General features: G+C 42.8%; 1 protein-coding gene and 1 pseudogene across 1 annotated transcript; one reads left to right on the top strand and one right to left on the bottom strand.

The window, feature by feature from the left end:
* Nucleotides 1-43,825: 43,825 nt before the first annotated feature.
* Nucleotides 43,826-127,245, bottom strand: PLPP3 (phospholipid phosphatase 3). Its single transcript, XM_010365728.2, has 6 exons — nucleotides 126,569-127,245; nucleotides 85,062-85,219; nucleotides 71,685-71,962; nucleotides 71,235-71,292; nucleotides 59,243-59,419; nucleotides 43,826-44,068 (listed from the first exon to the last, which is right to left on the bottom strand). The coding sequence occupies exons 1-6, from the start codon at nucleotides 126,705-126,707 to the stop codon at nucleotides 43,943-43,945; spliced, it is 936 nt and encodes a 311-aa protein (XP_010364030.1). The 5' UTR covers nucleotides 126,708-127,245; the 3' UTR covers nucleotides 43,826-43,942.
* Nucleotides 86,567-87,026, top strand: LOC115900790 (annotated as a pseudogene).
* Nucleotides 127,246-144,179: the final 16,934 nt, after the last annotated feature.

Here is a 144,179-nt window from a genome sequence, read left to right as displayed (position 1 = left end):
CTCATCTCCTGACACTGCACCTCCCCAAGACTCTCTCCCCAAACTCTGCATGTCCTTGGCTGCAGACAGGCTGAGTTTCTCACTAACAGCTCAATTATACTGGAGTGAGCACTCCCCTCCAGGAAGCCAGTTTATGGGACATTAAAATCTCTTACTAATGACCTATATTCCTCACATCCAAACTGGAGGTTGGCCATGTACTCCAAGCAACTCCTTGCAGGAGTCGCAAGGCTTTTGGCTGGGGAATAACCAAAGCCAAATATTTCCAGAGGCAGGAAAACCCCTAGGGTCCCATTTCTCAGCTCCTCCTCCGCCCACAAGGAGGTTGTTCTAATGTCAGTGGAAGATATGTTCTTTTCTCTCTGAAGCCTTCGGGGATAATAACCTAGTGAGCCCGGGGCCACTATCACCTCCTCATCACCCCCACTCCATATCACCTCCTCACCACCTCCACTCCTTATCACCTCCTCACCACCTCCACTCCTTATCACCTCCTCACCACCTCCACTCCGTATCACCTCCTCACCACCCCACTCCGTATCACCTCCTCGCCACCTCCACTCCGTATCACCTCCTCGCCACCTCCACTCCGTATCACCTCCTCGCCACCTCCACTCCGTATCACCTCCTCGCCACCTCCACTCCTTATCACCTCCTCGCCACCCCACTCTGTATCACCTCCTCGCCACCTCCACTCCGTATCACCTCCTCGCCACCTCCACTCCGTATCACCTCCTCGCCACCTCCACTCCGTATCACCTCCTCGCCACCTCCACTCTGTATCACCTCCTCCTCGCACCACTCCATATCACCTCCTCCTCGCCCCACTCCGTATCACCTCCTCCTCGTCACCCCACTCCGTATCACCTCCTCCTCGCCCCACTCTGTATCACCTCCTCCTCGCCCCACTCCGTATCACCTCCTCATCGCCCCACTCCGTATCACCTCCTCGTCGCCCCCACTCCATATCACCTCCTCGTCGCCCCCACTCCGTATCACCTCCTCGTCGCCCCCACTCCGTATCACCTCCTCGTCGCCCCCACTCCATATCATCTCCTTGTCGCCCCCACTCCATATCACCTCCTCGTCACCCCCACTCCATATTTATTGGACAGACGAAAAACTTTAGGATTGGAAATGTCTCTATTCAAACCCCTTGTTGAACCAATGGGGAAACTGAGGCTAGCAAGAAGACTAAGCCAGTCTCCAAGGCACACAGGAGGGCCGGCAATGGCCAGAGGCAAGGCTGGAACCCAGATCTGTCCACTCTGAATTCTAGTTCTTTCTACCACCCCTCACAGGGTCCTCCCAGCACCTTGTTTGTCTAGAGTACACAGTTGTTTTAAAAGTGTTTTGTGTAATTCTTAAAATCCCAAAGAGTTGTAGACAGCCTTTGTGGAAATACAGAAAAACAGTTTGGGGAATAATTTGTCTTGTTCTTCCCTTGCTTAATTTTTTGATCTCAGGATGACAAGGCCAGTGACCAATCTGTCCTCTTCCTTTCCCCCTGGGGGCTCGAAGTAGGTAAATCTATGGCATATCAATGAGTTCAGTGAACTGATGTTTGTGAAGTGCTTCAGCTGACACAGTGTTTTCATGTGACATTTTCAACAGCCCTGTGAGGTAAACACATGCCTATTGCAAAGGACGCCATGTGGCCTGCCATGTGGCCACTAGACATTGCAGTGAGGTCAACCGCAACACACACAAGCTGTGTGAGCTCAAAGTTACTTATCTTCTCTACTTTCCTCATTTATAAAATGGGTATTATACACACCTTGCAGAGACATTAGGCAGACTGAATAAGGTGAGGTGTCCCGGACTTTACAGCACTCAGTAAATGTTAGCAGACATTATCTCTGTACTGTCCTCTACCAGGGAGCACATTACAAAAAAAAAAAGTAGTTAACTCCTGGAGTTTGTTATCCCAATACAGGCAGAAAGTATAAATTAGCATCAGAAAGGCTTTGATAGACTCCAGATGACAAAGCCACAGTGGGAGCTAGTATGCTCAGGACTGGCTCGGTACTCTGGTTAATCTAATCAGAGTGAAGCCAGGTCTTGTGTGGGAGCTAAAGGGAAGATACAGTATTTTTTTCCTCTGGATAGAAACCTGGAGAATGCAGGCCTGGTGCTGCTGACCCATCCTGGTGCTATGTGGAAACTGAGACTGAAGCGAATAAGGAAGAAAGGAGTCCTGAGAGAGGAAGAGAGATCATGTGAGACTCCTCCAGCCAGTCCCAGCCCAGGATCTTGAAACTGTATGAACTGATACATTCTTTTGCAGAGCAGGGGTGTGGGTTGTCTATCACTTGCTCTTGAAAGAGTCCCACTCGCCTCAGGGGCTGTTGAAGGAGCCAAAGAGATACTAGCCTGCTGGTTGAGGAGGGTTGGTGAGCAGTGAGAATGAGGTGCACAGGATCTTTCAGAAGGGCTGTGGAAATGTTCTATTTCTTCAACTGGATAGTGGGCATACCACATTTCTTTTCTTTTTTTTTTTTTAAGACGGAGTCTTGCTCTGTCACCCAGGCTGGAGTGCAGTGGTGCAATCTTGGTTCACTGCAAGCTCCGCCTCCTGGGTTCACGCCATTCTCCTGCCTCAGCCTCCCGAGTAGCTGGGACTACAGGCGCCCGCCACCGCGCCCGGCTAATTTTTTGTATTTTTAGTAGAGATGGGGTTTCACCGTGTTAGCCAGGATGGTCTCGATCTCCAGACCTCGTGATCTGCCCACCTCAGCCTCCCAAAGTGCTGGGATTACAGGCGTGAGCCACCGCACCTGGCCTTGAGGCATACCACATTTCTTATGCTATTCTTCATGGTTTGAATGTATAACATATACATATATGTAATTACATAAACATATAAATGTACCTAAGAAGTATAACTTGAAACAACTTTTCTAGAGACAATTTGGCAATACCTATTTATTTAAAATGCACAAATCTTTTAGCCTTAAAATTCCTCTTCTTATCCTAAGAGAATATTAAATTGTGCACAAAGATTTCTATACCATACTGTGTGTAATTTCCAAAGAAATTTTGAGTTTTGTCAATAAAGAATTGAGTAAATTTTGATAAATCCTTTCAATGGACTATTATGAATATTGTGTTATTAAAAAGAATATGGTAGATTTTTTATGCATTGACGGTGGAAAATATCTATAATACAAATTTAATTTAAGAGGGCGGGAGGACTGTGTGTCATTTAGAGACTGCATCCAAGTACAATTCATAGAAGACCTGACCACAGTGACTTAAAATCACAGAGGATTATTCTCCAGTGATGAGGAAGACCTGATGAAGGGCAATCAGGCCTGGCATGGCTATTCCACTAAGTTATCATGACTCATTTGCCTTTCCCTTGGTGTCCAGTATGTGGTTTCCTCCTCGGGATCACTTCATGGCTCAAGATGATTGCTTCAGGCTGGGCATGGTGGCTCACGCCTGTAATCACAGCACTTTAGGAGGCCAAAGCGGGTGGATCACCTGAGGTCGGGAGTTCGAGACCAGCCTGACCAACATGGAGAAACCCCATCTCTACTAAAAATACAAAATTAGTCGGGCGTGGTGGCACATGCCTGTAATCCCAGCTACTTGGGAGGCTGAGGCAGGAGAATCGCTTGAACCCAAGAGGCGTAGGTTTCAGTGAGCCGAGATTGCGCTATTGCACTCCAGCCTGGGCAACAAGAGCGAAACACCATCTCCAAAAAAAAAAAAAAAAAAAAAAAGATGATTGCTTCACATCTATTCTGTAGTCCAGAAGAAAGAGGGCAGAAAAAAGCATGAAAAGACACACCTCTCATCCAAGTCAATGACTCTTAAGCTACCTCTACGGTGCTCCACAACCTGTCTTCTGTTCTGTCAATGGCCAGAAGCTAACCATGCGGACACATCTAGCTGGAGGATAGGCTAGTTGTCTTTATTTTAGGCGGCAATGTATTCAGCTAAAAGTCAAGACTGCTCTAAGTGTTTGTGTGTGTGTGTGTGTGTGTGTAGAATGCAATGCAACATATATGCTTATAAAGTAAAATCTAAAATCATATACACATAAAAGATGGCTTTATCTAGGAAGTCAAATGAGAGGGTATTCTTTCACTTTCTACTTCATAGCACAGTGAGTTCATAAAATTATGTTTGGCCATGTGCGGTGGCTCACACCTGTAATCCAAGCACTTTGGGAGGCTAAGGCAGGGAAATTACTTGAGGTTAGGAGTTCGAGACCACCCTGGCCAACATGGTGAAACCCCATCTCTACGAAAAATACAAAAATTAGCCGGGGGTGTGTGTGCACACCTATAATCCCAGTTACTCAGGAGGCTGAGGCAGGGGAATCGCTTGAACCCGGGAGGCAGAGGTTGCAGTGAGCTGAGATCGCACTACTGCACTCTAGTCTGGACTACAGAGCAAGACTCTGTCTCAAAAAAAAAAAAATTCAACCAACTTTTATTATTTTTAGAACCAGAAGAAAAAATAAAGCTATCTCAGTGTCGAAGAGAAAAGAGATTATGGTGTTTAAAAAAAAAAAAAAATCCAGAAGTCCTATAATGTAAGCCAGAGTGCATTATGTAATTAGCAGCAATATTTTATGACAGGGTTTAAGTATGTAAATACAGAATCATTCCATTATTAAACATTCTTAAAGTCTTCAGAGTGCGGTAGACATTAAATAAGGAAAAAAACAAATGCAACCAACATGAAAACCTCTTTTCTAATCAAAGAAATTAGAGTCCATTGGCGATACTCTTATCATGATTCACGGAAGACTTTTTTTTATAAACATGTGGTCTCTCCATGAAGATTCATTCAATGACATTAATTGAGTATCCATCTGGGTCAGGTAATTTATTAGGCCCTTTCTATCTTTTCTCATTTAACTCTGGAAAAAAAACGCTATTGGGCAGATACTATTGCCCATATTATAGATGAGGAAACCAAGGCTTAGAGAGGTGAAATGAGTCACTTGGCCAAGTTCAGCTCGACCCTAGGTCTATCTGACTTCAAAGCCCATGGGGGATGCTTTTCAGCTGAATCAGCTCCAATCCCTCCTCTGGAAGCCAAGGCTGATAAACGATAAATAATCCTCACCCAAGTTTCCACGTCTCATACCTTAGGAGCCCCAGAGTCTGAGTCTTTCTAAAATTAGGTCAATTGCTTCCTTCCTTACCTCAAGCCAGTTTTAAATAGAGGCTCTCCTATCCATCTTCTTTGCTCTGTGATGTTTCCTCTTCACCCCGTAGTCCATCAGATCCCAGCAGTATTTTTCCTATTGCCTTTTAAACTTCCTTTGGGAGTCTGATTTCTTACTCATTTTGGACCCACTGTAGTGGGAACTTGTTCGTGGTTCTCCGTCCCCGTCAGCTCTGACGCAAGTCAGGAAAAGTCTCCCAGGCTTTAGTCATCCCTGCTCTGGGATGTCATGCAGCCCCTAGAAGGTGACCTCTAGTTAATTTCCTGGAGGCAGCAGGTATGATGGAGAATGGCTGGGCTTTGGACCCAAACAGATTTGGATTTGAATCTTAGCTGTGCCATATTTCTGAGCCTTAGTTTCCTTGTTTCTAAAATGCAGGTGAGAATACATCTTTTCCAGGCCAAACATGAGCATTATTGAGATAATCTAAGTGTTTTTATAACCTGGAATCTGAGAATTGCTTAATAACTTTTAATCACTTTTATTATTTAGCTTCTTTCCAGTTTTCTTGACTGAAAAAGCCCCAAATGTTTGCCTTGTAGCTAGTGAACATTCACATCAATTATAATTATGCCTACAACTACCTAGCATAATAGTTAAATGCACAAGTTCTTAGCATAGACTGCCTGAGTTCGAATCTCAACTCCACCACTTAATAACCATGTGATTTTAGGCATTTACTTAAACCCTCCAAACTTGTTTTGTCAACTGCAAAATGAGTTTTGTGATGCGCCGATCTCATGGGTGAGCAATCAGAATAATGCCTTGCTCATTATAATCACTCCATTGGTGTGAGCTATTATTATGACTGCTACCATGCATTGAGCTCTTTTAAGTGCCAGACCCTGTATTACATTTTCGTGCATTCTCCCATTTTCACAATGGGTTATATTATTCCCACCTTTGAGCAGGGGAAACTGATTCACAGTGGGAAGGTGACTCACCTCAAATCCCACAGCTAATAGGAGGAAGAGGCTGGATTCATGTCAGGCCATGTCAACACTAGAGCCCCTTTTCCACTCCACCATTAGGTTATCTCTCCTGACTTCCAGCTCATTCTCCAAGGAGCCCCCTTGGCTCCTTCGCAACTTCCTATCCTGATATCCAGAGACATTTCCACATTAATCTTGGTTTCCTTTGCTATTTATGCTGTTACCTTGCCCATGCCGTATCACAAGGCTTGATTAGTCAGAAATTGTGTTTCAGTGGTTATGACCCTAAAGGAAACATTCCAGAACTCCCACCCACCCTTCCCTGATTTCAGTTCATGAATAATAAGACTATTTATCAGTGGGCAGAATACAGCCTATTGTCAGAGTATAAAGGAACAGCAACCAGGTTAGACGGCCTCCGTACAAGATGTGGGCCTCAAGGACCTGCTGAGTAAGCTGGTGAACACATGGCCTTTGGAAAACAGGATGGTGCCAGCCCAGATTACTGACAGGTCAGCCCCACTGAGTCGTGAACTGAGTCTTCTAGGGGCAGGGATGCATTGCCCCAGAGATAGTCATGCATTCACCTAATGACAAGTAAAAATGAAAATTGTAGCAGCTACCATCTGAGTGCTTCCCACGTGCTAAGGAGGTGCTACATACACCTCCAGGTGTCAGCCCTCCCCACTCCCTGCCTTGCTCTTTATGAGCCAAGAATCCCAAATAACCCAGAGCCCTCTACAGGCTCCATGCTAGTTCTTGCCTCCGTGCCTTTGCCCATTCATTCCTCCCTTCAACAGATATATTTACTATGTGTTGCTTAGGGGTTGCATTGTGTCCCTCCGGCATTCATATGCTGGAGTCTTAACACCTGGTATCTCAGAGTGTGATCTTATTTGGAAATACAGTCATTGCAGGTGTAATAAAATGAAACACGCTGGGCCCCTAATTCCATATGAATTGTGACTTTATAAGAAGGGAAAATTTGAACATAGACACACACTCACAGGTGGAATGTCAATGTGAAGATGAAGGCAGAGAGTGGAGTAATGTGACTATAAGCCAAGGAACACTGAAGGAACCACTAGGAGCTAGGAGGGAGGCATGGAACAGAGTCTCCCTCATGGCCCCTAGAAGAAACCAGCCCTGCCTACACCTTGATCTTGGACTTCTAGCTTCCAGAACTGTGACGGTTAATATCGAGTGTCGACTTGATTGAACTGAAGGATGCAAAGTATTATTCCTGGGTGTGTCTGTTAGGGTGATGCCAAAGGAGATTAACATTTGAGTCAGTGGACTGGGAGAGGCAGACCCACCCTCAATCTGAGTGGGCACCTTCTAATCAGCTACCAGCAAGGCTAGAATAAAGCAGGCAGAAGAATGTGGAATGGGCAGACTCACTGAGTCTCCTAGGCTTCATCTTATTCCCATGCTGGATGCTTCCTGCCCTTGAACATCAGACTGCAAGTTCTTCAGCTTTCAGACTCTTGAACCTACACCAGTGGTTTGCCAGGGGCTCTTGGACCTTCGGCCACAGACTGAAGACTGCACAGTCAGTTTCCCTACTTCGAGATTTTGGGACTCGGACTGGCTTCTTGTGATCTTGTGAGTCAATTCTCCTTAATAAACTCCCTTTCGTATATACATCTATCCTATTAGTTCCATCCCACTAGGGAACCCTAATATAAGAACTATGAAACAATCAATTTCTGTTGTCCGGGCCACCCAGTCTATAGTACCTTATTACGTCAGCCCTAAGAAACCAATACACTGTCAGATCCTAACTGACACGGATATCGCACTAAACAAGACAGATGAGGTCCCTGTCCACATAGAGCTTATGTTTCAACAGGGAAGACCAACTGTAAGTATACGAAGTGTATATAGTATGATTTCAGTGATAAAAAGGACACTAAAGCAAAGTAAAAGGATGGAGTGTGACCAGGTGCATAGAGAAAATGCCTATAAGGAGATGACATTTTGAGCAGAGGCCTGAAAGAAGTCAGAGGCAAGCCATGAGAAGTTATGTTCTGCTCCAAAACACCAGAAAACACCTGCCCTTTAAAACAAAATAAAGAGGCAAAAAGAAAAAGAAAAGGAAACCAATATCTAGACATAGCCCTAAAATCATTTTTCCCTGATAGCTGCACTTTATTCTTCAACGCCCCTTTTCCTTTAAGACCATAAGCTCTTCTGGAGGATTGAGTTGGAGGAGGACAGAGTGATGATAAATCTACCAACAACCCCAGCCCCTTCTATCAGTCGTTTAATGAGAAACACGTGGAAGTGGAGGGGAATGAAGGCGAGGATGGGCAGAGTTCAAGAGGTTCCTCCCCCTTCTGGTGCAGAGGGGGATTTGTTGTGTAACCCAAACATCCCAGCATTCCTAGCGGGAAGAGGCAGAGAGCAGGAGGCCCAGCACAGCCGGCCTGCAAAGTTACCAAAGACTCCTCTCAGTCTGACAGTCCCTGTGACTTCGATCCTGGCTATCCTCATTGCTTAATAGCCTACGGTCTGCCCTGAGCTTTTGTCCCCACTTCAAGGGTATGGATTCAAGCCTCAGAGGAGAAGGTCAGATCCAGGAGTTGCAGTCAGCCCCATCCCCTGTGTGAAAAATATCTTTCAAGCTCACAAAGCATTTTGGGGTATAATATCTCAAAACTGGTTTAAAATTAAAGGTACTCACTCATCATGCTCAGCCTGTTTCCGCACCTGTGTTCTCAGTAAACCACACTGATTTTCACCCATCATTCAGCTAGAAAAAAACCTCATTATCTTTATTCTACCTCTGTGTCATTCCTACATTCAAATGATGGGCAAAGGCAGTCAACTCTACTTGGGAAATGTCTTCCCAGTATCACTCGCCAATATCACTTCCTGTAATTTCCCTGGAGCACCTGATCTAGTTCAGGCCTGATCCTCGCTCTCTGGGCCTTCTCATTGCAGCCAGCCCTGCTCCCCTTGCCAACCTTCCTTACCTGTTATCATGATCTTCCTGCAACAATTAACCTGGTAAAATCAGTCCCTGTTCAAATTGTTGGATCACTATTTCCAATGGGATACATCCAAACTCTTTACCAGGGAACACGAGGCCCTGCATCATTCAGTCTCCTCTCCTCATCCCCAGCCACTTCTGCCTTTTGTTTTTCTCTCCTGCAGCTCTGACTTGCTTGTAGTTACAAGAAAGTCAGAGCTGCAGGAGAGAAACCATTTATCACCCCCCATTCATTGTCTCATGTTTTCCCTTTGCCTGGAATGCCTCCCTTTCCTCACCATCTCACACCCCCTGTTGCCCTGCCAAACTCCTACTCATTCTTTGAGGATCAGCACAGGCATCATCTCCTCGAGGAAGCTTTGCTCAACTTCTGTCACCCCACCCCACCCCCCACTGTTGGTGTATGCGTCTTTTCTCATAATCCTCTATTGTTGCACTGTGCACCAAGAGTGACAGCCACCTGTTCATGTGCATTTGTTCCCATTTGACTGTGAGCTCCTCAAGGGCCAGGACTCTGTTTCACTGATCTCTATATCACCTGCTGCTGGACAAAGCCCTGGCAAAAAAAAAAAAGAATTAAATAAATATTGAATAAGCAAGTGAATGAATGGCTGATAGACTTGGTGTAATGTACGAGGGAAAGTGAAGAGTCTAGGATAACTCGACGTTTGAGGATACAGTGAATAGCTGGATATGAATGCTTTTCTTTCTGTTTGTTTGTTTGTTTGTTTGTTTGTTTGTTTGTTTGTTTGAGATGGAGTCCCGCTTTGTTGCTGAGGCTGGAGTGCAATGGCATGATCTCGGCTCTCTGCAACCTCCACCTCCTGTGTTCCAGCGATTCTCCTGCCTCAGCCTCCTGAGTAGCTGGGATTACAGGCACATGCCACCACGCCCAGCTAATTTTTTTGTATTTTAAGTAGAGACAAAGTTTCACCATGTTGGCCAGGGTGGTCTCAAACTCCTGACCTCAGGTGATTTACCCGCTTCGGCCTCCCAATGTGCTGGGATTACTGGCATGAGCCACTGCGCCCGGCCACGAATGCTTTCCACGAGCATGGGAAGTAGAGAATGCATGAAAGTTTAGAGAGCAGATGGCCACTCCCATCAGGTGGAGATGTCCACTAGCTGGATCCATGTACACTTCTGGAGTTCAGGATAGAGCTCATCTGGATGAGATATGTCATTTGGGGTATCGCTGCAGTGGAAAAATTCCTAGAGAGGAGTCTAGAATGAGGAAAATCATGGAGGGAACCCTGAGGAACACTGGTAATAAAGAGTGGGCAGAGAAAGACAATCTCATACCAACAACAAAGAGGGAGCATCCAGACAGGTAGGAGCTGCTCCATTGAGGGGAGTGCACTCCAAAACAAGGGAGGAGTGCATTCCAAGAGGTGACCAGTGCTTCCAAATGCTGCAGTCATGGCTGCCCTTCTTCAATGATGGGCAACACCTTATCCCCTCACAATGTGGGTTCCAGTCTGTCTGCATGGCTTAGGGTTCCCTGAACAAGCCACACCATTCACCCTCCCATACCTTTGCTTACTCATTCTCTCTGCCAGTAAGGTCCACACAAACACACCCCCAAACTGTCATCATCCATCAAACACCATTTGAGCTTTTCCTCTTGAAAATCCTTCCTAACCTACCCCTGCCCAGGGCTGAGTTGACCACCCTCTCCTCTAGACCTCCACTTTTCTATGAACTTGGCTCTTACACATCACCTGTAATAATAGAGTTTTGTTTTCATGCCTATTTTCTCCACAAATTTGAGTTCTCTGGGGGCACAGCTTGCCTTATTTGTCTAGACAATGCCAAGACCAGACACAGGGTCTGCCATAAAGTCGGAAGTCTATATATTTTACTGAGAAAGAAAGAAAGAATAAAAGACTTTGCACATCAACCTTATTCGGAGAACAAATCAATAGAAGTACACAACTCAAGAGCTGATTAATTGCCCATCTCCTCTGTTGGTTTTTGGTTAACTGAACTTCCTTGGAAATGCCTGGGTTAATATTATACAAGATGCATTAAATGGCTTTTGCCCTGGCTTCTATGAGCTCCTCAATGTAGATGCAAATGAACTCATCTGGGTGGGAGGGAGCACCTTCGGGGGTTATATAGAAACATCCGCTTGTGTTGAGGCTGCCAAACTGCCTTTCCCTTGCCCCCACTGCACCAAGGGTGTCTCATAAATGTAAATAATCATAATGACCATGCTCAAGGGGGTGTCAGTGGTCATAAAAGCTAGTTTTTATGGACGCTTCCCTGCGTCTCCTGGTGGGTGGTTAAAAATTGAGCAGGACTGATGGCCAGAGGTCTCCATACAGGCTGCATCTGAGAGACCTATAAGCTTGGGTGGCAAGAAGGAGCTCCAATCACAGGCTAGGACACTCAACTATTGATTGATAGAGGAAGGCCACCCACACCGTGCCTTCTGGAATCCATTGGTGAGTCACGGGCCAAGGGATTATGTGTTCAATATGGGCCACTGGGCCTGATACCAAGGCATTTCCTGCTTACAGCTTAGGGGAGCTGTCCTTAATGAGGGTGATGACCTGTAGGTCCAAGAAATAACCAGATGAGAGGGAAACCCTGGTCGTATTTACACCTCATGGGATGTGGCTTCCTAGGCCTTTTCTGTTTGAGTCTATATTTTCCAGGACCTCACTTTATACTCATTCCATCACTTATCTGTTGTGTTCATTAATTCCGAGGCCATTAATTAAGCACCTGGGCAGGATGCCAGAAGTAAAAAGATAGGTAAGACACAGTTAACACCTTTATTAGGTCAACTATGGAGAGATAAAAAACCGATTCCTTTGTGATATGTTAACTATATACGGCGATAGAGGTATGTACCAAAGGAAGAAAGAGTTATCATGGAGGTAATATTTGTACTGAGTTTTGAAGGATCAATAGAATTTCACCAGGAAGGTACAAAGGAGGAAGGAGGATGCCCAGGTATCCAGTGGATGGAGGAGGCACTTTACACAATTAGACACATAGAGTGAGTGACAGGAGTGCTAAAATGAGGGTCAAGAGCAGGGGCTCCACCTTACACTACTCCAGGTGAGCACCAGTCACATGGGAGTGTATGGAGTCATGCAGGGCATAACCTGGTGGCCATGTACCCCAAGTGGCCCTAGTCAGGAGACCTGGGTTTGATTCCTGGCTCTGATATTAACCAGTTGTATGACCTTCGATGATGCTTTTTTTTTTTTTTTTGAGATGGAGTTTCGCTCTTGTTGTCCAGGCTGGAGTGCAATGGCAGTCTCTTTAAGTGTAGAATAAAGAGGCTGGACTGGATGGTTTCCAAATATCATCTCCTCTCTAGTGTCTTCTATGAGAGTCTACGAGTCCAGACTGAGATCAAATGGGACTTAGAGCTAAAGCCTGTCATTTCAGGAATGAATTAGGCATTGTCTTTGGAAATGAGACCTTAATCTTCCCCTGACTCTTAATTTCTGCACATTTTTTATAAAGTTAGTTAAACATTGGCACATGGAATATTAGCACTAAAAGGGAAACTGAAAATCATTTAACCCAAGTGGTTCATTTTTGAGAAGATGATTCTGAGGCCAGAGACAGTAAATGATTCACCCAAAGGCATACAGCAAGTTGGGTCAAGACTCAGGTCAAGACAGAAGTGTTCTTTGTCCCAAGCCAAGTAGTTCCCAAGTTTGACCTCAACTCTCTCCAAGACATTGTAACCTCCTTCACTCAAGTTTTGGGTTTATTGAAATAAAAAAAAAAGTAGGAGGCAAAACCAGCATCCTATTAAGAAGTGTAATGTTGCTAGGAAAGCCTGCTGGTAGATCTTTTCCCATACCTCCTGGCCATCCTGTTTGAACTTTGCTGGCTCCCAAACAGCAGAGCATGCTGTTGACCTGCAGATCTAGGACAATAGCCCAACTCCACCCAATAGTTCTTTGAAATATGAGAAATCCAAGCTCTTGTCCTCATAAGTAAATGAATTCTATGAATATATTTAAATCACTTTAGACATAGGTCAGAATATTCCAAGCACTATCCACCCCAGGTACCCAAATGAGCAACCCATGTGTCGTTCTAGTTCTCCCCCTTCTCTTTCCCTTGTACTCACTCCAGTTCCAAAACATACCCCTATCTCTATCCCCACTGACCTACTTTGGGGCCACACACTTTCTCACCTGAGTTCTTACATTAGTCATCTAATTAATCTCCCTCTTCTCATCCAGACCCCTTTTGCCACCATGAGGATTCTGACTCTCCCTCTGCTCAAAGGCAAATCAGGTGTGCCCCACACCTATCAGATAAAGCCCACACTCTTCAGCCTGGCATGCCATGCCTTTTGTGACTTTTCCCTGCCTGCTTGTCATCACTCATCTTTCAGCCATTCCTGCTCTGCCTTAATCCTCCACAAAAATACACTATTATTATTTATGGTTCCACAAATATATTATGTTCGCTCAAGTCTCCCTACCTTCACTGGGGCTATTTTACCTGCCAGAATTTCTTCCCCCATCCTCAAATCCATCCATTTTGTATCACTCTGCTTGGGCTGCCATAACAAAGTACTATAAACTGGGTGGCTTAAACAACAGAAATTGATTCCTTCACAGTTCTGGAGGCTAGAAGTTCATGATCATGCTGCCAGCAAATTCAGTTCCTGGTAAGGGCTCTCTTCTTGGCTTGCAGACAGCCACCTCCTCCCTATGTCCTCACAGGGACCTTCTTCTTTGTGCAAGTGTCTTTGGTGTCTCTTCCTTTTATTTATTTATTTATTTTTTTTTTGAGACGGAGTCTCGCTCTGTCACCCAGGCTGGAGTGCTGTGGCCGGATCTCAGCTCACTGCAAGCTCCGCCTCCCGGGTTCACACCATTCTCCTGTCTCAGCCTCCCGGGTAGCTGGGACTACAGGCGCCGCCACCTCGCCCGGCTAGTTTTTTGTATTTTTAAGTAGAGACAGGGTTTCACCATATTAGCCAGGATGGTCTCGATCTCCTGACCTCGTGATCCGCCCGTCTCGGCCTCCCAAAGTGCTGGGATTACAGGCTTGAGCCACCGCGCCCGGCCTTCTTCCTTTTATTTTAAGAGCACTATTAAATTAGGGTTATAATTAAAGTTAAACATGACCTCATTTAACCTTAACTCTCTCCCTAACAGTCTTATCTCCAAATGCAGTCACATTAAGAGTTAGGGTTTCAACATATGAAGTGGGGCAGGGGAATAATGAAGCCTGTAACACTTCTATTATAGCTTTTATTTTTATGTATTAAGATTATTTGTTCTCAGCCGGGCTCCCTGGCTCACGCTTGTAATGCCAGCACTTTGGGTGGCCGAGGCAGGCGGATCACCTGAGGTTAGGAGTTTGAGACCAGCCTGGCCAACATGAAGAAACCCCGTCTCTACTAAAAATACAAAAATTAGCCAGGCACAGTGGTGGGCACCTGTAATCCCAGCTACTTGGGAGACTGAGGCACGAGAATCACTTGAACCTGGGAGGTGGAGGCTGCAGTGAGTCGAGATCGTGCCACTGCATTCCATCCTGGGAGACAAAACGAGACTCCATCTCACAAAAAAGAAAGTAAAAAGATTATTTGTTTTCACATCTGTCTCTTCCACTGGCTTCTGAGGGAACCTGGAGTGCCTTAGAATCTGTAGCTCAGTGAGGGTCCATCCAGATTTTGTGAGACTCATCCTCCCTGCCCCAGGCTTACAAAGTGTGGTGAGCCTTCATTGGGAAAAAGATTAAAAGTCAGGTATAAAGTGAATTTAGAAAGGGTCCATGCAAGTGGCGCACCCTGGAGTTCAAGCCTTAGAGCTTCATACTTCATCTGTCTCTGGGCTTAGTACAGATGTATCACAATAAAAAGCCTCAACAGCCTCAATATGTACTGGAAAGACTGGATTTAAATCTAATTTCTCATCTCCCTTTGGGCAGAGAAGCTAATTATCTGCACGTTGGTATTTCTGCATATGTAAAAATGAATTTCTAATACCTGCCATGTTAATGTTGTTTTGCATTGAAGATGTATTTAGGTAACCTGAAAATATACCAAATATTTGTTTACTTGCGTATTGTTTGTGTTCCCCACCATAGTCTAAACCCCATGAAGAAAGAGACTTTGCCTTGGTCATTGGTGAACGCCTGTTGTCTAAAATAATGTCTAGAAATGGTTGGGTGTTCAATGAATGTTTATTGATTGAAAGAATATAGTACCTCCTCATATCTGAAACAATGGTGCCTGGTATCCATTGATAGGTTAAGTTCTTCCAATTTTAACTCTTACTATTATTAATAAATCTTAGTTAAATGAGTAATAAGGAAAAAGAAAATACAAATATCAGAAGAGTAAAAACCACTCACAGATACTGGAGAGCAAAGTAATCCAAAATTTCATATGATCCTAAATGCTTTCAAACCTAGAATTAAAAAAAAAAAAAAATCTTAAAAAAATTAAAAAAAAGAAAGAGAAAAGCAAACAAAGGAATAATACACACGTATACACACAAGGAACACTGAAAACCCTTCAGGCGGTTAGCTGTGTAAAAGATAGGAATGCCCCAGAAATTTGACATTGCTTCACTGGTGACCAAGACAGCATATTTATTCATTGTTCAGCAGCTCCCTTCTTATTCTCCAGGGAGTGGAAAGTGTTGCTGGGTTCTGGACGAAAGCCTCTCCTGTCAGCTGTTTAAGAGAATTGCTGTCATCAGAAAACCTCAAATCATGTCAAGCCCCAGTCTCTGCCAGCACTGAGCTGAAAAGCCAATCCTCCAACTTAGCTCTGAACTCTTCACCCCAATCAATTAAGAGCGATCCCATCAAAAACCCCAAATAAGTTTGCTTGGCCTGACCTTGACGATTCTAGTTAAAGAGACATTGCTCCTCCTGGAAGAATCTATCATTTTTAAATGGCTCACACGATGGCTGAGGAATTCAGGGAGAGTTACACTGAATCCCAGCACCCGAGAGCTGAGAGGGACCTTGGCACTCAGAGTCCATTTTTCACTATAAAAGGGGAAACTGAGGCTCAGAGGCAGCGACTATCTTTCTTGAGGTCATATAACTTAGCGATGATTGTTGTTAAAAGGTATTCCTTACGCCAGTCACAATGGCTATGATTAAAAAGTCAAAAAACAACAGATGTTGGTATGGATGTGGAAAAAAGGGAATGCTTATACACTGTCGGCAGGGAAGAAATTAGTAAACTAGTGCAACATCTAGGAAAAACAGTGTGGAGATTTCTCAAAGAACTAAAAATAAAACTACCATTTGATCCAGCAACCCCACTACTGGGCATCTACCCAGTACTTGTACCTGTACTTGTATGTTTATTGCAGCACTACTCTCAACAGCAAAGTCACGGAATCAACCTAAGTGTCCATCAGCAGCTAAGTTGATAAAGAAAATATGGCTGGGCATGGTGGCTCACACCTGTAATCCCAGCACTTTGAGAGGCCAGTGTGGGTGGATCACTTGAGGCCAGGAGTTTGAGACCAGCCTGGCCCTCATGGCGAAATCCCATCTCTACTAAAAATACAAAAATTAAACAGGCCTGGTAGCACACACCTGTAATCCCAGCAACTCAGGAGGCTGAAGCAGGAGAATCACTTGAACACGGGAGGTGGAGGTTGCAGTGAGCTGAGATCACACCACTGCACTCTACCCTGGGTGACAGAGCAAGATTCTGTCTCAAAAATATATGTATATGGTACATATACACCATGGAATACTACACCACCAATTAAAGAGAATGAAAGCATGTCTTTTGCAGCAAGATGGATGGAGCTAGAGGCAATTATCTCAAGAGAAATAACTCAGAAAGAGAAAACCAAATACTGCATGTTCTCACCTACAAGTGGGAGCTAAACAATTGGTACACATGAACATCTAGTGGGGAATAACAGACACTAAGGGTTCCAAAAGGGGGAAGCATCAGAGGAAGAGAGGGTTGAAAAATTACCTGTTGGGTACAATGTTCACTCTTTTGGTGATAGGTACACTAAAAGCCCAAACCCTACCACTATACAGTATATCCACATAACAAACCTATACATGTACCCCTGAATCTATAAAAACAAAACTTTAAAAATTTACCAAAAAAAGGATTCTTTAGCTTTCTATTCAGTTCATTAATCCTCACAATTGACCGTGCCAGTGACTGACTCATGATTCAAGAAGAACTTGGTTCCACTTCTCAGACCTTGTTCCAGTTTCTCATTCTACTTCCTATGCACCGTGTGAACTTGGACGAGTGACTTCACCTCCTAGCCTCAATTTCATCCTTCAAAAGGCGATAATAACATTTATTTCACATGTGTGTTATCAAGAGAAAATGAAACAGCATTTAATTAAAACTGTTACTTATAGTGCTCAATAATGGTTAGTTTCCCACTTTTTCCTTTCTTCCTTCCTCTTTCTATTCCTTCTTTTCTTTTTCCTTGCTTCCAGGCCTTCTTTCTTCCTCTGTTCTTAACAAGTACTGTAATGAATATAAAGAAGTTTAACAGAGAATCCTTGCTTAAAGGAAGTTAATCTCCAGGTGGCTTCAGTTTCCTCATCTATACAATGTGAAAGTGGGAATAGATAACTTCTCCAGATACATCCTCCCCTGACCAATTTCTCTGCTGTAACATGTGTACATATGTAGTCAGCACAGATTACCAAGCACCTCTTCTCAGCCAGATCCTGAGCTAAGCTACACGGATAGATAGATTTACATTCCCTGTCCTCCGCAAGCTCACAGAAAAATTGTAGCTGAAGACAAGGGGGGAAACCCACAGTAGGCATGCAATTTATATAACTTTTAAAGAGTTCAGAAGTCAAGTAGAGAAAGGGGAAAATAGCCACGTCAGCGTCTAGTGATGAGACAGTCACAGGGGAAACCCACAAGCACTGTAGCTCTTGTCCGATTAAAAAATACGCACGAGTGTTAAAAGGAAGTAGAAGTTCACCACTCAGGGCAAACTATTTATGGGCACCAAATATCCTGAAGGAAATCTAAGGCATACCAACTACTAAATATATTCAGTCTTCTAGGTTCTATGGTTAAGCTTGGTAGGAAAAAAAGTACAAAACCATATCATACTGGAAAGAAAGAAAGAAAAGGAAGAGATAGAAGAAAATGAGGAGGAAGAAAGGAAGGAAGGAAAGTAACTTTGGTTTACCCTTCTATGTACTCAGTTCCATGCCAGGCCCTTCACTTATATTATTCCATGAACGAAAGAAAAGAAGGAGAGAGGAAAGAAGGGGAAGAGAGGTGTGGAGTGGGAGCAGAGAGGATGGAGAGGGGGGAAGAAGGAGAGAAGCAGAAGTGAAGGAAGGGAAGAAGGGAATGGAAGGGAAGATAAGGTAGAAAAAGAAATAGAAGGAAGAAACATACAAGATGGATATTACCTTCGTTTTAAATGTGAGAAAACTAAAGCCAACAGATGAAATGTCTCGCACAGGCCACACGGATAGTAAGAAGCAGAACGAAGATTCAAAGCCAACTACATCTGATTTCAAAGCTTGTGCTCCTTTCAGAATATCCTAACTACCAGGGCAGAGTCCAGTTTATCCCTCAAATGATGGTATAATTGCAAAGTATAGTCCAAAAAGCAGTAGCCAGGACCTCATGAGAATAAGAGAAACAGAAATAAGAGCCCGTCCAGGTGCCCAAAGAATTCCACCACTCCTGTGATTAGCTACACAAGATTCACCTTCCCTTCACTATTTATTGACTGAGTTAACCCTAGGCAAGTCACTGCACTTCTCTGGACCCCCAGTAATCTGCAAAATGGATCTGTAATATCTTCACCATTTGATGAAGGAGACTGTATTAGCTAACCTCTTGAGATCCCCTTCAGCTTTAAGCCCTTGATTCTACTCATATCACAGAATCTCATACCTGGAAAGGATGGTAGGAATAAGTGTTTCTCAAGCTTGAGAAGCAGACAGACCTTGGAGAAGAGACTTCTATTTGCCCCCTTTATCTATTCTCTTCTTTTGCATAGTGATATAATTTTTAGTTGGTCGCAAGACTTCTCAGCTGAAGAGATTTCTTGCAGCTAGGTGCAGCCATATGACCAAATTACAGGATGTGAAAAGAAGTGATTTGGGCCACTTCTGTCCCTGAAAGAAAACAGTAGGCTCTCCCCCTTTCCTCCTTCCTGCTGGATGGAATGCAGACTTGAGGGCAGGAGCTGGAGCTGCAGTCTTGGGTCACAAGGTGGAAGTCAAGTGTTGAGCACTACAGAGCAACATGAGGGAAAGAGCAGGGGTCTGGATGATTATGGGGCTTTAATCTAATGTATATACTAGGGTTTTATAAGAAAGTTCAAAGAGCTCTGTTGTTAAAGTTCAAATATGTCCAAACTCCTGGTTAATAGAGGAAGGAGCTAAAATCCAGAAAGGGGAAGTGGTTTGCCCGAAGTTTCACAGTAAGGGGGAGGCCAAGTTCTCCACGCCTAGAAACTAGCCCTTCACCTGAATCAGACCTACTGATCAAGCCAGACCCAGCGCCTAACCTGAAAACAACCCAACAAGGTTTCTTCAAGTCCCTCAACCCACTTTTACCCCGTAGAGAGAGTTTCCCTGTTGCTCATAATTTTTCAATGACTGTCTTATCTCCATTCGTATTTCACTCAGAAGAGAAAGAGCCTTTAACCACAGCAGGCGCCATACCCTGAGGATGTCTTGATGATTGTGGAGCCATCGTTCTAGCTCTGGACCACCTACCTTGACTTTATATTTGAGAGAGAAATCAATTCCTATCTTGTTTATGCCATTGTCTCCTAACAAATTCATTCCTTTTAAAGAAAAAAAAAAAAACTCTCCAATTCCCCAATTTGGGAAACACACCACATGAAAAGTTAAATGTTGATACTCCAGATGTTTTCATGGTGCTGCTAGAGCCATAAATACAAATTCAAACGGGACTGCTGATACCTAATGTCTATAAATGGAAATCGAGGGGAAGGGTCCTCTAAATAATTCAGATTGTTTTATATTGAATGAGAAGAGGTTTGGGTAATCATTTCAACATAAACACAAAATGGTACAAATTACTGCAGAACTTTTAAATTGCCCTCATCCCTACCCTGAGCCTGAAGGCCCAAGGAACTCAATTAGAGAAAAAAAAAAATGATCTAATCCAATCATTTTAAAAGAAATTTCTCAGTGACTCCAGGGCAATATCTGGTGGAGACAGAAGTCCTGAGAGCAGGAGGCAGGACAAGGTGGAGGCAGAAGAAGGAGAACCTTGGGTCCCCATCCTCAGCTCAACCAGAGCACCACTGCTTTAATCTAATGTATATACTAGGGTTTTATAGGAGAGTTCAAAGGGCTCTGTTGTTAAAGTTCAAATATGTCCAGCCCCCTGGTTAATAGAGGAAGGAGCTAGAGTTCAGAAAGGGGAAGTGGTTTGCCCGAAGTTTCACAGTAAGGGGGAGGCCAAGTTCCCCACGCCTAGAAACCAGCCCTTCACCTGAATCAGACCTACTGATCAAGCCAGACCCAGCGCCTAACCTGAAAACAACCCGACAAGGTTTCTTCAAGTCCCTCAACCCACTTTTACCCTGTAGAGAGAGCTTCCCTGTTGCTCATAATTTTTCAGTGACTGTCTTATCTCCATTCGTATTTCACTCAGAAGAGAAAGAGCCTTTAACCACAGCAGGTACCATACCCTGAGGATGTGCTGGTAAATTCCTAAACAGGCCAGGGAAGTCAGGGGCCAGCCAGCCATCTCAGCTGACCCAGACAGTTCCTGTAGCATCATGACCAAAGGTGTCTTCTTCCCAGAAGGAAGGGTCAGGTGGGTGCCTGGTGTCAAGAACAGGCTTCCAAATTCTTAGGCATTAATGTTGGTCACTCAGATTAAAGTTAAAAGTGATTATTCATAAGAATAATCCAGATGTTCCTAGTTCTCAGAGAGATTTTACATGCATTATCTCATTTGGGGACTCATACAATGTTAGAAGGAACATTGGGCAGAAATTAATATGTGCTTCTGATAGCTGGAGGCCTATCAGGATCTCACCAGAATGTGAGACTTTCAAGGGCAGAAGATTTTGTCTATTTTGTTCACTGCTATTTCCCTAGTGTTTACAACACTCAACATGGAATGATGTTCAATACCTATTTATTTAGTGAATGAGTAATAAATGGCCCTTGTCAATCTTCCTAATCTCATCTCTCTTCACTTTTCCCATATGCCACTGACTGTGATCACATTGAACTGCATCCAGGTACCCAAGTGTGAGAAACTCCTCCCCAAGCCTGCAGTTTTTATACGTTTTTTCCTCAACCTGAAGTGGGCTCCTCCACCTTAGCCTCTATTGGACCTTTATGTCTCAATCTTGACATTCTGGGCTACAGATGCCTCACCAGGCAAGAGCAACCAGCCTAGGGGACAACTAAGGGTAAAAAATCTCCGCTTGTGCTCTGCTTGCCAAGCTGGGCATCTTGCCATGGAGCTACAGTCACCCACCAAAAGGGGTGCCTTTTTCAAATTTTCACAAAAGCTCCATCAGAGCTGTGGTCCTGTTGACAAGTTCCTCTGGGGGTCTGTGTTCATACCCCAGAATAGTTTGGAGTCCGCTCACAATCTCTGGACTTGTCTGTTTCCCTCTCAAGGGGGTGAGTTCTTCCATGGCAGGGGCTGTCTGGTTAGAAGTTCTCAGGCATCAGTACCATGCCAGGCCCACAGAAGGGGTTCAAGAAATGTTTATGGAATGACAGAGTGAATGAATGAATGATGAGTGAGGCCTAGAGAGGTGAACTGACTTTTCCAGAGTCAAACAGCCAGTAAGTGGTAAGTGGCAGAGCTGGCTTGAGCCTCCTAAATCTCCTGAAATCTAGTCTAGAGCTTTCTTCCATAGTGGAAATCTTCCTTCCAAATATTCCTTCTGGAAGTCAAGTCCTCAGAGACACCTTAGCTAGTGGTGAAGACAAGTCAGATGAACTTAATTAATTTTGAACACTCTCATGCATCGTACTCGCCGGGTCAGTGAGGGCATACTGAAATATTTAGGGAGACTCATTTTTCTACCTCAATTCTCATTTCTGTCTGCTTGTCACTCTTCACCCAGAATTAAGACGTGCTGGGCCAGGAGCAGTGGCTCACGCCTGTAATCCCAACTCTTTCGGAGGCCAAGGAGGGTGGATCACGAGGTCAGGAGTTCGAGACCAGCCTGGCCAACATGGTGAAATCCGGTCTTTACTAAAAATACAAAAATTAGTTGGGGGTGGTGGCAGGCACCTGCAATCCCAGCTACTCTGGAGCCTAAGGCAGGAGAATCGTTTGAACCAGGGAGGCTGAGGTTGCAATGAGCCGAGATCAGGCCATTGCACTCCAGCCTGGGCGACAGTGCAAGACTACATCACAAAAACAAAAACAAACAAAAAACAACAACAACAACAAAACAGGCATGCTAACTAAGTTTAAGCAGGTCCCATGCCTCCAATGCAGGCTTTCTGACCCAGCTTTGCCCCTTCAGTTCTTATCCTGCAAACCTAAAAAGTTGCTGTACCACGTGGCTTCTCTAAAAGACCCCAAGAGCCAAAAGCAACTCACATTTTGGTCTCTTGGGGATAATGTGATCCAGATTCCCTGATGCCATGCTGCACAGGAGAAAGCAAAGAGTATAGAAAATCACCACATTGCCAGCAGGGAGACCGTGGTTCTGATCCCTGCCCAACTATTCACAAAAGAGTCATTTACACAGGTAATTTATCATCCAGGAGGTGAAGGAGATTTAAACATGCAACTGGACCAGGACTCGGGCTATCTGTAAAAGATTTGAAAGATACCAAGAGAAGGGGGGCTTTGATTGCTTCTCCATCCAAGGTGGGGGCTGAGCTAGACAGAGTGGAAAGAATCCAGGTCTAGTCTTCAATGCCAGGTCCACCACTTTCTCACTGTGTCCTTGGGCAAGTCACTGAACATCTCTGAGTCTCCGTTTCCTCATCTGAATACAGGGGTCAAAATTTCTACATTGAAATCGCTTTTCCTCACTTGCCTGTTTTATGATCTTAAAATTATTAACTGCCCTCTCTGGGCCTCCCTTCTTTCCTCACCTACTTATCAGCACGGTGGCAGAGGAGGAAAGGGCATGGGTTCTGGGACGTGATTTGCAGTGTGATCTTGAGTCAGTTACTTCTCTGTGTCTCAGTTTTCTCCTTTCCAAAATAGTGGTTACCTCATGGAGTTGTTACAAAGACTAAAAGAGAGGAAAGTATATCAAGTACTTGGCCCATTGTTAAGTGCTACACAAGTGTGAACTCGCTTACATTGTATGTGTGACTACTGAGTTAAGAAGTACCACAGATTAAAGGGTAGAGCACCTGGGTTCCAGTTCCAGTTTTGTCACTTGCTTGCTTTGTGATCTTAAATAATTACTTACCCTCTCTGGGTCTCCATTTATGTCTTCAGTAAAATGAAAAGGTGGGAGCTTCCTAAGGGCCTTCTAGTTCTTGCATTCTGTGTACCAGAACTGTGTACAGAGATTCTGATGCAGAATCCGCTTTGAACCTGCTGCTCCCTGGATCTAATACGTCTAGCAGTGCTTGTGGAAAACCTACTCCCTTCTTATCCTCTGGCCAGGTTAAGTTTAACTTCCTATGGGAATATTACCTGAGTCACTCAAAAACAAACAGGCCGGGCGCCTCCCAGCACTTTGGGAGGCCAAGGAGGGTGCGTCGCCTGAGGTCAGGAGTTCAAGACCAGCTTGCCAACATTGTGAAACCCTGTCTATACTAAAAATACAAAAATTAGCTGGGTGTGGTGGCACATGCCTGTAATCCCAGCTACTTGGGAGGCTGAGGTAGGAGAATCACTTGAACCCGGAAGGTGGAGGTTGCAGTGGGCCGAGATCTCACCACTGCACTCCAGCCTGGAAGACAGAGCAAGACTTCATCTCAAAACAAACAAACAAGCTTGGCGCAGGTGGCTCACTCCTGTAATCCTAGCACTTTGGGAGGCCAAGGGAGGTGGATCATCTGAGGTCAGGAGTTCAAGACCAGCCTGGCCAACATGGTGAAACCTAGTCTCTACTAAAAATACAAAAATTAGCTGGGCATGGTGGCGTGTGCCTGTAATCCTAGCTACTCAGGAGGCTGAGGCAGGAGAATCATTTGAACCCGGGAGGCAGAGGTTGCAGTGAGCCGAGATGGCACCACTGCAGTCCAGCCTGAGCAAGACTCCTCAAAAACAAACAAACAAACAAACAAACAAACAAACAAACACACTCCATTGGCTTCTTCCTGTGCTTCCAGCATTTACCTGGATACCACTCTTCTGAATTTGACTTATCATTTCATTAGTTTACCTCGTTCTTTCCCTGCTCACCAAGCTGGGTACCCCTTGAGGGCCTGGTCGGTCTCGAGTAACAAAGTGCCTGGGCTTTGAAGGAATATCCGAGGTTCAGGAAAGCTCTGTCCCATACTATCTGGATGATGTTCTAAGTCTCAATCACCTCATCTACAAAATGGAGACAGTAATATCTACAACACAGGGTCGTGAGGATAAAGTGCCCGAATATCCACTGCTGGCAGAGGACACTTAGATGCAGTCACGTGAAAGTGACTGGATGTCACCTTTCTCTTCGGAAATGTCCCCAGGGTGTGGCACCAAGGAAGCACGAAATACAGTGTTAGTGGGCTGCATGTTCTGTGGTGAGCAGTTTGGAAACCCCCAACTCCCCATCCCCCAGGCCACAAGGAGTTAATGTTCAACACCCTTCTGACCCGGTTCCTTTCCAAACCAGGCCTGCAGAAGCCGAGAGCTGCTCCCATTGGGCCCGTGCCTGCCCCGCCTTCCCTCCGGGGAGGTCTTCCGCGCCCAGCGCTCCTCCAGTTTCTTTTGCTCTCCCCAGAAGAATTTAAAAAGCCAAACAAAACCCTTTTGCTGTGATCTCACCCCAAACAAACGCACGGCTCCCAGACAAACACACAGCTACAAAAGCAGCCCGCATTTGCATTCTAAACCGTCCCGGCCTGGGATGAAAAGCAGAGAATGAAGTCAAAGCGGCCCGCAGAACAATGAGCCCCTCCCGGCAGCCGCCGCCCCGGCCACCCCCACCTCGCAGGCTGAATCCCGGGCCCCAGACGCGGGACGTCCGGAGCAGCCCCCGCCGCGGAGGAACAGCCGGGGCGCGTCCACCTCCGAGGCCCTCCGAGCCTCGCCGGGCTCGGTGGACAGGCCCTGCCAGAGCGCGCGAGCTTCCTATCTCTGCTTTCTCTCCTCCGGGGTGAAAAGACCGCCCCAACCCGCAGACCCGGGAGAGCCCCGGCGGGAGGGCCCCAGGCCAAAACTAGGAGGAAACTAACCAAGTGGGCCGCGGCGGCCGGAGAAGAAACCACGTGCGCTGATGTCCTCCGAAACGCAGCGAGATGTTCCACCCACGGAAACCATTTGAGGGCTGCTAAAGAAAGGAGTCAGGGGTCAGAAAGGGCTCTTGGAGGGGAGGGGAAATATATGAAATTAAAAATATGTGCCGGGCGCGGTGGCTCAAGCCTGTAATCCCAGCACTTTGGGAGGCCGAGACGGGCGGATCACGAGGTCGGGAGATCGAGACCATCCTGGCTAACATGGTGAAACCCCGTCTCTACTAAAAATACAAAAAACTAGCCGGGCGAGGTGGCGGGCGCCTGTAGTCCCAGCTACTCCGGAGGCTGAGGCAGGAGAATGGCGTAAACCCGGGAGGCGGAGCTTGCAGTGAGCTGAGATCCGGCCACTGCACTCCAGCCTGGGCGACAGAGCAAGACTCCGTCTCAAAAAAAAAAAAAAAAAATGTGTATATATGTGTGTATACAAGTCTATGTGTGTATACATACATATGTGTATATACAGATTTTATATGTGTAGTATGTATGAGACCAGGTTAAGTTTAACTTCCTCTGGGAATATGTGTGTGTATATATGCATATAATATATAACATATTATAACATATATAACATATTATGTAACATGTAATTTCAGCGTATATGTAAAAATGCTGAAATCTACAAAATAAAAGCACTCCAGCCGCAGCAGTCGAGAGTCCATAGGACACAACAATCCGTTGATCCTACCCGCCTTTCCACTGCCCCCCACTCATCCCTATGCCGACGCCTTCTCTGCTTCCTCAGCACAAAGTCCATGCTCCGTCATTTTAATTATTCGGTCTAAACTCCTTGCCACTCGAACTCATAGGTGTACGCACCTGCCAAACACCAAGCAGGTTAAATTCAACTCTTGTCCACTCTCACCTGCGTCTGCCGGGCAAGGCACACCTTGCTGACTATTCCCAATAAATTCTTGACACCAACCCCTAATGGGTGGTTAATGCTGACTTACATCCCTACTATATTTTCCCAGTGGATTCTCTTCCACTCTTTTAAACAAATATTTTACATTTTCTCTTTTCTCAGCTCCCCGCTGTGCTCCCCCATCCTTCCTCACTGCTGCTAACCTTGTTGCTATTTTATTGAGGAAATAGACGCAATCAGGTCAGAACCTCTGCAAGCTTTCCCCCAGGCAACCACCTGATTTGTAGCGTGATTTGCCCGGTGGCCATCCTGTCTGCCCTCTGACCTGTGATTTCGCATGAAAGCAGTCTGCCCTGCCACATAGGCCGAAACTCCACCTGCGTTCCACGCCCAAGCCCTTCACAGCTCTGAAAACCCTCCCAGAGCTCTTCTCTCCTGCACCATCACTTTTCCTCTGTCTGGATCATTCTTCTCAGCGCACAGACACTATCATTTCTACCGTCTTAAAAACAAAAGCCAACCAAAACCAAGAGTCTCTTGCCTTTCTTCCTCCAGCTACTTACCCATTTCTCAGCCCCCATTTACAGGACAGCTCTTCAAGAATTGTCTGTGCTAAGGGGCTTCAAACTTGTATGGTTCACCTGCCTGCAGAAGATAATTTTGAAAAATTGTGTACTCTGGCCGGGCGCGGTGGCTCACGCCTGTGATCCCAGCACTATGGGAGGCCAAGAAGGGCGGATCACGAGGTCAGGGGTTCGAGACTAGCCTGGGCAACATGGTGAAACCCCATCTCTACTAAAAATACAAAAATAATCTGGGTGTGGTGGAAGGCACCTGTAATCTCAGCTACTCAGGAGGCTGAGGCAGGAGAATTGCTTGAACCCGAGAGGCGAAGGTTGCAGTGAGCCGAGATTACGCCACTGCGTTCCTGCCTGGGCAACAGAGCAAGACTGTCTCGCAGGGGAAAAAGAAAAGAAAAAAGCAAAATTGTGCACTTTAACACATATTTGTAAGTTGTATCTAAAACTGTTCAATATAAATTTACATATAAGATCCAGGTGCAGCTAAATCATCAGCCACACACTCTGAATTTTATCATTATTATTATTATTATTAAGCTTAGTAAAATACCCACAATGTAAAATTTACCATCTTAACCATTTTTAAGTGTACAGTTGGGTAGTGTTAAGCATAGTCACATTGTTGTGCAACCAATCTCTGGGATTTTTTATCTTGCAAAATTCAAACACTAATCCCCATTAAATTATAACTTTCCATTCCCTCTTTTCCCCAGCCCTTGGCAGCAACCATTCTACTTTCTGTTTATATGAGTTTGACTGCTCTGGATATCTCATATAAGGAAAATCATATAGTATTTGTCTTTTTGGTGACTGGCTTAATTTACTAAACATAATGTTGTCAAAGTTCATCCATGGAGTAACATGTGTCAAAATGTATATCCTTTTTGTGGCTGAATGATACTCTGTTATATGTATACACCAAGTCTGAATTTTATTTCACTCTGAAATGAGGTTTTTGTTTATTCAACAAATGTTTACTGAGTACCTACTGTGTTTGTGTATATACATCTCTGGATGGACAATGCGAACCCGAAAGATAAAAAGCTCACAATCTACCAAAGATTTAAAAGGAGACTCACTCTCCTGTCCCATCTTTTAATTCATCACACGAGCCCGTGGGTCAGAATATCAAGTTTGCTCCTTAATCCCAAATCCCAGTGTTCCAATTTAGAACCCCGAGACTATCTAGTTCCAGACTCCATGAATGCAAGCACATCTTGAGATCCTGCCCTGCACCAATTCATTCCCTCATAACAACTCCCTTATAAGGGCTACATATATGTCTGTATCTCTCGTGAGATGTAAAGCTCTTTGCAAATAAGAAACAACTGTGACTTTGTTCTATATCATCAGTCTTTAACAAGGTGCTTGGCACCTACAAATGCTCAATAATTGTTTTTTAATGTTTACTCCTAAAGCTGGATTCATTTGTTTAAAATTATTCAAATAATTCAAAATTCAAATTTAAAATAATCCCAAAATTATTTCTTGCTTACTATGTGTCAGGCCCTGTTCCAGGAGACAGAACTAAAGCAAAGAACAGAACAAGTTTGATCCATACTCTTATCACACATTCTAGTTGGGGGTTAGAAGAACCAATAGTAAGTAAAATAATAAGAGAAATATCAGAAGGAGAAATTATTAGAATAGAATTATTAGAATAATGAATAACAAACACTGATTGTGCTAGAGTCACAGGGGCTTGGGTTCATCCTGCTTTATACAGGGAAGATCAGGAAAGTCTTCCCTGCAGAAGTGTTCGTTGAGCAGAGATATGAATGACAAGAAGGAATGAAGGAAGGGAAGGTCACAGGGAAGGTCTAGGCAGAAGACACAGAGCATGCAGAGGCCCTGAGGCAGGAAGATCATATTGAAGCAGGTAAAAGTTATCGTTTTCTTAGTTTGGAGGTGTGGCAACAAAGTCTATGAGAGACACAGTGATTTGTTCACCTCTCACCGAAGGGGTAGCTAGGTTGGGAATTGAGTATAATCAGAAGGTAGTTATCATAGTTAAGGGGTTTGCAGATATTTAACAAAGCAGTTCAATCCTCTGAGCTACAGAAAAGAAATAGCCTGTCTGAACTTGATCCAAACTAAACCCACTCTTCTCATTTTATACCCCCGTACTGGGCCATCTGTTTCATCCACCTCTCAAGGCTTATCTCCCCCTACCATCTCTGAGTTGTTGACTCCAAAAAGCCTATCTCCCTCCCAGATGTCTATTGTGAGCTGGAAGTTCCAGCTCCAAACTGGAATGCAAGCATTATTCTCTTTCGTACATTGCAGTGTGTCCAAATGCAACTCTGAATTTGTATTTGTCTGACACATGCTAGATGCTCAATACATATATTTGAACGAATACATGAATAATGAACTTCAGACTTGTTTATCCAACTCTTTACCAGATTTATCCACCTTAGGATCCCACATATCCAAAGTAGTAATGATCTCTTACCACTTTCTCCTCCAAATTACCCTTTCCCTGTTTGCCCTCTCTCTCTGAGATCAGTACAAACTCCACCAAGTCTAGGAGAGAGACAAGACAGAAACATGGGCAACATGTTTGATTTGTTCTTTTTTCACCTGTATCCAATAGTCTTCTCAATTCTAACTCTTTATATTTCCAGAATCCATATCTGATTCTCCATACCTTCTGGGTATACCTTGACTAAAAGTCTCATCACTTCTCCCCTGAATCATTACAATTGTCATCTAATTTTTCATTTCTTTCTGTCTCTTCTATGTAAACCATTTTTCAACTATTTTGTATAACACCTACCAGGGTGATCACTTTAAAAAATATTTTATTACTTTGTAAAAGCTACACATTAATTCTAATATGGAAAATGCAGAAAAAATTTGAAAAAAATAGAAATCACCAATAATTCCACTACACAGAAATAACTACAGGTTTAAAAATTTTTTTGTACTGTTACTTCTAGTAGTTTGGCTGTGCAAGTAGATATTTCTTTTTCTTTCTTTCTCTCTTTTAAACCCAAACTGGGTCATTGTATTGAAGCTTTGAAATTTTTGTTGACATTTTATTATGAATGCTTTCCTATACCCTTAAATGTTGTTGAATACATTTGAACTCTTTAGAATATTACATCAATTGACTATATCATAATTCATTTAATCATTCCCCAATTATTTAACATTTAGATTGTTTACAAATTCATTATTATAAAATGTTTCAATTCTTGTACACAATTTTTTTCTTAATCTCTGATTATTTTCTTATGATAAATTCCTAGAAGTAAAATTATTAGATCAAAGGTTCTCGGTAAATTTGCCAAGTTGCCTCAAAGTAACTTTTAAAAAAATGCAAATCGAAACATGTTATTCTCTTTTTAAAATCTCTAAATACAGTTTTCAGAAAATAATTCAGACTTCTTAGATAGATACAATTCGTGATTTGTCCTCTATTTGCTCTGACTTCAGCTTCTACCACTTCTGCACATGAGCCCTTTACCTCAACCACCTCAAACTGCATAACAGCTCATGAATGTGTCAGACCTTTGGACGATGTTGTGTTCATTGTCTAGAACACCATGCTTCGTTTTCTTCATCTAGCCAATTTCTACTGTTGCTTCAAAATTTAACATTAAGCACTGTCTATACAAAATATATAATAAAATATCCTCCATTTTAATACTTGCAGTGAGTTAATTTCTATGCTAAAAAAAGTCACTTTATGTAATCATCACCACCATTCTATGTAGGTATTATGTCCGATGTCCAACTGAAGAAATGGCTGCTCAATTAGTGAATGGCTCATGTAGTTAAGTGGTAGAGAGGAGATTTAAAATCAAATTTATCTCACTCTAAGCCTATGCACTTTATTAGTGCAATTTGCTTCCTCTCTGATCTTCCTGTATTTTAGATTCATCTTATCTGGGTTTTTCGTAACATCCTAGGCTTACCTTTGTCTTTCTTTTTGTTCATATGTCAGTCTTGCTGGTTAGACTGCAAATTTCTTAAGGGAAGGAACTATGCCTGATTCTCAATGTAGGAGCCAGTGAACTTCTATTGAATGGATGATGAATGAATAACAAACACTGATTGTACTCTTATAACTCTGACCTTGGTTTTCCTTAATTTCCTTTGCCGTCACTGATGATGACTTCATGAGCTTGTCTTCTTGGAGGATCACCATTCATTTCCTCTGATGTCTTGATTCATATTGGGGTCTTCCAACCGAGCAGACATAACATCATGGTCATGAAACCCCTCTGCCAATAAAGGTGGTGGACCCCCAGACAGCATCCCATGAATTAAGCTGAAAGAGAGAGTGCCAGCAGTAAGTTTCCATTTGCCCACACATGCCAGAGAATGAGACGAAAAACCCACAGAAATAGAAGGCAGAGACTTAATGGGTTAGTAAGAGACCTCTGTGTGCAGCAGGAATTGGCCTCAAAGGATTAAAGAGAAAATGAAAAGTGAAAACTGGGCACATACATTTTAATTGGATTTGAAGAGATCAGGTCTATGGGAACCATTGTCCACCAAGGCTGTCCATTTGTGTCAAAATTCATTCCACCCTGTCCTCCCAACACCCTGAACCCAAGAGCAGTGTGGTGTTTACGTAGATACAAATAATTCTGCACCCCCCACCTACATAACAGGCACCTTCCATAGCAAGAGTTTCTGAATGAGAGCTGCTTGGACCACATATTCCATGGTTTGGCCACTAAAGTGGCAATTATCCTTTATTTCCCTTCTCCACTTTCACCACAAACATTGCATGCAGCATCTCCACAAATGCCACCTAATAGTTTGTGTCACCCACTCAGGAGAAGCAGAGTGAACATATGCGTAGACATGTACACTTACACACACACACAGACACACAAAGTTGCGTGCATATCTAATCATAATATATTTACAAGTGCATACACATATTCGCACATATAAACATAACACACACATACACTTCTGCATATAAACTAAAGGGGAGACTCTTCAGTCATCTATTCAATCAAAAAGTATTTAACAAGTACCTACTCTGTGCCAGCTACTATGTTCTAGCCTAAGAAAAAGACATTGTCATTGACCAGAAATAAAGCCGCACACTTACAGCCATCTGATCAACAAAGTTGACAAAAATAAGCAATGGAGAAAGGACTCCTTATTCAATAAATGGTGCTGGGATAGCTGGTTAGCCATATGTAGAAGATTGAAACTGGACCCCTACCTTTCACCATACTCAAGATGCATTAAAGATTTAAATGTAAGACCCTGAACTATAAGAATTGTGGAAGAAAATCTAGGAAGCACCTTCTGGACATTGGCCTTAGGAAAGAATTGATGACTAAGTCTTCAAAAGCAATCGTAACAAAAACAAAAATTGACAAGTAAGAGCTAATTAAACTATAGAATTGCTGCACAACAAAAAGAAATGATCAACAGAGTAAACAGACAATCCACAGGAGAAAGCATTCACCAATTATGCATCTGAAAAAGACCTAATATCCAGAATCTATAAGGAACTTAAACAACTCAACAAACAAAAACCAAATAACCCCATTAAAAAATGGACAAGAGACATAAACAGACACTTCTCAAAAGAAGACACACAAGTGACCAACAAATATATGAGAAAATGTTCAACATCACTAATCATCAGAGAAATGTAAGTCAAAGCCACAATGAGATAACCATCTCATACCAGTCAGAACAGTATTATTAAAAAGTCAAAAAAAAAAAAAAGTAACAGATGTTGGCAATGCTGTGGAGAAAAAGGAGCACTTATACACTGTGGGTAGGAATGTAAATTAGTTCAGTCACTGTGGAAAGCAGTCTGGAGGTTTTTCAAAGAACTTAAAACAGAACTACTAATCAACCCAGCAATCCCAATACTGAGTATATATCCAAAAGAAAACATATCTTTCTACCAAAAAGACACATGCATTCATATGTTCATTGCAGCACTATTCACAATAGCAAAGACATGGAATGAACTCAGGTGCCCATCAATGGTGGACTGGATAAAGAAAATGTGATACATATACACCATGGAATAGTATGCAGCCATTTAAAAAATGGAATTATGTTCTTTGCAGCAACGTGGATGCAGCTGGAGGTCATTATCCTAAGTTACTAATGCAGGAACAGAAAACTAAATACCAGATCTTCTCACTGATATGTGGGAGCTAAACATTGAGTACTCGTGAACATAAGGATGGCAACAATAGACATTGTGGACAACTAGAGCAGGCAGGGATAGAAGAGGGCAAGATTTGAAAAACAAACTGTTGGGTACTTGGCTCATACCTGAGCAATGGGATCATTTGTACCTCAAACCTCAGCATCATGCAATATACCCAGGTGAAAAACCTGCACAGGTACCCCCTGAATTTAAAATAAAAGTTAGGTGGCCAGGTGTGATGGCTCATGCCTGTAATCACAGCACTCTGGGAGGCTGAGGTGGGCAGATCACGAGGTCAGAAGTTCGAGACCAGCCTGGCCAACATGGTGAAACTCCCCTCTCTACTAAAAATACAAAACATTAGCTGGGCGTGGTGGCACGCGCCTGTAATCCCAGCTACTCAGGAGGCTGAGGCAAGAGAATCGCTTAAACCCGGGAGGCAGAGGCTGCAGTGAGCCGAGATCGCGCCACTGCACTCCAACCTGGGCGATGGAGCAAGGACTCCAAGACTCTGTCTCTAAATAAATAAATAAAAGTTGGGGGAAAAAAATCGTTGTCATTGCCCTCAAGGAGTTCACAGTCAATAGATTAGATAGATAGATAGATAGATAGATAGATAGATAGATAGATAGTCAATTACAGAGCAAGAAAGAAGTAGAAGGCCAGCAAAGTCACCCAATCTAACCTCGGAGCTCAGTTTTCTTGGTGAAGGTGGAGGTGGATCTGATCCTTGAAGAGGACTAGGAAGAAGTAAATACATAAGCCAAAGCAAAGTGGTATGAGTTTGGGAAAACTGCAAGTAGTTCAGAATGGCTGGATTTTAGGGGACAAAAGGAAAGGAGGATGTGTTGAAAGAAACAGTGGTAGAGAGATAGGCAAGTTCTAAATCATGAAAGGAATCTCATGCTGAAATTCCAAATCTTTTTTTTTTTTTTTTTTTTTTTTTTTGAGACAGTCTTGCTGTGTTGTCCAGGATGGAGTACCATGGCACAGTCTCCACTCACTGCAACCACCACCTCCGGGGTTCAAGCGATTCTCCTGCCTTAGCCTCCTGAGTAGCTGGGATTACAGGCATGTGCCACACATGGCTAATTTTTGTACTTTTAGTACAAATGGAGTTTCACTATCTTGGCCAGGCTGGTCTTGAACTCCTGACCTCAGGTCCACCTCTGCCTCCCAAAGTGCTGGGATCATAGGCAGGAGCCACAGTGCCTGGCCTGAAACTCCAAATGTAATAACATGGCAGACTTAGCTAATCCAGAACTACCTTCTCCAGAAAAAAAGAAAAAAAAGAAAAAAGAAAAAAGAAAGAACAGAAATCAACATAGAAAAACAACTTTCTCTTCCCATTAATGTATGACCAGATCCAAAGAAGTTTCATACGTTAGAAAGAAAAGAGGAGTAACAAACCAAAGTCAGGCCGAGTGCAGAGCATGCCTTGGGGGCAGATCACTTGAGGCTGAGAGTTCCAGACCAGCCTGGCCAACATGGTAAAACCCCATCTCTACTAAAAATAGAAAAATTAGCCAGGCATGGTGGGACGTGCCTGTAATCCCAGCTACTCAGGAAGCTGAGGCATGAGAATCTATGAACCTGGTAGGCAGAGGTTTCATTGAGCCCAGGTCACACCACTGTACTCCAGCCTGTGCTACAGAGCAAGACTCTTTCTCAAAACAACAACAACAACAAAAACCTAAGTAATACCTTCAGGCTGAAGTTGAAGTTGGAGAAGTAGAGGGCAAATCATTCAGTGCTGTGTATCTATCTAAGCAGTTTGAACTATTTTTTGAAAGTTTTCTGCAACGAGTTTTGAAAGAATGGCGTGATTAGATTTGCCTAGCCCAGGGCCAAAGGAACCCCTGTGTCTCCTTCCTGACAGAAGCAAACACGAAACTGCTTTCTAGAGATCGGGCCATATGAGACTCGCAGAGAAAACGCAAGCCCTGCTATAGATAAGCTCACAATAAAAAATTATAAGCCATACAAGTGCAACCTACTTAGTGTCAAAAATGAAAATGAAAGCCCAAAAAGATTTTTCTTATTCATCCTTATCAGACTGTTAACATTTTAAAGTATAACAATAACTTTGTCATACTTTCAAATAGTCGAGAATGGAAGTCAACTGTCAATCTCAGATGCTGCTGCTAAAAGTATAAATTTGATACAACTGTTGTGAAGAGCACTTTGGCAATATTTATTAAAGTTGAGATGTATGTACTCTACCACACAGTGATTTCATTTTTAAGTCCATTGAGACTAAAACCCTTTCTTACTTGGATAAGGAGAAAACATAGGATCTCTGTTACTTCATTGTTTGTAACAGTGAAATACTGGAAACAACCTAAATGTCCATCAATATTATAATGAATGAGTTGTGGTTTATTCATTTATAATGACAGCACAGAGTGGCTAAAATGAATCACACCAGGTCTGTGTGCCATCACGTAGACAGTGCAAAATACAACATGGAATGATCAGACTATATCGTAAAAATACATACTACTTTAATAATATTTACATGTATATGCATTTAAAACTCACAACTGGTTCTTTATATGGCATGTGGATGCATACATATTTTGGATCAAGTAAGAAAACCTGAATTTAAAAGACGCATACCAAAATTCAGGATAATGGTTACCTTGGGGAGGGACTGTGTGGAATGGAGTGACTGGGCTTAAATGGCATCTTCGTGGTTTACTTCCTAACAACAACATTTGATCCAGAAAAATAGTGCCCAATGCTAATTTGTTATAGCTGAGTGCTAGGCACAGGGGTCTCATGTTGTTCTCTGTATTATAGTATATTTTCAAAATAAAACAAAATTTAAAAATAAGGATAAATTCCATGCCAAGAATTTTATTCCCTAAGCAAGTGAGTGACGTGGTTAGATTTGTGCTTTGGAAAGCTCCCCCAACCTCTGAGTGGAGGACGTCTTAGCAGAGGGTAAATGGAGGCAGGAAGACCCAGTAAGAAGGCTGTGTGCAATAGGCTAAGAAAGAGTTAATGAGGTCTGGCACAGGTTAGTGGTCAGGGATGGATTTGAAAGCTATTTAAGAGGTAATGTTGCCAATATACTACCAGTCTCCCTTTTCTTTTGGTGTTTAAAAAAATTTTGTTTATACAAGCTTCCCTCATTTCTCCTTTTCAATGAAGTATGACCTACAAATAGACAAGTGCATAAATCACAAGTATGCAGCTTAACACATTTTCACACAGTGACCACCACCCAGATCATGTCTTCTCCCAGTCAATGTATAGCCCCAAAGGTAACCACAAATCAGAGTTCTATCACCATAGATTAGTTTTGCCTGTTTTAAACTTAATAAAAATGAGCCCATATCGTATGTATTGTTTTGTGCCTGGTTTCATTCATTCAATATTCTTTTTGTGCATTCACTCATATTGTTGTATGTATAAGAGTTTGTTGGTTTTTATTGCTAAATAGTATTCTTCATGTGAATATTTAATTCCGTTATTTAATTGGCTCTCAGATGTGGATGGGGACTTGGGTTTGTTCCACTTTGGGATAGTGTTGTCGTGAGCACTCTTGCACATGTCTTGTTGCGCACACTTATTTCCTTCTGTTGGATGTGTATTTTAGGAGTGAAATTTCTGGAGAAGAGGGTATGTGTAGTAATGGCTTTAGTAGATACTGGGAAGGTGTTCCAAAGTGATAGTACAAATGTACATGCCCACCAGCAGTGAATGAGAGTTCCAGTTGTTTCACATCCAGTATCGGCTGTTTCTTGACTTCAGACAAGAATATCATAGATATGCAATGATATTTCATTGTAATTTTAATTTGCATTTCCTCCAGACTAAAAAGTTGAGCATGTTTTTATATGTTTATCTCCCACTTGTATATCCTGTCATGAAGTTTTAAAAATAGGTTGTCTCTCTTTTTTTCATTATTTACACAGTTTGGGAATCAAAACAATACCACCAAAGCCTCCCTGATACTAATATTTATCTCTGATAATTCACTCATTTACTGTCTTCTTTTAGAAGACCTGGAGAGGCTGAGGCGGGTGGATCACCTGAGGTCAGGAGTTTGAGATCAGCCTGGTCAACATGGTGAAATCCTGTCTCTACTAAAATACAAAAAAATTAGCTGGGCGTGGTGGCACATGCCTGTAATCCCAGCTACTAGGGAGGCTGAGCCAGGAGAATTGCTTGAACCTGGGAGATGGAGGTGGTAGTGAGCTGAGACTGCGCCACTGTACTCCAGCCTGGGCGACAGAGCGAGAATCTGTCTCAAAAAAAATAAAAAAGCAGGAAGCCTGGATCAGCAGCATCCCACTCTATTGGTGCCAATTTACTGTATTAGCCCATTTTCATGCTGCTGATAAGGACCTACCTGAGACGGGACAATTTACAAAAGAGGTTTACGGGACTTACAGTTCCACATGTCTGGGGAGGCCTCATAATCATGGCAAAATGTGAAAGGCATGTCTCACATGGCAGCAGACAAGAGATGAGGGCTTGTACAGGGAAACTCCCCTTTTTAAAACCATCTGATCTTGTGAGACGTATTCACTATCACAAGACTAGTGCAGGAAAGGCCCGCCCCTGTAATTCAATCACTTCCCACTGGCTTCCTCCCACAACACGTGGGAATTCAAGATGAGATTTGGGTGGGGACACAGCCAAACCATATCAGAGAGGTTTACGCAAAAACAAACAAACAAACAAACAAACAAACCTGACATTTATTGTCAGAGTCAGATGTTCTAGAAGGGATGCTTACACAGGGTAGGGAGCAGATCCAGATCTTTCTGATTCCTTCCATGTCACAACACTTCGTAAAGGCCCCTCCTCCCCATCACATTACTGGGATTATTTACTCATTATTTACTAGACCTACATTCTAGGCTCTAGGTTCATGAAAGGCCGGGCTCTTTTCATTCATTTTGTTGAGTCAGTGCTGTAACCAGACTTTAGCCCTAGGTGGGTCTCAGGGAAGCCCTCCTTAATAGCAGGTCCTCCTGCTGAGAGCTCTCATAGCTCCTCCGGCATTCTTTCTTCAGAACACTCATCCCAGTTCTGAATTACATATTTGTAATTTGACTGTTTGGATTCCCCTTTAGACTATAAGCTCCTTGAAGCTGGCATCCCATTTTATGTACTCTTTTACTTCAGGTGTTTACCAGTGCCTGGTACACAGGAAGTGATTAATAAATATTAGTCAATGGATGACTGAAGTCATTTAGATCAGAATCCCAGATCTATCCCATATTAGAGGTGTAAACTAAAACAAGATTCTTAACAGCTTCATTTTCTCACTCAGTAAAATGGGACTATTCATTGCTACCTTTTTATTTTGTATTGTTTTATTGATACATCATAGTTGTATACACATTTGGAGTACATGTGATACTTTGATACATGTATGTGATATACAATGATCAAATCAGGAGAATGGGGATATCCATCACCTAAGACATTGATCTTTTCTTTGTGTTGGAAACATTGCAATTCTTCTCTTCTAGTTATTTTGAAATATACAATAAATTATTGTTAACTTCAATTTATCTAATATACTATCCAATATTAGAACTTATTCCTTCTATCAATTGTATTTTTTTACCTATCAACCAACTTCTCTTCATTTTCCCCCAATCATATCTACTTTAACAGTTGTTTTTGAAGATTTAAATGAAAATACCTGGGTCAGGATTTTGCACATAAACAGTTCTTTGGGAATACTTTACAATAAACGAATGATGTATGAATTTACTCTAACTGGCAGGACTCTTATGCAGATTTCTAGCTGTTAAAGTTTTTTGTTTTTTTCCTTCTATCTCTACATCAGAGAAAATGTAAGTCCTCATTAATTCCTAAGGACAGGGTCAATGTTTTGCAATTCTCTGTATCCCTGCGGCCTGTTTAATTGGATGGTTACCAAGAATCACATGACTATTTGACCTGGATGCTGATTAATTGGTTCAAAATTGCCAGGAACTATTCAGTGCCAGGCAGAAATGCAGGATTTGCAGAGGGTAAGACATGCTTCTGCCCCTGATAATCTGACAATCTTGATACAGACCTTTATGCATGCAATTTTGGTACATTAAGTTAAGAGGTTACTGATGTCTGCACCCAGCATGCTCCGAGCCAAGCCCCGGAGGAGTGTGGCTTGAGGGAAGCACACCTGAACAGAATCTGCAGATTTAAGGAGCAAAGAGTGGGAGTATTTCTCAAACTTTATTGTGCATATGAATCACCTAGGGATCTTACCCAAAGGAAGATTCTGATTCTGTAGGTTGGGGTGGGACAAGGGTCTCCTAGGTCTGTATTTCTACCAAGCTCCCCAGGGATACAAATGTTGTTAGTCTGTGAACCACATTTAAAGAAGCAAGTCAAGGCCCACAGAATGCCATGAGCAAAGAGGTGTAAAAACAGATCTTGCAAATCTCATCTTTACTGAGCAATATCCCAAGGCTCAGAGAGGTTAAGAAATGTGTCCAAAGTCACAACACATAGCTGGTAAGTGTCAGAGACAAGACTGCAACCTGGGCCTGAGTCCCCAGGTCCTAGTTTCCTTCTCCACATCATGCTGCTCCTCACAATAGCATGCAGCTCCATTGTTTCCTCAAGTCCGCATGAAACGGGGCTACTTCTCAAGTTCCATTTGTCAAGTACTGTTGGAAGGTAAAATGGAAAGACTGGGGTACTAGGATCAGGAGGCTTGAGCTCTGGTCTCACCAGTCCCTCCACCCCCTGGGTGCCTTCCCTCTCCCACCCCCACAAACAAGAGTTGTTCTGTCCCTCTGCACATTGGTTCTTCAGATTTGAAGTGAAAATTTGGCCTCTGGCCTTAAGGATCTTCCTAGCTACGTTTTGGGGCCCAAAGAAACATCACCACTTATAGAAAAATGCTGTGAAATTGCTGAGCTATTCCAGGGGCTGGAGGGGGCTGCATTGTCTAGCAGTAAAGAGCAGGCTGACCTTGGTGTCAAGAAAGGAGACACGAGCCACTTGGGTCTATTTCCAGGCCTTGAAGCCAAATGCAGCACCCCTGGCTGGATTTTTCTTTTCTTTTTTTTTAGGGTCTCACTCCATTGACCAGGCTGGAGTGCAGTGGTGTAATCTCAGCTCACTGCAACCTCTGCCTCCTGGGTTCAAGTGATTCTCCTGCCTCAGCCTCCAGAGTAGCTGGGATTACAGGCATGTGCCACCACGCCCAGCTAGTCTTTGGTATTTTTAGTACAGACGCAGTTTCACCATGTTGGCCAGGCTAGTCTTGAACTCCCGACCTCAAGTGATCTGCCCTCCTCAGCCACCTAAAGTGCTGGGATTATAGGCGTGAGTGAGCCATCATGCCTGGTCCCTGGCTGGATTTTGAAGTTGCTTGGGATTGATGACTTCTTTTTTCCTTCTATTTCTCTCCCCTCCTTTTTTGTTTTTTTTTTTTTTTTTGAGACGGAGTCTGGCTCTGTTGCCCAGGCTGGAGTGCAGTGGCATGATCTCGGCTCACTGCAAGCTCCGCCTCCTGGGTTCACGCCATTCTTCTGCCTCAGCCTCCTGAGTACCTGGGACTACAGGCGCCCACCACCAAGCCCGGCTAATTTTTTTTTTGTATTTTTAGTGGAGACGGGGTTTCAACCTGTTAGCCAGGATGGTCTCAATCTCCTGACCTTGTGATCTGCCCGCCTTGGCCTCCCAAAGCGCAGTGAGATACCACGCCCGGCTTCTTTCCCTTTTTAAATAGGAATGTCTTTGACTGTTATTCTATGCCTGTCCCACCACTGAACTTAGACAGCAGATAACTTGTTTCTTAAGTTTCACAAGCTCATAGAGAATAATGTATTCCAGGGTGGATTAAACGTGGAGCCTCTTTACCTAATTTGAATGGGTTAGTTTAGATGATGAGATTTGGGGTGTTTAAGTTGTTAAGATTTAGGATTTTGACTTGATACTGCCATATCCTAGGTCTTTAGGGGATGTGGGGCTAGGGTGATCTGTTTTGCATGTGGGATGGATATGAATCTTTTGAGGGTCAGAGGGTGAACTCTGGTACTCCTAATAATGTTCCCGAAACATGTCCATGTCTTAAATCCCTGGCATCTGTGAATATACGTTCCATGGCAAAGAGGAATTAAGGCAGCAGATTGAATTAAGTTTGCCAGTGAACTGACTTTAATATACGTGATTATCCTAGATTATGAGCAGGCCTGTGTAATCACCAAGGAGGGCCCTTACACGTGAAAGGGGTGGCAGAAGAGGAGAACCAAAGAGATGGCAGGGTGAGGACTCGACCCAATGTTGCTTCCTCCATGTGAACATGGAGGAAGAGGCCACAAGCCAGGGAAAGTGGGTGGCCTCTAAAGATGGAAAAGGCAAGGAAACAGCTTCTCCCCTACAGCCTTCAAGACTGTAAGACAATACATCTATGCTGTTTTACGTTTGTGGCAATTTGTTACGGCCGCCATAGTAAATTAATATAAGACCTGTCCTACAATTTAATGCTCTAGGATCTTAGACAAATCATTTCATCTTTGTATTCCTTAGTATTTCTTCTTTCTAAAAATAAGAACTGCTCTGAAGATCAGACAGAACAAATAGGCAAAAATCCCTGGCACACAGGTGCTCGATAAATGTGAATTTCTAGCTTCACCTTTTCTTCCAGGTTGGAGAAACACAAGGAAGGGAAGCAGGAGCCACATGCTATTCTCAGCAGTGCCTGCACCTTCCTTTGATGTGGACCCTGTACAAGATTCCCTCAGTACAGCTCCCCCAGCATACCTTATCTAGAGTGAAGTCTGTTTATCTGCCCTTGGGGCTCCTACAACTCCTACCTCTCTGATGGAAAAATCCCCTTTAGAATACAAAAGGTCTCTAGAAGAGCCTGAGATGAGGGTAGAGCCAGGGCCTCATTCTGCAAACAGGCTTTCAGAGATGAAAGAGCAGAGCAGACATCGGTATCTACCCTGTGACCACCACATTTCCCACTGAAAAAAATCAGGAGTTGGTGCCCTGAGATGAGGCAAGCCCACTCAAAGAGGCCAGCCTGTGATTCTTCCTTCTCCTACCCGCACACCTGAGACGAACATCTCTCAAACACTCCAGGCTTGCAAGTCCTTAATTAGTTGTGTTACGAGCTTTTATTTAAAAAGCACATTTAATACAAGTATAGTTTCGCAGATACAAGTTTTCACTTTGTATGCTACAAAAGTCTTTGAATATTATTCTCTTTACAAAATGGAACCTTACAAAAATACTGACAATTTAATGTTTTTATACAGTTTTCTCTAGTTGCAGTTATTTCTTTCATTATAAAACAATGTCTACCACAGAACTATGATATTTTAGTTGATATTTAAAAAATTAACTCAATGCTTTTTAAAGCAGCTAATGTAAATAACACAGGTCGAGACACAGTTTATAATCATAGTGGATATAGCTAAAATTGTTTCAGAAATAATATCTTACATAGTTAACTTTTAATGTTTTATACATTATTTATATAATATTTATATATAAAAATCATAGCTTGCTATAAGTTGAAATGAAAGGACGGATTCTGTAGTAAGGATGTGCATGTGGTTGATCCATATGGTTCCATGTAACCCTTTGAAAGGTCTGCATCCAAGATCTAAACGCATTTCTTCCTTCCTCCTTTCCTCAAAAGGTTCAGTAGAAGGGGTCCCTGTCTATCACCCAGAGTAGGACCTTGCATGGAAGGACACTTATGGATAGAGGATGAGGAAAACTCTCTACCGAGATTTAACCCATATGTTCTGCCCAGCAGAACCTATCAAGAACTGCCCTAGGGGTCAACCCCAAGACAATAGTGCTTTACACAGCAAGAGCAACTCCTACAAAGACCCTCAGCTCTGTCATCCTGAAGGGTAACCTCTCAGGCATGAGACTGCCTGCTTCTCTCTGGCTCCTTCTGATTTGCAACAGCTAAAAGGTTGGTTCGATTTTCATTCTGCCCCCTTCACTCTCCCATCTGTTGTACAGAAGGCTGCTTTCCATCAGCTGGTGGCAGACCATGCCTTGCTCATCCCGAGCCCTCACAGGAAATCCTGGTGGGCACGCAGCAAGGATTTCAAGGGAGAAGGCAGTAACCGAAGTCGAACTGTTTCTAAGAGTGTGCAAGTGCCCGGTGATTGACGTGCACAACATCAGCCTCCTGCAATTGACATTTCAACATCACAGGATGGTGCGTCAAAAGAAGAAAAGTGAGGGCCTGTGCCCTCGATTTCTTCTGAAATTGTGCTATTTGTGAAATTCACTTGTCCACAAAGAGTCTGCTAATCACTAATGTGAGGAACTATGGTTGTTGGCCTATGGGCAGGGGAGGTGGTAAGGCCTTAGCACTGGGAATCTGGATTTGGGATCTGATCACTTGACTGAGCAAACTTGCTCTTTCCTTCTATTTAAAACACAAAACAAAACTTCCTGAACTAAAGTCACAGTACAGAATAGAATGGGATGGACAGAAGGACTCAAGAGGGCAGCTCTGCAATGGCTATTTTCTTGATTCAGTGCTATTTCTGGCATCGTGTGCTACAATGTGAATTTTTGCTTTTCTCACAGGCCTGGGATTCCTCAGGTCACAAAAGGTGACCAGCAGCCTCTACTCAAATCATTTTAGTGTTTGTTCCTGAACAAGCCGTGTTCACTAGAACATGAACACTTAAACCAATTGCACATCCAGGACTATGGCACTTGGTGTTAGTTTGCTGTTGTTTCCACATAGGCGAACACTACCTATTTTGGAAGGCCACAAAGTAAAACATTTTTTTTTCCTTTTAAAAAATCAGTCGGGCAAAAGTTTTTCCCTACATTCTACTGTCTGATGAGATTGGAGAGCAGCAAGAACTTGCTGTCAGCAGTCATTTTACAGAAACAGCTCAGGAGGTGGGTGGCACCTACACCATGTTGTGGTGATTGTTCCTGTCAATAATGTCCACAGGTGAAAGGATTTCCTTCCGGATAGCAGGGGCAGGCAGGGAGAGCGTCGTCTTAGTCTTGAAGAGATCAGACACGAAGAAAACCTAGAAGCACAAATCAGAGATCGAAGTCAGTAACTGATATCTGGGGTCTGGGTACACAGGGTAAAGGAAGGTCAGAGGAGCACAGACTTCAGGAAAAGGGGCCCCAAATCATAACTCTTTGAATAGGGAAGGGAGATAGAGATCATATCGTCAAGGCTTATTGTACAGATAGGGAAACTGAGGCCCAGGAAAAGGCAGTGACATGCTCCAGGTTGCACAACACCAGTTTAGTAGAATCCACTTCTAAGGACTCTCAGTCCAGTGCCCATATCTGCAACCCACATTTCCTTATTTCTCAAGGCAAACGAATAGCAATGAAAGATAAGTTCCTAAACAAAGGAAGCAGGTCATAATTAGTTATAGTCATTAATTCACACTACTTTCCCTTTCCTCACAAAGGAATCCAGGGTGTAACCAGAAAAGATCAGCCAACATGAACTCCTATCAGCAAGAGCTGAAGTCAGGCAGTGGTGACTATTTTTCCTGAAAACCTACTGATATCAACCATTTGATGGGGGTCAAGAAACCAGGTTCTCGTTGCTGAGAAAGTTGGCAACTAACCTGGAGGAAAGGTTAATGAAAAATCTCCTATCACTTATTCCTAGCGTCCTTTTTCCTCCTGGGAATGTGACCTCACTGAGTCTTTCTTATAATACTTGAGAAACATTTATTGAATGCCACTTGCAAAGGTGTGAGGATGGCACAGGCATAGTTCCTGCCTCAATGAACTTATGATGAAAGATTCAAAGGTTTGATGAGCTACTGGAGTAAGAAAAATTTATGCTTTGTATTAGATGGCAAAAGAAATACACAGACATCCATTTGAGCCATTTAGCAACAGGAGTTTTTACTAAGTAACCATAAGCGGCAGCTATCAGTCATGTAATTTAATAGGAAACACATGGCTGGGTTTCAAAATAGCAACTAAAACACTATCAAAGTTCCTATATCCAACAGCTTTCTGAATTGATGAGTCTTTGTCCTGCAGATGGTAATGTGCTCACTACTAATGACAGCACTATGGCTTCACTTTGGCCACATTATAGGCAAGAAAACGAAGTTCTTAATAAGATTTTACCAAAACTAAGGCTCTAGTGATCCAGGGCCTGGCCACAGTAGGGACTTGCATTATTTGTTAAACTCATTTTCACAATGTCCCTTCTGTAGCAACACAGCAATCAAGAAAGTGCTATAAAAATCACAGCAAGAAGCTGGTGATGCTGGTTACCTGGAGAGAAGGGAACTGGGTGGCTAGAAGGCAAAGGTGAAACAGATGTTTACTGGTCATTGTAAAACCTGTTGTACCTTTTGAATTTTGTACCCATTACATATATTACCTACCAAAACATTTAATAAGTATTATTTTGTTGTTAAAAAAAAAATAAAGCTAGGCTACTTCTATGCTACTACAAGAAAATGAAATATTAGCCAAGAAGTGTAACATCGTAATACATTCACAGTTTGAGTGCTATTGGATGTATCACTTTGCAAGGGAAAAAAATTCAGTCTTTTCTCCCTTTCTTTTGTCAGGAGGTTTGAACAGTGAAAACCATGGTACCAAAAGATTTGTGTCCTAGTCAGAGTCAAACCTGAGGATCAGGAAAAAAAAGATCTGTGCACAACCTGCCAGTAGGCTCTAGGCTCCCCTGCCAGAAAATACTTTGTAGTTGGTTTGGGAAACAGTTTTCAAGTGTCCCCAGTATGAGGAAACAGACTCAATTAAAGTTCAGTGTGAAGATAATTAAACTTTTCAACTCTTCTCCACTCCAGCCCCAGCCCCACATTTTCCCTGATCTCCCCCAGTGGCCTTACTTCTTTTTGTATTAAAATGATGTTATCATCTGAGAGGTGCAGACAACAATGTCCTCATCTGTAGCTCAAAATGATCCTCCCCTTTATCCTTCACTTTGTCTCAGAGGAAGAGGTTTTGATCAATCTCTCCATCACTACTTTCTTTTTTTTTCTTCTTCTTCTTTTTTTAGACGGAGTCTTACTCTGTCACCCAGGCTGGAGTGCAGTGGCACGATCTCGGCTCACTGCAACCTCTGCCACCCAGGTTCAAGCGATTCTCCTGTCTCAGCCTCCTGAGTAGCTGGGATTATAGGCACGTGCCACTGTGCCCGGCTATTTTTTATATTTTTAGTAGAGACAGGGTTTCACCATGCTGGCCAGGCTGGTCTTGAACTCCTGACCTCGTGATCTGCCTGCCTCGGCCTTCCAAAGTACTCAGATTGCAGGCGTGAGCCACTGCGCCTGGCCCATCACTACTTTTAACTTCACTTATCCCAGCTTAGCAGCTAGATTCATGAAAATAAGTCGTACAGGTCTAATTTCTTAGAGCTCTTTCTCCCAGAATCCATCCCATCTGCCAAAGGCAAATATAGCTGGGGACAGCTCCCCTATCCCCAGCAAACACCTTCCCCTTCAAGATCTTGAACAATTTACCACCTCAATCTACTGGCTTATCTCCCAATCTAATTTTCTGAGCTCATAGTCACTACATCTTAGGGTTTCCATTTCCTAACTGCAAGATAGGAATCATATGAAGATTAAAGGCAATAATAACTTGAGAAGATCTAAACCTGTGACTGTTGCATAGTTCAATAGAAGGTGTTACATTCTCTAATGATCTGGATACCAAAGTAATTACTGGACCCAGAGAAAGCCATGCTCTCCCATGTGTCCAAAACTTTGCTTATCGGCCTTTCTTCCTAGATGAGAGGCTTCTTGAAGATGGAATCCTATCCCTAATCACCCTGAATCACCCAAAGCACTTAGCTTTGAGCCTTGTACACAACAAGGGCTTAATAAATGTTTGTCATTGAATTTCAAAAATTCTCTCTACTTACTAGAAAGCAAGCACTCTGGCCTTGGACCTTATTGACAATACAACTCCTACAGACTTGAGGGGGAACCACATACTCAAATACTGCCCGCACGGAGCCAAGCGGCGAGGTGAAAAGTTGAGTGAGGTCCAGCAGAATCCCACTTTAAGTTGTATTTCACTTTCAGCATGACTTGAGGTTATATAAACACTGTTTTTGGGATCGTGAAACATAATACTGTTAAGACTGAAACAGGGTTCAGTCCTCCTAATATTTGAACAGCAGAACACAAAAAGACCTAGCAAAAGTAAAAGCTTCTTGGCTTGGAGCAGTTTCATTTCCTACAGAAGATGATCTCCACCCAGAAAGAAATGCCAGAGGCCCAGGCTGGGAAGGGTCTATACAAATTAAGTGGCTGTCTTAGGTCTATGGGATAAACCCACTCCCAGCCCACAATCCTACTCCACAGATCTCTGCTGTGCGAAAGGACACATTGGACAATAAATACAGTTCCAGAAAACAAGAAAAACTATACCCTAAGCACCAAGAAGAGATCTAAGTTACAATGCGCAGAACATTTGTTTTCAATTCCGTTTCTCCAATGCTTTGAATTTTATACATTACTTTTTGGAAAATGAATGAATGCAATCAATAAATACTTATTGGATTCTTGCTATGTGTTAAACTCCAAAAATATGAAGATGAATATACATTAAGACAGTCTTTTACCCTCCGGGAGTTTGTAGGCCAGTGAGTTAGAGAGCCAGGTAAACAGATGACCACAATACAGCATATTAAGGATTATGATGGAGGGAAGCCAGGGTGTTGAGGAAGCACAGAGAATGTGGCATTTAACCCAGACTGAAGGGGAGTGGGAAGCAGGCCTTAGAAGGCTTCTCCTAAAGGATGTCTATTTGATCTCGGCTTTGAAGGATAAGGAAGAGTTAACCAGGCAGTGAATGCTAGGATGTTGTTTCAGGCAAAGGGAATAGTGTGTGCAAAGGCACAGGAGAAAGGGAGTACAGCACATCCGGGAGCTGCAGGAAGCTCAGTATATCTAAGGTGGAGCAGTCAAAGAGGCTGGAGAGGAGAGGACTAGATATTGAAAAGCCTCCTGGGACACGTTAAGCAGTTCAGATCTCATTGTTTTAGCTCTAGGAATCATTGTCAAGGCAAAAGTGGGGAAGCAACACATTGGAAAGACCTGCATTAAGATCATGTTGGAGGTCGGGCGTAGTGGATCAAGCCTATAATCCCAGCACTTTGGGAGGCTGAGGCAGGTGGATCACTTGAGATCAGGAGTTCGAGACCAGCCTGGCCAACATGGTGAACCCCCCCCCCTAAAAAAGTGCAAAAATTAGGTGGCTATGATGGCGGGTGCCTATAATGCCAGCTATTCGGGAGGCTGAGGCGGAAGAATCACTTGAACCTGGGAAGTGGAGGTTTCAGTGAGCCAAGATGGTGCCATTGCACTCCAGCCTGGGCGAGAGAGCGAGACTCTCTGTCTGAGACCAAAAAAGAAAAAAAAAAAAAAAATCACAATGGTAACTAAAATGGAGATGGAGTCAGAAAGCATGTAGTGAGCCTGGAGGCAGGGATGAAAGAGTCTAGGAGAGGATGAGTCCTGAACAACACCTATGCAGTAAAGACAAAGAAGAAGAGATGGATTTTGAAACGTTGAGGATAGGACTGCAGCTGGTAGAGGTGATATGTTTGGGGTGGGTATGTGTGTGAGGGAGGCAATATTTTTCTTCCTAGTTCTGTTTTCAACTCTAGAAATCTCTGCACTTATTCCCATAAAAACTTAAAATTTCGGTAACTATGCTAGGAAAGAAATATATATAACTTGCTTTCCTCTGCCTGTGACATTGTCTTGGGGGAGTGATTCCCCCCCACCCCAGTGGCATTTGGTACTGTATAGTGTTGTACCACCATCACTTTTATCTAATTCCAAGACATTTCATTACCCCAAAATAAAACTCCATAAACTTTCAGCAGCCATGTCCCGTTCCCTCTTCTCCCCAGCCCCTGGTAACCATCAATCTGCTTTCTGTTTCTATGGCTTTATCTATGGGGAAGTGATTCTGACTCAGTGATTCTCCTGAGTCAAAAGGAGTCGACTGTTCCGCGATCCCAGGGTGGAAGATGATCTAATTTACCCAAGCACTGTGGACAATGTAGCTCCTTCCTTCAAGAGCAAGAGTACACACAAGACAACTCTAAGCTGCAAGAGCCCCTTTCACTGTGATGAGGAGATAAGAAAAAACAAACTAGAAAAAGAAAAAAGAGAGAGGGGGAAAAAAGAGTGGTTGAGACTGTGAACGAACATGTGAAATCTGACACATTCTAGCTGGACGTAGAGGCAATATGCTGATGGGAGTTTTCTATAGGACAAACAGAATCTGCTCTCAAAGTTCTTACAGTTTCTAGGGCTATCTTTGGCCAAGAGTTGGCACACTCAAAGAGGAAGATGCTTCCGATGGCTTATACCAGCATTCACACTCTGGAAATGTTAACCTCTCAGGAAGCACAGACAGTCCAGCCCTGCTGGGGTGTTGCCTGCCTAGAGGTCACCAAGAACCAAGTACATCAGAAACAAGAAGTCTGGTAGGTAGCCAGCTTCCTCCTTTCATTGCTAGGAATGGCTGAATCAGCGAATTTTGAGGATCATTTTGTTAATTTTGTTAAGGGCAGATTATAACAATAAAATTATCCTTTAAATGTTCCTAGAGTCCCTGAGTGTAAGTGAACTCCTTGAAAATAGGAATCCCATCCTTACATAACACATTGATCTGAAATGCTAGCAAAAGGTAGATAACTATAAAAGAAAAAGAATTTTTGAGTCTTAGAACCTCAAGAAAACTGAGCGTCATCTATTCTGGTATTTCCTAAAGTGTTGTCCTCAAACCATCTGTTTCAGAATCACTTGGGAGCTTCCTGAAATAGCAGATTCCTGGGTCCATCTAACACCTACTGAGAGTGTTGTTTGGAATCTTCATTTTAGCAAACACTACAGTTATTTGTTATGCAGACAACAGTTAAGAGAGCCATTAGTGGACAGTCTGTGGAGATTAACAGATGGGCTCAAATCCCACACCCGCCATTGCATGGCTGTGTGTCTTAGACAATCTACACTGAGCACACAATTACCTTCTTTGAACGACCCTTCTCTCTTTGGTACCCATATTGAACTTTTAATAACCTTCCATCTTAGCATTAGGCCATAGGCTTTGATACATGACGCATGTATTCCCATGTGCTCTGGCCCTGGGATTTCCTTTTAGCTTTCTGGTATACCACACTGAACAATCTCATGGATTAAGGAAGGAATAACTCTCTTTGGAGGAGAAAGCCTTGGGACCTGGCTCACACTCATGCCCTAAGTACAGTAAGTGCTATCTAAAGAAAAGCCATCTTTGGCAGCCTTGTTTTTTAACTAGATGGGATTATCCAACTGCAATCATTATTTTTTGACTGCAATAAAGGGCTTTCAGTGGCTTTTGCCACTGGGAATTTGTGAGCGTTTCTGTTGAGTGACTTCCTAGTATATCTGAGAGGGAAAATGATGAGATGGAAAAGAGTGTGACACTGGAAATCAGACAGCAGAATATAGTCCCAAAATTTCTACTGGTGTGTGACCTAAGCTGTCACACTTGTCTTGAATTTATTATACAAGATGAAAAGGTTTTACAGTTGCAGATGATGGGTCTGCCCTATATTTGTGTGCAAATGTTATTTTTAAAATCCACCAGCCGGGCGCGGTGGCTCACACCTGTAATCCCAGCACTTTGGGAGGCCAAGGTGGGCGGATCACCTGAGGTTGGGAGTTCGAGACCAGCTTGACCAACATGGAGAAACCCCGTCTCTACTAAAAATACAAACATTAGCCGGGTGTGGTGGCGCATGTTTGTAATCCCAGCTACTTGGGAGGCTGAGGCAGAAGAATCACTTGAACCTGGGAGATGGAGGTTGTGATGAGCTGAGATCACGCCATTGCACTCTAGCCTGGGCAACAAGAGTGAAACTCTGTCTCAAAAAAATCAATCAATCAATCAATCACCTACCTGTGGTTCCTGTAAGGCTTACATGAAATATATGTGAAAACACTTTGAAGAACTATTCATTCATTCATCCATTTATTTATTTTGAGACAGAGTCTCACTCTGTCGCTCAGGCTGGAATGCGGTGCACCATCTCCACTCACTGCAACCTCCACCTCCCCAGTCCAAGCATTCTTGTGCCTCAGCCTCCGAGTAGCTGGGATTACAGGTGTGCACCACCGCACCTGGCCAATTTTTGTATGTTTTTAGTAGAGACGGGATGTTGGCCGGCCTGGTCTTGAACTCCTGAACTCAAGTGATCCACCCACCTCAGCCTCCTAAAGCGATGGGATTATAGGCGTAAGCCACCGCACATCCAGCCTTATGAAGGACTATTCAAATCGTCACTGCTGTTGAGGAATGTGAAGGAAATTAGTCCCACAAAACGAACAAAGAGGGTTTTGAGAAGCAAAGAAAGTTGAGAGCAATTTTGCGGAGCATGCTGCTGTGTGCCCGTGGTCCCAGCTAGTCAGGAAGTTGAGGTGGGAGGATGGCTTGAGCCCAAGAGTTTAAGGCCAGCCTGGGCAACATAGCAAGACCCGCCCCCGGCCCTCTCCCCGTCCCTTTAAAGAAAGTTGTGGGCAATACTGATGGAGAACAGGAATCTGTGCCAAGGAACCTTCCAGGAAAATATTCATAGGCTATTAGGGAGGGTGTCTGGTAAGGAGGACCCAGGGGACTGACAGCTCTGTCTATGGGGTGCTAAATGCAGTAGGAGCTGGAGCTTAGGAACATAGTACCCAAAGATGACCAAGGCTCGACAAAGGCAGGGGACCCCATTCCCAGAAACCATCCAGTTTTGAAGCTGAAAGGGAGAAGCAGGCTACTATTCATTGAGGTCACCTGTCCCCATTATCCCACAAGTTCCGTTGTTCTGCTTTTCTAGGGTCACAAAACACATCATGTTCTCACCCATCTCCATGTCTTTGTGCTATTCCTTCTGCGTGGAATTCCGTTCCTTATCTTTTGTTTCTTACAGCAAATGGCCATTCATTTTTAAAGAATTGCCTACTCTAAAAATTCTTTCTAGTCTTACAACACCCTCAAGAAGAATTAATCACCTCTTCTCTTGTAACCGCACTGTCCTCAGTAGTGTATCCCATCCCAACAGCTGTGCCCTTCTATTATACTTCTCTGTTTACATGTCTGTTCCTACTAGATCATTCTCAAGCCATTAGCAAGCTACAAAATCAACTAACTAGGTAGTCATCACCAGCATTTTTGAAGGTTAATAGAAAATATTAGAATGTCTCACACAGTAAGGACAAGTCTTATTTTGTGACATATTTGTTTTAGTTATGTGTGGGTGACTCTATTGGGTTATGATATAAAGTGTATTTCTTATTATAGATGGTGGTCAAGTCTTGGAAAGCTACTGCACTAGATAAGCTCTTTAAGGACCAACTCCTTTTAGCTCTGAATCTTTAAACAAAGCATAGTACTTAATGTACAATTCACTATCAACATGTTGCATGTGCCAAGCATGATGCATCTTTAATTCTCTAAATCCTCAATCCAAAAATCATGTTAGGTAGTATCATCCCCACCTCATGGGATTGGAAAAGGTGGCTGAGAGGTGAAGTGACTTATCCTGACAGCTTACCTAGCAAGTGGCAGGAATATAACTTCCCTCTCTGAGCCTCTGCTTCGTCAGCCCATCCATCTTAGCAGGGGAACAAGAAAGGAAGTTTTAGAAGTAAAGTTGATCCTTGAATAACATGAGCTTGAACTGCATGGGTCCACTTACATGCAAATTTTCTTCTGCTTCTGCCAACCCTGAGACAGCAAGACCAACCCCTCCTCTTCTTCCTCCTCGTTAGCCTACTCAACATGGAAACAACCAGCATGAAGACTTTCATGGTGGTCACTTCCACCTAATGTACAGTAAATATATTTCCTCTTCCTTATAATTTTCTTGATAACCTCTTCTTTTCTCTAGCTTACTTTATTGTAAGAATACTGTATATAATACATAAAACATACGAAATATGTGTTGATTGACTGTTTATGTTATCAGCAAGGCTTCCAGTCAACAGTAGGCTATTAGTAGCTTTAAGTGTTGAGGGAGTCAGAAGTTCTATTTGGACTTTTTATTGTGCTGGAGGTCAGAACCTCTAGTCCCCATGTTGTTCAAGGTCAACTGTATTTTGACCAGTTGTAGAGTACTACAAAGATACTGTCATTATCCATTAGCAGCCAAAGTTTACTCCTTTGCTTCCTTTTCTCTCCCACATCCATGTTTCTACCTGCCTAAGAGTAGGGGCCAGCAGTGGCAAGGTCACATTAACTCAAGGTCACATTACTGGGCAAAGAGCTAGACTTTTGCAGGGCCAGAAGAGGTTTGGGAGCTCATTTCATCCATTCTCCTGTGCCCAGGCAGCAATGGGGTAAGTCAGAAGGGAATAGATGGGACTCTCTCCTGTTAGAGAAGGAAGAGGCCTTGCAAATTCATGGCCAAGCATGCTTGGAATTTACTGTTTAGCCCTTTAGATGGAATCAAGAAACTGGCGATTTGGTTCCTACTCTGCTACTGTGTGTCCTTGGGCGTGTCCTGGCCTCTCCCTGCACTGTAGTTTCCTTTTGCAGGGGTTGTCATCGCTGAACTCTTCTTCACACTGGCATTCTTGCTGGTGCCTTTTCCCAAGGTCACCTCACTGGGGAAGAGACAAAGAATGCCCTTGCCCTTCCCTACATCTGGAGGAAGATAGCAGCACACAAAAGAGCAACGGCGAGCGGAGCCACACCCCCGGGAAGAGGAAAACCAGGAAAGACTCTGCTGTGTATTTATGCAATCCATGAGCAGCTGCTTCCTCTGCTGAACCCACAGCAATGGCAGCCGAGCCCTCCCCTGACCCCTCCCAGGGGCCCCTAATTTGCCATCTGTTAGAGGGTCAGGGAGGAGGTGACCAGATATGCAAGTTGTCACCAGACAGGAAATGAACCGATGTCTGTTCCTTCGTCCTAGTCCCTGGGTGAGTCCAGCTGTAAATTTCACATCCTTGGTAGGGTGACTTAGTGAGTGTGTAGGTGGGAAGGGGGCTGGGACAGTCAATATGAGCCTGTATTTTTTTTTTTTTTTTTTAATTTGTCTCTCTGTTTATGTGTGTCTGTGGTTCTGAGTTCTGGCAAGACAGACAGAATGGACGTCTGTCTGTCTGGGTACGACCGGGTCTGCCCATGCACCTCGTGGTCTATCTGGGCTGTGGCTCTCTCCTTTGTCCCGTGTACCCCTGTATAGATCTCTGAAGGTGTGCTGGCAGGCCTAGCTGACCCTAAGTGCTTGTGTCTGTGTTGAGTCCATGACACTGTATAGGTCTTCCGTCTGTGCTGGCTTCCATTGTCTTCCCTTTCTGGAAAACATTCAATTAGTAAGCAATGGAGGAGGAAACCAGACTTCCATTTGACATGTGATTTTTGTCTAGACAAGTCTGCCTGCTGTGACAGGATCTACCCTCAACAGACCCAGGTAAAAGTTCTTGGCTGTCATGCCTGTTGCCCAAGGCTCTGCAATTATGGAACCAACATTCTAGGGTAACGCACGGTACTTCAGTTACTACAAAGTCAGCTGTGCCACAGAATGCCTGTGCACAAAGGTCATGGAGCTACAAGGCCTCCAGCTTCAATTCACAGGTAAGGAAACTAGGCCCAGAAGAGAAGTGTCTGGCCTGAAGCCACCAGCTAATACATCATTCACCATTTATCCAATGCTGATGAAGCACCTATTGTGTCAGCTACTATACTAGGCACAGAGAATAAATAATCAGAAGGTTAAGCCACGGATTCTGCTATTAAGGCACCCACAATCTAGCTGAGGAGACACACATATGAGCAGGCAGTGAATAGATCAGGCCTAAAGCCATGGCAGGAAGAAAGTGCAAAGGGTCATGGGGGACTGGAAGGAATTGAGACAATACTGTCTTCAGGGACTGGGGAAGTTGTGGAAAGCTGAACAATGTCCCCCAAAGACGCCCACATCCTAAGTCCCAGAAGCAATTAATGATGCTACATGATAAAATGAGATTCAGCTAAGATCTTGAGATGGAGAGATCATCCTGGGTTATCAAGGTGGTCCCAGCATCTGTAAAAGAGGGAGGCAAAAGGACAAAGGTCACAGAAGAAGGTGTGACAAATGGAGGCAAAGGCCAGAGAAGTGTATGCATGTGAGAGAGAGAGGGAGAGGGAGAAGTGAAGATTCTATGCTGCTAGCTCTGAAAGTGGAGAACGGGGCCATAAGCCAAGGAATGCAGGTAACTCCAGAAAGCTAGAAAAAGCAAGGCAACAGATCTCCCCTTAGATCCTCTAGATGGAACACAGCCCTGCCAACACCTTGATTTTAGCTCAGTGAGACCCTTTTCTAACTCCCAGCTTCCAGAACTGTAAGAAAATAAACTTGCATTCTTTTAAGCCACTAAATGCGAGGTAATTTGTTACAGCAGCCAGAGGCAACTCACACAGAAGGCTGCATCAGAGATGAAGTGAAACTGGAACTGTGTTCCATCAAAGGGGACAGCTATCTAATATAGAAACTTGGGTGTTGGAAAATATTGAAATGTTTGACATGCCGGGAGGTAAAGGGGTAGAGAGATGAGAGGAGGCCTGCCAAAGTCTGAGTCTTGGAGTGCCAGCTCTGTGTCAGACTGTCTGGGGTCAACTCCAGTTTTGCTACCTTCTAAGTGCTTGGGCTCTCGGCAAATGTGGCGAAGATTACATCTCAGTTAACAGGGAGTCCGTAGAGGCTTGGCTCAGGAGGTTATCTGGCAGACTGGAAAATGGATTCTGTGTTTCTTGGCACTTCAAGCGGTGGCTTTTGTGCCATATGTGCTGCTTTTTTTATGATCCTCCTAACCTCAGGTGATGTCTCTGTGTTTCAAACACCATTCAGTATAGCCATAGTCGTCAGTAAGACGAGAACTTGGTCCTTCCTGGGATTCACTGGCACAGCGGCCCTGATTCGTGGGGAAAAGTTCTGTAACGTGGCACAAGCAGAGCAGAGGCCACAGACTCCTGCTTGGCACGTGACAGCTACATTGCACAACCCTGATAAAGCTGCAAAACCCATGAGGCAGATGCCCGTGATCCTCCTCACAGTTCCCTCTCCCGGGTACCTGGTGTCTTCATCATGTGGTCTCTGGTTCCCCACACCTCCCCACAGATCTACCCATCTCTGCTCAATCCAGGGTCCTGAGCTTTGCTTCTGTCTCCCTCACAATCAAACCCAGGACAACAGAATCCTGGGAGCTTACGACTGGAAAAGACACTACCTTCTTTTCTCCCAGCTGAACATTCCCAAACTTTTATTCTGAGTAGCCACAGCTTCCAGGCACTTCCCTGAATGGGCCTCTCAGATGGCTTCAGTGAAATGAATCTCTCAGTGCTGCCATTCCAAGCCATTCTGGACCATGAGGTCCCACTGAGCACAAGGCTGGGTGTCAGGCATTTGGAGAAAAATGATAAGTAAGATTGAGTCCCTGTTCTTGCATGTTCACAGGTGAGTGGGCGAAAGGCAGGGAAAGATATTTATCACCCCTTTCCAAACCATCTTTACATTGTAAATCAGGCTTTCAAACTCAAAGCAATAACTGGATCCACCCAAAGGGTTAGTTAGGAAGGACTCTGTGACACAATTAAATGATACTCTTTAAGCAGCTAACTATGCAGCTTTTGTTTCGGGTTAACTGCAGGGCCTTCAGCTTCAGGGACTTCCTCTCCTTGCAGAGTGCAGTGGGCATAGCTTTGAGTCCAAGAGAATCGTGGTGCAGCTGTCTATTAGCTCTCTGACCCTGGATGACTTAAGTTACCTCTCTGGGCCTAGTTACTTCTGTAAAATGGTGGTAGTACAATGGCTTAATGTGGCTAAAAGAGGACAATAGGCAGCCGGGCACAGTGGCTCACGCCTGTAATCCCAGCACTTTGGGAGGCTGAGGCGGGCGGATCACGAGGTCAGGAGATCGAGACCATCCTGGCGAATACGGTGAAACCCCGTCTCTACTAAAAATACAAAAAAATTAGCGGGGCACGCTGGCGGGTGCCTGTAGTCCCAGCTTCTAGGGAGGCTGAGGCAGGAGAATGGCATGAACCCGGGAGGCGGCGGAGCTTGCAGTGAGTGGAGATCGCGCCACTGCACTCCAACCTGGGCAACAGAGCGAGACTCCGTCTCAAAAAAAAAAAAAAAAAGGAAGACAATGTGTAAAGTATCAGAATGGCACCAGCAGAGAGTAGGTCTTTGTAAACGACCTACAGGATCAAATTCCTATACTGTGCTACAGTCAGCAAGAGCCAAACAGGACACAAGTCAGAACTCTCATTTCACTTCTTGAAAATAAGCCATAGTCTTCCCGAACACTCTGTCTAATTGCTTATGGCCCATGTTTTAGGATATAAAAGAGAGGAAGGCTAGTAAGGATCCCCCAACCTTTTAATTTTTTTAATTGGGGGTGCAGAGGAGTCCAATTAGGGCAGTGGCGCCAAGAAGGAACCACAACAGCAGGCCCCCGCAGGCTGTCCTGCTGAGAGCAAAGCTCAGGAGGGCACAGTCAGTAAAGGGTTACCCTTCAGTGCAAATGCCCATCCCCCACTGTCACCTCACATTAAAGGGCCAGGCACCAGAGAACAAGCGGGTCAGTGACAGCTGCTCTCATTAACGGTTTGCTCCCCCAGTTTCTCTCCCTTTTGGCCTTTACTTTTACAAAGAAAAAAGAAAAAGAAAGCAAGGGAGAAAGCCATTAAAACAGCCAGTCCCGTAGGCTGGGATTCCCACGTCAAAGGCTGCAGGCAGTTCACACACTGCTTTCTTCGTGGTGCCCACTCTGATTGCTGCAACTCCTTCTCCCTCTCCTTGACCTGTGCACATGGAGTCAGGTGCTTCCCTGCCTGCTGAAGCCCCCTGCACATGGCACTATGACAGCCCCCATGGCACTGAGCTCCTGTGCTTGGCCTGTGAGAGGAGCAAGAATGGGATTTCCTTGGGAGGGCTGAGCCTTATTCATCCCTATACCTTCAAGAGAATACTCCCTACAGTGTTCTCAAAAAGGGTTAGATCAACTCATTGATTCTGGCTTTTTGCTTGTTAAGCACACATTTGCTTAGTCTGAGCTAGAATCCCTGAGAGGCCTTGATAAGACAGGGAGAGTAACATATATGTTACAAATGGTCCCTGCCCCCAAGAACTCACAGCCTAAAGGAAGACACCCATCACAATTTCAATCCAGAGTGTTTAGTGCTGTTACAGAGGAGCTGGGGAGAGGCTGCATAGAGACATGAGCCTGCAGCCAGGCTCACAAACCAGGAAAGGATAAGAAGCTGGTTGAGATCTCTCTATTGTTCATAATTCTTACTGTGAATGAGCAAGGATAATACTAACAACAATACAACCTACATGTGTGGTGCTTCAATATCCAGCCATTATTGTATTCTGGGATTCCTGCTGGGCTGGGGTGAGCTCCCCTCAGGAGGGCCCAGGAAGTCACAATATCAAAGTAGGTGCTCAGTCATGTTTGCTGAACAAGCCCCCCAAAACTCTTAGCAGGCAGGAAAAGCAGCGCCTACAGATGGAGGCTCAGAGAAGTGCAATGCCTTCTCCCACCTTCACCGGGAGTCAGAGATGAAGTACTTCATTTGGGGCAAATCAGTATGTGGTTCATCCCAAGTTATCCCTAGGAAGTCTGTGACTCGATGTACAAGGCCATCAGCCTGAGGGAGGGCTCAGCCTTCAGAAAACCTCCTCTTCTCCAATGAACACTGAGTTTAGCATCTGTCTGAGTCACTCCCAAGGTCACAGAGGGAAGAGGAGGCATTTTCCAAGAAGCCAAGAAGTCCCATTGCATACTCAGTGTCCACCAAAACAGCATGTGAGCACTCAAGTCAGGAGACTTAGATCTTGCTACTAGGTCAACAGACTTAGCATGACACTAAGCATGACCTGCTGACACATGACCTTGGGTAAGTTTCTTCCCTAAATTTCCTCATCTATAACATGAGCAAGTTGGATAATATCTCAGCTCTCTTCCAGTTGCAACATTCTATGAGCCCAAACCCTCTGTATTTACAAACCCTATCAGATCAAAACTCACAGGCTGGGAAGAAGCAGGAATTATTCTCATTTTACTGAAGGAGTCCTAAGGCCTAAGGCCAGGTGACCCCAGGCAGGGAACAGGAACGAGGGCTCTCTCACTTTAGTCACTGAGCTGGAAACATTTAACAAGCAACAGTCCAGGGCTCCACTTGCATACTGAGGACAAGATGCTACTTACTATGCAGCAAGCCACCAGGGCTCCTTGAGCAAATCCTGCCAGCACATCACTGGGATGGTGCTTGTGGTCTGATACGCGGGACAGTCCCGTGTAGAAGGCCATCATGATCAAGGTGAACTGCAGGAGGGGCCGGAGCAGGCGGGCTCCTCGCCAAGTGAAGCGGGCCTGCAGGTATAGCTGGAGAAAGGAGACAAAGAGAACAGACATTACGTGACTCCCCACTCACATGCACTATAACCCCAGGTGACACACACTACATTTCTACGAACTGGGACTATCTAGACCTTGGGTGGCATGTTGTAGATACAGCAATTTGAACATGACCTCAAGCCAGTTATTTAAATGATGAGCCTGGCTAGGCGCAGTGGCTCACACCTGTAATCCCAGCACTTTGCGGGGCTGAGGTCGGTGGATCACCTGAGGTCAGGAGTTTGAGACCAGTCTGGCCAACATAGTGAAATCTCATCTGTACTGAAAATACAAAAATTATCCAGGTGTGGTGGCGTGTGCCTATAGTCGCAGCTACTCAGGAGGCTGAGGCAGGAGAATCACTTGAACCCAGGAGGCGGAGGTTGCAGTGAGCCGAGATCGCACCACTACACTTCAGTCTGGGCAACAGAGCAAGACTCTCTCAAATAAATAAATAAATAAATAAATAAATAAATAAATAAATACTGAGCCTTAGTTTTCACACTAGAAAATAGGACAAATAGTTTATCTAGGGAGACAAACTAGGGAAAGCTGAGCAAAACAATATGTGTAAATGACCTTAGCATACTGCCACATAGTAGGAACTTAATAAGTGATAGTTTCCCTTTATCTTCCTCTTGACTGAAACTAATAATTAAAGAGCAGTAACCAGGGCTTGCAAAGGTTTTTTTTTTTTTTTTTTTTTTTTTTTTTTTTTTTTTTTTTAACAATTGATGACAACTTACTTAACACATTTGTGTATTTCCCTGGGGATTATGGCTATATAATCCCTACACTACCTGGTCTCAGCATGGAAATTAAATGTGCAATGATAAGAGGAAGTTATTACATCCCCAATGAGATGCTTCTGCTTCAGAAGAAAGCAGCTCTATCAAGGACACATTTCTAAGTCACCACTTGGAACTATGGATATTGAATGAGAATATAAGGAAACAATAAACCAACAAGACAATGCCAGGGAACTTTCAAATACAAGTTGACAGACACTAGACAGGGTGGAGTAGAAGAGTAACCTGAAGAAAAATGGAAGATTAAAAAAAATCACCTCTAGCTGAAGCAAAGTAGTTGAAATGACGTCAACTGGGCATTGTCCCCTCAGAGTTATCTTGCTGCAGTTTCCGTTCTAACCTCTGGGCACAACCTATTCCCAGGTTCCTGTGGGAACTTGGGAAATGAGGGGGAAGAGGCAAGTGGACAAGAGGAACTTTCAACTACAAATCAAAGCATTTGGAGAGGCAGGAGAAGGGAAGAGAGCGGAGGGGAGGAGGCTGATGGCCTAAAGATAGACCTGCAGCAGTGCTGAAGACATGTTTGTTCTTCCTGGGACAAATGGACACCTTCCTTCGGTGGCAAGAAAAGAGCAAGCAAGTGGTCAGTCTTGATGAGACAGAAGAGTGGAAGATCCCAGAATCACTGTTAGCCATAAGTGTCTAGGACTGAATCCTCAACTATATGGAAAACTATTTCAAATAGACATGGAAGACAGCAGAGAACTTTATAATCATTTTGAAATTATATAAATGTATTATTGGAAAAACTTAAGAGGAAAAAATAAGAATACTGACAAAAGATCGCACTGAGGCCGTTGCCTGCTAAACAAGGGATAAAAACAATGGTTTTCTCATATATAAATAATAATCAGTTAAAAATGTAGAAGAAGATTGCACAGAGCCTTTATGGAATAAAGGAGGTAAAGGACAATTTGAAGAGACAGAGAGTGAGAATTTTACACTCAACTTTTAAATTCAGAAGTTGATATGTCAATACTATTAGATTGCCATGGACATCCTAAAAAGATCTGGAGAAAAAACTATTCTAAAGATAACCTAAAAGACCAAATCTGTAGCAGTAGGCAAAATAATAATAATAATAATAATAATAATAATATAAATTAAATTTTAAAAAAAGAAAGAAGCTAGACACTAAGAAAAGTGCTAAAGACAAAGAAAAATGAGGAGTTATAAATCCTGACGTATAGAGCAGACAGTTGAGGGATACAAGAAAATAAATAAGTGTACTAATGTGTTTTATAGGAGCTATGAAAGAAGTTACAGGCCAGGGTCAACTACTATTTGGAAGGGATACTTGACCTGAATCCTAAAGGTGAATGAGTATTTGCTGGGTTTAAGGGGGCAGGAATGAGGGATATATATTCCAGGCAGAGGGTGGCTCAGAGGCCTGCCATAGAAGTTCCCCAAAACTTCAAATAGTTCAGTATAGCTGGAGAAGAGGGTGTTGGGGAAGTGGAGTGAGCAGTGATGAGAAATAGGGCTGCAGGGACAAGGAGGGCCTAGTTCATGAAGGGCTTTCAGTGTCAAACTAAGCAACCCAGACCTTATTTTGCAGGCCGGTCTTTCCCAAACCGTATTCCACTGAATATTAAGGGCTTCTTCAAAAAAGGTAGGCGAATGGTCTATACTAAATCCTTATTTTTGTCACTTATCATGCTTATAAGATTACTAAAGGCTCTGAGAAGTCCTGCAGGAAAGAATACTTATTTGACCTTTCATCACTATTCTCAGAGAACACCTACCTATTTGAATCACAATTGGAAAATATTATTGTCAGCAATGGTGAAAAGTTAAATGATTTCATGCAAAACACTGAGCACCACACTCTCAGTGCTTTTCAAGAGCTCTAGGCAAGACTGGGTCACTACAGGCAATACCAAACTAGGCAAGACTGGGTCACTATAGGCAATACCAAAGTCAGTGAATTGGAGCTATAGGCCAAAGACTACTCCCTTAATGACCTACCAGTGGATGAAAAGACGATTCCTTTTGGAAATGGGGATAAAGAGGGTGTTAGTCTAGCTCCAACTCAACACATGTCTTCAGGACAATGGCAACTTCAAGGAACAAGGAATCATCCATTTGCAGTGTACTCAGTATGTTTGGCCTTCCCTCAGCTATTCTTGGCAGTGGACAAGGGTGGGGTACATAACAGAGCACAGATTTTAATCAGGAAAACCTCCTTGAGCCTCCGTTTTCTCACATATAAAATAAGTGTAGCAACCACTCTCTTAGAGGCTGTGGTCCAGTTTGGTTGATAATGTAGATCAAGAGGATGGCATGAAATACTACTCAATAAATAGGTGATTTTATTCTTTAATCACATTTCTTAATTTGGAGCAGCAAGACTTTCTAACTTCCCTTGCTGAAAAATCGGTAGGTCCTCGGAAAATGCTTGTTACGAGTCCTCCAACCATTCCCCCTGCCCTTGCATGCAGGCTTAGGTCACAAGCCTTGGAAACCGAGGGTGGGGCAGAGGAAGGGCGTGTTTCCCAACCGGACAAGGCCCACATCTCCCCTTCCACTGATTCAGATACTTAAGGTTGGAGCTTAATACAAGAAAAAAATAAATACACCAGAAGAATTTGAGAAGAGAGGAAGAGACCAGTCATCAGAATAGCTCCTGAAAGGAAGGGAGTGCTTATGAATGAGAAAGGAGTAGGGAGCCAAGGGAAAAGAATGCCTTTGGGAAGCAGTCAGTCAGACACAGAATCACAGTAAGCAGACGGGACCTTGTTCCCTGATATCCATCAGTAACTAACACATTTATGGAGGAATGCTTCAAGGTCAGCACTGATCCTGGTGTCTGCAGCTGGGGATTTTGGGGAAAGAGGTGCATTAGTAAAGTGCATTTTGGGGCCTAATAACCCTGACTCCAGTCCTGGCTCTATCACTTACTAAGTGGGTGGTCAGTTTACTTCTATAAGCCTCAGTCTCCTTATCTGTAAAATAGGTAGAACAGTATCTCCTTCTCTGGTTTGCCAGTATCAAAGGAGACAATATGGAAAGGAACCTGTCTGGCACAGGATGGGCACTCAGGATACTTTTCAGAAATCCAGGTTACCTTTTTGCCCTGGTGAATGACATTTACTCAGTGACTGTGGCAATTTTCACCAAAACAAGTAAGTTTTGGTGAAACTTAAAGAAGAGTTGAGAATGAGATTGCACAATGACTTTCCATCCAGTGGCTACATCTCATATGAGAAGTAAGCTGGTAGCAGCAGGCTTTGAGATTGATGAAAGCATACAATGACGTTCTCCATCTCACATCAATTTCACTGCTGCTAAATGGATTGGATTTTGCCAGTATAGAGCCCAGTTCACACGAGCCACTCCAGGCCAGAGGTTTGGGCCTCACTGGGATCAGGGAGTACATTCTGGAGGCTGGGGACAAGTAACTCTGGAGGCTCCAATTATTCCCACTCCACAGGAGACAGGTACAACTTATTCAAGAAAGGAAGTCAAACCCTTCTGACAGATGATGCCATCCCCCTATTCTGTACCAAAACACACTTTCCCAGATCAGAACACCCACAGGGCCTTTAGTAAAGTCCTAGGTGCCCTGAAAGGGTAAGCAGAGCTGGATAAAACCTGAAAGCCTAAATCATCTTGGCCTCTTCTCCTCTACTGCTGACATTGTGGCTTATCTGCATTCACTTCCCCATCTGCATGGCCTCTGGGCTAGAGAATCAGCCCTCTCAAACTACTTCCCAAGCACCACTATGACACAGCAGAAAGTAATTTGCAGCCAGAGCAACTAGATCGGAACCTTTTCTCTGCTACATACAAGCTGTATGGCCCTGGAGAAGTCATTCTGCTTCTATGAATTTCTGTTTTCTCATATACAGTGTAAGAAGATTAGTTTATTTTTTAAAATGTCAGAAGCATCTATTCAAGACTCTGTGAAAGACATAGATGTAAAAAAGTCCCTTCACTAGAACAGCATATAATCTTAAAGACCTTTTCTTGTATTAAGATTTTGCTTGCAGTTGCTTAAAAAATACCTGCTGATTGTGGATTTGAGAAAAAGAAAGGTGTATGTCTGTTTCCCATACCCCAAAATGATGTATGTAAGTCCCTGGCATGTAGAACTCACTTTATCAGTGGAGTTCTCTTCTCCTTCCCTGTCCTAGCTTCAGAACTGGGGCCTTGTGGAATTCCAACAAAACCTCCTTAGAAAGTGTCCGACTGAACTTGAGGCTGTTCCTCTGGTCTGAACCAGCAGAGTCAGATGAGTGGGTGAGTCACACTCTGGTTCTTGCTAAGTCATTTGTGTTTCATTACATGATTTGCATACTGGTGGAACAGGTCTGTACTGTCCTCTCACTTCATTTCCATCCCTCTCGGGACAGTTCTGCTAAGAGTGAAAAGGAGGCTTTTGTCCTTCCTTAGGTCCCTGCCTACCCTCTTCCTGGAAGCCAGGCCAGACCACTGACACCCAGAGAGAAACTTTCTCCCTTCTCTAATCTCCTCTATGGCTCTCACTGGGCTCTGGTTCATGTGTCTGGTGGGTAGCTTGCAAACATAGTGTAGAACTAGAATTTCTCTCTGGAATGTTCTTTACTTTCAGGACAAAAGAATTTTTGATTGACTTTTCCTTTAGAAGAAAATCAAATCGTGTCTTCTGTCACTATCAGAGGGAGGAAAGAAAACTACCATTTTGCTGAGCACTGGTGTAGCGCCTGGGCCAGGTGCTTTAAATTACATTACTTGTAATTGTCACAATAATCCTATTAGGTGGATACCACTGTGCCCATTCTACAGATGAAGAAATTAATGCTCAAGGTAACCAAGAGACGTGATGTACATTAAGTATATCTGCCTCTTTCTGAGTCTGTGCTCTAAGCACAGAACTGCCTGGCCTCCTTAGGAAATTACTGCTTCACATAAAGTCTTAGTCTTTTTGTACTGGGTCTCTGTCTTTGGAGAAAAGAGGCAGTTTGAGGGCATTACACCAAAGAACAACCTCCAGGGGACATTTGGAACTTCAGACTCCTCTAATTCACCTGCACACACTTCCATCAACCCCCGCATTTGAAACACAAATGTACAGCTTTTGTAAGAGTTACAGTGGAATAATCTCTGACCTGATCTGAAGCAGAGGGGAGTCTAAGAGCTGACTCATTATACCTTATAGCAGAGGTGAGAGCCACTTCCATCCCCTCAGTCCACCCCTAAGCAGAGAATGCATCCAGTTGTTTGGCCATTATTTACTTCTCTGGCTTTCCACACAAAATGATGAGCTCTTTCGGTGTCCCCAGGCACTCACACAGGTCTGTCACAGAATAGGTACTCAGAAACAGACGGATGTGTGGTGGGGCGAGTGAATGAGATAGGGAGAAAAAAGAGGAAAAACATCTGGTACAGTGATTTATTCCCCTTGGAAACAACAATCTTGCTCCCCCAAGGAGTTTCTATAGCCACTCCCAGGATTTGTGGGTACACCTCGTGGGCATACCAGACCCCAGGCTCCAGGGCGCCAAACATGCCGAACAAAACCTCAATGACTAACAAGCACAGCCCAGAGAAAGGGCTGTCAGAGCACAGCCACTTCCCTGTTTCCTTGGCACCCAACAAACCCTCCGACACAAGAATAGTTCTCATGGGACAGCACAGTAAAGGGTCAATAGGGAAAGAGCTCAGCAAAGAGGCAGCAGAGACTTTCCCTACATGACACAGGCCCTTAGCAATCTATCAAGTCCGTGATGAGGAGACAAAAAAAGTTCTGATTGGAACGGAAAGGAGTATGGCCCGAGGGTGTCAGGAGACCTGAAATTCATTCATTCATCAAATATTTATTGCACACTTACTAGGTATCAGGCCTTGTTCTGGGAAGTAGGATATAGTAGTGAATCAAGAGACCAAAAAATCTCTCCCTCGGGGAATTTACAATCTTTTTTAATAATTTTTTTTATCTATATAGACAGGGTCTCACTATGTTGCCCATGCTGATCCTGAACTCCTGGGCTCAAGCAATTCTCCTGCCTTGGCCTCCTAAAGTGCTGGGATTATAGGCATGAACCACTGCATCCAGCCAGAATTTATAATTTAGTTGGGAGAAACAAACAAGCAAGTAAAAATGTAGTATGTCAGATGGTGAGAAGTAAGGCTGCAAAGGGGCACAGGGAGAACAGTATCAGAGGACGGGGTTGTCATTTTAAACAGGATAGTCAGGAAAGGCTTCTAAAGAAGGGGAAGGGGCAAGGTGCAGATTTCAGGGTGGGGTGTGGGGAGAACAGCAGCTAAGGAAAGGCCTTGACACAAAGTGGCTGCCGAATGCACCTGCAAAATGAGGAGCTGGGACTGATCCCAAAGGTATTTTCCACTCTCAAGCGTGCCCTCCATTCCCTGGTTCCTAGCAGCCATCCAAATACAGTTCAGAACTGTACTGAACTGAATACCTGCAGTTCCCCAAATCACCTCCTCCTTTTCACCTTCACACATGTAGTTCTTCCAGTCTCCTCTATCTTCATGTGACTAACTACCTCTACTGCCACTCTCTGCTCCAGGTTAGCCTAGGCGTCACAATTCTGAAAGTCCATAATATAACCTACACATCCCCTTGCCCCGAGGGACAATGTATCAGACTATTATCATTGTGTACTGTTTCTTTAGACTAAATTATGCAAGGGCGGTAACCATCTCCCCATTCCCACTCCCAGCCTGGTGCTAGGTGCATCATAGTCCCTCACTAAGCACGTACCAAATGCTGAATGTTGGATGCACAGGTGAGTTCCTTAAGGGCAGGACCCAGCACAACAGAGCAGACACCAGGTGTGCTGCATGAATTGGCGTCTGCCCTGGTGTTGACATTTTATCCAGATAGTATGTCATCCTCAATCTCCAACCATGGAGGTGCAGGGTCAATCCAGATGTGGTCCTCTGGGGTTTAGGCCAGGGCTCAGAGGTATAAAGCATACTTTATGTTTATATATGCTGTGGGTTTGTGTTTTTTTTTTTTTTTTTTTTTTTTTTTTAATTAGAACTTGTATTAATCTCTAACAAGCCTTAACCTCACCCTTAAGCTTCTGTGTGCAGAGATAATTTGGTGTTTGGGGCATGGTTTTTCCAAGCTCATCATTTGGCAAAATTTATTCATTGACCTAACATGAAGTGCTCTTAAAGTTATGGAAGCTCTAGAAGTGGCTGCTGCTGAAAGGCCTGGAGTGGAGCTGGCTGGTGCTTCTGGTCTGCTCTTCTCTGAACTCGATGGTAATGTAGGCATAAGTTTGTTTTGATGGCTCCCTATCTTCCTTTTTAGCACTTAGGGCAGTTCAAACTTTTTTCAAATAGAGCCATAGTGATTGAGAGAGAAACAGGCCATCTCATCCCACTCTTTCATCTGACAGATGGGGAAAGTGGGGTCCAGAGAGGAAAAGTGGCAACAACTCTGCAAAATAGACATGATCACTTCCACTTTACAGATGAGTACGCTGAGGCTCTAAAGCTATGTAACCCACTCATGGCTTCAGAGTTAGTCATGGATACAGCCAGATTTGATTCCACATCTGCTTGATTCTAAAGACAAAAGCTGTCAATGCTGAACCTGGCTGACTCAAATGTGATTCTCCCCAGCACCCCAGGAAAGCTATGAATCACAGGCTGCATGAACAATAAAACAGCACAGGGTGCACCGGGGAGGCCAGTCTATTTGCCCAACTCCAGCACTTCCTGAAGCCCAACATAAAAGCCCTGAGGGAGGGTCTAAGGGCTTCTCGGACTGACAGCAGAGTTTCCCACCTTCTCTGCTGGGCCTAAATGGTATGAACTTTCTTTAGAAAGTTTTGCAAATCAGCCAAGTCTAGTGGCTCAAGCCTGTAATCACAACACTTTGGGAGGCCAAGGTGGGTGGATCACCTGAGGTCAGGAGTTCAAGACCAGCCTGGCCAATATGGTGAAACCCTGTCTCTATTAAAAATACAAAAATTTGCTGGGTGTGGTGCCACGCGCCTGTAATCCCAGCTACTTGGGAGTCTAAGGCAGGAGAATTGCTTGAATCTGGGAGGCGGAGGTTGTAGCGATCCGAGATCGCACCACTGCACTCTAGCCTAGGCAACAGAGCGAGACTCCATCTCAAAAAAAAAAAAAGAAAAGAAAGTTTTGCAAATCGGCTGAGCATGGAGGCTCACATCTGTAGTCCCAGCACTTTGGGAGGCCAAGGTGGTTGAATCGCTTGAGCCCAGGAGTTCAAAACCAGCCTGGCCAGCATGGCAAAACCTCATCTCTACAAAAAAAATACAAAAATTAGCTGGGTGTGGTGGCGTGCGCCTGTGGTTCCAGTTACTCAGGTGGCTGAGGTGGAAGGATCACCTGAGTCCAGGAGTCAGAGGTTGCAGTGAGCCAAGACGGTACCACTGTGCTCCATCCTGGGTGACAGAACGAGACCTTGTCTCAAAAAAAAAAAAAAAAAAAAAAGAGAACAACAACAACAAAAAAGAAAGTTTTGCAGATCAGATGTTAGAAGAGCTGGGATTTCTCTGAATATCACATAAGCACATGCCGTGGCAAAGAGTGCCATCTTTACTTTTTGGCCCTTATCTTCACTGGTGGTTTTAGGGCAAGATAACCTTAGAGCTAAAAACACAGCTGTGTACATATGTGTTGTATATGTGAGTTGTGAGTGTTGAATGTGTGTTTGTACAAGAGTTCTGAAGAACGTATGTGCACAGTGGGGTAGGAGGTCGGGGATATAATACTATGCTGAAAAGAGGATAGATTAAGGAGGCTTTCTTTCTTCTTCTCGTCGTTTACTTTTTTAAAGAGACACGGTCTCCCCATGTTGTCCAGACTTGTCTCAAACTGCTGGCCTCAAGGGATTCTCTCACCTTGGCCTCTTAAAGTGCTGAGATCACAGGTATAAGCCACCGTGCCCAGCCAAAGGAGGCTCTCCTCCATCCCTCTCTCTTCCTTTCCTCCTCCTTCCCTCTTTCTCTTCCTTCCTTCCAGCAATATGGAAGAACTACAACTTTTTCCTCCCTTTGAGGGATGCAAACAAACCTTCAGTCAAAATATACGTCTCACCCATCATCCCCATAGAGATCTCTAGCTGGTAAGGAGGTAATCGGAGTTGGGGACGGGAGGGAGGGGACATCTCAACCATTAAAGCAAAAGGAGACAGGTCTCCTTCAGGCAAAACTTGTTAGGGTTAAAAGGAAATATTCCTTAAGTTCATCCTGAAGAGGTCTGGTTTTTGTTTGTTTGTGGGTTTTGTAGCACAGTACAACAAAAAGAACATACAACAATGTTGGAGTCTGGCCTGCAAATACCTTTTCTGCCTCTTACTGACGGTGGAATTTTTGTCACTAAACGTCTTAGATTCAAATTGGATAGGATAATCAAAATACACCTCATCAGGTCACTGAAAAGCAAATGTCACAGAGTAAGTAGACATGGTGCCTGGCACACAGAAGGCATCCAAAGCAAGTCAGCATCTTCACCTGTTGTGCAGCTGTGAAGGCCACAGTGCACAGTGCTGGCTTCAAAACAATCCAGTATTTTTCTTTCGGAATAAAATGAAGGGATATGAAAAAAGTGATCACATACCCAGTTCCTCTAAGCACTTTTATAAAACACCGAAATTACATTTTTAAAATTGTTTCCAGCCCTGGGTAAAATATACACAGGGAGCAGGAACCTAAATATCTTTGCTAAATTTTCCTTTCTAAGAGCAAAACAAAAACAAAAAGATGAAGAATGGAGGGAAGTGTTACTCATGAACACACAACATCCACGTTTAATGTTGTCATAGGTTGGGGCCCATCTTTCAGCTCTGCATCCTCGGTAATGGGAAGCCAATGTTGGCTTAGTTTAGAGGCCTCTAAACTTGGAAAGGATTGGGGGAGAAAGATAAATAAATCAAACAAACTTTCTATTGTTTTTCCCAATTCCTAATTATGCTTTTTAAATAAGTTGAAATCAAAATGTTCTTTTTTCAAACAGTTTGTGCTCCTCTGAGCTATGTCTGACCTCTCAGCACCTTCTCGCTCTGAATTCCATCAAAGCAGCTGAAAGCAGGAAGTGCCTTGGCACACACGGACCTCATTCAAGGGGAGAGGAAAGGCAGGGAAACCCACATGTAACTGACAAAGAAAAACAGAGCAGCCCTCTATCTGTCTGGCAGCTGGAGGCAAGCAGGGCACTTCACCTGCATTGCCCAACCGTCTCCAGGAAATCAGAGCCGACATGGCCATGAGAAGAGCAACATGGGAATCAAATTATCGTTCCACCACTGGTCGAAGGAACTCAAACATGCTGCTTAACCTCTCTGGGCCTTGGTCTGTGGATTTGAGAAATGGGGCATGGATTTTATACTTCACAGTGTTGTTATGAAGTCATGCGTCCTCATGGAGCAGAAGTATTTTGCAAAACTCGAAATTATTCTAAATACTTAGGTAATGATAATCCTTAAAGCCCTTCTATCCATAGAATACGGAGGACTGACATGGTGAACACTACAAAAAAACTTATCAGAAAGCTTGGGCTTTAGCAACAGTTCTGGTGTTTATGTACATTTTGGCAGTTCACTTTAATTCTCTGAGCCTTACTTAGCAATCTTTTCCCGCAACAGATTTTCAGAAACAGTGCTTGTACCCTAAAATGTTATATTTAGGTTGGTCCAAGAGTAATTGGTTTTTGCCATTTAAGTAATATAGTCCAGGGGTTTTTGTAATGGCAAAAACCTCAATTACTCTTGCACCAACCTAATACAAGTGTTTTTATCGCTTTAAAATTTCAAAATGTGTCCACAATGCTTATCAAGCAGCTATGGCAAATACTACTTTTATTTGAAAAACAGGGGGAAAAAACTGGAAAGTAAAATAACTTCTGCTAAGGCAGTGGCAGAGCTCAGAATTAAACCTAACTTTTCTAGCTAACCTCTTTTTCAAGGATTTCACAGTGATGTCATGCCCCTAACTATTTTGAGGGCTATGATATCAGAAGGGATGGAAGCTGGAACTGAGCACTACTCAGATCAAAGGGTGGGTACTTACCACCAAATACAGCATAGTGTACATGGAGAAGGAGGCATGGCCAGAGAAGAAGGACTTCCTGTAAGAGCAAGAGAGGGCCATGAAACAGTCGTATTCACATCCCTGATACACACTTGTCTGTCTTCCCTCCCTAGACTGTAACCTTGAGAGTAGGCACTATGCCCTGTTCACTTTTGCATCCTTCGCAGTGCTTTGGACCCATGCCTGGAACATAGCAGGCACCCATGAATGCATGAATAAACAAAAGAATGAATAAACGAATGTACTTACCAATGCTATATTGGAAGTATTGATTTACATATCTGTCTCAATCATCTGACTATGAGTTCCTCAAGAATAGGAACTATGCCTTATTCACCCATCTAAACTAGGGATCAGCTAGTAAGTGCTCACTGAACTGCACTGTATCGAAGGGGTCCAGGCTCTGGCCATGGGGAGGTGGTGTCTCACCTGGCTTCCTGGACTTTGCTATCATCACCTCTGCATCTGTAGTTCTGAATGTAGCCTTCAGAGCAGTTGATCTGGCTGAAATCAGGATTGCAGACACTCAAGAAGTGAGGACGCAGGCGCCCTATGGACACTTTGGCAATGTCTGTGAAAGACTGGCTGATGGCACAGCCAAAGAGGAAGCAGCCCACTTGCTTATAGAGTGCTGCCACGTAGGGGTTCTGAATCGTCGACCGCGACTTCTTCAGGTAATATATCCGGTAGAATTCCCCCGTGATGATCTAAAAGGAATCCAATAGGGGAATTAGGCGGTATCAAGATTCATCATTAACATTGATGCTGTAAAGGGTATTTAACAACATCAGAGAATATTCAATATTTGCAAAGGAGTGTCCTAATTTTCTATTTATGAAATATACAGACACAAATACGCACAGAAGGAAAGATGAAAGTGCTAATAGAGTAGGGTGTTTTAAGCCCTACATGACCATGTAATACCTTTGTAACAACAAAAACATACAAATATATTTATAATATATTTATATGCATATATGTGCGTGTGTGTATATATCTATATATATTTTTTTTTTCTTTTTTTTTTTTTAAAGGGAGAGGCAAGAACTTAACTATAGAAAAGCAATACTAAATGCAGAATCAAGGACAAGGTTAAGGGTAGCTATGATGTCACAGGGTCTGAGCAAATCTCGGGATTCTGGGATTTGGGGTAAAGGATCACAGACAATGACCTGACTCCAGTAAGGGCCTCAGCCTCGTGCTGACATTGGCCATGGTGAGAGTTTCTGTATGAAGAGGTGGATATACCATGGTTAAGTCCTGGGGAATCCAGACTCTACCACCAATCTGGTATCCTTCAACAATAATCTATGCCCTCCAAGCTTCGGCCTCCTGCTCTATAAAAGGAGGCTGCTCACCTTTGCAGCTGCTGGTTCAAATAGGATAACATGAATGGGAAATGACCTGGACCATAGAGAGTGATGCTTTTACTTTTTAGAAGCAGAGTGTGATAAATAGAATACCAGTCTAAAAACTAAGAAACTTGTAGTACGATGCCCTTCAGTGTTTGTGAATTTCCTCCAGTCAGCCTGTGCGGTCTTCTCTGATCCTGAAGACCCTTCTCAAATCCTTCTTGATTTTCACACTGTATCTATGATATGATGCTTAGAGTTTTATCACTACTGAAAACAATCCACCAATTACAGATTACCTATTATATGCCAGACATTGCTTTTAGATTCTTTATGTCATGAAATCCTGACGCTCAAGATAGATATAGTGACATCATTTACATTAAGGATGGGGGACAGCTGATGTTCTGTAAGGTAAATGCCTATGATGTGTACAACCACACACCCTGCTGCCTTTGTCTTAACTCCACAGCCCAGCCATGGGCACTTCCTGCTTGTAACCACAGCCCAGAGACAGTGATGGTCAACTCATCACTCACCACAAAAGTCCCTTCACACTTCCTCCCAGGGCAGGATGATGAGCTACACTTGCCCTTTCAGAGGGAAGAGGGCATGTGCACAACCACAAGGGAAGCAATAGTCTGGCATATCTGGATACTCCTTTGCAAAGGCTCCCAATATTCTTTTACAGTGGAGGAAAGCATCAAGGCACAAGGTCTGATCAAGATCCTCAAGGGCTCCAAAGTCTGGGGAAGGACGACCATGTAGGAAGGAAACACCAGCTGGGCCCAGGGACAAACAGGTGCAGCAGCGAGAACAGCTACTATCACAGGCAACATTGACACAGTGACTGTGTTTATAAATGCTTTATATATAAGAGCTACATTTCACTTTCCCAGATCATATTGAGTACAATTCTGTATTAGAGGAACATAGTCAAAGGCCACTTTAGCCAGCATCTTGGCATAGCCGTTTCCTGAGAGAGTAAAACTAGTATGTGACCCTGCATAGATGCTCAAAGACTATCAGTTGAAGGAACAAATGAATGAAAGGGAGCAGGACGGTAGTCCTCAAAGTTGCCTTATTACAAAATTGGAAGGATCCCCTCAACATTACCAAGAATGCTTTGATAACACGTTGCAGACATTAAACTCCGAGAAGCATGGCAAGTCATTAATGAAAGGGACCATTATATTTAGAAGAATCTTAGGTCCAAATGAGCTCCCATCTAAAGATTAAACCCAGGTGCACTGACTCCCTGCCCAGCATTCTTTCCTACCATTCATGATCTAATTCCCCTTTTGAACCTGTTTATACATTTACCCTATGTAACCTCACAGGCAAACAAGTTCCAGATGTTTATTACCACAATCGTGTTCTCTTACTCTTTTTTATTCTTCCTTACTTATAAATCATACGAGACTTTTTATGCAGCAGGAAGAGCACTGAACTAGGAGTCAAGTAGCCAAGGTTCAAGTGCCTACTTGTTTAGTGAAAATGGGATAAACTGGTTTCTGCATTTGTAAAATGAGGGTGCTAGACTGATTGATGACTTCATAACTGCAATGACATTTATTCTCAACTCTCCTGGGCTATGTTCACCATCTACCACTAGCCTGCCAACCAAGCACAGGTAATAAGCAATAGCAGAGGAAAGTTACTTGCTCAGAGATGACACCAGAAACAGGGAGCAGAACCAAGGCCCCAGGCAAAATCCCTGACCTCAGATTGCTCCCTGGTTCTCTGAACCAGCCACTGCTACAGATTAAGGAACTGTTCTAAGCAGGTGTGGCCTGAGGATCAGTCAACACAATTTCCTGTTTGATGCTGAGAAAGAACATGTGAGTTTCCACTACAAATTAGCATCTCTTGCATGAATTTACTTATTAATCTCAGATGAGTCACCTTTGTGCTCCAGTCACTTTCAGGGAGACGGGGTTTGACTACAATTCAGGGATTCTTTTCAGCTCTTATGTCCCATCTCTAAAACTTCCATTTTTAGTGCCATAGTCTTAAGATAGTAAATTGCAAAGTAAAATGTTTCCTTCACTCATGGGAAGACAAGGAGATGAAAAGAACATTTTGCAGTACCTCAAATTCTTAATAATAATGTTAACAGCAGCCATCTCTTACATTTATTTTGTACTGCAGTTTCACTTAATCTTCTCTGTGAAGAAGATATTCCATTCTACCAGATGGAGATACTAAGGTTCTGGGAGACAGTGACTTTTCTGAAGGATTTGAGGCCAGTAAGTGACAGAGTTAAGAGTAGAGCCCAGGTATTCTGACTTCAGCTCAAAGACCCACAGCAGGCTACATTGAGATAATTTTATTATTTCTATTGTTATTAAAACCAATTTCCACTGTAGGAGAGCAATTGCAGATTTTTAAGGAGAGGGTCAGGCTGAAGCCATTTGGCAGACACATGACTCCAGGACCACATGGCTTCTGGGGCAGCCTTGACAGATTTTAGAGTGAATGAGCAACAAATTATGTATTTTCTCTATCCCCTTGTATAGAAGGGTCGGGGAGTCGACAGCACAGCCATAAATCATCATTATGAACCAGCCGGACTTGGCTTCTTGTAATCCTAACCCTTAAAAGTCTATTTAATGAAATTTGGGCTGTGAAAGGCAGCCTGAATACCTCACCTCCACAGACGAGGCGAAGGCTTAAATTGTTCTCCAACACGTTACACACCTAACTCTGGAGTCCCAGATTTACTGCTTTCGGACTTTATTCATTACTCACAATGTTTTTATTCCTGGGTAATAAAATAAGCTCTTCCCTCCCCCTCCCCCTACAAAGACTCTGTCCCCACTCCCAGACTCCTGCCCCCAGAGCCCTCATTTCTGCCTCAGTCAGCAAGGTTCTGATATGTAAATTTCACTGCTGAGAAAAATGCCTTCAATGTTGATCCCTTTCTGAAAGAGCAAGCAACAGATTCTGGGGGTGATGGCAGGCTGCCAGGCAAGCAGAGAATTCTCCCCTACCTGCCTTTTAAAGCACTTGGCACAGAATCTGGAAACTAATAAAATGGGAAAGCATTGCAATTAAGCTACAAGGGGACAGAAACAGATCAGTCCTTGCCTGAGAGGGGCTGCAGTTTGGAGAGAGATTGGCTCCAACTGCAAGATAGCTCCTCTTCCTGTCTTCTCTGGTGAAAAAGAGCTCAACTGCCCACATATTTACAAATATTTAACTGTTACGGAGAGGAAATATGAAGAAAAATTAGGATAGACTTTTGGGAAATGATAGCGCATGAGGTGGTGAAAGAACCAACAACGCTGTAGCCAGAAAAACCTGTCTGAATCTTGTCTATTACCTTAGGCATGTGACTTTACCTCTCTGGGCTTAGGTGTCCTCATCTATAAAGTAAGGTTAATAATATCTACGCGGCAGGATTGCCAGGGAATTAGATAAGGTGATATGTCAATCACCTGGCACCTAGCAGGAGAGCCCTACAAAAGTTAACTTTTTTATTCCCTCCATTGGAGAAGACAACAAACAAACAAACAAATAAAAAACATGTTTTGTAGAGAATATCTCTTCCAAGAGCTCCTTGGATGATACCATACCTAATTGAAGAGTTTGGAAGTACCACCCCTCCAGGGTAGGACCAGAAAATGTGTGTACGGAAGGCATTGCTTCTGATCATTTTATCTAGTATGTCAGTATGTCTTTTTCAGCAGATCAAGACAGAAGCAAAGTCTAAACCCAGAGCAGAAGGGACAAGCCTACTCTACTGTTTTGTGTTATTTTTAAGATTCCACTCTATTTATAAATTATCCCAAGAAAAGTAATATCTTTGCACAGCAGCCTAACAATCTCTCTTTCAGAGACTGAGAACTCATCTTCCACTGCTGAGTCTGAAGGACAAACTTTCCTATACTCTGATCTGCTTTAATATTTGCTTAGTACTTTACAGCTTACAAAGTACTTTCACATCCACTATACTGTTTGCTTCTCACAACACCATATGAATTACTAAATTATTACCAACACTTATATAAATGCCTATGATGAAGGCCAGAGAGGGCAGTGAATCACTCTTGATAAAAATGAGACAGCAAGAAGACCATCACTGAAGCTGGGACTTCCTCATTCTAATTCCTGTGCTGATCCCAATGACATCGAGTTGGCCTTCTCTTAGAAGTCCTACTAGGCGGTAGCATGTATGTCTCCAGAGAGACAGATGTTCACAGAACGCCCAGTAAGCGCCTGCCATCTTGAAAGGCACCTGCACCTCTAAGTTCCTGGTAGCCACAGAGGGTCAAGTTGTTCTTTTACATCTCGGTTACATGAATTGATGAACTTCTTTTGCCCAGAAAAGATTAATTCAACAAACCATTGATGATGGAGAATCATGAAAGGAGAATCACATTTCTCACTTTAGTTCTCAGTCCCAAAGGAAAGGAAAAATATAATGTATCTGGGTCCTGTTTCTAAGGATGGAGACAGATGTATGGCTGTATTTTCTCTGGAGCTGACTGCTCCATCTACTGCAATAAAGTGAGGCATCTTAAGTAACTAGAAATAGTTGATTAGAAATTTATTCTCTGATTCTTCTGTCACTTGGTTACCATCTTCAGCCTTTTTCAGGAGATTAGTGCCTCACTTCACTGTCTGGGAAAGGTAATGAAGACAGAGATCTGTCCAAAGATACCAGTGTAATTTCTGGGTTTTATGGGTAAGTCAGAACTCCAATATCTAGAATAAAGACAGCAAAGAGGCCAGAGAGGGGCTCCAGAAGCTATTTATGGTTGAAATTAGCAGTGGCTGCCCTGTGCCCACAAGTCTCATGAAGAAGAGAGTCTGAGGCATAAAGCATCATAATTTTCCCAAAAGTCAGGGACTTATTTAGAGTCATGGGCCTCCTGACAGCCCAACTCTGCCAGTCCAGGCAAGAATCTCCTGGCTGTTCTTTCTGCAGCATTGCCTACTGCAACCTCTTACTCTTTTTTTTTTTTTTACCTTGAATGTCCTAGGCTTCCTTAATATCACACCAGCATGCTTTTGTTACTACTTCTAAATAAATGTGGGTCTTCCCTAGGACTGTGTTCCTGGTGTTCTGCTGTGATCTCAGCTGCTTCAATAGCTTCAATTATTAGCTCTATGAAGATGACCTTCAAAAGGCCATCTCTCTCTCTCTCTCTCTAGCTTCAGCCTACCCTTTTCCCCTAATTGGCCCAATTCCAATCTTCCCCCAACTTTTCCCAACTAGAGATGTTATTAGCATTTCAAATTAACTAAATCTAAAGTCACACCCATTCCCACTCCTGTCCCAAACTTCACTTCTCTTCCCTCTATTTCTGCTCAAGGTGCCACCAAGCATATGACTGACAAAGATGTGCAATCTTAGACTCCTTCCTCTCTCTCATCCCTTTGTCCATCTGGCTTTTGCAAGGTCTCCTGCATCTATCTTTTTCTCTCTATTCCCCTTGCATGGCCACCACTGTGGTTCAGGCCTCATCCTTACCTTGATTAGAAAATTGACCAAGCTCACTTAAAATACTCTCATCAACCTCTAGCCAATTAGCCAGAGTAAAAATTTCTCAACATTCAAGGATCTTCACGATCTTGCCACAATCTTCTTTCCCTACTGTAACCTTGTCTACTCCCTTATATTCCATTCATTCAGCCAAACAGGTCTGCTCTACATTCCCTGAAAACACTTCATTGTTTTGAAGTCTCTAACATTGCTGAAGCAACGCCTTCTGCCCAGGTCAGGTTCTCTGACGAAAATCCCACTTATGCCTTAAAGTAGAGCTCAAGTGCCAACTAGTGTCCTGGGTTAGAGTTTGGCTCTTTGACTTGAGTCTTGTACAACTGAGCTCTCTCTAAGTCTCAGTTTCCTCATCTCTAAAAATGAAGATGATGACAGTATCAAAAGCAGGGTTGTGGTGAAAATTATATGGGACAAGTGCTCGGTGAATGATGATGATGATGATGAAGTCTTGGCATAAGCCTTAGTCTTAAGTGCTCTTCCTCTGAACTCCCACAGCACTTTATTTAGACCTCAGACAATCTGCAGCATTTGACATGTTTTGTCCTTGAAGCTCTCCCCTCCCTAGCAGCCACCACCATGCACTACCCTGACTCTCTTCTTATTTTCAGACTAATTCTTTCCTTTCCTTGAGGGTCTAATCCTATAGTCAGTCTTGTACTTGCCTTGAATTCCCTTTAAATCGTAAGATCCAAAGGCAAGATTTGTATTTTACACATCAGCTTATAGGCCAAGGTGCCTATCACAAAGCCTGCTTGTTATAAGGGAGGTATCACCCTGTACCTACGTACACACAACAGGTGATCACCATCTCTACAAACCATTGATGCACACTGTCAATCTTAGGCAGTCATCTGCCCAGTGTTCTAGATGTTTTATCTTCCTCCATACATTTAGCTCTCCAAGCCCAGTAACTAAAAGCTTTTATAGCTAACTAAATAAAGAGCACTCTACTTAGCACTGACCAGAGTGGGCCGTCATTAGCATCTGTTAAAGCACTTAGGCTTGAAAGCCAAACAGACTTAGGTTTTTTTTTTTTTTTTTTTTTTTTTTTTTGAGACGGAGTCTCGCTCTGTCGCCTGGGCTGGAGTGCAGTGGCCGGATCTCAGCTCACTGCAAGCTCTACCTCCCGGGTTTACGCCATTCTCCTGCCTCAGCCTCCCAGTAGCTGGGACTACAGGCGCCCGCCACCTCGCATGGCTAGTTTTTTGTATTTTTTAGTAGAGACGGGGTTTCACCGTGTTAGCCAGGATGGTCTCGATCTCCTGACCTCATGATCCGCCTGTCTCGGCCTCCCAAAGTGCTGGGATTACAGGCTTGAGCCACCGCGCCCGGCCCAGACTTAGGTTTTAATTCGTGTTCCCCCATTCACTAAGCAGAGTAACCTCGGGCTAGTCACTTCACCCTTATAAGCCTCAGTGTCCTCCCTCATTTGTCAAATGCAGTAAATAATAGCAACCTCACACAGCTGTTGAAGAGGATTTAAGATAAGACATGAGTTTCCGGTCCATTAAATAGCTCATAAATGTTATCTGATTCTCCACCCCATCCCCAACACACACTGCCCCTCACAGAAAGTATTTCTCGGCCTCCTAAGCATTATCACTTCAAATGGAGAATATCATCACCTTCATATTAGTTTTTCAAATAATCATGAATCCCTAAGAGCTGTACCTAACTAAGGAAGAATTGCTGCTGTTCTCACTTCTTCCAGGACATGAGAGTGAGTGCGGGTGGTGGAGAAAGGGAACAGATGAAAATTTAGTGCAATCTCCATGCCTGTGTTCGTTAAATCACAAATAGATGCCCCCTCCCACTGTTCCCCCAGGGATAAGAAGGTCTCAGAAGAACTCCGTAGCCATCTGATCAGGGGACAACACAGTTGAAGGATTAATGTGGCCTCTCTCTGTTGGTGGTCTTGGTAATTGCACAGATGTAGAGGATTGTAAACTGGGGGACTGGGTCTCCCACTAACGCACCACTGGGCCAGCACAACTGCACATTTTTCAGAGTTGAAAATTCGACTAGCCTTTAATGAGGAGGCAATGTTGGGGAACCTTGTTTTCTTGGCAGGGCTCTTGCAGATAAAGGGAGATGGAGGGGTGGGGAGGAACTAATGGAGTCCAGATGTGGGCAAACTGAAGCCTGATATTGAATAAACAAGTCTTGCAGGTACTAAGCTCTTCTTCTTGTCTCTCCATAAAGAAATTTGCATGTGGTACAGAGTGTGTACCCATGTGTCTCCTGGAGCATAGTTGAGATTTTAAGGAAGAAAACAGGACATTTTTCCCTGCTCCGTGAATCTTCCGATATCTTTTGACCTAATGCTTTTGATTTTCTGCCCCCAGTTTATGACTTCTTCAGTGATTTTTCACAAACGTATATTGAGCACGAAGGTCTACGTCTCACACGAGCAATACCAAATCAAATCAGATCTGTCACTCCCCCATGCAGCTAACAGGATAGCCAAGAAATGGACAAGTAAACAGACATGAGAATCAGCACAGTGACTGCAGCCACAGAGGTAGGCCCAGGGTTCTCTGTGACCTTTGGAAGGTAGGAGAGAAGACAGCTAAGGAAAGCTTCCTGGAGAAATGTCTGCCTGGTGTTTATTAAGTACCTACCATGTGCCCAGAGGAAAAGACCTGGCCCCTGTCTTCCAGCAACCTATTATGTAGCTTTTTTTTTTTTTTTTTTTTTGATACGGAGTCTCGCCCTGTCGCCCAAGCTGGAGTACAGTGGCGTGATCTCGGCTCACTGCAACATCCACCTCCTGGATTAAAGCGATTCTCCTGCCTCAGCCTCCCAAGCAGCTGCAACTACAGGCATGTGCCATGAAGCCCAGCTAATTTTTAAACTTTTAGTAGAGACTGAGTTTCACCATGTTGACCAGACTGGTCTCAGACTCCTGACTTCGAGTGATCCACCTACCTTGGTCTCCCAGAGTGCTGGGATTACAGGCATGAGCCACTGCGCTCAGCCTATGACAGCATGTATTAAAGGTGTTATTTGCTGCTCGAGATGGGGTAGCTGCTAAGTTTCATGACCAGAGACAACATGCAGCTGGTTGGGCTGAGGTTCACCACTGTGACCCCAGCACTTGACATATCATAGGCACTTGATAAGTACTTGTGGAAGGAGGGTAGGCTGCAGAAGACAGCAGCAGGAATCAGAGGACTCCTGGTCTGGCCATGCCACTACTTAGTTATGAGAGACTCACTCAATATCCTTGAGCCCCGGTTGACTTAGCTTTAAGAATCAACCTCCCAGGATTACTACCAGGTGCAAAGAAGAGCGTGCACATAAAAGCCATGCTGTAAACTGTACAGCACTACAGAAATATGAAGGATGATTCTCACTTATCACACACATAATATCACATGATTTGACAACCAAAACAAGCCTATAGCATTGGTGAACTATTGTGACCAATTTATAGAGAAGCAAAGTATAGCTCCAAGGGGTTCAATGGCTCTCCTGAGGTTGAAGGACAAGTCACAGAATGAGTAAGCACGGAAGTTGGGACATGAACCTAAGTCAGATGATGCCTAAGTTTGACTTTTTCTCTAGTTAGGAATATTATTACAGAAGTCAGATTCAAGTGGGGTAGCATTTTTATGGCTAAGGAGAGAGGGGATTCATCTATGACTCAACCATACATCAATTATTATATATTAAGACTCTGTATAAACCCATTTTAGGGTCTGAGCGAGGCAAGCACTGAGCCCATGTATATTTAAAATGAATACTTAGCATTTCTTCCCATTTTAAATCTTTGCCCATGATACTCATTGTAATACAGTGCAAGACAAAACTGAGAGATAGGAGATGATATTTTACTGTTTGCTCCTAGTCTTACTGCTGCTAGAGTCATTAAGCCTTTGCAAGGCAGGGATAGGAACCATTGCTTTGTGGATTTGGAAGGAATTCCTATTATGCTATAATTCCAGAATCTGAGATACATCTGAGAAAGAGGTCAACATGACTAGATTTTTCCATATCTCCTGCCATTGAAAGGTGTCTGCTTTCTCCATAACGCCTGATGATTTGCATCTCCAAACCACACTGGTCTCCTCCACTGCCATTCCATTCCTTTGTTGTGGAGACCATCCAAATGGGAGCAGGGGCATCCGAATCAGTCAAGTCCTCTTGCTGTTTTAAACAAACCTGACATTCAGCAGAAGGCTCAGGACAGCAAGCAGCAGGATGATGGTTCAATTTCTAGCTCTGGGCCCCTCCACCCTCCACGACTGTCACTCCTGCCCTCTAATCAGAACTGGGTTCTGGATGGGGCCAGCTGGGAAAGTGGGAACTGTGTCATGAGCATCGTTGTTGTTAAATTTAAACTCTAGAGCTTTTCCAGAACTGAGAATACAAAAGTGAATTGTTCCATCCACCTCTGAGATCTTTGCTTTTACCTTTTTCTGTGAGTACCCTTGACAGTTATGACAGGTAAGCAGGCTAGTAGGCTTCATTAGGAGCCCCCAACTCACATGTGCCTCCAGCTGAAATGCCACAGCCGTTGGAACAAGAGGTAAGAAAGTCCTATTGCAAAGAGGAGTGAGAGTCAAGAGACCTGGGTTCTAATTAAATCACTATAAGAAGAGAGTGGGGGATGTGTAGCTAAGGCTGGGGTTCCTTTCCTTACTATATATATATATATATATATATTTTTTTTTTTTTTTTTTTTTTTTTGAGATGGAGTCTCGCTCTGTCACCCAGGCTGGAGTGCAGTGGCCAGATCTCAGCTCACTGCAAGCTCCGTCTCCCGGGTTTACGCCATTCTCCTGCCTCAGCCTCCCAAGTAGCTGGGACTACAGGCGCCCGCCACCTCGCCCGGCTAGTTTTTTGTATTTTTTTAGTAGAGACGGGGTTTCACCGTATTAGCCAGGATGGTCTCGATCTCCTGACCTTGTGATCCGCCCGTCTCGGCCTCCCAAAGTGCTGGGATTACAGGCTTGAGCCACCGCGCCCGGCCTCCTTACTATATTTTTGCCAGATATAATGTCTGGCTGTCACTTCACCATTTTTTGACTGTTTACTCATTTAGAATAAAAATAGTTAACATTTACTGGGCATACCGTATGTGCCAAGCACTGAATTACTTTATACACATTAGCTCATTTAATTCTCAAAACCTTAGTAAGTAGACATAGTATCTCCATGTAACAGATGTATTTCCGAGGCAGGGCACCATAAAGTTAATTTGCCACATGGTCCACAGCAGATGGGTTCAGGTCTCAACTAGGGCATGTGCCTTTAACCCTGTGCTAAACTGAAAACCACAAGAATACCTAGCTCTTGGGGTTTCTTCAAGGGTGAAATGCATCCACATTGTCCAAGTGTATCTCCCATATACAGTTGCACCGGACAAGAGATAACATTATTGCAGTAATTTCTTGGCTTATGTTTCTCTGGAACTATAGGAAAGCACTATCTAATCCATTTTGCTGCCATTGTATGGGTTGGGGAAGCAATACTGTTGCTCATTGTATAAGGAGGCCACAGCACATGACTGCTTCAAGAAAACCTGGGAGGTCAGGAAACATTGTAATTAAAATATCAACATGACACAAGTACAGGGCAAGCCACAGTGAAGCTCTCAAAAGCACATTTTTTCTAAGAAAAGGTGACATCCCTTAAGGAGAAAGGGACAGGCCTTGGCAAGCAGCAAGCGAAGAGTTGCTGACCTGAAGCTCTGCTTGGGGAAGGAAAGATGGGAGGAGACACATGAACTCTAAAGAAGCTACTTTAGCATTTTCCTTTGCCTATCCCGGGGCCAGGTGAGAAAACCAGAACCATTCCCAACTAAAAGACTCTGAACATTCCAGTGAGCCCACTGCTGCAAAGTGCAATTCCAGGTCTTATGGCATTCATTTGATTCTTACAGCGATCCCCTTGAGGGAATCCAAACAGCAATCTCGTTTTACAGATGAGGAAATTGAGGGTTAAAGAAATCAATGATCCACCTAATTCACATAGCTAGGAGAGGCTCTGAAGAGTGTCTCTTTCCACTGCCCTGTGCCTGGGAGCAGCCCACTAGGCAAGCTGGGAATAATGCCACAGAGAGTGACAAGCATGTGACATTCCTGTCCCTGTGCTTTTCTTATCTCACCACACTCTTGGGTATAGTGAGCTCCTTTGAAGTGTTCAATTAACTGATCCTCTAACTTTCAAAAACACCTGTTCAAACCTCAGTACATGATACTGTGCAATTATTTGCCTTTCCTGACAAACACCTTTTTCAGGGAAAGCCATTCTTCCTAGAAACTGAAACCCACAACTGTCAATTTGGAGCACATGGGAAAACTAGACCTTTCATTTTTCAGTTTTTGAACACAAAGATCCTTAGTCCACCTTTAAGAAACTACTACAGTTGCCAAACGAACTGTTTTTCTTTTAAAGGCTGGAAAGAATTCTACTAGCCTCCCTTCCCCCTCCCCAAATTCAAGCTGTTGATTGTGTGCCTGGTTTATGATGTTATTAAAAAACAAAGAGGGGTCTCAAAGTTTACAACCAACCTCCAGAGTAGGCAAGTCAAAAGAAAACTACATGAAATGTGGTACCCGAAACATCAGCAACTTACATTTGATCCAGAGTAGGCAAGATAAGCTAACTGCCTATCCCCTTGAGCAGTTCATTTGGACAGGTTAGTCTTCCTGAACTATAAGTCTCTTTGAAATCAGCCGGGCACAGGCTGAACCCGAATTTTCTGTAGCTGTAGACTTTGAGTATGTCACTTAACTCTCACATCTGTATAATGGGGGTGATAGCACTTATTTTACATGTAGTGTTCTTAGGATTAACTACCTTGCTTCTTGGCTAAATACAGGCCAGAGAAAGTTGGCTTCTACTTGGTATAAATCTCTGTTGGCTCAGACATTCTGTAATATGACAATACAGGGAGAAGTCAGACAGCATCCACCACAGCAGAGTCTGGACACTTACCGCGAGGATGGCAATGACGATCCCCACGGCGCAGAGCACAGCGTCATTTATTGTCTCACCAGTTTTCAGTGGGTACTTGATGCTCTCATCATTGCAGTAAAACCCTCGGTGGTAAGGCTTGATGGTGCTTGTCTCGATGATAAGGAAGGGGAGGCCCGCTGGTCCAGGTGGAACCACGGCATATACCAGGAGAGAAAAAAAAAAGGAAGGGGAAAACATCAGTGCCAAAGAGGAACCTCAAGCAAGACCATCCCAAATATCACTGAGAGTGCTAATCTTTCCTTCCATTTGTAGAGATCTACAGCCTAGAGAGAGCTTTTGCTATGCACATCCCTGTTCCTCCTTTCCACACCCCCATGAGGAGAGAGGCATTATCCTCTTCTCTTCCCCAAGAGCTTGGAGGTAGGCAGTGAAAGAGCCAGAGCAGAGCTTTTCCCACAGTTCTACGATACCCTGCTAAAATTAAAGCCCAAATCGTAACATTTACTAATATAGCCCCAAATCTAACGATTTATGCCTCTAAGGGCATTCGTTTCTTAGCTCTTAACCACTTCCCCTTTGAGAAGTTCACTAAGGCTGTGCTGCCTGGGGTAGCAAAGGCCTTGGAGTCAAAAAATGTGGATGTGAACCCCAGATCCACCACTTCCTAAGTGATTTGACCTCTGGTTCCCACTCCATTTCCCTGAGTCCCAGTTTTTTCCACAGTAAAATGAGTCGTGGTGTTGACTAAAGGAGATCAATGCACACACAACCTCTAGCACAGTGCCTGGCACAAAGTAGCTGCTTCATGAATGCCATTTTCCCAGGCTTTTCTTTCACTGTTCAAAGAACTACCAATAAGAGTGAGCACAGCTGAGCTTGGCCCTGCTGTCTGCAGACCTGGATAGAGGGCCCAGGACACCCAGGAGCACCAAGTGGCTCTTGCAGCTGCTGCTGGTTATCAGTGACCAGTTCAGACTATTCTCTCAAAGGTCATGACAAATGGATTCCATCACCTGCCAAGAAAATTCCCTCAAAACCCTGACTCAAAAAGCAAAGGCCCATGATAACTCTTGTTTGGATGCTACAAGAGCCTCCTAATCAGGCTCATGGCCCCCATTCCCTTGTACAGATAGCCACCAGTTTGCTTCCTGAAGGGCTCGGACCATGAGCATGTCAAAGCCTTGCTAAAGCCTCTTCAACAGCGCCCCATGACACAGGGTGAAATAAAGCCTCTAAGTATGACTTTAGGAGTTCCCATGACCTGGACATCTCTCCAGCTTCATGCTCTGCTGCTCCTCTTCAGTAAGCCTCCAAGAAACCAGTACACAGAGACTGTGGATTCATGCTATTCTCTTAGACCAAATTACCTCTTCCTCCCAAACTACCTAACTGCAATACCAAGCTCCAATGACACTTTGCAAAATAAAATGACTAGCTCTTTTACAAATCTTGGAACTAGGGAAGACTACCAGAAACACGGTGGCCTTTCAGCCGGAAATGCCATCTTCCAGTAATTCACCAAAATGACGAACACAAAGGGAAAGAGGAGAGGCACCCAACAGATGTTCTCTAGGCCTTTTAGAAAACATGGAGTTGTTTCTTTGGCCATGTATATGAAAATCTATGATAAAGGCAATGTTGTAGACATCTAAGGGAATGGGTACTGTTCTAAAAAGAATGCCCCACAAGTGTTACCATGGTTAAACTGGAAGAGTCTGCAGCGTTCCCTAGCATGCCGTTGGCATTGTTGTAAACAAACAAGTTAAGGGCAAGATTATTGCCAAGAGAATTAATGTGCGTACTGAGCACATTAAGCACTCCAAGCACTTCCTAAAAAACATGAAGGAAAATGATCAGAAAAAGGAAGAAGCCAAAGAGTTCAACTGAAGCACCAGCCTGCTCTACCGAGAGAAACACACTTTGTGAGAACCAATGGGAAGGAGCCTGCTGCTGGAACATATTCCCTGTGAATTCATGGCATAGTAGGTGTTAAAAAAATAAAATAAATAAAAGACTTCTGGACTGTAAAAAACAAAACAAAACATAGTGGCGAATACAGCCACTATTGAATGCACACTCACAATGTGTTGGGTTCTTTATATCCATTTTTGCATTGAAGTATTATTTAAGCACTATCACCCACCTTCAAGTGGAGGGAACAGAGACTCAATACTGAGCTCATTCAGGATCTCTTAGTCCACCTCCAAATGCTTAAATCCCTAATTTAACTTTGCAAATTGATTTCATCCAAATGTGAATTTCATTAGCTGAAAAATCCCAACATAAACAGTTATTTAAAAGATAAAATCCCATTTTTCATGTTTTTCAAAAAGAATTAAATTCATGTCATGTTGGTTGAAGTCCAGACCACCTCTAAAAAAAAAGTACCATGAACTCCACAATTTTTCAATTACTTTGGTTCAGAACGGCAGTGATAAAAATGCTCACTTTCTAAAAAGTGTATTTATGTATCACTGTGCATACACACATGGATTTATTTGGTTTTATTCTTTGGATTTATTTGAACTCTATGGCTATTTATTTTGTGACCCCTAACTGCTTCCTGCTAGAACAACAATTTACTTTATCAAATTCATACTGGTGCTTTGAAAAGAAAGAACAGCAACACACCACAGTATTGTGCCTGACCTTCTCAAAGTAAACACAGAGGGGCCCTGACAGGCAATAGCCATTAGGTTTTAAAACTTTGTCTCTGCAATGGAGGAGAGGGGGCAGGGAAAGGCAGTGGATACATGTTCTGGCTTAGAAATGATCTTTAGGGTTTAGGGGCCTGGGAGAGATATCATATGGTCCCGAACCATCTTAGTGCCACTGCCTAAACATTTTGAAATGCAACCAAGTTGGCTATGAAAAGCAGCTGAGAAGCCAGCAGTATGATATTATTAATAGTCTGCTTTTAAAGTTCCACCTATTGAGATTTAAAAGTTGAGCTGCAGTCACTCTGGTGCCTAGGAGCCAAAGTGTTGCTAATAAACTCAGGAAGGGAACAGACCCCAAGTTCCCTACATTTGCACTCCACTCTTAGGCCTCCAGCTTCTATTTTTCATAGTGTTCACATGATAGGCCTGTAAAACATATGTTTCTATGGACAATAAAACACATATAAAAGAGTTTTGGAGTTAGACAGAACTGGGTTAATGATCTCGACTCTGCTCCCTACTACTTAAGTTATTTCACATCTCCAAAACTCCCTTTCTCATCTGTTTAATGGGAAGAATGAAATCTAACTTTAGCATGGTTGGGATTATATAAAAATTAAAGCATCCATTCATTCATTCAACAAATATTTATTGAGTCTTAACTACATATATTAAGTTACAAGGAATACAAAGATGACCCAGACCCTGCCCTCAAGAAGCTTACAATCCAGTAGGGGAAGACATATATTACCAAAATCAGTTGAGAAGAAAGTTAAGGCAATAGCACTGAGTAATGTCAGCATAGAGTCTGGGGCACACTGTGGACACTCAATGAATGTCAAAAAGAGAAGGGAAGAAAGCCTCACAGAGAAGGCAGGGGAAGAAAGCCTCACAGAGAAGGCAGGGGAAGAAAGCCTCACAGAGAAGGCAGGGGAAGAAAGCCTCACAGAGAAGGCAGGGGAAGAAAGCCTCACAGAGAAGGCAGGGGAAGAAAGCCTCACAGAGAAGGCAGGGGAAGAAAGCCTCACAGAGAAGGCAAGGGAAGAAAATCTGGTCAGTCCTTTGCCCACTTTTAAACTGAGAACAGTCCAAATCCTTTTTCCTCTTTCTTTGCCTATGGCTTGGGGAGGGCTTCCAGTTCTGATTATGTGGATGAAGACCACAAACAGACAAGAAGTTGGAGCTGAATATGTTCTGTTTATTTTCTTGAAAGGCATGGAGATGGCATTTAAAAAACCCAATGGCTTTTTTTTTTTTTTTGTCTCCCCTATAAACTTGTAGTATTATTGAGGGTGATGCCAGTCAAATCTTGATTTTGATCCAGGAAGAGAGTAACCACAGATTTCCTTCAGTTGATGGGAAAAGCATAAACATCCCCCCAACTAGGCAACTAGTCCTTAAGAGATATAACACTGTGCCTTGCCCTTCCAGGACACAGAGAAGAGGCTGTTCTTCTCCAACGATCTTTATTTCCAATACCGTCACCATCTTTATTACCAATCACTATAGTCCCTTATCACTTCACTTCGAGAAATTTCCCAGTGCTAGACACTGGAATTCTGGAAGTGAATACATCATAGTACCTGCCCTGGAGGAGTTCACAGTGTTGTAAGACAGTCAAAAAAGCAAGAACACTGAATTATTTCTAATGTGATGATTGACATATGCATAAAGGACACAAAGACCATTTTACTAGAGTCTTTCAAGGTGTCCAACAGAGGGTGGGAGACTTCAGTTAACTCTTATATAGTAGGAGGGGTTTCTAGAGTCCACAGGCTAAGTACAATCACAAAAAAAGAAATCAGTGCAGTTTAGGGATTTCAATACTGCCAGTTACAAAACTGATGGCTATTAAACAAATACAATTTTAAAGTTTGCTATAGAGCTAGAAGAGATGAAGGGAATGAAGGAAAGAAAGGGGAAAACAGCACAGAGAATAATAATAGGTAACATTTACTAAACAGTTATTATGTGCCCAAACTGTCTTGAGGGTCCCCACATAAACTATTGTAGACTGACAGACCTGGCTGCCTACCATGGTCTAGGCATTGACTGGGCCACTGAAATGAAAGAGGCTAAGTTCCAACCTTCAAGTGGTCCAAAGGCTAATAGGATAAACAGTCATAAAAACTAATACATTAAGCCACCCTAAGGTTCAAAGAGATTAAAGTGACTTACCAGTCACTCTGCAAGTAAGTTATGGAGCTGAACAGGTTTCAAATGATCTGACTCTTGATTTTGGGTGCTTTCTATAAAGTAAGTGAGTCACTCTTCAGAGAAGGAAGCACCTATAAGTATTATTAAATTAACTGAAGCTCAGCAAATCGCATGGCCTCTCATGAAAAAGGCACTGTTCAGAACAATCAAGGGAATGGCACTGGCTCAAGTTCACTGAACTTTCACTGTGTATCACACACGTGCTAGGTAACTAATTTCATCAAACTCTGAAGGCAATAGCCTGGAATTTAAATTTATTTGTAATAAAAGGTGCATTACAAAATTTTTGCAAAGCATGACCAAAAAAAAAAAAAAAAATCTAGTAAGTGCAGACCGAGACCCAGACTCAAGCATTTCTCCTTCCTTTAATCAAGGATCAATTAACTTCCTATACCTCTGGGGATTTCTTGGGATGTGTAGGTTGCAGAGGAGGTGAAATACGAACTCACTGACAAACACTTAATGGGCATAAAATCAAAGCATGAAGAAAGGCCCCTGTGTTGGGTTCAGGCCTTTGAAACTTCTCTGGCTTTGAAAAACTAACACTGGGGCAGGTTGGGTGGTTTGGGGGTGGAGTGTAAAAAAACACAGACTAAGTTTTGAGTCCCACCCATTGATAAACTCATGTGGGAAGTGTTACCCAAGTGACCTGGCCCCAAAGCCCTGCTCCCTGAAGCCACAGTTCACCTTTGCACAAAATTAAACACAGCCTCCTTCTCACAAAGTGCTTTTCAGAAAGCCCTTGGTGAGGCTAAGAAGAGAATGAGAGGCAGAGTGAAGAAGGAATCTTTGCATTTTTGCCTGACCAGAATCAGAGCACCAGGAAGGCACTTTCATGTCTCCTACATACCAAGTCCTTCATGTCCTTTTCCAGAGTTGTTCAATTTTTCACTCAAAACAATCTGTAGTCATTATAAAATACATGAAGTCCAGGATCCGCGAGAATAATAATTAAACTAACATCTGCAGAAAGCCTACCCATCTACCCACAAAATAATACTGGTTGTACAAAAGTAGGCATCTGGTATAGCATAATTACTCAAATTGGGCAGCTATTAGAACTCTGTGACAAGGCCAGCTGTGGTGGCTCATTTCTGTAATGCTAGCCCTTTGGGAGGCTGAGGCAGTTGCATTGCTTGAGCTCATAAGTTCAAGACCAGCCTTGGCAACATGATGAAACTCCGTCTCTACCAAAAATACAAAACTTAGCTGAGTGTGGTGGTACCTGCCTGTAGTCCCAGCTACTCAGGAGGTAAGAGGATAACTTGAGCCCAGAAGGCGGAGGTTGCAGTAAGCCAAGATTGTGCCACTGCACTCCAGCCTGGGTGATAGAGCCAGACCTTGTCTCAAAAAAAAAAAACTCTATGACCAAAAGTTTATACATCTTACCTACAGTATAGAGTTATGAGTAGGCACTGTTCTACCCATCTTACAAATGGAAAAACTGAGGATCAGAAATGTTCATCAGTTCACCTAAAATGCAGAGCTAGCAATGGTCCCAATTTGGACCAGCTATTCAAAATATAGACTGAAGACCCTGGACCTTGAAGGAGTTTAGAGTTGAGGAATTAATTAACTTAATATCCACAATAGCTATGAAATGTTGTGGGTTATTATTTTCATTTATACTCAACAGAAAACTGAGGCCAGAAGTTTTATAACTGGTACAAGGTCCCCAAGTGAGTAAATTGGTCACTGGGTTTCGAATCCACATCTGTCTGTCTCTTGGCTCATATTTTCTTACTCTATGACCTGACCCTCCCTTTCTTTATAAACATATTCCCTGTTAAAATATCACTCACTGATTTTTTAAAATCACTTAAGGCCAGAATGGTCAACACAACTATTACTTAGAGGTTCAAAATACAAATATTTACATTGCTTGTAAGTGACAGGGCTTCTTTTTAAAGTAATTAATTGCTACTGGTCTTAGAAGTGTGCAAACTTTCTTTGGTTTATGATATTTGTCCAGATTTTTAGACTGGACACAATCCAGATGAGACAAAACTAAGTTTACTATGAAGGCATTTTTCTACCTTTGAAACAGGCTGCCATGAAAAACACTTGCTGTTGGCTGGTGTGAGCACGCAATATTCTGGGTCTAGAGGTCTTCCTTGGCAATTGCTCATTCTTCAGTACTGGAAAGTTCAGGCCCTTTCTCCACAAAAAGAAGACTGTTGGAACCAAAAGCAACTACGTGGTAGAAATGAAGAAACCAGTGGCAGATCTAGTCCTAGTGCTCGGGTTTCCTGACCCCAAATCAAGGTCTTTAGTCCAACTTAACACACAAGGATGGCTCTTTCCTAAGTAGTGGGTACCGTGTTAGGTGCTGGGGAAAACAAAGGTGAGTAAAATACTGCAGTGCTTTTGAGTTCCCTGCCTTCTGAAAGTCTCAGCTTCCATGACAAAGAGAAACCTGTTTTAGTTTAACCATGGGTGTTGAAAAGAACTTTGGATGTCCTTTCTTATTTGAAAGTGCTTACAGTGAAACCATTTTGTTTTTAAAAATAATTAACATCAGCCTCCTTAAAACCCCCAGCTCTGGCTGTTTTGGCCCTTTCAGTTGGATTTTTAAAGGGTTGCTACATTCATCTGCAAATAAAACAAACTGACCAGCAACTCAAGGTTCATATCTTTAACTGAAAGAGCTCCAAACCTCTTTTTGTCATCACTATATATTTCACAAATGAGGTGTTTTATTTCTAGCGAAACACAACTACCAGAGCAAACAGGACTCATAATCCTTTTATCCCAGGTAAAGCTGAGTCACTTTCCAAGACCTCCTTCTTTTTGATCCCTCTTTAAATAAAGATGACAGTAAGTATATATTTATTGGGCACCTACTATGTGCCAGGAGCTTTGGATACATCAATTCATTTAATTCTCAAAACAATTTTCTAAATTAGTTATTAAGATATAGACAAAAGATCGAGGGTCAGAGAGGTTGTAATTTGTTTCAGTATCCACTCTGAGGAGAAGAGGCATAAACAAGATATGTAAGAGAACTGTCTGACTCTAGAATTCATTCAGAGATGGGACCAGTTAGCCTTTATTGCTAAGTACACATGAACTATGTCTATGCACATATTAGCAACCTAGAAAGTCAGCTACGAAACTCTTGAAAGTGTATGTTGGCCTTGGACAAGGGCAGAAACCAAGGCTCCTCTTTAGATGTTAAGATGGAACCATACAGATCCAGCCACTCTCTCTCTGCCTCATAAGCTTCCCTTATGACCCAAAGGCATTCATTTGCAACATGGCTGCCCAGAGTTAAGACATAGCAATAGTTCCATCCATGCAAAGTACTTCTGAGTTCTTACATAAACCATCACATTTGATCTTCCTAACAACTCCATGAAGTAATGTCTTTAACATCTGAATTAAAACAACTCCTATTTATCCTTCAAGACTTAAATATCTCACCCACAAAGGATTTACTTAGCCATGTAACCCACTCTAATGGCATTAATTGCTTCTTTATTTTTTCCAATTTAATCATGATCTTTGGAGTCAGGCAGACAAGATTTCATATTCCATTCCTATCAACTGTCATGCTTGCAGTATGACCTTAACTCTGTGAACTTTATTTTTATCAGTGTATAATAAGACTTGGCACATTAATTCCCAATGTAAAGAGTTGATTAGGAGGACTAAGATGTAGTTTATAAAATATGTTAGTTCTTGCTCTTATATGTGACAGGGAGCCACCAAAAGCTTTTATGTGGGGGTAAAATGTGACCCGATTTCTGTCTGAAACTCATGCAAGGAGCCATGGGTCCACCAGCCACTTCTCATACGCAATCTCATCTCCAGGGAAAAGCTCATGAAGTCCTACAATTCCAGGGACTTCTTGGGATTGGGTAGACAAATGGGGCTTCGACAGTGGTTAGCAAGAGCCGGCACCCTGTCATAGGGAAGAAATATCACAGTGGGAACCCTGCCATATATTCTCAAAAGATCACATGAGGCTGTATGGGAGGCAAGTCTATAATAAGGTTGAGAAAAATACATTTATTTTTATTTTTCCAGCAGTTAAACATTCATTCATCAGCAAGTGCACTCCCACCCAAGCCATGCTACCCAGATGTACACAAAACACCCCGTCCACGTGGCAGAATAAACAACCTGTGGATTGGCAGGACATCAGACACCAGGGATAGCCAAAGTCCGAGATAGTCAAAAGGCAAGACTGGAGCCAGATGCAGTGCCAAAAGTGAAGAGGTGAGCATTATGGGAGGCCCTGCAAGAACAAAATCACCCTGGTGAGCAATCCACAGGCACTCCAGGTACACCACCGAGCTACACAGCCCATGATTTAGGTCAAAGGTCACAAACTGGCAGCCCACGGCCAAATCTGGCCTGTAGAGATGTTCTGTTTGTCCCACCCAGGGTTTAAAATGTTCTAAATTAGTTGTTAACATTTAATAACAGGCAGATAACGTCCAGATTCCCAGCTTCTTAAACCAGCTCTAAAGTGTGTGGCAATGCAGGTAGTAATAACAGCAGCTGCCTTCCTGCACGCAACATATACACATCCTCCAGGAGCTACCTACTCCTCACTGTCTCCCTGACATGCAGGCTGCTTGTGGGTTGCCATTCTCATTGAGCTTGCGCTGTCAATTTTCTTATACCTGGTCTACTTTAGTCATTCATGTTAATTGCCTGGCTTTGTAAACATTTGACTTTATCCTTGCTGTAGAGAGTAAGAGTCCTTGGTTAATGACTCTTGGATAAACCTATGAAAATAGAAATAACTCTTGATTCCGTACCATCTCCCATAGTAAGTAATGGCCACATTAGACATGTATATATATGTGTATATGGTTGTGTGTGTGTATGGATTTATGTGTGTCTTAATCTTAACCAAGACTGAGCCTCCTATCTATGTTTTCAATTATAAACCCAAAGACCATGTCAAGTCAGGGCAAGGCAGTTCATTTTTGCATTTTAGTTATGGGGAAACCAAGGCTTAGAAGCTAAGTAATTTGCCGAAGGTCATACAGTAAAATGAACAGGGATTTGAAACAAAGTCTTGCTGAACTAGAAAGCCCTTAGCAAGTTGACTCCATGAGGCTGGTGGTTAGGTCAAAATGAACACCTACCTCACTGGTCAGGTAAACAGCTTATCTTAATAAATTGCATGGTTACCCTTCAGAAGATACAGTAGACCCAACTTATAGCTCTCTATGTGATACTAAATGGGAATATCAGAGAGTTGTGTTTTTAAAAGCAATAGCTATCTAAAATCAAAACAAAAACAATCTTCTGATAGAAGCCCACTAATTCTAAAGAATAAAAAATAAAAGCAAGGTGAGAAGGGAGTTAAAAATTAAAGCCCATCAGATATTTGTTGGCATCATAAATCTTACTAAAACGGAGTCAGGCACATATCAGTAATATCCTGATGAAAGTTTAGAACTGTAAGAGATCTTAATGTCATTTATTTTCATTTAATAGATGGGAAGGTTGAGGGCTCCCACTGTCTAACATTGTAATTATTCCTGTCCCATAAATCTCCTGCACTAGCTAAGATCCTCAGAAAAGGGTTTATGTTATTCATCTCTGTGTCCCTGAAGCAAGGAAAGATTCCTGGCATATAGTGGGAGTTCAACAAATGTGTATTGAATAAATGTATAGGAAACAAACCAAAATCTGGAAGACCTGGCTCCCTAGCAAATACACTCTAGGACTTGTGGATCGTTTTCTCCCTACTTTCTAAATTTTAACCTAATGTCTCCCACATCCCAAATCCTGTTTTTTAATGCAATCCCTCAAAACAGCACAACATCCCATACCCTAATAAAGAGTAGACAATTCCATGAGGAATTATTTACAGGGAACCTAACCAGCTTCAAGTCTCAGATGGGTGGTTAGGCCAGATGGCTAAGAAAAAGACACTTACCTTCAGTTTCCAGCCTTTTCCACATAGTGATAATATTAGAAAATACTCTATAGGACACTCCTAGGCAAGCTGAACAGACTGCTGCTCAGTGATTCAGCTGCCATGCCCTACCCCGCCCAGCTGCCCAAGGGCTAAGGGATCCATTTCAGCACACCCCTACCCCATTTGCTGGGATCCTCTTGGGAATTTCTGCCCTAAAGAAAGCTCCAAGTAAGGAAGAGTACAGATCTCAAGAAAGCAACTCAGACCTGGGTTTGAAAACCAGTTTTGCCACTGACGCTCTATGTGATCTTCAGCAAATTGCCTCATTTCTCTGAGCATCAACTATAAAAAGAGGATGCCAATATCCACTTTGAAAAGCTGTGAGGATGAAATATCAGAAGGCAGGTAAATTTAACAAAGATTTGTTCTCTTCCTTCCCGGTCCTGAAAATCTACTATCAAGCTGTTTACATGATGCCAATCAACTGGCTTGACTGGTTTCCTCACTAAGGTGGTTGGGGTAACCTGGACAGGGCTGTGTCAGCTCAGACGAGGACTGTCACTTGCATTGAGCAAGACTGGAGCCGTTCCAGGGTGCCGTGGATAGGACAACCCTCACCCTGGGAGCACACTCCCCATTCCCGGTCCTGTCAATGTTCCTTTTGTAAAACACAGAAACTTTCTTCAAATCTGACAGCTGCCACCTGCACAAATAATTCAGGGATGTAATTTTGTAACTGAATACAAACCTTGAAAGCTGAAAAGTTTGAAGTCCAAACTAATCCCTTTGACCTTCTGCCTAAACACTCACTAATCACTTTTTAATTTGTAGTTGATTTCCTCTCTATGTGCTGTCCTTACAGGCTACATTTTCGTTTTAGAAGTATCCAGGGAGTAAATGGCATTACAAAATACCCAATTGAAGTACAACTCAGACTTCTTTTCCCAGAGATCTAAGGCTTCTCCATGGCCCACTGAGTTTTCCAAATGGCAATGGGTGGCAAGAAAATGAGGGAGAAAATTCCTCCTTTGAAGGGGGAAACTCCTCACTGGGAGAATTATGAGCTACAGAAGTTAATAAGATGTGGTCTCTGCCCCGCTAAAAATGCATGCTCTGGGAACAACCACCCACCAGCAATGTACAAGAACTTCTACAGGGGCATTACTAAAGTGAGAGCACTGAGGACGCCCTCAGCACATGACCAGCTGGCAGGCAATACCTATTTACTGACTAATCCAGTAAATGAATTTGAAATACTCCTTGTTGTCATTTGAATGCCAATTGGTATAGCCAATTTAAGGCTATATCCAAAAAAAAAAAAAAAAAAAAAAAAAAAAAAAAAAAAAAATCCAGAACTGAGAAGGTTTGCTTTCCAAGAAGTTGACAAAACTGCTGCTTTGTTCAGCTCTTATTATCTTCCAACCTTTAACGCTAAGGAAAAAAATTAGAAAAGTACTTTGAGGGAGCCCGTCTAGTTCCTAAAACAATAGATGCTGAAAAGATGCTTGCTAAAAAGGAAGCGAACTGGCAGTGAAAGATGTTAATGTTGTTAAATCCAGAAGAATTTTCTTACTTGGGGAAAAAAGATGTCTACTTTAATCGTCACTAGGATTATTGTGAAATGAAACACATTGAAATCCACTGGAGTCATCCTACTCTGCGTGGCCATTCTTTTTGCCTACTGTGTAATGGAAGCCTCAAGTGGTCCAAGCTGGATCAGGGAAAGTAAGTCAACACTAGTTATTGGTTCAATGAAGAAATGTCTGATATCAGTAACACTGCACAAGCACGTCTGGGATTAAGTAATAACTTAATGTTATTACCACCATCAGTCTGAGCTCTGCCACCAACTACCAGTGTGATCACAGGATCACACTTCCTCGTCTGCTCTCTGGGATTCATTTTCTTCATGTGCAAAATGAAAGGAGTGGTTTTCCCAGGTGTCTTGTGGACCTTTCTAATTTTAAGAATTTTCATCTTTATCTAAGGAGTGCAGAGTATTTTGTCAGCAAGAAGGTTTCATTTCCATGGCATCTTTACATGATGAAGGGGCTTCACCACCTACCTTTACCCCAGCTGGGGTAACTGAGGAGCACAGAACTTTCTTTTAGGTTTGTGAAGGCAGACTGGCTGAGCAGAGACCTCTGGACTTCAAAGATGCTCATTTATAAAGAACAGCTCCAGAAAACACCCCCAAATCTGCAGACCTTCAGATAAAAATTGAATGAATGTTTGGCAGCTCTTGGCTCTGTCGAAGTAGTAGGCATCAGCAAAAATGGGCAGTGGGTTGGAGGGACGTGGGGATTAACATTAGCTACCGCTAGACACTTTCCTGGTCACTTTATTGCTGCACCTCCCTTATGCTGCCCCATGATCCTTTCCAGGTAAGGAGTATGAGCTTGATTTTACAAAGACTGGAAATGAAGAACAGTGATAAGGCCACAGAGAAGTAGTCCAGAAAAGGACGCTGGGTCCGGCTGACTTTCCATGGAACTGTGAAGCCACCAGATATTCTATCTTTAGGTGCTTTTCACTGGAGCTAAGGAGGGGAGCCACTCACAAACTGGGCAGCTGCTTCCTGTAGACAGAAATCCAGGTACTCCGGGACCATCCTCAGTTGCTCCTGCAGCGCTGCCCCTTCCCCCACCAGAATGGGAATAACAAAATGTAAGGCATTCGGATACACTGGGAGAACTGGCTACAGTAAACAACTCCTAGGTGGTTTGCTATAGGAACCCTATTGTTCCAGAGGGAGGCTCTTTAGCCAGAACGCTCCAGGAAGCCACTGCTGGGTAATGCATTTTTCAGCTGTTGAGAGAAAAGGGTAGTTCCTGGGATGTTTCTTCAATGGTTCTGGAAGCCAGGCGCTTAATCCTTGCAAAGCAGCAAGGAGCCAGCTTCTCTCAGAGGGACAGAATGTCTAGAGTCCCTCTTCCAAATCAAAACATAAAAACTCCCCAGCTTCCCCTTTACAACCTCTCAAAATGTGTGAAATCAGGCAGAGGGGAGGAAGAGGGTTGCGAAGCCCAAGGGGGGTTCAGGCCTTCTCTATGCCCCTCCTTCCCTCATAACCCTGCCCACCTGACCCCTCTATTGCAGTAAATTACAAAGCCCCCACTGTTCTCTCTGCCCATCCTCCTCCTCCCACCCACCCCTACACATACACTTTTTTAAAGGGCAAAATGCCAAATAACATTATTCCCCTTCACCATGGTATTGCCATGAGAGCTGCCTGGTATGTTTGCCTGAGAAATGGAAGGTTTTCATGGAAATATCAGCTTCCACGACAGCTCCCCATTTGTAGAAGTGGCCTTGAAAAGAAGTGGAAGAATCCCCAACTGGAATCTAATTGGAAGGACAAGAGGGGAGAGCAAGGCCCCCGGAATTGTTCAAAGGCCTGAGGAATACTTGACTGTGGCTTTGGGAACCCATAGGCCTTTGCGTGCTCTGGCAAAGCCCTGCTCTCCACCCTCCCTCCCTGTCCTACTGCACAATGTTGCACTGTCGTGGGTAGCCTCACCTCAAAATGGAAACTCTATAATATTAATGTGAGGGGGAAGGAAGCACTTACAGTATATATATATATATATATATTATCCACAGATGTACACAGGTATCCCTGCACACAACGTGAACTGCAGAAAACCATTTCACAGCCCATATCAACCGAACACCAGAGAAATCAAAAATGGCTTTCCGGGTTTGGTGGTGGTATGCAATTAGCAGACCTAGATACAAGGCCCTCCCTTCCACCTCTGCCAAGTCGTGGCAGTGGGACACTTGATTAGTGAATTCTCAGGACCTTGGTTTGCTTATCTTCAAGACAGGTCCTGCAGTCTAGAAGGACTGAGATGAGGATGGCAGAAGAGATGGCATGGTAAGCAGCCTGCCTCAGAACAGGTGCACAGGCACGTTTCCTCCTCCCCTTCCCACTGAAGGCACGAAGGGGAAGGAGAAGATGCCTGGGAATGGGACAGGATCCGTGAGAAACAATCTCTCCTATCATACCCCAAGTACTGCTGAGAGCAAATGGCATATGTGAGCTCCTACTTGTCCATCAAGATGACAGAATGGGTCTTGGGGAATTAATTATTCAACAAACTTGCCCTTCACAAATCCCATCCAAAGAAATGGTTTGATGCCTTTCAGTGCACTGACTATACAAAATACTGAAAGACCAGTGCACTTCAAAAGCCTCACAAAACCCAGGCCGGGGTTTGGCAGGAGTTCCTCAGCCACTGGGTTTTTCTGTGTGTGGTTTATAATAACATGCAAACCTGATGCCAAGTCCTAATCTATTAAGGGACTGCCAATTAGCAGAAGGCTTAGAGCTGCAGGTTTGAGAACTGGGGAGCAGGTCTAATTAGGCTTGCAAATCATTTCTCTCCATAGCCCTTCGCATCTGACACAAGGTATTACTGGCTGACTGTTCCGGATATGTTCTTTCTATATTCCTATGCACACCGGTTTTTGTTTGTTTGTTTTAAGGTTCCAGACCTGAAGGCTAAGGCATATTTTCATGTCTGCCTCCTAAATGTAAAATTGGGGGTTGGACAAGTTTATCCTCTGGACAGTGATTTTCAGATTTAGCCATTCACCATCAGAGGTACTTATGGAAAAAAAAAAAAAGAGAAGGAAAGATAGATAGATTGATTCCAGGCCCTGCCCAGACCTACTTGACCAGAATTTCAGGGGAAGGGCATGAGAATTCTGATTTTTTAATAAGACCTCCAAGTGATTTTATCCCAAGGTGATTTGGGAATCCCTACTCAACTCTAACACTTAAAAGTTTCATTTTTAAATAAAAGGGCTTTAAAAAAATTGATATATAATTTACATAACATGCAATTTATATATGCATATACCAAGTCAACACAATTTTAAACCACACTGAATATACAATGTTTACTGAGCACCTTATTGTGTTCCAGGAGTGGGAAATACTGAGATGAGTGAAACAGGGTTTCTGCCCTCAGAGAGCTCCTGGTTCTCATAGAAAAATTGATCTTTCCTCTACAGGGACTCTGTGAGGACTCAAACCTGCAGTTCTCCTCTCCCTTTCTCATCAGCCTAGTTGGGAACTTAGCTTTCCAATATCTTTCCCAGGACAACTTTAAGAAAGAAACAGGATGATTTCAGATGCTAAACATCAGCAGCCTATCTTAGAAGAGGAGAAAAGCCTGAGAAACATATGGCTTCAAGATACAGGAGAAAATATGTGCCTCAGAACTGCCTAAAGACAAAAACTGAAAGAGGGGAGTAAAATGCAGAGGCCCTCTGTGGAGCAGAAAAAGTCCTGGGCTGGGGATGTCAGGAGCTCGAAGCTGGATTCTTCTGTGAAAGAAGAAAGTCCCTTTTCGTCGCTGAGCCTCTATTAAAGAGAAGAGGCTGGACTCGCTGGTCATATCCCAAAGCAAATTCAACATGGACATTTCACCCTAGGGCCTTCATCAGAGTTTACTGTTAAGTTTTACCAGGGAGATGTGCAACCCAGAAGAACTTGGGTTCTTCAGAGCATTCTCTAAGAAATGCTGGTCTAAATAACCTCTAATCAGCCCTAAAAATATGATTCGTGTGTGGCTTTCAAACAAGACTGATTTCCAAGCTGCAGGGCCAGTGTTTAACATCTATCCTCTCCACAGTCCTGGATATCCCAGCAGGGACTCAAAATACGACTATGTCTGGGAAAGGGAGTGGCATGGCAGGGCTGTGTTTTAGAAAGTACACCCTGCTAGCCAGACATGTGGAAGAGAAACTGAGGTATGGAAGCTTTAGTTAGCGGGCTCTTGCTAACCCAGGTGTGACCAATCACCTTCCCAAGGAAAAGCTTTCTGCACTTTGAGACACATCACATCCTTCCTGAGTAAGATGCATTAAGGCCTCTCACAGCCATGACACCACACCAGGTCCTGGACAGCACAGCTCAAATAAACACTGCCTGTTCTCCAAGAGCATCTGGGACTGGTTGCCTCTTTCCTTCAAACACCTCTCTGAAACTCATTGCTGGAGTTTCCCTACATAGACTCCCTCAGGTTATCTTAACACATATATTCAGAACCATACCTAAGACTAAATTCGAACTAAATAGCAAGAGGAGGGCAATCTATCCGCTGGCAACTGACATACAATGGCAAATAGTAGCACATATACAGCTGTGTATGTGGATTTTGGAGTCAGATACACTTGGGTCCTAATTTTAACCTAAAACAAGTCGATTAACCTCTCACAGTGATGTGAGGAGGAATGAAATAGAGTGTGCAAAGAAGGTTCGTACAATGCCTGGCACACAGAAAATGCCAGTAAATGTTACTCTTATGAATATGGAATGGTGTGCCTTCCGTAAGAAGGAAAGAGACAAGCACTGTCTTGGCCCATAAAGAGATCCATTATTTATTTCACATATTGACTATGTATTATGAAAGTTACCAAGCCTTTGGCTTTCTCCCCTGACTTTGGCTTTTTCTTTGAGACTCGAGTGGGTGATTGAGAATATGGATAGCAGAAAAAGCATAGGCTTTGGGGCCAAATAGATTTGTGTTTAAAGCTTAAAGCTTAGATCTACCTCTTTTTAGTCCTGTGACATTAAGCAGGCTGCTAACCTCTCTAGGGCATCTGTAAAACGGGCTAGAACCAATCTTGACAGGTTACTGTGAAGTTTAGAAACACAGTGCCATATATAAAGTGTACTAAACCCAAGGAAAGTATTATTATTCATGGTCTTCTCTACAAAATACATTAGAATAAAGAAAGATGACTAGGGTAGCTCTTTGTCTCTCTGTGACAGTATTTCCCTCCCTTTAAAGCAGGCAAGGGCAACAGGCTATGTAGAGTTTTAAGGATACCAATGTCTTTTCAATGTTCCATTATTTCCAGCTAAAGGAAAATAACTGGGGATTTTCTTAGCACTCCACACTGGTTTAAATAAAATGTGTCTTGGAACTTCCCAAGTTCACTTCACACTCCTAGTCAATCCCTATCTCTGTTCCACAGTATTTTTCACTCTCCCTTCATTCATTTTTTTCCCAATAAATATTTATGAAGCACCTACAATGAACAGAGCACAGACTTAGGAGCAATGGGGTATATGTGGTGATCACAGTTCAAATGCTATTTTGTATTCATGTGAGGAAATTAAGAAAAGGAGTTGTAATTTGCCAAATGATACTTAGTGAAAAGGGACAGAGGTGACCATGCCCTGCACAACTCCAAGGAACACCACTCACAGGCTTCAATCTCAGGGCTGAAACCAATGCTGTTGCCATTTCCACTCCTCCATCATGGAAGCAGCTGAACTGGCTCCATTCAATCCCTCCTGATTAGCAACTTCCCCGGGGGCTTTTATCTGTCCTGTGCACATGGACACCATAAGGACCATGGGCTGGCTGGTTACATTAGCTCGTTATTGTTATACTGGTTCTGGCCTTCCCTAGTGCCTATTGGGGTGTGTGTGCAATTTGACATAATCACTTATGCAGGAGAAGGAAGGCCAAACACTAAAAAAAAAAAAAGAACAAACAAACAAAAACTACCAAAAACAAACAACGACAACAAAAAACACCCAAAAACCCAAGATGAAGAAACAAGAGAAAAATCAATGATAAGTATCCAATACTGGCTACTTTTACTATGGCATGTGGTCCAATTACCAGGGATTTATTGGCATGCCAGTTAGCCTCTAGGTCACTGTGTCCCTGAATGAAACAATTTGTGAAACATGCTTAACAAGGGCCATCATGCTTGGCTAATTTTTTAATTTTTTGTAGAAACAAGGTCTCGCTATGTTGCCAAGGCTGATCTTAAACTCCTAAGCTCAAGCAAACCTCCTGCCTCAGCCTCCCAAATCACTGGGGATTACAGGTGTGAGCCACATACTTTAAATTCAATAAAAAGTTTTAGGTAAGTCTAGTGGGTTTGCCTAACCTGCTTTTTAAATAACATGACGATGCAGGCTTCAACTGGTCAAACTTATTTAAATTTAGCAGTTAATAACCATCAAACAGTCTCACACTAATCAAATTCAGATCAAGGAAGACATTTTTTTCACCCTGGTTCACAGTATTTTCTATTCATGAGTAGGAAACAGGATGTGATGAAATTGTACCATTTTAGAGTTAGGCCTAAATTCAAATCAAACTACTTGGCTTGGGCCTCAATTTCCTCACATATAATTTGAGGGGTAGAGAGAAGAGTTAAGTTTAAAGGTAAACTGTGCCCTCTCCCACCAAATTCATGTTGAAATGGTAACCCCCAGCACCTTAGAGTACGAACTTATTTAGAGATAGGGTCTTTATAGAGTTAATCAAGTTAAAATGAGGCCATTAGGGCAGGCTCTAACCCCATATGACTGGTGTCCCTATAAAATGGGGGAATTCGGTCAAAGAGATACATATAGAGGTGAGATTACACAAAGATACAGGAATACTTAATTCTGAATGATATTAAAGGGTCTTTGATCAAGTAATGATAAAACAATTTTAATTATGAAGACTATTAGCAACATAGAAGATCGTATGTATATATACCTAAATAACTGAAAGAAAATCAACATGAGTAAAAAGAAATATGCCAAAATGGCAATAGTATTTGTGGTAGATTATGGGTGATGTTCCCTGTCTTTTCCAAATCTTAAGTGGTATAGTTTAAAGCATCAATAATGATAAATGAATTTACCTTTAGAAAAAAAGCAACATTTTTATGCTAGTGTCAGAAATGACTTGGGTTTTTGAGACCCTGTCTCAAAAGAAAAAAAAAGTTTCACTTCAGGGAAGGCTGAATTTAAAAACTGGTCTGGGTGGTTCAGGGAGGGTCAGTGTAGGTGAATGCAGTCTAAAATATTTATCAAGAAGGACTGTCCCTGGGCAGGCAGGTGCAGTGGCTCACGCTTGTAATCCCAGCACCTTGGGAGGCTGAGGTGGATAGACTGCTTGAGGTCAAGAGTTTGAGGCCAGATGGGCCAACATAGTGAGAAAAGAAAGACAAAGAGCAGAGGGGAGGGGAGGGGAGAGGAGGGGAGGGGAGCAAAGAGAGAAAGAAAGAAAGGGGGAGAGAGAGAGAGAGGGAGGGAGGGAGGGAGGGAGGGGAAGAGAAGAAAGAGGCTGGGCGCAGTGGCTCATACCTGTAATCCCAACACTTTGGGAGGCTGAGGCGGGTGGATCACATGGTCAAGAGATCAAGACCATCCTGGCCAACATGGTGAAACTCTGTCTCTACTAAAAATACAAAAATTAGCTGGGCGTGGTGGTAGGCACCTGTAATCCCAGCTACTCGGGAGGCTGAGGCAGGAGAATCGCTTGAACCCGGGAGGCAGAGGTTGCAGTGAGCCAAGGTCGTGCCACTGCACTCCAGCCTGGTGACAAAGCGAGACTCCTTCTCAAAAGAAAAAGGAAAGGAAAGGAAAGGAAAGGAAAGGAAAGGAAAGGAAAGGAAAGGAAAGGAAAGGAAAGGAAAGGAAAAGAAAGCAAGAAAAAGAAAGATTGTCTCCTTTATTTCAATCCTCCAGATTTGATCAACTAGATTTTGAGTTCTTTGAGCTGAATCAGAATTGGTAGAATCGTATCTTTTAATTTCATAGCTATATCAACCTGGCATATAGTAGCCAATTGATACATGTATAATTAAGTGGGTGAATGAATGCACTAATGAAAGCAGTTGCTTTGGGTCTTGTAAGAAAACCACTGGCTTTCAGGTCAGACATCTTTACTAGAATGTAATGTGTATGTACCTCCATGGATCATTTCCCTTTTCTGCTCAAAGACATATAACGTTGTCAAGTCCACATTTTATAGACATGCTGGTGAAGCTGACAGAGGAAAGATAGCTTCTGAAACCAACTTTCGAGGGTTTTGAAATCTAAACCTTCACTGTATGGAGAAATCTTATACTTCCTCCATCGATCTCATACTCCTTCTTCTCTGCAAGTCCCCGGGGCGCTTTTCCAACCCCATATTGCTCTGTGCTGCAGCCAAAGCCCAGTTTCCTGCCTCAAAAGGCCCTTTGTTTGGGCTCTCTTTCCAAATCAGCGTATCCTGAGCTTGAACCCCCTTGCTTTTGAGAACTCTGATGCCTTGGCAGCAGCAGGCTTTGCCAGCAGGTTTGTGGTCCTTAACAGCTTTCAGAAACCTCAATGTAAAGGCATGTCTATAGCTAAGAAACTCTTTTCACGGGAGGGAGGAGAGGGAGTATTATTTTAAGAGTTGCAAAAACAACTTCAAATTGACTCTTTGGTCTTTCATTGCTACCAGAAGACTGAGAACTTCTTGTTCTCTGGTATTTAATTAAGATGATAGTTTTAATCAACTTGAAATGATATTGGTTAATAAGCTGTAGGTTTCGTTTCTCAACACTGGAATGCATTAAAGACAAATTTCCAGCACCTTCCTTCCCGACTGGAAAACACATTCTTTAGTAAACACAAATGGAAAGGTAGCTCCATCTGTGCAGCTGCCATATGATTCTCTGGCAGGACTCCAAGGTAACTTTTCAAAGATCGGATAAACTATGTCTAATCCATACTTTGTACTTACACATTTTATACATCTAGGTAGTACTCTCTTATGCATTTATTTGTTCCAAAGCTTGCCAATTATTTATGACAGATAACAGTTTCTAAACAGTTAAAGGTCAGGGTACATTAGTGTCAAAAAGCCCACCGTCTCTGAGGTATTTTTTTTCCCTCTGGACACCTGTAAAGTAGAAATTATTGTCTCCATTTTATAGATGAGGAAACTGAAGTTTACTATAACACGAGACCCAGGTTATAAGCTACCAGAACTGTCTGACCCTAAGACATACCCTCTTTCCACTGTGTTCCACTGACTCCTAAACTTCAAAACTTTGATTCTGGGTTAAAATTGTGGTAACTCATGGTGGTGAATCTCTTCGCCTTTCCTCCTATTTGCACCTCGTGACAGGGTTAATTCAACACAGTCAAGACCTCCAACTATCAGGCACTGTCCTAGAGTCTTTTATACTTGATGCCCTCTGCAGTTCTGAAAGACCATTTAATTCAACTGCCTCATTATTCAGGGAAGAAAATTTAAACCAACAGAGTGCAACTGACTTGTTTCACTAACTAGTATCAGAGCTGGAATGGCTTGAGATTAGGAGGCGAAATTACCTCAGGCTGGAGTAGTGAGGGGTAGGATGAGCAGAACCCAGCTTAAAGAATGGATACTCTTCGTATAGGCAGAGAAGGAGGGGTGCGTTAGCAGAGGAAAGAGCAGGAACAAAGGCCGGAATACAGATTTCTGTGTGTTGTTTCCAGGAAGCAAGGAGACTAATATGGATAAAGGTGGATGTCAATGAGAATACATGTGCATTCAAAATAAGGATGGCAGAACCAAAACCTGCTAACAGTAGATGCCTCTGGGGAGTGGAATTTGGAGGAACAGTAATTACGCAAGGGGCTATTCCCTATTAACATAATCATATGGTCTTGAACTCCTGAGCTCAAGTGATCCTCCCACCTCGGCCTCCCAAAATGCTGGGATTACAGGTGTGAGCCACCACACCCAGTCTTGAATTTTTTTTTTTTTCACACTAAGAATATATTACTGTGCTTTGGAATTTTATGTCAAGATACAAATGACTTTGTAGATTATTGACACATGGGGCTAATATCTGACTTGCAAAATAACCAAATCCATTGTGTAAAGGGATGCTTTAGACTACAGTATTTACTAGATTTGAACTTGAACCTGCACAAGATAAGAGTTTTCTATATTTTACCCATTTTCCAAGATGCTTAATTTGTCTGAGCCTAGTTTTCCCATATGGAAAATGGGGATGAGGAAGGGAGAACTTTTGATGCTTAGCCCCCTCCATCTCCTGTATTCTAAGATTATTCTAAAGGATGGTCACTTGTACTGGGCAGAGCTGAGGCAAAGAAACCATTCTGCTAAAGGGAATTCTTCAGTTCAGCCCCTTCCTTGACAGTGGTGCCTAAAAGCATTCTACTAATTTGTCTGTCCAAACAACTGTGATGTTACCACTTTCAGAAGGTTTCCCCCAGAGCCCCTCAAACATAGGGTTAATAATCCCTTCAACTCGGCTACCTCTATATAGAGTATACATTGTATTTCTAGAACTGCACCTGCCCAACATCTACTCCAGAAGATTGAAGTACTGAAACCTCTCCCCATTCATCATTAGACCTCAACACCCAGCATAGTACCTGGTACATTAAAGGTGCTCAATGCATATTTGTTGAAATGACTCATCACCATCATTTATTCAGGTGCTTTTAATTATAAAATTGATAGATATTATTATTAATGCTACTAATTACCAAAACGGTAGCAAACAGCTGATGTTGGGTTAAAATTGTGGGAAGTTTGATTTTATATCAACATAACCTTTAGAACAATTAGAACTGCCTCCATGGAATAAACTCACCATCACTGAAAGTATGTGTCAGTAGTGTCTGGTGAGGGCTTGCTTTCTATTTCAAAGATGGTACCTTCTAGCTGTGTTCTCACGTGATGGAATGGCAGAGGGGCTAAAAAGCTCCCTCAGGCCTGTTTTATAAGGGCACTAATCCCATTCATGAGCGCTCTGCCCTCATGACCTAATTACCTCTTAAAGCCCCCACTTTCCATCACCTTGATGATTAGGTTTCAGGATATGAATTTTGGATGAACACAGACATTCAGACCACAGCAGTTAGTAACAAAGTTAAGACGTAAACTCAGATTTCTTGTCTCCCAGCTTGCCTATGTTTTCCCTTCATGGGGGTTTCCTCTACTCATTCAGAGTCCTCTGTTTTTTGGGGTTTTTTTTGTTTTTTTTGTGTGTGTTTTTTTTGAGACGGAGTCTTGCTCTGTTGCCCAGGCTGGAGTTCAGTGGCGGGATCTCGGCTCACTGCAACCTCCGCCTCCTGGGTTCATGCCATTCTCCTGCCTCAGCCTCCTGAGTAGCTGGGATTAAGGCGCCTGCCACCATGCCCAGCTAATTTTTTCTTTTTGTATTTTTGGTAGAGTCCAGGTTTCACCATGTTAGCCAGGATGGTCTCGATCTCCTGACCTTGTGATCCACCCGCCTCGGCTTCCAAAGTGTTGGGATTACAGGCGTGAGCCACTGCGCCCGGCCCAGAGCCCTCTTTAAGGCACAAGAGGAAGATGAAAAAAGTAATGCCTTCTAAATACAGCCCTCGCTTTTAGGGTAGGTTAGAATTTTTTTTTTTTTTTTAATAGACACTATCAGGGTTAGCACAAATTTTGTTTGTTAACCAAGTGCAAAATACCACATGAATGCAAAATTGAATATAAATACCTAGCTGTTCTTAAGTTAGTACATATTCCCAATTCTCTCAGGTTAGTTAATACTTTATTATTGACTGTTGCAAACTCTAGCAAGTAAAGGGTTTTTCCATTTCATCATACTGACTTACAGGAAGCAGGCCTTAAGCACCCAGAGGTTAGCTTTATAATTATACTATAATAATTCAGCTATTTATAGAAAAGATAAACTGCACCAGTGGCTACCTCAGGACTGTGGTATTATAGGCAACAAAATTTTTCTTTTTCTTTTTACTTCTTGTTTATATTTTCTAAAATATCTTTATATACTTTTTCTCAATAAAAATTTTTCAGCATCTATTATGTACAAGGAGTTCAAAATCTATTTAGAAAAGGTTTCAGAGGGGAGGCAGGCAGGGTTCGAAATGACTATCAAGAGGTAAGTAGCTTCTTTCTTGGCCGAGCACGGTGGCTCATGCCTGTAATCCCAGCACTCTGGGAGGCCGAGGTGGGTGGATGACCTGAGGTCAGGAGTTCAAGACCCACCTGGGCAACATGATGAAACCCTGCCCCTACTAAAAATACAAAAATTAGCCAGGCATGGTGACACACCTGTAATCCCAGCTACTCAGGAGGCTGAGGCAGGAGAATCACTTGAACCTGGGAGGCAGAGGTTGCAGTGAGCCAAGATTGCACCATTGTACTCCAGCTTAGGCGACAGAGCAAGACTCCGTCTCAAAAAAAAAAAAAAAAAAAAGAAAGTACTAAGTAGCACATAGCAAGCAAAGAGAAAGAGTGGCATGGTAGAAAAGGATGTGGAATAGCCCCAGAGTGGAGATGTCCGGGAGAAGAGTGTGAAGGGGTCAGGGGAGAGTAGGGTAGAGGGGATGAGAAGCAAGAAATCAAAAGTTTTGGTTGGGGTTAGATTCTGAAAGGTCTTAAATATGCTGAGAAAAGGATTCTGTAGTCAACAAGGGGTCAGAAAGTCCTGTTCTGAAGAGACAGGCCTATGTGATCGGGATTGTAGTTGTAACAAATGACCCTGTAGACTCACTGCATAAAGAATACATGGGGGAGGAGAGACTATCGCCCTAGAAATAAAATCTGTAAAGACATTTTTTTCAGATCTGGGTAAACGATGGCATGTGCCTAAAATGGAGTCGAAATGGGAAGAATGAAGAAGAGAGAGTAAAATCAGAAACAAAAAAAATATATATATTCATTGTACAAACATGAGTTTGCAGTTGCAAAATATTTTTCTGTACCTGTGGCATACCATATCATTTGGTCTCAGCAGCTCTGTGAGGTAGGCAGGGAATAAATCATCATCCTCATTTTATCATTCGTAAGGTAGGAAACATTTGCCCAAGGTCACTCAACTAATACAGCAAAGCTGAGACTGGAGGCAAGATCGGCATCAAGCTATCTCTTAGACTATATTTTTAAAATTTCATTTAATTATCAGCTCACTACACCTGGCCGTGTTTTTTCCATCTGTGTGTCCATCTTCTCACCTTGTCACCTGTTTCCTTAGGGCAGGTTCCACTTCTTATATTTCTTAGACTTTCCCTCAGCACTTTGTATTTATCTCCACAAATACTGGGAGAGAGATAAGATAGGCAGTGGACTCACAGGCATGTGCTTATCTGTCATTTTCTGGTAATAGAAAAAATGATCAACAGTCCAGAATATACTTTCCCATTGGTCTTGTGGGTGTTTCCCATTCATCCTGGGTCCACAGTGGAGGAAGAGCCCTTGCTATGATTCCTATGGTTTGAGGGGCCTCTTGCCAGCTGCTTTCCTGCTCTGCATTCTAAGTGTGAAGGATCTGTACAAAATGGATCTACTCTAAGTCCTATTTAACTTTTCCATGGGTCTGTGTTTGTCAAAGCTTCATGCCAACTCTGTCAGAAAAAGAAATGCCACAAAACTTCTTTTAGGAAAGGGAGAAAAGACCTACTTTATATACTTGCTTTCATGCTAATCACACCACCATTCAAATCCCAACTGAATAGGGCCCCACAATAGCCTGGGAAATACAGGGAGCGTTTTCCAAAGTGCAGGCTCCTTCGCTCAAAATGTTTCATTTCCCTGGCTTTTTAACTCCTTTGGAGAAGACTGATAAGAAGAAGAATTAACAATACAATCTGATATTGCTCTCTCTCTGCAGAAAATATATTCCATTTCTGTAGAAAATTGGCCAAGTATTCTCCTACCATGGCTCCTGACCTTTTCTTCTAAGGCTCTACAGAACTGGAACTGAGATTCTCTCTGATATATTTTCAGTAAAAGTGGATTCATGGCCCAAGTGACCAGCTGAAAGCAGATTCTAGCAGAGCATGTTCCCTGAAATGTTAGTAAATGACCTCTGCTACTGATGAGCTGAATTATTAACAGTGTGTCACTAACCCATCAATGAGGATTGCTGCAGACATTGCTGACCAAGTTCTGAGAAAAACGGAATGAACTTCAACCTCCTCCTTCATAGTGTTGTTGTGAAATCCAACTGAGTTAATAATATATGAAAAGCCCCTAGCTCACTGCCTGCCACATATTAAGTATTCAGTAAAGTTCATGCCTCTCCCTTCCAGTGTAAAGGTTTGGAGTTCACTTCTAGGCTCTAGGGATTTACAAAGAAACAGGAAATACTGAAATTGACAAAAGACTTTAAACTTCAAGTCAAATCTGAACACTTTACAAGGCGTGATAATTTCATTTTTAAATTTTCTGACATGCTTGCTTTCTTCATATGCTCATTATTGAAACTAATAGTGAAAATTCAAATTGCAACCTTAATTCTTGGAGGAAAGAGCATAGGTGTTGGTTGGTTCATAGCCCACAAGCTCCACCATTTTCTAGTCCCAAGATCCCAAGCAAGCCCCTCAATCTCTCTGCAAAACGACTGTCTCATCTATGAAATCAGTTAGAGGAATACCTCCCCTTCAGGCTTGTAGGATTTGACGAGATTCATGGATGTGTCTGACTATAGTGTCAGTGCTCAAAAATGTTCGTTTCCCAGCTTTTTTCCAACTGACATGTGAACAATGACATTTTGCATGTGGTGGTACTGATGTTTGTTTGCTTTGAGGGGCTAGGTAACTGGAGTTCTACAATGAGAAAAATTAATTGAGGCAAGGAAGAATATATAATTTCAAACGCGCAGATGCAAACGTTATCATTTGGTAGAATTGTTCAGTAAAAGGGATTATTAATAATAAATCCTCAGATTTCACAGCTAGGGCAAGCACAACTGCAAACAACAAATTTATGGCAAAATCATAAGTAAAGGTCCCTCAATTCCATTAATAGCGTTAGGAAAATTAAACCTAAAATCAAGACAGCTTATCATTCCCCTCAGATTGAAAGCCCTGTATTTTGAATGCTTCAATTCAGGAAGCATATTTTAATTTCCCAGCCACTCCCTAGGAATTCTGCTTTCATATAACATCTATAGAGCTGATCTTTCAAAGCAGTCACAAAGGTGAGTGGAGCCCACCATCCCTCCTGTGGTGTCATTGGAGCTGCCACTCTCCAGACAGATTTAAATGACAAACCCACTAAACAAAAGATTCTCCAGTAAGTTGGTAACAACTTTGGAAATATTTTTAAAATCTCAGCTTGCTGGAAGTTCCTCTCTCTGATCATATGTGCACTTGCTTCCAAGGAAGACACTGTGCTTCTAATCAAAACATCCATTAAGGCTAAGATGACAGCAAGACAAATGTAACAATGAGAAATAATGGATTAGGCCATTCTTCTCTAGAAACCGACAGAGGCCAAATTGACCCAAACAGCTACTTTGGGAGAGTGTCTAATGAAATCTGCTGTGTGGCTGAGACGCATTCTGCCACTTCCTGTCAGTGGTTGCTAACTTTACAACAATGTGGGTCATTTGTGGGGAAGAGGCTACTGGTAGAAGTTCCATGTACTGCATTTAATGAAGGAGCTGCATCCGCAGCCACTAACTAGAGAAGCTCAAAATCTTTGAACGTGACTCAAAGGTTACACCAAACCACAAGAACAGTAGCTCCAGCCCAAGGTACAAAAAGGGTCCAAACAGAGTGACCCACTACCACTGCCTGATGTGAATGACAAAAGGCCTAAAGTCCCTCCTTTTTTCTTTTCTTTTCTTTTTTTAATGATACACAGAGTCTGTTGCCCAGACTGGACTGCAGTGGCACCGTCTCGGCTCACTGCAACCTCTGCCTCCCAGGCTCAAGCGATTCTCCTGCCTCAGCCTCCCGAGTAGCTGGGATTACAGGCACCCGCCATCGCACCCGGCTAATTTTTGAATTTTTATTAGAGACAGGGTTTTGCCATGTTGGCCAGGTTGGTCTCAAACTCCTGACCTCAGGTGATCCGCCTGCCTCAGCCTCCCAAAGTGCTAGGATTACAGGCGTGAGCCACTGCGCCTGGCCTGAAGTCCCTCCTTTCTTTAGAAAGCCTTCTATAGGATCCAGGACCCAGTGGTATTCCTCACCTCAAAATTCAGAGCTAATAGTCCATTCTAGGGTGTCTAGCCTTTTCACCAACAAAAATTCCTCACAGTTAATTCTTGTCCCTCTATGACACATCTAGAAGACATCTGTACTTACCAAGTAAACTATATTCCACATCATTTATTTATTTTTGCTAATCAAAGCACAAAAAGTATCAGTCTCATCTTACGATTAGCAGAAATAAACAAGACCAGAGTGAACTGACAGCTGTCATTCACATCACAAACACAGCATGCTAATACTTTGACCAGTCTAGGCAGAGGCTGATGAGTTAGGCTTGACAAGTTAATTACTGGTGAAAGTTCAGTATGCCTAGATATTTCTAAAGTACTGAAAATAGCAGAGGATTTCCCATGATTGACCTAAAAGACCTCCACAGGTCCAGAGAACCACCAGTCCAACTCATTTTGGATGATGCTTCAGGGGTTGCCAATGCGAAAGCCAGCATGGAGTGGTGGAGAAAAGCATGGGATTCAGAAACACGTGGAGAATATAGGCAGTAGAGCCTAGTATTTAAGAATGACCTCACCAGGCAGATGTCTGACCCCACCTCTCAAACTCACTCACTGCGCCACCTTTGGTAAGTTTTTTTTTTTTTTTTGAGACGGAGTCTCGCTCTGTTGCCCGGGCTGGAGTGCAGTGGCCGGATCTCAGCTCACTGCAAGCTCCGCCTCCCAGGTTTATGCCATTCTCCTGCCTCAACCTCCCAAGTAGCTGGGACTATAGGCGCCCGCCACCTCGCCCGGCTAGTTTTTTGTATTTTTTTAGTAGAGACGGGGTTTCACCATGTTAGCTAGGATGGTCTCGATCTCCTGACCTCGTGATCCACCCGTCTCGGCCTCCCAAAGTGCTGGGATTACAGGCTTGAGCCACCGCGCCCGGCCTGGTAAGTTATTTTTAACCTCTCTTACCTCAATTCTGTAAAACGGAGACAACAGTAACAAGTACTCGATAGGCTCATTGGGAGGATCAAATAAGAGAATGTACACACGCTGCCTAACCTGGTGAGAGGTACCTAGCTAGCACTCAATAAATGTCAGCACTGGTCATTATTTAGTCAAGCTTGAGTCCAAATTCCAGCCCCAATATATATCAGCTGTAAGAAGTTGGACAAATCATTTACCCTGTCTGAGCTGCAACACCAGGTTTTAAACATTTCCCTTATTCTGTTATTAAAAAGGTTAAAATGCAATAGCATGTGAAGCACCTAACAATAAATGTGGATCCTTTTTCCTCACCTTTTTGTAATACTTGAGGTTTAATTTTCACACACTTACAACTTGATTTTTTAGTGTATTTATAGCTCAACTCATTATTCAGGATTTGTATTTATGTCTTATACTCTAATATTTCTTGGTATCCAGCACCTGAGTCTAAAAGATACGTGGTAATTTTAATCCCTAAGACGACAACTATAGATACACAGCCATATATCCAGAGGGGAGAAAAGGGTCAAAAATCAGCCTAATCAGGAACTGAATAGATGGGTTTGTTTCATGCCTTTAAAATACTGTAAAGCAGATCCTAGGGATATATAGGTTTTACTATTTGCATGTTTAACTGTTTCCAAGGTATTCTGAACATCCATTCTTTTTTCTGCTGAGACAAGAGTCTGTACATTACAGCTTGTTTTGTGGAAGTGCTACTCAGTGGGTGAGCGGGTCTAGCTGACCACCCAGCATCGATTTCCCAGTCAGCTTATTGTTTTCTGCTCACTCATCTTAAACCCAGCGGCACCACAAAACTGATTCAAAACGTGTTTCTTTGTGAAAAATCCCTCTAAAAACAAAGTGACGCTTTAGTGGTTTTATGAATATGTTAATTCCAAATCTTCCGGAAAATTCTGGCATTGTTTCCCTTACATATTTGCATTAATCTTACGGTATTTCTTTTCTTTTTTTTTTTTTTTGAGACGAAGTCTGGCTCTGTCGCCCAGGCTGGAGTGCAGCACAGTGGCATGATCTCGGCTCACTGCAAGCTCCGCTTCCTGGGTTCTCGCCATTCTCCTGGCTCAGCCTCCCAAGTAGCTGGGACAACAGGCACCCACCACCACGCCCAGCTAATTTTTTGTATTTTTAGTAGAGACGGGATTTCATCGTGTTAGCCAGGATGGTCTCGACCTCCTGACCTCGTGATCCGCCCGCCTTGGCCTCCCAAAGTTCTGGGATTACAGGCGTGAGCCACCGCGCCCGGCCCAATCTTAAAGTATTTCTAAAACGGTGCAGCCACTACGGAAAACAGTTTGGCAGTTCTTCAAAAAGGTAAACATAGACTTACTATATGATCCAGGAATTCCACTCCTAAGTATGTAGTCCCAAGAGAACTGAAAGAATTTATATGGATATTCATAGCAGCACTATTCATAATGGCCAAAAAGTGGAAATCACCCAAATGTTCATCAAGTGGTGAAGGTAAAAATGAAATGTGGTATGTCTATATAATGGAATATTATTTGACAATAAAAAGAAATGAAGGATACATGTTGCAGTATGAATGAACCTTAAAAACAGTATGCCAAGCAGAAGAAGCCAGTCACAAAAGACCACATATGATTATACTTATATGAAATATTCAGAACAAGCACATCTATGGAGAAAGAAATTTGATTCGTGGTTGCCGTAAGATGTGGGAAGGCGGAGGAAAAATGGGAGAGATTGGTAGTGGGTACCGTTTATTTTTGCAGTGATGAAATGTTCTAAAATTGGTTGTGGTGGTGGTTACCTAACCATGAAGATGTTAAAAACCAATGAATTGTGTGCTTTAAATAAATGAATTGCATAGTATGTGAATATCTCAATAAAGCTCTTTGAAAAAAATACCACTGCAACCCAGGAAAAACCCTTTCTCTAAGCCAAGAGGATTTGTAGCCCACTTATTTTAAGGGGCATTTGAGAAATTAAAGAAGTCCAGAACAACAACAAAAGAATATAACTCACAGCCTCGTCTTCATAATAAGGCTATGCACATAAAGAAGCATTTACTAATGGATTTCGTAAATCTCCTATAAATCCTGCATTTAAAGTGTTTCTGGAAGGAGTAGCCTCACCATAGTTCAGAGGCTCCCAACCTGGAGTTCAGGAAATACCTGTCATGTCTTTCTTATCCAGCCCTCTCTGCTCCCACCACAGTACCCTCAGTTCAGCTTGCACTTGCTACCCCACTGGTCTTTTGCGCCTCTGCCTCCCATTTGCCTACTCTCAAATCCAGTCATCTCTCCCAAACCCAAATAAGATTAGATTAATTCCCTCCTCCAATCTTTTCATGAATATGTTCATTCCAAGTCTTTTACAAAACTCTTGTATTTTTCTTACATATTGTAACTAGCCTTTAGTTGTTTTTTTTTTTTTTTTTTTTGAGATGTAGTCTGGCACTGTCACCCGGGCTGGAGTGCAATGGCTCTCTCGGCTCACTGCACCCTCTACCTCCCAGGTTCAAGTGATTCTCCTGCCTCAGCCTCCTGATTAGCCGGGATTACAGGCGCCCGCCACCACAGCTGGCTAATTTTTTGTATTTTTATTAGAGATGGGGTTTCACTATGTTGGCCAGGCTGGTCTCAAACTCCTGACCTTGTGATTTGCCTGCCTCATCCTCCCAAAGTGCTGGGATTACAGGTGTGAGCCACTGCGCCCAGCCACCTTTAGATATTTCTAAAATGGTGCAGCCACTATGAAAAACAGTTTGGCAGTTCCTCAAAAAGGTAAATGTGGAATTACCATAGGACCCAGCAATTTCACTCCTAGGTGGTAGGTTTCTCTGTGAAATCTTCCAAAAGAAAAAGAAGAAAGAAAACTCCATTTGCTCTCCTGGTTCACCAAAATAAAGCTCAAACTCCTTAGCTGCCTGCCATACCGAGTCCCCTTTCATAATCTAGCTCTAACCTATCTCTCCAGCCTCATCTCCAATGTCCTCCTTTCTTTCCCCGCACAATGCAAACACACAATATTGACATTCCAGCCTCCAGCTACTCACCCTTCCCAAATAGGTCCCTGCTTCCAAGTCTCAGCACCTGTGCTTCACTCTGCTGCAATACCTTCTCCCTCTTCCTGGCTTGTGAGCTATTATTTATCTTGCAAGACCCAGCTCCACACCCTCAGGCAAGCTTCATCACTCTTCACTGTGCTGCTAGAGTAGGCCCTCCCCTAAGGCTCCAAAGTCATCACTTACATAGTGTTTGTCATTTGGCAAAAGCCTGTTTCCCTTTCACCAGCCTGGGAATTCCTTAAGGCCACGGAAACCCGGGGGCCTGGCACATAGTAGGTGCTCAAGAATCATCTGCAGAAGACAAGGCTTATACCTGAAAGACAGGTACAAACACAGGCTTAATAGGCTCTCTAGAAATTATACTGATTGATACCACAAACTAATTTGGGGGCTAGATATAAAGAAACCATCAATGAGAATGGCTTCCTTCGTGTCAGTGTAATCATATGTATTATGTGTTTTAGGGATACATAAACAGGAACCAAAGCACACTACTTATTATGACAAGGCGCTTACAATGATTTGCATTTCTCTGCAAAACTCTTTAGGCATATAATTTTGTTAATTTGTGACAAACCTCAAAAACACACTTACCACCAATACCCTGATTGCAATATATACTTTCAAAGCACACAAGAAATCAAGTTGCTTTCAAAGGTTTCCAAACGAGTCTGATGTATGTTGTTTTGTTTGGTTTGTTTTAAATTTGGGAATTTAAATGCAGATCATAATTTATAATTTAACCCAGACTTAAGGGAAGAATAGTTTCACAAGGATGTTCAAGAACCTGACCTAGCCTTCTTTTGAACATTGGCACTGGCAATTAATGCATGACCATGAGAAGCCTGTTTAATCTGAGACTGTTTCATCCTCAGTCACATGAGAATAAGGAGAGTTTGTTGAGAGCCTTTTAAAAAGCAAAAATACATACATAAATAAATAGAATAAAAAGCAAAAACTTTGAAAACATGGATTCTCTTTTTTCTCCCCTGAGATACCTCATTTGAAAAAGGTGGCACTGTTCCAGCTCAAATCATTCAGCAGTGATCTTGGTAATAAGCACTTTCCCGAAAAAATACCAGTTTGAAGAAAAGTAATATATCAAAACACTGCCTAGTCGTTCACATTTGCCCCATGTGTCTTTGGCTTCACTCAGCCAACATCCACTGATACGGATTAAAAGTTAAACCTGTTTGTCTTGTTCTTTTTTCTACTGACGCAGGCAAGAGAGAGAGAGATCTCCGGAGAACTCTACCTCGTGAATAATATCAAATTTCACACCAACAAGAACACATGCGAAAAGCAGAATGGTAGAAAGGCAAGACCTTGGTTCTAGGTCCTGCTCTTTCACTATCACTGGACAATTAACTAACCAACCAAGACCTCCAGTTCCCGTTTGTGAACCAAGGGCACTGACCAGGACGTGGTGACAATAATGACAGCAGCAACTACCTCTTGAGTGTCTCTATGTGCCAGGCACTGTACTAGACATGTCCCCACCACGTCAGAGTGCACACAGAATCTCATTTCATAAATGAGGATTTATGAGGCCTCACAGAGATCAAGTAAACTTGCTTAAGCTTCTATGGCTAATAATAGTGAGCAAACTCCAATCTGACTCCAAAGCCTGTGCTATTCCCCTCACACCTCTCTCCCTTCTCCAGCTCAAAAAGGCCTATTTTTCTAACTGACATTAAAAAATGACCTTGGTATTGTTGTTAATGAAATCTCCAAGGTACCTCCAAATTCGAAAGATTCCATGAATCTAGGCGATGAGGAATTGCTCCAATGGTTATTCTCTTTATTATGTCTACAGAGAAGCTTATTCATCACACTTTAAGCTGCTTTGCAATTATTTACATATTACTCTACTCCATGGCCCAATAATATCCTTGAGTTAAGACTCTGAAATAAATGAAATGGAAATAAATGAAAAAGACTGCCTTGATTGCATTAATTGCACTGAAAAGTGGGGCAGCAAGGTAAACTGACAAGAGCTCTGGAAAAGTTGGTGCCTGCTTTCTAGCTGGGTACCCTTGTGCAAGTTACTTAACATCTCTGAGCTACAGTTCCCTCATCTATAAAAGGGATCTAGTCTCTATATCATATGATTGGCCTGTATAATAAATACGGGAGCCTAGCTCAGTGCCTTCCTTCCTTAGCAAATACAGAGGGTCCCCTAGATGACCAGCGTTTGGATCATTTCCAATCATTGCTGTTCTTTTTCTTTTTTTCTTTTCTTTTCTTTTTTTTTTTTTTTTTGAGAGAGAGTCTTCCTCTAGCACTCAGGCTGGTGGGCAGTGGCATGATCTCGGCTCACTGCAGCCTCTGCCAACTGGTTCCTGCCTCAGCCTCTGGAGTAGATGGGATTACAGGCACGCGCCACCATGCCCAGCTAATTTTTGTATTTTTAATAGAGATGGGGTTTCACCATGTTGACCAGGCTAGTCTTGAAATCCTGACCTCAGGTGATCCACCCGCCTCAGCCTCCCAAAGTGCTAGGATTACAGGCGTGAGCCACTACGCCTGGCCTTGCTGTTCTTTTTAGTTAGGTTTTCCTCTGGGCTGTTGAATGACACGAATGACACAAGTAAGAGTTAACCCTAAAACAGACCATGTGTCTAAATTCTCTCCCACCCTTCCTAAGGCCTATCTGTCTTTCTCTCGAGATAATATGGCTTTCTCCCTTTCAAAGGAGAAGAATGCAACCACCAAAGCCTATTGAGGTTCCCGCACTTTGACTTTTCCAGAAAGGGTCAGGAAACCTGCCACTGCTTTCCTTTAGCTAATGGAAAACATTTGTGTCCACTCTGCTTGGTGTTTTCTTGGGATTCTTCTCAGAATCTTTTTCCTTAATATAGTTCAGGCAACTTTGCTGTCAAGATACAAAAGAGGATTTTATAGAACCATTGAGGAGTAAGAAAACTGGGAAGAAAATGAAAATTCGACTCTATGAAGAACAATAGCAACTTAATTCCTACCTGATAATGATAATGTGATTTTGAACTTTTCAGAATGCTTTTAGATTCATTATCTCACCTGAGTTTCACAACAAACAGGTATTACCAGTTTTGCTTATTTTACAGATGAGGAAACTAAAGCCTGGAGGAGGTTAAATAATTTTTGCCCAAATTACACGTTGGCAAAAGGTGGCTGTTAGCTTTATGTCAGGATTCAAACTCAGATTTGGGGAAATCCAAAGCTTGTATTGTTTCTACACTACTTTGCTAAGCTTATTTTATCTTCTAAAGGCTTTATTTAGGAATCTAATTTATTCCTGCTTCACCTTGCACTCATGCACAAACTTCAATATCTCAAAAGAAAATATTTAAAATTAACACCTAATTTATCCAAAGGGGTCACATGGCTGGCAACTTCAACTACGTAGAGTTTGGTTTACAACCAGAAAATACATAAAGATTTTAGCCTCTTGGCTTTAGAAACAACAAGTCTTTGCACTGAAAGTCACGGGACACCTTCAGGTCTGCCCCCAGAGGTAATTTTCCGTTCGAAAGAATTCTAGCAAGCTTGATTATCTTTTCTGAAAAAGACAAGTGCACTGGTCACAAACAAACCAACAAAAAAATATAGACAACCTAACAATGCAGAAAATGCCAGAACATTCAGTACAGGGACAAAAAGCCCACTACATAATTAAATTGCCCTTAAGATATCAGCTGTTAAACAACATAGTGATTCTAAAATTGGCCTGATAAGAATCACCAGCAGTGTTTATAAAATACAGAATCCCAGGTCCTGGCTCAAAGCCAGCTGAATTTGAATATCCTGGAGAAGAGTCCAAGAATCTGTATTCCATACCAGATAGGCCTCATGTTAGGTGAGTTTATGAAATACTGGTGTAATAGGCAACCCCAAAATAAAGTATTACTCCTCAAATAATGTGTACTGGATTGAACTAACACAAAGAACACGGTTTCTCCATAAATATAACTGCCTACACAGGGAAGAAGCCCTTGATTATGATCTCATTAGCATCACGCTATGACCAACTGGGCTTCCTAGCCCCAACAACTGCACAGGAAAGGGTAAAGGAAGAATCTAAAATTGACAGGCAATCAAAAGGGTTAAAAGCAGAAAAGACGCCCGGCACGGTGGCTCACACCTGTAATCCCAGCACTCTGGGAGGCCGAGGTGAGCAGATCACAAAGTCAGGAGATCAAGACCATCCTGGCTAACACGGTGAAACCCTGTCTCTACCAAAAATACAAAAAATTAGCCAGGCATGGTGTCTCGCGCCTGTAGTCCCAGCTACTCAGGAGGCTGAGGCAGGAGAATCCCTTGAACCCGGGAGGCAGAGGCTGTAGTGAGCCAAGATCGCGCCATTGCACTCCAGCCTGGGTGACAGAGCAAGACTCTATCTCAAAAAAACAAAGAGACAAACAAACAAACAAACAAAACACCCTAACCATTTTGGACAGTGAAGAAAAAGTTTTTAACCATACTAGAAAAGTCAACAGGGCTTACCTATTAAATCATCCTAGGCTGGAGTGCAGTGATACAAGCATGGCTCACTGCAGCCTCCAACTCCTAGTCTCAAGGTATCCTCCTGCCTCAGCCTCCCAAGAAGGGAGGCTACAGCTGCAGGCTTGCACCACCACGCCCGGTTAATTTTTGATTTTTTTGTAGAGACAAGGTCTCACTATATTGCCCAAGCTGATCTCGAACTCCTTAGCTCAAGCAATCCTCCTGCCTCTGCCTCCCAAAGTGCTGGGATTACAGGAGTAAGCCACTGTACCCAACTGAGGCTCTTTTCTTTATTTTCATCTATGTAGGATGGTTGGCTAGGCAGTTTACCAGTTGATTAATAAAAATATGTAAATTTCAGGAAGTAGGTGAAAGAACATATCTGGCCAAGGAAAAATCTTGTCAGTTTCTCATCGTATTGCCTTAACCTTAGTAAAAGCAATGCTTACCTCCCCTCCAGAATTAACATCAACTTAAGCTAATTTTCAACATCAATTATTTGGTCATACATATGTAACAATTCAATTAATGATAAATGGTCCATGAGAGGCAGTGAGTAGGTTTCTACATCACAATCTCTACCAGCCTAGGCTTATAAAATTGTTAGAGCTAGAAGGACACTGAAAGTTGGTCTAGTTCCTTCCCTTTTTTGCAATGGTAAAGAAACTGAGACTCAGAAAATTTTAATGAATTTCTCCAAAGCTGTACAGTGCAGTGGCAGTACAAGACTATAATGCCTGTCTCTAGTTTGTGATGATTCACAGAGCTAATATATAATGAAGAGCTCAGCAGAGTAGATGCGTAAGGTAGACATTCAGCATATGTCAAGTGTCTAATGTCAAGCCTCTACTAGAAATCGGTCACCGCATGTTTAATGACAACATTAGACATAAAACCACACAATCATTTTGCAGATGGAAAAAACCTGAGACACACAGAAAACCAACTCATCCACACAAAGCAACTGGCCAACCTGAAACCTGACGCTTCTAACTCTAAGTGTCTCTTTTCACGATACCATGCTGCCCCTCTCTCACTGTTAAAAGTAAATAATAATAAATTATGACTCTAGGTATCCCATATATAGAACCAGTTCTAGAATTTTAGCTCAACCATTTAGCTGGAAATCAAAAAACATCCAAAAACGTGGTGGAGCGACCAAATTAAATAGCATGGTTGCTGACCACCCAAATTCTGTTTCACTGACCAGAAGACTGGGACCAACTTTATTTTTCTGCTTTGGTGCAAATGGGTAACTGGGGAATCTGGAGAGGCAGAACTTTCTGCAAACTGAGCTTCAGAATTTTCTGATGAGAACCTCAATTTCAAGATTCTTCAGGTGGGGAAAGGACTCCACTCACGCTAAACTGAGAATTGGGGATCAATTCAAATTGACTTCACGTTAATCTAGCCTTCCCTTTTCTGAGACATGGTTTCTGGTTTATAAAACGGAGATAATCTATTCATAGGGGCTGCATTAAAGAGTGCATATATGAATTTATATAAAAAAGAGACTAACAGAGCTTAGAAAGACAATAATTGTTCCTCCCTTCTTACCTGGGAATTGTTTGTCGCTCTGCTGTAACCCCATCCACCACAATCAATGTACAAAAACCAAGAGGTGATAAACATTACTTAATTAAAAGAAAAACAAAATCAATTTCAGAAAAACCTATCACGCAAAGATTCATAACTGTATTTAAAAGCAATTAATCTGCAAAGATAGCTGTCCAATGAAGGGTAAACTCCCACTGCTGTTATTTGACACCAGAGTGTCTTGGCTTTCCAAGGAGAGTGGACTTCTGTCTTTTCACCAAGAATTTAACGTTCGAAAAAGGTATGTGAAACAAGTTAAACTACTTGCATATTTCCACTTACATAACACTGACATAGCACATCATCTTTTATTTTTTCCAGATACTAGATGAAGCTTGGTATATATTCCTGTGGGAGAAGAAACAGAAAACTGTCTCTCTTCTTAATATATTAGTGCCCTGTAATCCAGACCATATGATCAATAAACTATATAAAAATTAAATAATACTGACGGTCTTAGGCAAAAAGTGGAAACAATTTTTTTTAGGACGGTGATGTGTGGAATATTAAAATCACATGTTGTACTATTAATTTTTTTTTTGGAAGCCAAATAGAGTTCTCCTGCATAAATATCTCACCTAAATAATATTTCTCTTACAAAGAATTTTTCCTATTAAAGGTGTTTAAGAGACATTTAATTAGCGATGTTGTAATTGGCCTGTGCTCAGGGGAGACATTGATCAATAAGTCACTTTGAAAATGTTGCCATGGTTTTAATGGCAAAGCACCCCTTAAAACAAGTAGCTATGTGCCTCTATAATAAAATACGTGGTCCTGACAGCTTATTGCTTTTTGGAGATAAACAAAATCATTTTGTTCAAACATAAGACCAACAGTAAATAAATATAATAAACAGGTTAGAATATTAGCTTTGGGGGGATGGGAGATAGGTGGGGCAAATGAAGAACTGAAACATGCGTGTGCCCACACATGTATGCACGCACACACACCTTTTTTACACCTTCAATGTACAACAGAGTAGCTTGGGTTTTTACATCCCTGGCTAAACTATAGCTGATGGGTGTGTCTTTTTGCAAATTCCTTTACATCTCTTTCCTTTTCCCTTTCATAAGACACCATCTCTTGGGACTGCCTTCTGAAATCACAAGGGTGGAAAGGAAATTGTACAAAGGCTGTCAAGCATGTTCTAGATCTGCTTTCTTAATCACAAAGTAGGAGGTAGGAGAGTATCCTGCACAGGCAGTCTAGAAAGAGCTTTCCCTGCCACCAACAAAACACACTGAATAAACACGGGGAGTTCCAGTCAAGTTTACAGCAAACAGCTTCCATGTGTTTAGTGCTTCCTTGTACTCCCCTAGGACCAGGGAGGGTCTTTTAAAAATTCAACAGCTTGATTACAAGACTTTAAGTAGTAATCTGTCCCACTGTGCATGATAATAAGCCAGCTGCCTTCAGGAAGGTAGGCCCCCCAGTGACAATTCCTTTACATAGCATCTTAATGTTGAATTAATATTGCGAGATGTGGAAATGGGATGTGCCACCTGAACTACAGTGACCTTTCTTCCCTTCCACTCTTCCACAGAGCACAATTATACCTTCAGCAGTCTCTCCTTATCTGAAGGGGACTGTTCTTATTTTTAAACTCTAAGAATGCTATCTTTCTTTACTATGGACCATCAAGAGGACACTGCACAATAAGGACAGTGCTACAGAAAGAGTCATGAACACCAGGGAGGTGTAACTCCAGCCCAAGAAGTCTCTGGTCTGCAAAATCTGCATGGACAAATCCATTTCAAAGGGGACTTAAGTCTCCGTGCAGGAGTTCTATTTTAAGGGAACTGAATTGGGAACACAGATGTTTCTTCAGTTAGCAGAGTTGGCAGAACAGCTCCTGGACCGGATCCGAGTTCTTAATGCAGGAAGGGGCCTCGGAGAGCATCTACTTCAACCCACTCATTCAACTGCTGAGGAAACTGAGGCCCATGAGGCAGTTAGGTGGCACACCCAGCAAGTGGCAAGAGCGGCAGTGTTCTGATGACAAGTACTGTGCGCTTTCCATTACACCGTGATTCGCTTTAAAAAAAAAAAAATCCTAGGCTGACTTCAACCTTGGAAGTCCTGTTCATTCGTGTGAAGCGCTTTCTCCCTCCCCTACCGAGTTCATAAATCCTCCTCACTCTCCCACTCCAATTCCTTTAACTCCCACCGCTCTTCCAGCTGTGGCTCCCAAAGACCTTGGAAAACAGAAATGGATCATCGCCTCAACTTTCTGGGAGTGCAATTAAATTTGTGGTCCCCAAACAAGATCGCAGCTGGCTTTCCCAGTGCCTCAACGTGCCCATCAGGGAAATGGGGCTCATCATCCCTGCTGCACCAAGTTAGGGAGTGAGCGAGCTAAAACTGATGCCCGTGAAGCCGCCTACCACCTGGCACACAGTAGGCACTCAAGTTATTGCCGAAGCCGTGCCCAGCACCAAGCCCGGGGAGAGCACCTCCAGGAGGGAAGCAAGTGAAAAGGCCGGCTAGCCAGTCTGGCGAGCCTGGGCAGCAAAGGCGGAAGGGTTGGATGTTTACATACAGCCGCGGTAAGGCAGCTCGGCTCCAGGCAGGAGCCCGGCTCTCGGGGCGATCCATTTCACTCGGATGGAGGGCGACCAGCTAGCTATACGCTGACCCTAGAGCACGGCTCAACCAACTTCCCCTACGCTAAAAGGACTAACCCACACCTTCCGCGGGATTCCGCCTGGGCTTCCAACCTGGAGACTTTTATCGAGTTGGTTTAACAGTTGCCCACGAACGCTTAAGCACGCCCAGACCCACTCAAGTACAGGCCAGGAAGTCGGTGGGATCGGGGAGGGCGGGGGCTTCGGGCCCGGGCGGCGCGAAGGCTCCCCAGGAAGGCTGCAGGGGACCCCCGGAGCTGACAGCGCGGCGCAGCGCGGCCCCGGGCTGGGCTGGGACGCGCGCCGAGGGCCGAGGGGCCGAGGGAGAGCGGGGCTGGGCTCACCCATGAAGAGGCAGAAGAGGTCGAGGCAGATGAGCAGCACCCGCTTGCTGCCGCTCCTCCTCGGGTTGTTGTTGAGCGCCGGGCTGCCGCCGTTCTTGCTCTCCGGGACGATCGCTTTGTCGTACTTGTAGTTTTGCATGGCGCTGGCTGCGGCGCGAGCCTCCCGCCCCGCGAAGACGTCCCGCAATAGCAGCCACACACCCAGGCGCCCGAGTCGCCTCCTGGCCGAGGCTGCTGCGGAGAGTGGCCGGTCGGCCCCGGCTCCGGGCGCGGCGGCGAGAGTGCAGCCCGGGCTGCCTGCCTCCAACTGCAGAATGTGGTGTTTTCTGCTCCTCCTGCGCGCCTCTGCTTTCCTCTCTCAACCCCAAATCGTTCGAAAGTCCAAGGGGAAGAGAGCCAGATCCCGAGCAGAAACTTTTGCAGACCGCCGCAGCTTGGGGCGCGCTGGGCTGGCGCGCTTCTGAGTGCGCGAGCGAGCGAGTGGGCAGCGCGGGCGCTAGGCCACCTTCCTCCGCAGCTGGTTCCTTAATGAATGGGAGCTGCGCTGAGTCCAGCAACTCCGGAGCGCCAGCCCCAACTCCAACTTTGCCTCCTCCTCCTCCTGCTCCTCCTGCTCCTCCTGCTGTTGGTGCTGCTGCCGCGGCGGCTGCTGCTGTGATCGCCTGGGTTTGTTTTCTGCACTTCTATTTCACGAGGTCCTTTAAAAAGAGAAGACGTGGGGGGAGAGAGAAAGAGGGACCTCCTTACTTGGCTCGGATGGGATTCTGAAAGCACAGCCCCTTCCTTAAGCTGCCTAAGACGTAGGATAATTAAGGCCACATTTTCCCCCACCCCTTTCAAAAAAAAAAAAAAAAAGGCCTAAAAGGAAAAGTTACTCTCAAACCAGAGAAACCGGGAGCCTCTAGCGTTCAGAAACACCAAATTGTCACCAAAGAAAAAATATATATAAATAAAAAGAAATATTTTCTTGCTGGCCTTGGGTCAAGTAAAAGTTAGGGCTGTACGACTAAAATGCATTTTTCCTCCCTTACAAACGTGAGGCCTTCACGTCTTTATTGTGACTTGAATTGTATTACCCTGAAAATATAATTTTTAAGGAAAACTAGTTTTTTGTTTGTTTGTTTAAGATCTTAACATTCAGCACCGGGCACTGTGCTAGATTTTGAGAATACTAAGATGAAAAAGACTGCAGGACTGTGGAACCACATCTCCTGGATTTCAATCCTGTGACGCTGTGCCTCAGTTTCCCCATATGTAAATAGAGATAACTATTCCTTTTCATATAGAGTGGTTGTGAAGACTTAATTTGTTAGTCCGTGTAAGCTCCTAGAACAGTGCCCAGTAGGCAGGAAGTGTTCTGTGAGGGTTAGCCATTACCTTTTTTCTGGGTGAAGGAGTCAGGCCATCCAAACCCTCTCCTGGACCCAAGAGTACTTGCACTACTGTGGGGAATTCCAGGGCAGCCAAAATGCTCCCTGCTTGAGTTTCAGACAATCTAACACTTTTCCTTAGAGGCTGGCATCTTATTTTTAATTATTTTATGTGAGTTAATCTTTTTTTCCAGAAAGAGAATAAACATTTCCAGGGCAAGGGCCTTCCCTTGTATCTTCTATAGTGCCTAGCATGGAGCTGGGCACAGTGGACAGTAAATGGATGTTTTCTCCAGGTGGCTGTTTGTGTGCATCCAGAAATGGAAATATTTGTAGCTTTTTGATAGATTACACGAATCATGTTCTTTCTTACACTGACTTGTTTTGGGTTTTGATAACTTTATATGCAGCCACCATCAACCCTTTCTGGTAAAATTGCCCTTTCTGGTACAATCCTTTCACACTACACACCCCTGCTCTCCTACATGCTCTGCCTATAATGCATACCCTTTCCTCCTCTAGTTAGGAAAGTGCTTCTCTTGCTTTAGTATCCTCTGAAATGTCACCTCTTCTCTGAGTACTTTCTTGACTACTGCACAGAATTAACTTCGCTTTGCTTATAACTCTTTTCTTTCCCCCCGCTGAGGTGGTGTCTCACTCTGTTGCCCAGGCTGGAATGCAGTGGTGCAATCTTGGCTCACTGCAATCTCCGCCTCCCGAGTTCAAGGGATTATCCTGCCTCAGCCTCCTGAGTAGCTGACATTACAGGCACGCGCCACCACGCCCAGCTAGTTTTTGTATTTTTAGTAGAGATGGGGTTTCACCATGTTGGTCAGGCTGGTTTCAAACTCCTGACTTCATGATCCGCCCACCTTGACCTCCCAAAGTGCTGGGATTACAGGCGTGAGCCTACCTCGGCCTGATTTGGTGTTACAGATAGTAAAAACTAGCAAGCTGTGTAGGTTATCCGCGCCACGGCATCTCTCTGGTACCTAGCACAGCATTTGCTGTGTACTGAATTAAGTTCAAGTTGGGACCAGTTAGTAAGTGGGGCTTGCGAAGAAAGACAACATTGCTATCTTCTGGAAGTAAGATCTGACTCTCCCAAGTTTTGGAGCTGAAGCATCCAACTGCAAATCAGACACAGCACTCTCAATTCAAATAGCACAGGTAAAAGCCAGGGTAGTTCAGAAGACAGATTCTTGAGATAGCTTTTTATTGAGAAACCCCTTCTCTTGAAATGTTAAAAGAGTGTAAACAAAACAAGGCCAGGTTCATAATTATTGACATTCTAAGAGGAATTCAGGATTTCAGGGTCTTTGCCTACTCAACAGTCTTTGTAATTATAATTATCCTTGAAATTCTTAGTCACCAAGCCATGCTTTTGGAATTCCAATCTAAAAGCAAGCTTTCTTGAAACTGCAGGCCTCTCTGATCTTTCCCTCCTTTGAGCTCTAAAAGACCTTGAGTAGACACTCAAGGTCTTATTCCGCTGGACATGGCCCTATCTGATTACTTCACTTTGCAAATAATGAGATTACTTGCAAAGTGAGATAATAAGACAGTGTCATGTGCAGTGGAATATAGTGGCTTGCCTTACTTGCAAGTGGTCAGAATTTGTCCCTCAAAGATTGTTAGCTCCATGAGGGGAGAGACTTGACCTTGATACCGCAATAAATAAAGGTGAAATCCTAAGCCAAAGAAAGAAATAGTGACTACATGAATTTTATAGGTACTTCCCTGTATGTTTCCTGTCTGCTTTTCCTTATCTGTGAAATGACTTTTATGAATTGAAGAATGCACATATTTCTAAAAGTCAGACTGACTGGGTGCAGTGGCTCAAGCCTACAATCCTAGCTCTTTGGGAGGCCAAGACGGGCAGATCGCTTGAGGCCAGGACTCCAAGACCAGCCTGGCCAACATGGTGAAACCCCATCTCTACTAAAGATACTGGTGTGGTGGTGCAGACCCATAGTCCCAGCTACTCCCTGAGGCTGAGACACGAGAATCACTTTAACTGGGGAGGTGGATGTTGCAGTGAGCCTAGATTATGCCACTGCACTCCAGTCTGAGCAACAGAGGGAGACTGTCTCACAAAGTCTGTTATTCCAAAAGCAGATAAAAGGGAAAATAAATGGATGTTTAAATAAGTTTTATATTTCCATTTATAAGGCTCTGTGGGCTATTTTTCCATAACTAAAAGATCATAGTGTTCATTGATGTATGTAGTTCTATGCAAACAGGTATTATATTTGGATAACTCTTCAAGGTACCGCTACAAATACTTGTTATTATAAAACTGATTTGAACAGCTAATAAAATATAGTGTCAATATCATTCTTTGGATAATGGGAAATAAAGCAACTAACCAGACATATAAATTTGAAGGCCTCTTTGCCTTAAATCCTAAAGTTGAATAATCTTACCAGCAAATAAAATGCAGCAAAACAGACTTGATAATTTAGAATGGTGTCATTTCAAGGTAATTAAGTAATTAGAATTTCTGGCAAACAAACTTACCAAAATTCACACATTAAATGACATCCAGTTCATTAAATTGGTCTGTATAAAAACTATAACATCGGCAGGGCTAAATGCCTTTTTAAGATTGACTTATTACGTGTGGCAACAACAGCACATCATTCTTACATAACGGATACCTCCTAACAGATTTAAATGGCTTTCATTTCTAAGATCTCTCTTTACCTCATAATTTTCTTTCTCTCTGACTCCTAATATTTAATAATTAATTATTTTTAGTTTTGAAAAGATATGAATTGTCTCTAGAAATATTTAAGAGGAAAGTAGAAATATTTAAGAGGAAAGTAGCTGAGTCCCTTTATATAAAATTGCATAGTCAAAAGGTAAGAGCCTAAGTTTCTTAAGCCATTGAAATTAAGAAGACATAGACGTTTTGGCTAAGAAGTGTCTATTTATCCAGATTCTTCCAAACTGTTACATTCATATTCCACCTCTGGTTTTTTACTAAACAAAAATTGCTAGTTTGCTGCTGTAAGTGTTGGATTTGATATCACGAATGCTTCCAGAGGACTGAATGGAAACATTTACAGTAATACTCCTGAGAAAAGGCAGGAAGGGGCAGGGGATTGGAAGTCAGAAAACCTTGGTTCTGCTGTTTGACCTGAGGCAAACCGAATAACCTCCCTGAACCTCAGTTTCCTCAACTTTTAAATGGGACTGGCATTTTTCTCTAGTTCTGAGGATGGTTAAAAAGTATAAAATGAAATAGTACATTTGAAAATGCTTGGTACACAATAGGCAATCAATAAATATTAGTTGAATGTTAATTTTGTTTCTTTGAGACAGAGTCTTGCTCTGTCATCCAGGCTGGAGTGCAGTGATGCGATCTTGGCTCGCAGCAGCCCTCCTGGGTTCAAGTGATTCTCATGCCACAGACACGCAAGTAGCTGGGATTACAGGCACGGCCACCAAGCCTGGCTAATTTTTGTATTTTTACTACAGACGGGGTTTTACCATGTTGGCCAGGCTAGTCTTGAACGCCTGGCCTCAAGTGGTCTGCCCACCTTGGCCTCCCAAAGTGCTGGGATTACAGGCGTGAACCACTGTGTCTGACAAGTTGAATGTTAATATTTTCAATGAACACTTTATTTCTACAAAATACCTCATTTAAATACAGCTATTTAAAATGCATTTATGAAGTACTACCTTGAATATAACCATTTAATTGTAGTCATCCTTCCCTAAATAAAATAACATCTTCAGCCTCTCAACTCCTGTCTTTTTAAAATATGCAATTTCTTGAGGTTTCAGAAAGTAATAATTCAAGATACTTATTTTCTTGAACGATTTACTTATATGTTGTTTTCTTCAGAATTGTTTGTGAAATCCAAGAAAAGCCATTTGCTTAAGCTGATAATCTTGTGAGCGTACAAGTGAAAGTGCTTTCATTTTAAAAGCACTTTCACATCTATTATCTTATTTTATTCTTACAACTCACTGAAGTAGGTGGAGTTGCTCTCGTTAGTCCCATTTTACAGATGAGAAAACTGAGGCAAGCTCACTTAACTGGATAGAACTGGTTTTCCCCATAGGTAAAATGAAAATGATTCTAACATTAGCTCATGCAGGGTGAAGTGTATAATGCTTTACAGTTTATAATATTTATAATACAGTTATACTCCTTACAGTTTATAATGCTGTTTACATTTACTGATCTCGTTTCCGAATAGGTAAGGCGGATATTATTTTCCTTGTTTTAGAAATAAGGAAACTGAATCTTGGAAAGATAGGAGATTTGATTAAAGTTGAAGGTGAGAAGATTCCTAAAGAGCCACTAGAATCCGGGTCTCTTAATTTCTAAACTAAAGGTTTTTTCTTTACCCCACAAGGTCTCACACTGAAAGGTGCTCAGAAATTTCTGCTGTTCAACAGTGAATTCACAGAGTAACTTAGAGGGACTGAAGAATTAGCTTCATGTCTTTAGTAAAGAGAGGGGAAGTTGTATTTTGTTTGTAATTTCTTACGGGCTTGGAAGGGAACAGCGTTGTTGCACCGTGTGTCTCTGAAACAGCATTTGGCTTCATAATTTGTCAAGCAACTTTTTGTTGCAAAAAGGGAACTTTAAGGACACAAAATCGTAGTGGCACCGGAAAGCAGTCTTGGATTCATGTCAACATTTTTACCTTTTTACAAGTAGTAATATTTCCTTAGCTAGAAATTAGAGCAGTTAAGAGGTAATCTTATTGTAATTCAAACAGTTAATGTTGTTCATTAAAAAAAAAAAAGAGAGTAGAAGGGATGGAGGAACTTGCAAATAAAAATGCTTCAGAGAATTTCCAAAATTGGTCAAACTAGAGCATGGCAGATAACTTAAAAGGAGAGTGATGCTGCCATCTTGTGTCATTATAGGAAAGTGCCATGGCTCCCAAAGTGAAAATGGCATTAATTGGTGGATAGGGAATGATTGAAATGGGAATTAAGAAGTTTTATGGCATACATAAAATGATAGCCAACAGTTATTCAATTTTGACAATCCAGATATTGGTTATTCATTCAGTAGAAATTTATTGAGCATCTGCTATGTACCAAACACTCTTCTATAAGCTAGGCATATGGCAATGAATAAAACACAAAAATTCCTGTCCTCATTGAACCTTTAGGCTTTAATTATTTGATATGTGTTAACTCCTTTAATATTTCAAACATTCCTGTGAGGAAGGTTTTTTCATTTTACAGATGAGGCTACTGAAGCACAGGAAAGTTAAGTAACTTTAACTGCTAGGTGATAGACCCTGCATTTGAACCCAGGCAGTCTGAGATAGGAGCCATCAAGTCTTTATTACTATTATTCTTAAATGATTATTTTTCTGGTGAATATTTAGAATTAGCCTGTTGGACTCAGCTTAGATGATCCCAGTTTTCTTGGCCACATCCGAAACGTAAATCATGAGGCAGTTGAACATATGCATTCTCTCCACCAGGCCTGATCAGGGTGTTGACCTTGGCCACATCAGTCATAGAGCTCCTTCACAGCCTATTTGATCTGGTGCTTGTTTGTTGACTTTGACATCCACAATGAACCCAAGTGTATCATTGTTTTCTTTTTTGTTTTTGCACATTACCTCCTTTATAGTTTATTATGAAGACTTTCAAATATACAGAAACGTTGAAAATAATTTACCATGAGCATTCATATGCCCACTCCCCAGAATCTGCCATTAATACTTTATTATTAATACTCCAGCCTGGGTGACAGAGCAAGACTCTGAATCTATCATTCTGTTATCCATCAATCCATCTCGATTGGGATGTTGTTTTTTGTCTTCATAGCAGACTCAGTGGTCAGTGGAACTGATGAGGCAGAGTGAGTAAGCTTGCTTCTCCTGGGGGTGTTCATCCAAGGATATCTGGGCTGCTTCAAGAACCACAGTGCCTTGGGTCACTAGAAAGAGGGTGACATATGGATCTTTTTCTTGTGGCCAAAGCCTTTGCTTTGGCATCAGCTTCGGAGGGGGCAAGAGCTTCCTTCTTCATCTTCGGCACCATCTTGTGAAAAGGCTAAGACATTAGTCATTAATCTACAGTGAATAAACTTTGTCTGTCTAAGGCAGCGGCCCCCAACCTTTTTGGCACCAAGGACTGGTTTTTTGGAAGGTAATTTTTCCATGGACCAGGGAGGGGGGTCGGGGGATGTGATTTCAGGATGATTCAAGCACATTACATTTATTGTGCACTTTATTTCTATTATTATTACATTGTAATACATAATGAAATGATTATACAACTCACCATAATGTAGAGGCAGTGGGAGCCCTGAGTTTGTTTTCCTGTGACTAGATGGTCCCATTTGGGGATGACGGAAGACAGTGACAGATCCTTGGGCATTAGATTCTCCTCCTTGCAAGCACAGTTCACAGTAGGGTTTGTGCTGTTATGAGGATCTGATGCCATTGATGATCTGACAGATGGCAGAGCTCAGGCAGTAATGTGAGCCATGGGGAGCAGCTGTAAATATAGATGAAGCTTTGTTCGCTGGCTGGTGGCTCACCTCCTGCTATGCAGCCCAGTTCCTCACAGGCCACGCACCACTACTGATCTGTGGCCTGGGGGTTGGGGACGCCTGGTCTAAGGCACACAGGAAAAAAATTAGTGGTTTCTGAAGGTGGTACTTTAATTGTGTTCATCTGGGAGGAAAGAGTGGAAGGTTGTTTGTGTGCGTGTTGGGCACATATATATATAAACATTTATGTGTATTTATTCACTGAATTCAAATATATGTCTATATATATATACTCACTATATATGTGTATATTTATTCAATGTATATGTGTATTTACTTGCTCATTTAATCATCAAATTTCATGATCACCTTTTCTACACTAGGATTTATGCTAGGTGCTAGAGATAATAAAATTAATGCTATGGCTTTTTTCTTCAAATGACTAATTTTTAGAAAAACATGTGAACAGAGCCAGGCACGGTGGCTCATGCCTATAATCCCAGCACTTTGGGAGGCCAAAGCGGGTAGGCGAATCACGAGGTCAAGAGTTTGAGAACAGCGTGGCCAACATGGTGAAACCCCGTCTCTACTAAAAATACAAAAAATGAGTTGGGTGTGGTGGCAGGTGCCTGTAATCCCAGCTAGTTGGGAGGCTGAGGCAGGAGAATCGCTTGAACCCAGGAGGTGGAGGTTGCAGTGAACTGAGGTCACACCACTGCACTCCAGCCCAGGGACAGTGCAAGACTCTGTCTCAAAAAAAAAGAAAAAAGAAAAAAGAAAAACATGTGAACAAATATTTGCAATATTATCATATTTCATTGTATAGTTTAAATTGTTTTCTTCAAAAAACTGTAACTTTCTTCAGACGCAAACCACACCATGTGCCTAACATGGTACATAATAAGGCTTCAAAAAGTAGTTGTTGAAAGAATGACTACAGGAAAGTTACAAGCGCAAGGTAAGGGTATCAGGGAAAGCTTCAATGAACAGATAAGTCATAGTTGCATAATAAAATTGAAAAAGATTTATAATAACTTAAGTACATACAAGCAAATGTGTGAAACCTCTACTTTACATTGTTCATAAAACTTAATCCCAGATGGATCATAGACATAAACATGAATAATAAAATGAAACTTCTAGAATAAGATGAAGGATAATATATTCATGATTTTGGGATAGGCAAACATTTCTTAAATAGTAATAAAAAAGCACTGATGACAAAAGAAGAGACTAATAAACTGAAATTCATTAAAATTCATAATTTGTATTTGTTAAATACACCTGAGCTGCCAAACTATGGACTATGTATTAGTCTGTTCTCCCACTGCTATAAGGACATACCCAAGACAGAGTAATTTATAAAGGAAAGAAGTTTAATTGACTCACAGTTTCACAGGGCTGGGGAGGCCTCAGGAAACTTATAATCATGGCTTAAGGGGAAGCAAACACGTCCTTCTTCACATGGAGGCAGCCAGGAGAAGTACAGAGTGAGTGGTGGGGTGAAGCTCCTTACAAAACCATCAGACCTTGTGAGAACGAACTCACTATCATGAGAACAGGATGGAGGAAGCCACCTCCATGATGGAGGTACCTCCCATGACACATGGGGGTTATGGGAATTACAATTTGAAATAAGATTTGGATGGGGATATAGCTCAACCACATCAGACTATAAACTTAATCCAACCTGTCAAGTGTCTTTGTACAATCTGTGAGCTAAGAATAATTATTAAATTTTGACATGGGTGAAAAATAATCAAAAAAAGAATGATAAAGTTTTAATGGAATACAGCCATGCTTATTCAGTAAACATATTATCTGTAGCTGCTTTTGCACTAAATGGCATAGCTGAGTAGTTGCAAAAGAGACCACATGACCTGCAAAACCTAAAATATGTATTATTTGGCCCTTTACAAAAAAAGTTACTGACCCCTAAAACATAAAATTAAGGAAATGAAAAGGTAAGCCACAGATTGGAATAATGCATGGCCAAAAGGGATATTCACTAAAAGGATGTATATCCAGAGTAAATAAAGAACTCCTACAAACCGATAAGAAAAAGACAGACAACCAAAAATGTGGTGTTGTTATTTTCAAAAAAAGGGGGGGGCAAAATTCTTGAATAGGCAGTTTACAAAAGAGGATATACGAGTGATCAATACACATATGACAAAGTGCTCAACATTGTTAGTCATTAGGGAAATGCAAAGTAAAACCACAATGAAATACCACTCCACACTGCTATATACCCATCAGAATGGCTAACATTTAGAAGCTTGACAATATCAAATGGTGACGATATGGACCAACTGGAGAGTTCATTGGTATAGCTACTTTAGAAAAGTCTTGGGTAAAATCTACTAAAACTAAACCTATGTCTATTCGACGGCCCAACAATTCCACTTCTAGGGATATGCCCATCAACAATGATGACATATGTCTACCACAAGACTTGTACAATAAGGCTCATAGCAGCTTTATTCATGACAACTCACAAATGGAAACAACACAAATTAGAATAAATGTATATCATACAGTGATACGCAGTGAAATACTATGCAGTACTGAAAAAAAATAAACCACAGCTACACAAAAGAGCTTGGATGCATCTTTCAGACATATGTCAAAAAGAAAAAAAAAAAAATTTACACAAGAGTGCATACTATATCACTTTAGAAGTTCACAAACAGGTAACTTGTCTATGGTGATAGAACTAGATAGAATAGTGGTCACCTCTGGGGAGGGAATTGTTAAGTGGGAAGAAGCCTTGTGAATGTTTGATTTGGATGATGGTTACACGGTTAAACAGATATGTAAAAACAGTGTGAGATGAATATGTGAACATAAAGCTTTTGTACCTATTGCACATATGTTATACTGCAACAAAGACTCAAACTGTCAAAAAGTAGAAAAAGTATAAATGAAAGTACGAATAAGGATGGTAACATAACTTAGCTATGTATGGTATGAATGGGAAAGGGATAAATAGAAGAATTTCTTTAATTGTCCAAATTGTAAACATTGATTATATTTATCCATTTCCTGTTTGGCCAACAGAGAAATAATTAATTGTTCTGAAATTTTAACCTACTCACTGCAGTTCCCAAACAGATGCCAACATGATTTTGCCCTTGAACTACATTAATGGCTGTGGTCACATGAACGTCTCTATCTCAGATAATTCTCAGTCATCTCCCTCACTTACATCTGTATAGACACTCCAAGAAAGAGAGAGAGAGAGAGTGAGGAAAGGAAGGAGAGAGAGAGAGAAAAAAAAAAAAGAAACAAGAAAAGAAAAAACATTTCTCGAAGACAACTTTTCAACTTAGAGAAAAAAGATGAGGAACATGAGAAAGTCCACAACATGGACAAAGAACTAAAACACCTTTATTGAGTGTAGTGGATTGAATGGTAGCCCCCCCAGATGATATTTTCACATCCTAATGGCCAGAATCTGTGACTGTGACCTTATTTGGAAAGTTGCAGATGTAATTAAATTAAGGATTTTTTTTTTTTTTTTTTTTTTTTTTTTTTGAGACAGAGGCTAGCTCTGACACCCAGGCCGGAGTGCAGCAGTGCTATCTTGGCTCACTGCAACTTCCGTCTCCCAGGTTCAAGTGATTCTTCTGCCTCAGCCTCCCAAGTTGCTGGGACTACAGGTGCGTGCCACCATGCCCGGCTAATTTTTTGTATTTTTAGTAGAGACGGGATTTCACTGTGTTAGCCAGGATGGTCTGGATCTCCTGACCTCGTGATCTGCCCGCCTCGGCCTCCCAAAGCTCTGGGATTATAGGCGTGAGCCACCGCGCCCGGCTTAAGGATCTTTAGACGAGATCATCCTGAATTACTCAGGTGGACCCTAAATCCAAGGATAAATGTCCTTATAAGAGACAGAAGAGAAGACGTGGGCACACAGAGAAGGCCATGTAAAGACAGAGGCAGAGATTGGAGAGATGCAGCCAGAAATGCTGATACAACCCCCAGAAGCTGAAATTGGCAAGGAGTCCCTTTCCGGAAGTTCCCTGAAGGAATGTGGCCCTGCTGGATTTTGGACTGCTGGCCTCCAGAACTGTAAGATAACATATTTCTGTTGCTATCAGTTACCCAACTTGTGGTAATTTGTTACAGCAACCCTAGAAACTAATACTAAGAACATTATCTTCCTCAGCCCAGTGAAACTTTTCTATTTCTTTAAATTTTGGAGGATGGAAAAATGGGATTCAGAATGACAGAGACATAATGAGCAGGGCATTTGCACGAAATGTTCCCTCTGTTGGAGTGCTCCCCTTCTTCAGACCTTTACTTTGCTCACCATGTCTGCATCTCCCCTGATGACCTTGCTTTATTTTTCTCCACAGAATTTTTCTGACACTATACATTCTTTCTTCCTTCCTTCCTTCCTTCCTTCCTTCCTTCCTTCCTTCCTTCCTTCCTTCCTTCCTTCCTTCCTTCCTTCCTTCCTTCCTTCCTTCCTTCCTTCTTTCCTTTCTTCTGCTTTTCTTCTTTTTTGAGACAAGGTTTCACTCTTATCACCCAGGCTAGAGTGCAACGGCACGATATCAGCTCACTGCAAACTCCACCTCCCTGGTTTAAGCCATTCTCCTGCCTCAGCCTCCGGAGTAGCTGGGATTACAGATGCACACCGCCACGCCTGGCTAATTTTTTTGTATGTTTTAGTAGAGATGGGGTTTTGCCATGTTAGCCAGGCTGGTCTCAAACTCCTGATCTCAGGTAATCCACCCGTCTTGGCCTCCCAAAGTGCTGGGATGACAGACGTGAGCCACCGCGCCTGGCCTGACACTATATTCTACTTGTTCATTTCTTTCCTGTCTTCCCCCACTATATTTCACGCTCCATTAGGCTAAGAACATTCACCTTTTCCCCCCTTCTGTCTCCCTGATGCCTGGTGCTCGTAAATATTTGTTTAATAAACTAGAAAATAAACAAATGAGCAAGTGAATGAATGAATGAAGGACCAGTGGGGATGGCACACACACAAAGGTCTCAGGCAGAGTGCATGATGCTTTTAGATACTGTTGAAGTCATGTCGTCATTTGAGGAGGCCTGCTTCATTGTTATTCATTAGGTAAAACACACAGCTGTGGGGTTCGTCTCATAACAGCCAATGTTCCAAAGCAACCCCACTTTTCTCAGGAATTATACAGTCTGGTCCACTGTTCATATTTGCTGATTGCATTCTGTCTCCCCAACCTGGATTGTGCCTCCCCACTTAGACATTCTTTTCTCCATTTTCCCCTCCTGCTGCAATGTTCATTGACCTTTATCTCCCATCTTAAACTGGTGGGCATACTAAGAAAATGTCTAGGTTAGCCTAGTCCAAATAAAAGTGGAAAGTTTAATTAAGACAAAATTCAGGTGAAAAAATGAGGAAGGAAACTTTAGTAACATTCTTTGAATATCTAATACGTGCTGGTTCCTTTCGTATGTATTATCTCATCTCTTCATGTCAACCCAGTGAGATAATAACATTAACTACCACTTACGTCTGCTTACTATGTGACAGCCCCAAGCACTTTGCATGTATTATCTAATGTGTATCTTATTTAACAACCCTATGAGATAGGTGCTATTATTATTCCCATTTTGGGATTAAGAAAATGAAACTTAAAGAGAGAAAGTAACTTCTGCAAGATCATACAACTATAGTCATGGCAGAACCAGGATCCAAAGGCAGGCGGTTGGAGGTTCAGAGTCTGTGCCTTAAACCAACAAGCTATAATAAGCCAGTAGATTATTAGTTGGCTACTGTAGTTTATGTTACTTCCATCTTACAGATGAAGGAATCATGAAAAATAATAATGGTTTTCAATGTCACATAGCTAGTAAATGGCAGAGCCAATATTTAAACCCAAGCTAAACCATATATCACACTGTCGATGTATGTGTCTACTTGGTTATTTTCAAAGGCATCTCAAGGTTAGCGTATCCAGAACTACGCCTAAAATGACTCTTCCCCAGGGTTTCTCAATCTAAGTAAGTGGATCTCCATCTACTTATATCCTTCATGCCCTACATCCACTCAGTTTGCCAACTTTCATTGATTCTCTCTCCGAAATAGACACCAAAGTCCATCTCTTATATCTGCCTGTAATTCAACCATCCTTTCTTCCTAGTCCACTGCAATCACTTTTAATTGCTCTCCCGGTTTCTACACTTTCCTACTTCTAATTCTCCCCACACCAGCCAGACAGAATGATTTTTTTAATGGAAATTTGATTATGTCATTTGCTTGCTTAAATCCCTCTAAATCTTTCTTTTGGGACTTCTGATAAAATTTAAAATCCTCATACTATGGTCCTTATTTAACTGCAGCTTATTTGCCAACTTGTTCATACACCTTAAGGATATTGGCCTTCTCTCTAATATCATAGGTACCATGATATCTATCAACTCATAGATATTAAGTTCCTTCCTAATATGGGACCTTAACATACACTGCCCCTTTTATTATGTTCTTTCCCTCCTTTCTATTACCTCTCTTTTTTTAAAAAACAGATTTATGGCAATGTAATATAGAAATGTAATTCACATACCATAACATACACCCATTTATAGTACACCGTGCAGTGGTTTTAGTGTATTCACAGAGACCTGTAACATCACCACAATCCATTTTAGAACATTTTTATCATCCCTAAAAGAAACCCTGTACCAATTAGCAGTCACTCCCTGTTTCCTCCAACCCCTGTAGCCCTAGGTAGTTGCTAATCTACTTTATGTCTCCATGGATTTGCCTATTCTGGACATTTCATCATTTCATATAAATAGAGTTATACAATGTGTGATCTTTTGTGACTGGCTTCTTTCACTTAGCATAACATTCTTTTTTCTTTTCTTTTCTTTTGAGATGGAGTCTCACGCTGTCACCCAGGCTGGAGTGCAGTTGCACAATCTCAGCTCACTGCAACCTCCATCTCCTGGGTTCAAGAAATTCTCCTGCCTTAGCCTCCCGAGTAGATGGGATTACAGGCACCCACCATCAAGCCCAGCTAGTTTTTGCATTTTTAGTAGAGACGGGGTTTCACCACGTTGGCCAGGCTGGTCTCGAACCCCTGACCTCAGGTGATCCACCCACCTCAGCCTCCCAAAGTACTGGGATTACAGACGTGAGCCACTGTGTCTGGCCTCATAATATTTTCAAGGTTCATCCAAATTGTAACACATATTAGTTATTCTCTTTTTTAATGCTAAATATTATTCCATTATATGGATACAACACATTTTTGTTTATATGTTCATTTGGTTTTTTCCACTTCTTGGCTATAATGAGTAATGTTGCTATAAATATTTTTGCCACAAAAGGACTTCGGCTTTGACTCTAAACAAAATGAACGTCCATTTTAGACTCGAGTCAGAGGAGTAATGATCTGACTTATCATTTTAAAAAGCTCATTCTGGCTGTTTTGAGAACAATTGGATACAGACACAGGTAGAAGCAAGGAGTGTGGTTCAGAGGCTATTGCAGTAATCCAAGAGAGAGATGACTGTCCATTGAATTAAGGTGGTCACAGTGGAGAAGGTGGTAAGGATGGTCAGTTCCTGGATATATTCTTAAGACAGATTCCACGGGATTTGTTGACAAAATCGGTGTGTAGTAGGATAAAGAGAGGCATCAAAGATAACTCCAAGGGTTTTAGCCTGAATAACTACAAGAATAGAGGAGTTGCCATCAAAAGAAATGAAGAAGACTGAGAGTGAAGCAGGTCTGGGGAGGAAAGATCAAAAAATCAGTTTTGGACATGTTGCATTTGAAATATCTATTAGATATCTAAGTGTCAAGATGTTGGGTAGACATATATATATTTTCAAAGTGGATCCAAGAGGATCTACACATATATATGACATCTCTTATATATATAATAGATATCATCCTGGTAACATTAAATAACCAGTGTTTTTAATTTAATTTTGAGGCATAACTGTCTATTTTTTTTTCTTTCTTTCTATTGAGACAGAGTTTTGCCTGTTATGCAGGCTGGAGTGCAATGGCGTGATCTCGGCTCACTACAACCTCCGCCTCCCAGGTTCCAGCAATTCTCCTGCCTCAGCCTCCCAAGTACCTGGGATTACATTTTTGTAGTTTTTAGTAGAGACAGGGTTTCACCATGTTGACCAGGCTGGTCTCGAACTCCTGACCTCAAGTGATCTGCTCGCCTCGGCCTCCCAAAGTGCTGGGACTACAGGTGTGAACCACCGTGCCCGGCCAGCTGTAGATATTTAATAAGGGTAACCTAACTCTTTGCCTCAGATGGTATTCTACGTATTTCTTTTTTTTTTTTTTTTTTTTTTTTTTTTTTTTTTTTTTTGAGGCGGAGTCTCGCTCTGTCTCCCGGGCTGAGTGCAGTGGCCGGATCTCAGCTCACTGCAAGCTCCGCCTCCCGGGTTTATGCCATTCTCCTGCCTCAGCCTCCCGAGTAGCTGGGACTACAGGCGCCCGCCACCTCGCCCGGCTAGTTTTTTTGTATTTTTAGTAGAGACGGGGTTTCACCGTGTTAGCCAGGATGGTCTCGATCTCCTGACCTCGTGATCTGCCCGTCTCGGCCTCCCAAAGTGCTGGGATTACAGGCTTGAGCCACCGCGCCCGGCCGGTATTCTACGTATTTCAATGAGAGCAGTGTGGGGTCTGGAGATCTGAGTATGAGTTCCCTTTCTATTGCGATTGATTATGTGATCTTGAGCAGGCATCTTTGCTTACTTATGCCTTAGTCTCGTCAACTTTTTCTTTTTTTTTTTTTTTGAGACGGAGTCTCGCTCTGTCGCCCAGGTTGGAGTACAGTGGTGCGATCCTGGCTCACTGCAGCCTTCCCCTCTGGTTCAAGCGATTCTCCAGCCTCAGCCTCCTGAGTAGCTGGGATTACAGGCATGTGCCACCACGCCCGGTTAAGTTTTGTGTTTTTAGTATACATGGAGTTTCGTCATGTTGGCCCAGTTGGTCTTGAACTCCTGACCTCAAGTGATCCACCTGCCTCGACTTCCCAAAGTGCTGGGATTATAGGTGTAAGCCACTGCACCTGGCCTCTTCAACTTTAAAATGGGGAGTTGTGCAAGATAGGAGCCAAGACCCACTCCACCCCACCCCCTGCCCTGCAGCCCTAAAAATTCCTCATTTTACTTATCTTAACTGAAAACTGATTTTCTCAAGGTGACAGCATTTTTGGAATTTTACCAGGGAAGGCAGCTTCTTTTCCTTCTCCTGTTAACTCAGTGGGCAAAGAAGCAAGAATTTTGTGTCTATATATGCCTGTCTCTCCATGGCCACTTTTTATTTTATTATTTATTTATTTATTTATTTTCAATACTTTAAGTTCTGGGATACATGTGCAGAACGTGCAGGTTTGTTACATAGATATACACATGCCATGGTGGTTTGCTGTACTCATCAACCGGTCATCTACAGTAGGTATTTCTCCTAATGCTATCCCTCCCCTAGCCTCCAAACCCCCAAAAGGCCCCAGTGTCTGATGTTCCTTCCTGTGTCCATATGTTGTCATTGTTCAACTCCCACTTATGAGTGAGAACATGCAGTGCTTGGTTTTTTGTTCTTGTGTTAATTTTCTGAGAATGATGGTTTCCAGCTTCATCCACGTCCCTGTGAAGGACATGAACTCACCCTTTTTTATGGCTGCATAGTATTCCATGCTGTGTATGTGCTACATTTTCTTTATCCAGTCTATCATTGATGGGCATTTGGGTTGGTTCCAAGTCTTTGCTATTGTGAACAGTGCTGCAGGAAACA

This window comes from Rhinopithecus roxellana, chromosome 12, assembly GCF_007565055.1.
Source record: "Rhinopithecus roxellana isolate Shanxi Qingling chromosome 12, ASM756505v1, whole genome shotgun sequence".
Lineage (NCBI taxonomy): Eukaryota > Metazoa > Chordata > Mammalia > Primates > Cercopithecidae > Rhinopithecus > Rhinopithecus roxellana.
This window is presented reverse-complemented; position numbering and strand designations above follow the sequence as displayed.

Coding starts and splice junctions, on each gene's coding strand:
- PLPP3 (XM_010365728.2), bottom strand. CDS start 126,707: ATGCAAAACTACAAGTACGACAAAGCGATCGTCCCGGAGAGCAAGAAC. Junction 85,220..126,568: donor CCTCTTCTGCCTCTTCATGG/GTGAGCCCAGCC, acceptor CACCTGGACCAG/CGGGCCTCCCCTTCCTTATC. Junction 44,069..59,242: donor CCCTGGTGGCTTGCTGCATA/GTAAGTAGCATC, acceptor TTGTGCTTCTAG/GTTTTCTTCGTGTCTGATCT.